The 108,866-nt window shown below is 35.0% G+C and overlaps 1 protein-coding gene across 1 annotated transcript; it reads right to left on the bottom strand.

Annotated features, from left to right (window-relative positions):
- Nucleotides 1-1,611: 1,611 nt before the first annotated feature.
- On the bottom strand, nt 1,612-66,649 carry LOC124542337 (cytotoxic granule associated RNA binding protein TIA1). Its single transcript, XM_047120308.1, has 9 exons — nt 66,281-66,649; nt 25,637-25,724; nt 21,359-21,434; nt 16,403-16,505; nt 11,893-12,073; nt 11,230-11,359; nt 7,116-7,288; nt 6,371-6,503; nt 1,612-4,123 (listed from the first exon to the last, which is right to left on the bottom strand). Exons 1-9 carry the CDS (start codon nt 66,480-66,482, stop codon nt 4,082-4,084), a joined length of 1,128 nt encoding a protein of 375 aa, XP_046976264.1. The 5' UTR covers nt 66,483-66,649; the 3' UTR covers nt 1,612-4,081.
- Between the last annotated feature and the right edge of the window lie 42,217 nt (nt 66,650-108,866).

Here is a 108,866-nt window from a genome sequence, read left to right as displayed (position 1 = left end):
TAGCGGTACACGAAATTAAAAAAAAAAGAACTACAACACCTATTGCGTATTATTGCTGTGAATTTTAACATACATAATAATAATCGACAGTCGTATTCGTCGTTCGTTTTCGGAATAAATGTAAAATGATTTTCATTTAAGCTGATTATTATTCATTTCATTTTGAAAACGAATTCATTTTATTGATTGATTTTATTACGAAATGTCAATTATTATTTTGTACACGTTTACAGTATATCATTAAAGATACTATTTAATAAATTACATCAATTCTTAATTGGCATAATATACAAATTGACACATTATCATTATGACGAAGTCTTAATATCTCACCATCATAGTCAATTAATTTTATACCTTTTTGCTATATTATATAAGGCCCAAAATTGCAATTTGCTATACGATAGACACTACGGAATATTTTTAATTAAAGTTTTTTTATTATTGACTTTGTTGGAACTCGCGACAAGATGTCGTTAGCACGTCAACTTTTATACCTTTCATGCAATAGAAAAAGCAGAATTTGTAAGGAAGTGACATCACATATCATAAATAAAACAATAAGAAACTTTACAAAATATGCCAAACATATTATACCATGTATAGTTAAAAAAGTCAAGCTTATGAACTTTCTAGAAATGTTTTCATTAATTCTAGTTATTGATTTTATTCAATAAAGGCAGGCAGCCTCTTTAATGACTGTATGGTACCAACCATTGATGCCACATTTTGCCATCTGACTTGAAGATATTAATAGTGAAAAATATATAAATCTATGATAAGTTGTATGCTATATGTCAAATTATATATTATGCCAAAAATCCATCACGAGAGAGCCCATCTTACTCCACTACAATCATTTGCCACAGATTCAAATAAAAAAACTACAAGACATCGAATGGACTAGCTACATCCATTATTATAAATATCAAAAAATATTTATTTTTTTGTGTTTTAAAACAATATTTCTTAAGCACGCGATCATTGGGAATTATTCTACAAAACATCAAAATTCTAGCATTTTCTAAAACAAAGGAATCTACTAGATTTTAAAACAAAATTAATAACATTGAATAAACATTACTCACGAACATTAAAGTCTACTTTACTTTACAGCCCCGAATAAATGTATCCACAAACACATACATATATCGATATCAAAAACAATAGAATAAATTTAAAAAATAAACAGCGTTGTATAAAGGACGTGACAATATAATTACAACCTGCAATGTTTAAAAATAGAATCATTTGAAACCCATTTGAAAATTATCGAATTAAATGAACTCGTTATTGTGATTCATATATTTTAAGAATATATGAATCGTTTCATTTATTAATATTCAAGGCTGTAAAATTTCAAATTTAGAATCGCTCTTAGAGGATTATATGCTTAAGTCTGATTGGTGTTATCATTTATATCGGAAAGACTGTATAAATAAATTAAATCTATAACAAAATATTTGGCACTTCGCGTGTTTCAAATGGTATATTCAATTTACAACAGTCTTTGTAACGTTCATTTAAATCGACAAATACTAAAATATTGCTTGGATTTCTTATACATTTATGTAAATAGCCTTTTTGTACAATGGAGCGTGTTATATCATGTTTTGTTTGAGTCAGATATATGTGATAAAAATTATAACAATCTGAAGATACCATTTCAAACACAATGCTACGTTTAATTTGAAAATGATAATAAATAAACGATAGAGAATACATTTAAATATATAAGGCATTTTTAAGTTTTCATTTAATATGAAAATGGTTTAATTGCCGTTACTAAGTTACATTTACTTCAATGTTTATATAATATTTGGTGTTATTTGGGACTTAAAATTATATATTATATCTTAATATAAATGGAATGGACGAAAATAAATGAAATGATAAATTAAATTAAAATTTTTAAATGAAATTATTTTATACCCTATCTAAGGAATTAATGCAATATTATTCGCATAGTAATTTTGTATATATAATATAATTCAATAAATCTTGCATTTTAACTAGCTAATTGTAATATTTATCCATTTTATAATGGTACAATTTCGTTTTTTTTTTTAATTTATATGTTAAATACCTAAGCATATACTTAACTAAAGAACCGTACCTATATATTAATGTAGCACGTATCATTAAACTTTAAAGGGAAGTGTATAGCAACGAGAAAAAGGCATAGACAGTTACTGGATGAAGGTTTAAACCTTTATCAATATAGTAACTGCCCTTGGTTAATATTACCTAAGACCTATTTGAATATATACGTATTTTAGCTATACGCTATTTTCGTCTACAGAAGCGATTATAGGCGTAAATTAATTCATTTTTATCGTCAGAACTAGCTTTAAGACTATAGCTAAATTTTTCTATCTATTTTTTTCGATTTCAGCTATCGTACACTTTTTTTTTATTGATATATTCTCGATTTAAATGTTTTTTTTTTGTATCATTCTCAACGCTTCGATTGACAGGATGAAAAAAATTGACACGCCAATTCGTTCATTAGCTGAAATAAATGTAAATTTAGATTATTCTTTAATATCTTATTTATAATTTTTTTTTTTTTCTAGCGATATGTCTCTCAGTTTCTCTACATGCAAAACAAATAAATACAAAATAGAAATGAACCTACGACAGATAAACAATAACTCATTTTAAATATAATATATAAAATATATTTTTTTTTACAAAATATTCATATGATAGATTGCGTTTATGTACGCCAAATTTTTTTTTTAAAAAGTTTTCAAAAAAGTCAGTAGTTTAGTATAGTGACTACCTTTGTCAATAATGTTGCCATTAAAAAATTCTAGTATTCCTCTATCGAGGTACGAACACGAGAAACGAAAAAAGAACAGCAAAATTTCTTTTTTTTTTAAAATAAACGTCATACTCAACGTCACAGTTCCACGCACACCATTACTGACTAACTACAGTAAACGATTAAATGCTTCTTACATTCTAGACAATAAATATTTTTTCTTTTCCCTTAAATTTAAATAAATCTAATATTTTGTCTAAGATTCGGTATGTATTTCCCCAAAGTCCTTTTTTTAAATGATCTCCAAGCCCATTGTTTACATATAGACACAACCTTTTTTATAACCATAGAGTTATATATTATATAAAAGTCGTGGTTTTTTTTTAATTAAACGGATCAGATTTGGCATAGTAATGACGTCCAGAAAAAAAAAAATACTAAAACCTCTTTGTATAGCTTCCGTCTATTCGTATAATTTTTTTTTTTTATGTTAACATCTATTTGTGTAACCACCCGGCTTTCACAGCGGATATAAAATTTCTTAAAAAACACTCACTCGCTTTCTGTACCCTTCCTACATTTTTCTAGGTTTCCTATTAAACATTTTTCCAAAAATCTACATTATTTTTTTTTTCACTAATCTTATCCTAGACTTGTGCTTACAGATGTTTGGTACCGTATCATTGCTTGATTCCACGAAAAAAAAAAAAATGTCACACATATTTTTCGCAAGCGATTGGCCCGCGTCCGTCTGATATAATCTTACATATATATCTTATCATAACTTACAATTAACTATATATTATCTAAATTTTACCGCGTATCTGACGCAGTTTTAAGCAGCGATAGAAAGAAATACTTCGTTAGATTGACTCACATTATTTTCCACATCCCGACAGACATATATCATTCCGAGTCATATATATATGTAAGGCTTTTAGCCACATACGCCCAAAACCTTCTCTGCGACTAGAATTCCCCTTGAAACAACGTAATCCAAATCCGACTGATCGCTCGCTATGAAAGAAATCACCAAATCAAACCAAATCAAGTAGTAGATTGCTCATAGAAGATAGATGTACATAGCAAGCGATCAATCGAATCGAAAAAATATATAATAACATATCATAAACTATAGCGAAATTAAAACAATTATATGACTAGAATAACAACAGAATTGTTGCAACAACATAATAGCAAAACAACATGATCGGAGTGTTGTCTGGGTATAGTTTAAGGGGGAAGGGGGGGTTAGTTTAGCATCCACTCCTTGTGTGCGCAGCAGCAAGGATCTTGGGAAGCGGCTCGCTGGCCTCACACGAGCAAACTCGGGGCCAACCATTCATCCTCTCCGATCTGGAATGGAACAGTTTCACCCTTAAACAGCTGTATCGATTTCGATGAAATTTAATTGATAGTTAAAGTCATGGAAAGGATATAGGTTAGTTTTTTATCTATATTAACTTTAGAAACGTTAAAGTAACTCTGTCTGTAGATCTTTCATGACCAAACCGCTGAAATATTTTTTTTGAAACATTTTTTTTTTATAGAATAGTTTGGCTGACGAGAATATGGGCCACCTGATAGTAAGCGGTTACCATTACCCATAGACAATGACACTGTAAGAAATATTAGGTTGGGGAAAAAGTCTTTTCGCATATAGTATGTATGAACTTGTAATAAAATCTCTTTGGCATTTTTGAAAAAGTGGAGCAAGATCGGTATATTAGTAGTTACGATGTAGCTGAAGAACTGGCAATTGACCACAAAACGGTTTTGACTCATTTGAATAAAGCTGGGTACACAAAAAAGCTCGATATATGGGTGCCTCATGAACTCACTGAAAGAAACCTAATGAACCGTGTACTCATTTGTGATTCTTTATTACGACGTAATGAAACCGAACCATTTTTGAAGAAGCTGATAACTGGTGATGAAAAGTGGATCACATACGACAAGAACGTGCGAAAAAGATCGTGGTCAAAGGCCGGTCAAGCTTCACAGACTGTGGCAAAACCCGGATTAACTCGCAACAAGGTAATGCTGTGTGTATGGTGGGATTGGAAGGGCATCATTCATTATGAGCTGTTACCGCCCGGCAGGACCATCGATTCAGAACTGTATTGCGAACAATTGATGAGATTGAAGCAAGAAATTGAGAGAAAGCGGCCAGAATTGATCAACAGAAGGGGTGTGGTTTTTCACCATGACAACGCTAGACCTCACACATCTTTAGCCACTCAACAAAAATTACGAGAGTTTGGCTGGGAGGTATTAATGCTACCGCCGTATAGTCCTGACCTTGCACCTTCAGATTTTCATCTGTTTCGGTCTCTGCAGAATTCCTTAGGCAGTGTCAGGTTAACATCACGAGAGGACTGCCAAAACCACTTGTCGCAGTTTTTCGATCAGAAGCCCCAAAATTTTTACAGCAATGGGATCATGTCACTACCAACAAGATGGCAAAAAGTTATGGAACAAAATGGCACCTACATACTTTAGTCAAATGTAAATAAACTATAAAAAAAACTTTTTGAATTTTCATATAAAATACGAAGAAACTTTTTCCCCAACCTATTATTAACTATTCCTTACATCGTCAATGCGCCACCAACTTTGGGAACTAAGATGCTATGTCCCTTGTGCCTGTAGTTACACTGGCTCACTCACCCTTCAAACCGGAACACAACAATACTGAGTACTTTTCTTTAGCGGTAGAATATCTGATGAGTATAAAGCATACTTGAACTCCAAGAAAGGACAGATAACAGGGCTACTTTTTTTGCCTGACACATGACAACTAACTCCCAAAACGCGAGCAAAACCGGGGGCGACTACTAGTATCCATATAGTTACTTTATTGAAATGACTTAATGTTTAAACTGTTACGATTTTGAATTAAAACCGGTATTTTTTTTATGTAATATCAATGTGTTAGGCCCTTCGTACACTAGGCCACGCAAATCTTATCTACATACAAATTCATTGAGGCTCGTACACTAGCTGCGTCGCCGACATTCGTCGCGCCAGTCGTACGCTACCTGCCTGCCGAGGTCGTCGTCACAAAAGTCGCAGCGATTTTCACGATGGCGGAGCATTTATTGAATATTATTACGTCAATAGTGGCATATTCAATGCCGTGAAATGATGTTCTAGTAAACAGATATGTCATTAACGCGCAAAAAGTTAAGACTAGAAAACGTCCTAATTGGGACGTTTGCCTTTTGTCGTCTTCATCATAATTATGCCAGTAATACGTTTTGCGTAATTAAAACATCTAGTTATTCTTTTTACTTATTGTTTTTATCAAGCTATCCTTTTTACTTGTAACAAAATTTAAAATAAACGGTCCCCGGCGCGGCACACTTTTTTTTGTTGTTTAGTATGGGTATAACATATCTGTTTATTAGAATATCATTGATGCCGTGTGTACGAACCGTGCGCTACTCGATACTCGCGACACGATACTAAACTAGTATACAACTATAGTATCCAAGATTTGCGTAACTTAGTGTACGAAGGGCCTGATTGTAATGTCACGGCACTTTCATATACCGTGACGTCTGCCATCAGCTCTCTGCTGTCAAACAAAACACAACTCACCGGCTGAACTTGAAAGTGCTGGACTGGGTAGTGCAATACTTGGGGGGGTTGAGACATTGCAGCGACACCCCCCACTCCCCCAACACCGCCCACACCTCCCCCCAGAGCCCAGGGCAGTTGAACTCCTCCCATTCTGTAACCAATATCAATATATAGTATAAAACAAAGTCACTTTCTCTGTCCCTATATCCCTATGTATGCTTAAATCTTAATAACTAATTATATTACATATATATATCTCGTGCTCGGCGGTGATGCAAAACATCGCGAGGAAACGTTCATGTGTCTAATTTCATCGAAATTCTGCCTCATGTGTAATACCAAGTCTGTATTGGAACAGCGTAGTGGAATATGTTCCAAACATTCTCCTCAAAGGGAGAGGAGGCCAGCAGTGGGAAATTTTAATGTTAATGGAATATATACTTACAAAAAAGGGTTTTCAATTCTTTTGTATATCATTTTATTTGCATGTGTTAAATAAACTTTTTTTTACAAAGTTGTTCAATCAGAAAGCACCATAACGTACAGCCAATACATCTATGGTGGCAAGAATTGGCTAACTTGTTTTAATTGGGTAACTCTATGTTAAATTCTTAATTGATTTTAATCTCTTGTAAACTGTTGGTTATATGTTTTGCTATCGAATATTAATCGTCTTTTATTTACAATAAATTCAAATAAACAATCCACCTCAGCTCAGCAGCTATAAATAATGATATTGTATTATTATAATGAAATGATTTACCCCATATACTGTTGCTGGTAGCCCGCAAACTGCCCCGCGTAAGAGTACCCCTGTACTCCCTGTACGCCTTGCAAAAACCCGCCGAGTTGTTGGGGGTACGTGTTGTACCAGTAGGACGCTGGGGGTACCCCGCCCGTGTACGCCCCGAATGGACTGTATGCCGTGCCACCAAGCTGGAAATATATTATAAATTAATTAATTTACATTAATTATTATTACATAGTATAAAACAAATTGTTTAGTCTGTCTATATGTATGCTTAGATCTTTAAAACTTTGCGTTTTTGATGCGTTTTTTGTATATAATGGACAATATAGTTAAGAAACACAGATAATTTTAGAAGTTCCAATTGTGATATCACAGTATTTCACCCGTGCGAAGCCGGGGAAGTCGCTAGTTTACTATGTATAAATCTTGACCGCGTGGAATGGTGGCAAGAATGCTAGCAGCATTTCCCCTTTGAATAGCAATTCCAGTACTCTGGGCAAACGAATCAGCTCTCCTGTCACCAGCGGAGGCAATAAGGCGAGGTGTTATACTTATTATGAAGCTATTTGCACTATTCCAAAGGCCAAGTGTTTTGACAGCAAATGAAACAAAAAAGTAATTTGATACGAGACATGAATATTTGGATTATGTTTTTGCTTGAGCCTTTTCCAAAGCGCCATCAGTTCTTAGCATTTCTCGGATATAAGGCAGAACCAGCGTGTCAACGCATACAGCGTCGCACACAAGGGCCCGTCCATAAACTTTACTGAAGCCAAAAAAGCTTGCACCATTAATTCAATAGCCAGTGTTTCGACAGCAAATAAGACAAAAAAGGAATTTATTTTCCATTCATATTTGTATATATAGTGGGCTGGTCATGTTTGTCGTAGAATCGACATCTGTTGGGGAAAACGTGTTCTAGAGTGGAGACCGCGTCTTGGCAAACGTGGTGTAGGACGTCCTCAGGCACGGTGGAGTGACGATATACGCAAGGCAGCTGGCAGGAGCTGGATGAGAGTAGCCGGAGAAAGAACACAGTGACTTGTACTTGGAGAGGCCCATGTCCAGCAGTGGACAAAACCGGGGTGATGATGATGATGATGATGATGATGATGATGATGATGATTTGTATATATTTAAGGATATCACGTTAATAATTCTTATGGAAATAAAGTTGCAATGTCATTTGATTTGGTAAAAATACACAATTAAAAAGCCAATTTATAATATTCTTGCGAATGATGGTTATGTAGTTCTGACCGATTTCGATCACGGCGGGTACGGAGATCAGCCCACTACGCAGGGTATATAATAGTGCATAGATGGGTATGGCATGGTAATACCAATACGACTGGAAACATTCCATGCGCTGAATCAACAACTTTACGTATTTTCTGAGCAGTGGCGGATTTACAAATCTGTAGTAGGCTATTCAATTTTGCCGCCCCTTACTTTTTTTACAACATTTATGATTTATGTTCTATCGACCTCATTACATCGCTTTTTTCCCGTTATTAGTATGATTATAAACTAGGTGATATTTCTGTCAGTTTGTCTAGATGATTTTTCCAACCCGCTATGTAGTGACGAGTATACGGATTACAAACGTAATGTGTAAAACTTTATTTATAATTTTAAGTTTTATTTTTTATTTATGTAAGATAATAACAAATTTGGACTAAATTTGCCGCCCCTCTAAATCTGTCGTCCTAGGCTCCAGCCTACTTAGCCTATTGGTAAATCCGCCACATTTTATGATACTGAGAATTTATCGTCAGAAAAACCTAGTAACTATTTATAGATATGGGTTTTAAATGTGCAATCGGCTCGAAATTGTTTGGAAAAATGGTTTGAAAACTCGGGGTCTGTGATATATAGATATCTAACTGAAGAGGCTGGCAATTTATTTATGTTACAGAAGAAGGTAAATTTGGATGGATGTTGGTTATTCCAATACGCCAGAATAGCTGAACGGATCTGAATAAAAATTAATTATGAATGTATGGATAAATTATAGTCTGGAATAGCACATAGGACATAGAACTTTCTAATGCTTAAAATAAAAGTTCATTAGTTTTCTATGCCGTCTTGGGTTTGGGTGTTTGTGGTTGTTACTTCTGATTTTCCACAACACAAGTGCTTTAGCAACTCACAGTGGGATCAGAGTAATGTATGTGATGTCCAATATTTAATTCTTCTAAATACAAATATAGATTTATATTAAAGTAAAGATATACAATTTATCAAAAAGAATTATTAATTATTTCATTCATTATTAATTATCAAAATATAAAAAGAGCAGAAGGCAAATTAATTATTAATAACTAATTAATTTAAATAATACTAATTTCTTAGTTAAATGTATCTTATATTTTTTAATTATTAATGAACCTTTGCATATATAATGAATTAACTGTTCAAACAGATTGCTCTTAACATTATAAGTAATTTATTTACGATTTAATCAAAGTCCAGAATCTTTACAAACAGACACTCCATTTTTAAATTTGGGCTGATAATGATTGTTTAAATATTTCCAAATATCCAATGTTTATTCGTTTTTATAAATCAGAAGATTAAAATAGGTTTTTATTGATATTTTTTTCTAAATAAAATTTGAAGTTGCATTTTTGATAAATTTTGAAAAAAGCTAAAACGTGATAACTAAAAAATATTCCACTTTTGGATTATGCATATGGGAGTTAAAATTATTGCAAATAGTCACCCCTATCACCTCCTAGCGGATGTACGTCGAATTACCAATGACCCTGTATATGCTCAGATCTTTAAAATTAAGCAACGGATTTGAATGCTGACTTTTTATATAGATAGAGTGATTCAAGAAGAAGGTTTTTGTGTATAACACATGAACAAAATAGTAAATATTCACTGATAATTTGGAAGTTTCTAATATGATGTCGAAAATAAACACATATTTGCGCTTAAATTGCATGGCTGGCATTGCATTGCATAATGGCTGAACCTGATCTATTACGCTTATAATGCACCCGTGCGAAGCCAGGGCGGGTCGCTAGTTACAAAGAAATCAATTAACAAAGGACGCAACATATGTATATTTTAAATTAATATGTTCCACGTAAAAAAACTTTCTTCCAAAAAAAACGCAAACCAAAAAAAACAAATTTCCATTACTGACATATGGTCCTAAATAAATATAATTTATTTATTATGTATTATCGTATGTTTTATAAAAAACAAATATGTATAACCTTTTTTAGAGGGCCTTTGTTTGAAAAGGGTAATGGGATCCTTCGCCAACAAACAAATTAATAATTTAATCGCTAATTTTTGTTATACAACGGTCAAAATTGAAATGTCAATAATAAATAATAATCAAAAATGAGACAACATCACATACATGAATCTGATCCCAATGTGAGTAGCTAAATCATTTGTGTTACGGAAAATGAAAAGTAATGACGGCACCACAAACACCTAGACCCAAGACAACGTAGAAAACTAATGGCAATCTACATCGACTCGGCCGGAAATCCTGTGTACACCACTTGACCACGGAGGTTGTCAATATTTGTCAATCACGAAAATCGTCACTGGTTTATATCGCTAGGCTAACTTATAACGGAAACCCAGAATTCAAAGTCAGACTGATTTAAAAAAAACACACACACACATATTTATAACTAGTTGCTGACCGCAGCTTCACTCGTGTTTTAGAGATTTTTTTGTCATGTGTTAGGCAAAAAATGATGCATGATATATGGGCCACCTGCCTACCTGTCACCAACTTTACATGAAATTCATAATACAGAAAGTGTCCATAGGATCATATACAGGTAGGTTATATTTTATGCTAGTGGTCTACCTTGGCCTTCAAATTTTACCCTACCCAATTTCATCAAATTCGGTTCAAGAGTTTGGTAGTGAAAGAGCTACAGACAGACAGAGCTGTTTTCGTATTTATAATATTATCATTGCTAGTATAGATGCCAAAATAGCAGGAGGCTGATTTGTTGTAAAGTCAGCTCGAGAGCTGCAACGATGGGGGCCTTGCAGGTGAGGTCTCTTTGTATACTAATCAACGTAACATTTCAAGTCACACGCAAGCAATATCATGGTTAATAACTAGTATGTATACTTTAAATACCTGTCCCTGAGATTGGGCGTTATTTGGATCACCGGATTCCTTTCCCCAGGAACATTTCACGGGCTGACCGTTGACATCGGTGTTGTGGACAGCGACTATGGCGTGGGTAGCGCTTTCCTTCGTTGAGAATCTGTGAAGAAAATCAAAATAGTTTAGGGACAATAATAATATCCATAGAGCCGAGATGTCCTAGTGGTCAGAACGCGTGCATCTTAACCGATGATTTCGTTCAAACTCAGGGAAGCACCTGAATATTCATGTTAATTTAAAATTAGCAAAACATCGTGAGAAAACCAGCATGTGTCTTATTTCATATGGATTCTACCACATGTGCATTCCACCAACCCGCATTGGAACAGCGAGATATTCTACCGCCAAACAACAGAACTCAGTATTGTTGTGTTCCGGTTTGAAGGGTGAGTGAGCCAGTGCAACTAAAGGCACAAGGGACATAATATCTTAGTTCTCAAGGCTGACATAAGGACGATGTAAGGAATGGTAAACATTTCTTACAGCGTCATTGTCCATGGGTGGTGGTGACCACTTAAAATCAGGTGGCCCGTTCGCCAACCTATACCATGATGATTTGATAATCATTCTTAGAGTGACTTTTAATCTTTACCACCAAGTTTAAGCTTCTAGTTGACAGTTGAAAAAACATACCTTATAAAAGCATATCCCTTATCCTTAAACACACGTATTTCCTGGATGGTTCCGAAGGGCTGGAAGGTCTTCTGCATCAGCTCCTCCGTCAGGCCCGTGGTCAGACCTCCGCAGTACACCGTACAGTTGGTCGGTGAACTTTGATTGTAAACTTCATCGAATGTCAACGGCTTGGAGTTTACTGGAAAATAACAAAAAAAATGAAATTCTATCAATCTACATTATTATCACCCTAAGGGCTCCAATTTTACAGTCCTCCGTCTGCCTGACACACTTTTTTAACTTTTTATACTCTAACGGTACGGGGCCTTTAAGACCTCGTATATAATATATACGAGGTCGATATACTACTAATAGTGCGGGCCTTATTACACCCAAAACACCACCATTAACACAGATAATCTAGAGCCTGAGAAAAGACCTAAGCTTTTTTATACTTATTTTAAAGGAATAGCCGTTGGTCGTCTGTCTCATCTGATGGAAAGTGTAGATAAAGACGAAGGTGGTACACACCCATTCAAAGGAAACCTGTTTATTCTACTCTTAAAGGCTCCGGAGTTCAACTCAGGAAAAATAGAAGCAGGCAGGTCGTTCCAAATCTAAGCGTCTCTCAAAAAACGAGCTGTCAAATCGTTTAGTCCTACTTTTGGGTATGTCAACAATGTATGGATGAAACTTTTGTCTGGACCTAGTAGTCGAAAGGACTACTAGCTGCAGAGGAAAATACTTTTTTTGGGCATATTATTGTGGTTGTTGGGTAGCCCAAAGTGCAGGTGATATGCGCTGGACCTTAAATACCCTTAGTGGCCTTTTACGGGTAGATTTAGGGAGGTCCTATTCTAATCCGTGACCATCACGGACATCTTCTATCAATTAAATGTTAGTAGCTGGCGACTCGCCCCGTCTTCGCACGGTTGTAATGTTTCTTCTAAATGTAGGAAGAAATATGCGGAAAAAGCTGAAAATAATGGCTTATTTCTGGAATTATTTTAAGCAATACAGTATGAATCCTTATCTAATTAAGTACCTTATCACTGTGGAGTTTATATAGATCAATAAGGCCGTTTACGGTATGTAATTTAAATGAACATTTTCGAAGATATTACAGTTTTAAACGCAGGGACGTAGCGGTTTGTATTGTCTAATGGCAAAAAGCTGTGAACGTTGTAAGACATTCTGTAGTATATTTAGTATCAACATTGCACTCGTGTAAAGACGGGGAGGGGCACTAGTCTTTTATAAAACAAAATGTTTTGTGAGGGTAAGCAGCCATTCTTAAGCAAATTTTCAAATTGTTAGAAATAAACATAATTGTCAATTATTCTCGTAATTGTTTTTTTAAACTTAATAATATCTTAAAGAGAAAATAATCGGGTTACATTTTAATTTGCTTTTGGATTAGTTGTCGCCCACGGCTTCTCTCGCGTTTTGGGGGAGTTGGTTGTGAATCGTTAAGCAAATAAATAAAAATTAAAAAAAAAAGAAAAACCGACTTCAAACAAAACAATATATTAAAACAAATAAATATGCATTATACAGTAATAAGAGCAGAGATGGCCCAGTGGTTAGAACGCGTGCATCTTAACCGATGATTGCGGGTTCAAACCCAGGCAAGAACCGCTGATTCATGTGCTTAATTTGTCTTTATAATTCATCTCGTGCTCAGCGGTGAAGGAAAACATCGTGAGGAAACCTGCATGTGACAAATTTAATACAAATTCTGCCACATGTGTATTCCACCAACCCGCATTGGAACAGCGTGGTGGAATATGTTCCAAACCTTCTCCTTAAAGGGAGAGGAGGCCATTAGCCCAGCAGTGGGAATTTACAGGCTGTTACTTTTATACAGTAATAAAAAGAATTGCGTATTCAACATATTTTTTAGAGTCCTCCTAAGTAAAATGAAATGAAAAATATTAGACTACTTAAAAGTCGATTTACGATTATATAACGTAGTTAAAGTTATTGTTATATTTGGAGCCGGTGTCAGCCAAGAAAACCCTACAGTAAATCTATCAAAAAACAATACGAGAATACTTTACGAAATATGTTTTTACAAATTACCTAATTTAGTAACAAACATAAAAAAAATACAGACGATTGATTGATAACCTCCTCCTTTTTGAAGTCGGTTGAAAAGTAGCCTATGTTCCTTGGAGTTAAATTTTGTTTCATACCGAATTTCTTCAAATTAGGTTGAGCGGTTTGGTTGTGCAAGGGCGACTGACAGACCGACAGATAGAGTTACTTTCACATATATAATGGTAGTATAGATTGTATAGATTAAGTTACGTTGGATGAAGATATACATAATTGGGGAACATCTGATCTTTGCCTATGGGGGGTATGGGCTAGTAATATATTGAAAAGGCCATTTCTGTTCGTAATTTTGAGGTAGCTGGATGGAAAACAGAACTATTATGGATTCATGTATGTCGGCCTATTCGTAAGTCACAGTCAATTTTCCAAAACTATAAGAAATATTCTAATCTAAACTAAATTGTAAACCGCAAATCATTTCATTCAAACAACTCAAATATATGCATAAATATATATAAGAAAAAAAAAAACATAAACCTTGTTACTTGACCCTCCATGGTCTGGTCTGACTCGCACTTTGCCACTTTTTTACTTTCACGCAAACACTACTAATCCGATTTGTCGTCGGAAGGCTTTATATCGACGCCTGGTTAATGGATGCTTCAGAGAAGTGTCCAGCGCTATCATCATGACATAGTATAAAATAAAGTCGCTTACCGCTGTCCCTATGAATGCTTATATCTTCAATACGCAACGGATTTTAATACGTTTTTTAATAGATAGAGTGATTTGAAAGGTTTTTTGTATAGAATACATAGACGATATAGTAAAGGAACACTGGTGTTTTAGAAGTTTCTTATGTGATGTCGTAAATAAACAAATTCTGTAGCATGTTAAGTACCAGTATTGCACCCGTGTGAAGCCGGGGCGAGTCACTAGATTCGTCTAAAAATAACGCTAGCGGTTTGTCCTGAATTTGATTGTTACTGTCAGTTTGCTGTTAATATTGTGACGGAATTCGGTTGACCAGGAAATAACAAATGAAAATCAGCGGTAATAAAGAAAAAGGGAACATTTACAAAAAATAATCTGAATTCAAAATTAGAAACATCTAGTGGACTTAAAATAAAAAAATAGACATAACGAGGAGTTAGGCACCAGCTCGTTATCAGACATAATGGTATTCGAAATATTAGTCTCGTTCACGTATCTTTCCTTCGATATTCTTTCCAATATCCCTTTCTTCGCTGTCATGTGTTCTACGTCTTACTGACGTCGCATGTATGTACGATACATTTTTATTTAATGATTTTTATGATATATTTTGGCGGACGAGCATATGGGCCACCTGATGGTAAGTGATCAACATCACCCATAGACAATGACGCTGTAAGAAATATTACAATTCCTTACATCGTCAATGTGCCACCAACCTTGGGAACTAAGATGTCATGTCCCTTGTGCCAGTAGTTACGCTGGCTCACTCACCCTTCAAACCGGAACACAACAATACTGAGTACTGTTATTTGGCGGTAGAATATCTGATGAGTGGTACCTACCCAGACGGGTTTGCACAAAGCCCTACCACCAAGTAAAGCCCTTACACCTTTACAACCTGTTACAACAGATGTTTCACATCAAATTTAAAGCATGATCTGTTAAATCAATCTGTCTCTTTCTCTCAAATATCAAATAAACTATAACAGAAAGAGAAAACTCAGTTTTGAACAAAATGAGAAATTAAAAATGTTGCCACTATAAAGTTCTGCGATATTAATTTAGTCCTGTCAGCTTCCAAGATGCGCAGACCGCTAGTTGAACTCACTTCAGAAACTTTAATAAATTTACTAAGATATATTTCGCTGGGAATTCGGAACTAAGATTAAAGGTTACTTGTTTTGGTAAATATTTAAATAGCGTTCGCTCAGTGGTTTAAATTCGAAAGTAACCCCTAAGAGGGTGAAAAGTTTTTGAGCCTCTTTGCCATACTGTATGTGTATATTATTTTGATATATCTCGTAGGGTTCAGTTTCTCTTGAAAAACTCTATCTATTAAAAAGTAATCATCAAAATCCGTTGTATAATTTTAAAGAAAAAATACATAGGGTGATACACAGCAGTCACAGACAGCGGTGAGCGACTTTGTCTTATATACTATGTAGTGATGATATAGATTTATAGAAAACATTATGGATATGGGCAATTTCTAACTTTTTTTCCAATTTTGTTGCAAAGTTGAGAAGCAGTACTTGAATTTACATTTTGTCCCCATGATAATACTTCAGTGTCAGCACTAGGCCTCGTTTATACCGGTCTAGTTATAAGTCCCCAGGACTATGAGCCGACTAGATGACCAGATGAACACGTAGAAGCCAAAGAAAGATCACAGTGGCGTGCAATTGAAGAGGCCTTTGTCCAGCTGTGGACAAATATGGGCTGCTGATGATGAAAGATTACGAAGAGGACTTACGTTCGTTTTTAGGAGCTGGAGGTTTTCTTGTCGCCCAGTTCGTTCGAATGGATCTGGAGCCCAGCCATTGGCCGTTCATGGCTGTGATAGCGGATTCTGCCTCCTGGAAAAAAAATATAAAATTGTATCAATATGACATTTTTATTCACAGAGCCGAGATCACCCAGTGGTTAGAACGTGTGCATCTTAACCAATTGTTGCGGATTCAAGCTCGGACTAGCACCACTATATTTTCCTAGAAGTTAACCTGCATGTTAATTTGCATGCTAATTTTAACGTAATTCTACGTTATATTAATTATCCACCCCACATTGGAGCAGAGTAGTGGAATATGCTCCAAACCTTCTCCTCGAAGGGAGAGGAGGCCTTAGCCTAGCAGTGGGAAATTTACAGGCTGTTAATGTAAAATGCAATCCACAGTGCCGACAACCTTAACTCCAAGTCCATTCCTAGAAACGAGCTGCCATGGGAAATTGCCCTCGAGCTCTCATTGGTTAATACGCGTGACCTTCATATGCGAAATTATTTGTCAAGATTGCTTTATACGTCGGAATCGCTTTCGCCTGTCTTTAGCGGCGTGCAATGACCAACGTTAGTCTCCAATTAAAAAACAAATGAGGAGCGAATATTATGTTCGACGGAATTCGACTCGTGGAATTGACTATTATGTATTATGTCTACCCGTAACCACGAACGCTGTAAAGTGCTCGAAACGTCGGGATGTCAAAAAATAATTAATATACGCGATTCAAATCCGTTATAACTAGTTTTATTTAAATGTGTAAAAATCGCGAAAATTTAAGACAACATTATTATGATTATTTTTTAAGCCCCGACGCAAAAACGACGGCGTGTTATAACTTTGACGTGTCTGTGTAAATATGTGTGTCTGTCTGTGGCATTGTAGCTCCCAAACGAATGATGCGATTTTAACGCGTTTTTTTTGTTTGAAAGGTATATTAGTCGATATAATTCTTAGCTATATTTGGTAGAAATCGGTTCATGTCTTCAGGGTCATCAGGTCGTTTGTAAGGGGTGATAGGAATGTTGCTTGCAAGCATATGTGGGATCTGGCATTTGAAACACTAATGTCTTCTGGAACCACTGAGCTGGTCTGCTGTTAGCCCCCGAAGATAGGAGACGTACCCCTGGACTGCCTTTTAGTAAACTCATCCAGTTTGGGCTCGTTGGATTTGTCTTAACTAGTTCTTCTTAGGTTTCTAATTGACGAGGACCTGATGCTGGAAATCTGGAACCTCTTATAATAGGGCTCGAAGGTAAGAGCCGTGACCCTGCTCTACCTTTTAGTAAAACCATTAAATTTGTCTTGTTTGGTCGGATTTTTTTTTATTTAATTTATCTCGCAATTTTAGATGTAAAGTGTAGTCAGCTAAGTCAGCAAATGTCTTAGAAATCACGCTAATTTTGTTACTCAATCACGCCAAAACAGCTGATTGTATCTGAATTAAATTTGACACAGTTTTTTTATCCCAGCTAAATGTTCATTGGCGCAACATGCTTCATATAAATTGGTTTAATGAAGTAACAAAACCCTTTAACAGACTGGAAAACCGTAAGACTACAAATAGTAGATGTTGCTTCAAATTGTTATGGAAAAGTTGAGGGGAAAAATCATACTGATCGTAAGCAAAGTAAGGTTAAGTAATAGTCTGGAATCATATAGACCAACTGTTTTGGACAATAGATATACTGACTTCCAATCCCTATAACCTTCTAGAGTAAAGAGGCTCAGAAGGTAAAAAAAGAAGAATCGAACTGCCATTAAATGTTAAATAATATTGATTATTTCTCAACAGGTGACTTTTCTCATAGTCACGATCCATAAATTACGACTTCCATCAGTCGAGTAGTGTGTACACCAGTTTTCATGGGTACGCCACACCAATGTCCCGGGTTCTTCCGGCCGAGTCGATGTAGAAAAGTTTATCAATGCTGTCTTGGGTCTGGGTGTTTGGGGTACTGTTACTTCTTATTTTCCACAACACATGCTTTAGCTACTTACATGTGGATCAGAGTAATGTATGTGATGTTGTCCAATATTTATTTATTTAATTAAATAGTTCGAAATGAGATTACCCCACTAAATTATTGTTTACACCGTATAGTCGGTTAATAGTAGGTTAATTAGTAATTGAAATATACATATTTGTTCATGATACTAAAAGTATGTATGTACGTTGCGATATTTAGAAACTTTTTAATAATATTATATATACAAAAGTTTGTGTGGTGATGTATGTATGTCTGTTACTCTTTCACGAAAAAACGAATGAACGGATTTGGATGAATTTTATAGTAATATAGGTCATACATCAGAATAACACATAGGATACAATTTATAATGATTTTTAGAATGATTTACACTTAAAGACAGACGGTTTCATTTGGAAGGTTTAAGTATGAAATTTTCTAAGGTTTAAGTCTAAATGTCAATCGTTAAACATTTTGGAAAAAGCAACTAAAAAATAAATATTGTTATATATAAATAAGGTAAATAATTTAAAAAAAATCTTATGTCCAGCTGTGCGAAGCCAGGATTGACCGATAGAATGTTAATAAATTGAAATCTTATGTTTCACCGACGTAAGCCCGACTATGGTTTATTTTAAAACTATTTGCGCGCCCTGGGGGTAAGATTGACTCTGCCATGATGGCATACGACGTGACGCTTACTTATGACCTCATTTTACCCCTCACCCCCACTTTCTACTCCCTAGTGTGTGCGAGGATTAAATTTGAGTATGATGATTTAGGCTTCCAAGCACGTGTGCTTCATTTTACAAGTGTATGTTTGTATGTATGTTTGTCCATTAGTATCTCGACAACTTAAAGTCGTATTGAGGTGATCATTTTTAATCCAAGGCACACTTCAACTCAGAAAGTAGGGTGAGTTTCATTAAAATAGTGTAGTAGTTTTATAGGTCTTTTTTATTTTTTTTAATTATACCCTTGTTATTAATTCTTGAATTCGGTTTAACTTTTTTTTTAAATTATTTATATTGTAATGATTTTTAAAAATTTTACATTTCTTTAACAGTTTTTTTTTCATATCCAGTAAATGCAGTTTCTTGATATTAATGTCAGTTTTACGTCAAACGAAAGCGATATCGATGAAAAAATACTTTCTTTGACCCAATTAACATTTGGAGGCAAAGTAGAAACTACTAACTACTCTATTTCGCGAGTTTTTAGATGACGTCAAAATTAACTTTACTTCAGTAGGCTTTTCATTCAAGAACGCTAGTAGAACTTTATATATATATATAGAACATAAACTAAATTTTAAGGTTTCGTGTGTCTGTTAATAATCACTGTACGTGCACAAGAAGTAAGGATATTATTAGGTTTATAACGCAAAATTTCCGACTTCGCAAAATCAATAAATCCTTTTTGGATACTAAAATTCCACAGACATTTTTAACTTTGCCGTTTCATAAATTCTAATCATTTGTAAAAAATACATTCGTAAAGAAGGCAAACTGTTTGATACATGGTTATACGAGTATAGACGATAAAAAAATGTGGAATTATTATTTGTGGCCCTCCAGTAAGGATTAATTGCATACAGACATAAGTGTATTTAACTAACATGACTGTATTTTTAATTCTTGAAAAAGAGTAACTACTGAGTTTTTGACAGTTCTTCTCGGTAGAATCGACTTTCCGAACCGGTGGTAGCTTTACATGAGTTAGTAGTGCAAAAGTGCTTGTATAAGTCTACTTGAATAAAGTATATTTTGATTTATGTTTTTTTTTCTGTGATGTGGAATGTAACGAGACTGACCAGAACTACAATTTATATACTAACTCTCTAAACAAAAACCGCACAGATTTTCTGCGAAGGTGACTTAATGGACAGCGCTATGATCCTAGTAAAGAAAATCTGTTCAACTATTTTATGCTTCATCAGATTTCTTGTTGCTAGTGGTCGTGAGCTGGTCTGATCTGATCGATACCAAATTAGTATCTGGAGATTTTGACGACGTTTATAAATAGATCAAGCTATTGATAACAGGTTCGAATTCAGACAAGCACCAGAGGATTTTCATGAATTGAATATGTGTTTGTAATTCATCTTGTATTCTTTGGTGATATATCTCAACCTGAGTGTTTCGAGAGCTACTGCTACATGTAATTAGACCTGCACGCAGTGGTGCGAAGCGGTTGGATGAGCTCGAAAACCTTCTCTCTTAAAGAAGTCTTTAGTCCAGTTGTGGGTTTATTTGATAATACATCATTTAGTATCACAAGGATACCCCACTAATCAGTTACAGAAGTATCATGTCTGAGCTCATTGATACAGTTTTTATGAATCATCAACGTCCTGCCCTTATCCCAATTTTATTTGGGGTCGGCGCAATTTATCTTCTCCTTCCATACTTCTCTGTCGGACGTAAAACAAGTAACATTATTTCTAAATATATCGTCTTTCACACAATCCATCCATCGTTTCTTTGGTCCCTACCTTTATACCCATCCACATGCTCAAGACCTTCCTTACAACATGGTCCTCATTCCTTCTTATCAGGTCCATACTATGACAGCCGGTTTCGGTGAATAGGTTTTAAAATTTCATTATTAATGTACTAGATCATAGAATATTATAGAGCAGAGATGGCCCAGTGGTTAGAACGCGTGCATCTTAACCGATGATTTCGGGTTGAAACCCAGGCAAGCAACACTATATATATGTGCTTAATTTGTGTTTATAATTCATCTCGTGCTCGTCGGCGAAGGAAAACATCGTGAGGAAACCTGCATGTGTCTAATTTCATCGAAATTCTGCCACATGTGCATTCCACTAACCCGCATTGGAACAGCGTGGTGGAATATGTTCCAAACCCATTCTTAATGAGAGAGGAGGTCTTAGCCCAGCAGTGGGAAATATACACATTTTTTAAGGTGATGATAAATACAAGAATGTATATTACTTACCGATTTCTTGAGGAAGGATACGAAGCCGTATCCTTTAGACTTTAATGTCTGCGGATCCCTCACTACTCGGCAGTCCCTGCAACAATACGTTAATAATTAAAAACAATTCATACATATCACTATATGCCTTTTTTTGCAACGCCTAACTGAATATTAATAAACCGTGTAACAAATATGACGACCTCCGTGGACGAGGACTGTGTACACCGGTTTTTATGAGTCGATGAAAAAAAAAAACAATAGTTTTCTATGCCATCTCGGATCTGGGTGTTTGTAGGTTTTTTTATGGTATAGGGTGGTGGACGAGCATATGGGATACCTGATGGTAAGTGGTCACCATCGCCCATAGACAATGACGCTGTAAGAAATATTAACTATTCTTTACATCGTCAATGTGCCACCAACCTTGGGAACTAAGATGTTATGTCCCTTGTGCCTGTGGTTACACTGGCTCACTCACCCTTCAGACCGGAACACAACAATACTAAGTACTGTTATTTGGCGGTAGAATAACTGATGAGTGGGTGGTACCTACCCAGACGGGCTTGCACAATGCCCTGCCACCAAGTAAAGTGGGGCTGTCGTTACTTCTTATTTTCCATAACACAAGTGCTTTAGCTACTTACATTGGGTTCAGTAATGTATGTAATGTTGTCTCATATTTATTTATTTATTATTTATATACCAATTGTGCGTAACAATTGTAGTAATTAATAATATTTTATAATTAATTAGAAGCGATAAATATCAATCAGATTCCATTTTGTTTTTGTCGTATGATTTATTTAATTTATTGTTAGGGAACAGCAATTTTTGGGTGAAATATTATGGTATTTGTAAACAATTTATATACAGGCGATTTGAAATGATGGGACTAATGTGGGGGCTTAGGATAGCGGTTTGATTAAAAATCGATATTCAAATTGGGAGAAAGTTTGAACGACCAATTGGAAGCCAGTAAATGTGCCGTTCAAAATCCTCCATTTTGAGGAAATTTACTCAATAACTTCTCTGGGATAAAACAGAGTCGATTCTTATCTGTACTCTTGGATCTTTTAAACTACGCAACGGATTTTAATGCGGTTTTCATCAATAAAGATTCAAGATATATACACGTATTACACATGCATATTATTCCAGAAGAAGAGAATAGAAGTTAATAATATCAACATAACTAACCAAAAAAATATATTTTGATTTTATGTTTGTATTTCAACCTAAAAGTTGAAGAGACTACCCGTGTGAAGCCAGGACGGGTAGTTATATAATAAATTCTAAGGTAGTTGATTATATCTTTTATATGTTAATTGCTCAATCTATCATTATGAAATGATGCATACACGTTTTAGAAGGAACACAACAATAGATTCAGGCTTGCTCCTATCCTCTTTAACATACAGAGGATAAGTGGGCGAACTAGTATTGCACGGCTGCAATTCTGATACTAAATATACAAAAGAATTTGTTTATTTACGATAACACATTACAAACTTCTAAATTTATCAGTGTTTCTTTACAGTTAGGTCCATGTAAAAAAAACCGCATGAAGTCCGTTGCGTAATTTTAAAGATGTAAGCATACATAGGAACAGACAGCGGTAAGCGACTTTGTTTTATACTGTGTAATGAAGATTTTGTAGCTCAGATTGATAATACAAACCTTTTCTCATTGTGACGGCCGAAATACTTTCTCATTATATGTGTGACACGTCAAATATTTTAAGCGCAATGGATTTGTCATTCGTTTTTATGATACAACTCTTTGGAGACGTGAGAACGGCAGGCTGATAGAGATGAACGCGTTTTGTTATGGAGTCGTATTGATCTTCTGGGATTTGGTATGCTGAGGTTATTGATCTTTGAAAATACGATGGAATTTTTTCACAGAACGAAACAGACAACTAATCACATGCTACTCTTCCAACACTGGGAAAGAAAGTGAGTGAGCCAACTACAGGCACAAGGGACATGACATCTTAGTCCCCAAGGTTGGTGGCACATTGACGATGTAAGGAATTGTAATATTTCTTACAGCGTCATTGTCTATGGGTGATGGTGACCACTTACCATTAGGTGGCCCATATGCTCGTCTGCCAAAACTATATCATAAAAAAAAGCTTAGCCGATATTACATTTATTTGTATCATAAAGTAATACCTTTTCAACTATAATAGTGTATACTTAAAATACCCCAAAAAAAGCATTCAATCGAAGCAAAATATCATCAGTTTCGTAATAAAGTGTATAATTTTTTGGCAAGATAAACTTGTAACGCATAAATCTCGTCGTTACGTGAAAACGCGTTGTCTCGCCAAGATTCCTTCTTTATGATACGAGCAACGCTTGGCGACTTACAATATGCCATTGTTAAGTTTCAAAAGTACATAATGGTCGAGTTTTTATGTTGGCGCCCGAACAGGGACTTCTTTCCATCAAAGTAATCGGATATGTAATGATGAACGAGACAATAGAACGTATTCTGTGTTTCCAATTTTGAATTTTAAATTTAAAAACGATTCGATTTTTTCTATATTACACAATAATCAAAATATATGAACAATCACGTGTTAAACCTATGTTTATTGTAATACATGTATAATGCATTCCCGATACGTCACAACCTATTTTATCTTTACACAGTATAAAACAAAGTCGCACACCGTTGTCTATCTCTATGTATGCTTATCTTATAATGCTGTTTGTATCGTCTAATAACAAAAAGCTGTGAACGTTTTAAGTCTTTCTGTAGTATATTTGGTACCAGCATTGCAACTGTGTGAAGCCGGAGCGCATCTTTCTTTACTCGTACTAGTAGGATTATATTCATATACTACTACTAGTATATTAATATTTAAGTTACTACTACTACTACACTACTAGTAGTATATTCATATTTAAGTTTATCCCACATTCAATTTGATTCCTTTGTATTCACATTCAGGGGTGAAATAATAACAATCCCGCTTTGGAGAATTTTGTTAATGACGGTGTAATAGGGGGCTTATATTCTTAAAATGCCAGCGTGATTGGTAACGGATTTACCCTGACATGTTCATCTGCCTTTATCAAATAAAGACGTCTTAATGTGTTGATAGCTATCCAGACGAGCTTTTATCTAAGCATAAATATATTTTATCGACGTTATAGTTTATTCGATATTCAAAGAAGAAGATTTTAAAAGAAAATGTCAAGACTTTGTCGCTTACACCCGCGCCATATCTCGTTGGCATATATCTGGCATCGGTCCAGCTGTCGAACGATGCGCTTTTGTTTATCGTTTGGCATCCCTTTTTCAGTACAAACCCTTGTATCGGATTACGGAATTACATTTATTACTGAAAGTGTGTTTTCTTTAGCGAGTTGAATATATATAATAGAATTATATCTGGTATAATAAATTGGGGTACTTTTTTGTATTATCTAACTGAAAAAATGACTGCCAGTATACATAAAACTTTTATCGAAAAATGCAATGTGTTTCAAAGGAGGTTTTAGTGTAAAATGTGATTATATAAGAAGTTTCTGACGCAATAAATTTGGACTATTGACAAACGTAAAGTTTTAGTTTTGTATATGTTTAAAAAAAGCAAGAACTGTATGATATAATATTCAGAATGTGCTTGTTAAACATCGTGAGGAGACCTGCATGATTTGAAGGAAATTTAGCCAAGTGAAAATACGAATATAACTGTATATGAATAAGATATATTTATAACTCCTTATCTATAACTCCTTATGAAAAAGATTTTGAACTACGTAGTCGTAATCGGCTTTTCGTGCCTTCCAAACGAGTGAAGATGCAGTCTTCGAGATTATGAGAATTTTGCATCCTAGTTTGAAATTAGAGCCTAAGAATTTGCTGATTTATATGCCAATGGGCAACGGTTTTGATAACTACTACGTGGAGGCCTTAAATTATTTCTTGATGACACCATCATATATTCTGGCATCAAATAGGAATATTTAGTATTAGTTTGAAAGGTGAATGAGTCAGTATAACTACAGACACAAGGGACATTACATCTCAGTGAAGACCGTTTGATTCAACCATCATATATACCACCAAATAGGAATATTTATCATCGGTTTGAACGGTGAATGAGTCAGTATAACCACAGGCACAAGAGACATTACATCTTGGTTTCCAAGGTTGGTGTGACATTGGTGATGTAAGAAATGATGAGTAATCCTTATATCACCAATATCTATATACACTGGTCCCAATATACCATTAGGGACATATGTCCGTATGCTAATTAAAAAGTATGTATGTACTTACGATATTTCTCCAAAAGGTGCAAATGCATCTCGAAGGTTTTGAGTCTCGATCTCAGGACTCAAATCTCCAACGAAGATGTGATAGTGTTCTGAGGAAAGAAATATTACTGATTAGAATACGTATCAAACATTTATGACAGTTTTACACATATAACATATACATTTGAATGCTTGATTTCATCTTGAAACGTTATGTGAAAAAAGTTGAACGTTGAATAGGACAAGGTCCTATGACCCTTACTAGGTATAAACAAGAGATTTTTAAGTCAGAATCTTGTTGTTAATGTTACCTGTCAATTTTATCTAATGAATTTGACAAATAATTCTTTTATATCAGACGTGTGATCGTCTTTACCATGAGGGAAAATGGGGCGGGAATCCAGGGCCCCTGAGAAAGCCCCTCAAGAACCAACAATATCTGTCACACCATGACTGTAATATATATATATATATCTCTTAAAATCATTTGTATAGAATAACTATTATAAGTACCAAAAGTGTAATGACGATAGTCGATCAAAATCAAAAATCAAAATATACTTTATTTAAGTAGGCTTTTATTGGTTTTGTAATTAATGTAATTTTTCTTTTATGGATTGAATATCTGTTGACATCCGATTTCAGATATTGCCCTGTCCTTGTTTAACTTAACATTGTACGATATGTGAGAAAGAGATGGAACTGACGTGATATCGAAATCGGTTTACATTCTCTTCATTTCTTTTTCACAGACCGGTTACTGTAAAGTTAAAGAGAGAAGACAAATATTATAGTTATTTTACTTTGGATACTTTGACGTACCAGAACGATTCATAGTTTTTAACTAACATGACTTTGTATTTTTACATGTTGAAAAAGAGTAACTACTGAGTTTCTTGCCGGTTCTTCTAGGTAGAATCTTCTTTCCGAACCGGTGGTAGCTTCAATTAATTGTAAAAAATACGATTCAAAACTCTTTGTAAAAGCCTAAAGTTTATTTTGATTTTGGTTTTAGATGCGGTGAAAAAGGTTACTCGTCATCATCAAACCGATAACATCTGAGGTTCCGACGACTTCCGATCTTAGGTTAGTTTCGATATATCGGACCCATGCCGTACAGTAACGGCGCCATGTCGCTTTAGACTGAATTTTGCTAAAATATCGACGCAGTTCCGTTACTTGTTATCGTGTTACATCGGGTTTTTTGTGTTATTTTAGCGCGATTGTTAAGTAAACTAACCTTGTAGGAATAAAATAGTTTAATTGTGTCATCTTATGTCTATTGTTATTTACGATGTCATATATTAATTAAACATTATTAATTTTCATTATTTTGATAATAGATGGCGTTAGTAGTACATTACATCGCGCTATCGTTTGTACGTTTTTATATCATTTAGTATTTATAAGTCTAAATACAGAAACTAGGTGTATACGTACTGAACCTTGTGCGATCTTACAGAAGATTCCCTCAGAATAAGAAGATAGCCTTGAGGACGAAGGAGTATTGTGCGTTTTAGAAAAGGAGTAACTTTAAACGGTAATGATTATGTAGCAATCCAGTTGCGATCAACTGTTACCAGTAAGACACCTAAGATTCATAGAACAGACTCTATGTTCCTTAGTACTCCCATGCATTGATTCTTGGAGAGGGTATCTAATTCGAAAAATCCAATAAATAGTGATAATCTCCTCTTTTTTTTGTGTGTACTGTGTAGTCGTGCTGCTGGTCTCACTGACTTTTATAGCGTTACCGGGCGTTGGAGGAAACTAGACTATATTTTTAAAATTTGAGCCCTGTTTGGGCTCAAGAGTCGAGAGTAACATTCGTCCTGAGGACGAGACAGCACCTCGCCTCAGAGCGTAGTCCGTAGGAGCTGTCTTTTTTTTTTTTTCGAAATGTGTATTGCTGTTGGCCCTATTGGCCTCTACAGCGTCACCGGGTGGGGTAGGCGAGCTAAATGCTCAGGCCTAATGATGGGAGTCCACTGAAGGGCTCAGAATACATATTATTCCACTAGCAGACCCGGCCACGCGTTGCTGTGGCTGAGTGATTAAGGAAGGATTTAAAAGACAAAATTTAACACAAATTAACATAGCATTTTTAATTTCATTTTATTTATAAATACTCTGATAACCTTTAATTAAAACAAATCACAGTTTATCACATTAAAGTTTACTGAAGCGCCAGTCGATGTACAATATTTTTGGTCAACCTGTCTTTTGTTAGCACAAATAAACTTGATGGTCTTCCTACACGTGAACAGGCCACGTATAATTTGCCCATGGGAGAAACATGGATTCTCTAAATCTAAGCCGCAAATAGACATTGTTTGGCCTTGTGACATATTTATAGTCATCGCGAAAGCTAAACGAATAGGACATTGCAGTCTTTTAAATGGTCTTGGAGAATCTGACGGTATCATTGGAATGCGTGGTAACAGAACGATTTCTCCTTTAAACTTTCCTGTCAAAATAGTTGCTTCGAGAACATTTCCGGTAATTTTTTTTATTACCAAACGTGTACCATTGCATAGTTTAGGGGGGTTCAAATTACGCAGAAGAATAATCGGTGATCCAATTTTGATTCGAAGATTGTGTGGAGGCATTCCTGTTGTGTCTAAAGAATTTAAAAATTCAATTGGAAAATTCACTGCTTCATTTTCATCAACAGTAGTGTCGATTGACTTGAACGACATCAAATCACCTGGTAATAGTTGTTGTATCTGGTAGTCAATTAGATCTACATCAACATTTTTCGCTGCCATAATAGCACGATTACTAAGCCAATTATGATTTAGATAATTATTTATTATATCTGGGAATACACTTTCGATCAGTTCATTTTTAGTTTGAACAACAGTACAGAAATGTTCTGGTAATTTTATGCATTGGGTATCTTGATAAAATTGTACTTCACCGTTTCCAATATCTAATAATTGCTGAGAAAATACTCGTGCTGCCGGATCATTTTGGAGTTGTACTCGCATGTTTTTTGTCAATCTTAGAGTTTTGATTGGATCACCGACTTTAAACTTTCGTGTCTTACGCAAAAATAATTTTGAATCATTTGAAATGCTAGAAAGAAGAGATTTCAAAGGTTCAGGCGGAGTAGGGAGTGGTAATAATACAACTTTCCCTGAGGCACAACACATGCCAGGTGATTCATTTCGAAATTTTAACTTAATTCTATCATTATATCAATAATTATTCGCTCCTGAAGCTGGGGCAAATTACTAGTGAAATATATTCCCGTATTACATAACTAACGGATTTATGAAATTTTATTCCATTTTATTTAACCACATCATCTAAAAATCTAGTCAGCGCGATTCAAATTTAGATATAAAATGATAAGCGCCATCTATCGGTGGAGTGACGTGAACGTGAGTACGCTGACGCCATCGTAATTTCTAGAAGCTCAGCGATGGAGTTATATTCAGATAATATTAGTAGACGGAATTCAATTTAATTCACGAGCAACAGCGTTTGGGTATAGGGCTGAGTGTTTGAATTAATTTATATATGAAAATAATGTTTGATTCGCGAACAATGTAGGTAACACGGCAGAATTGGAACTAAGTTACATTAAAAACTTTTCATGTATAAAAGTTGCAGGCAAAACTATTACATTTTATACTAAAACAAAGTTGCTTACAGCTCTCTCCCTATGTATCCTTCGATCTTTAAAATAACGCAACGGATTTTGATGCGGTTTTTTTAATACTGGGCTAAAGGCCTCCTCTCCCTTTGAGGAGAAGGTTTGGAACATATTCCACCACGCTGTTCCAATGCGGGTTGGTGGAATACACATGTGGCAGAATTTTTATGAAATTTGTCACATGCAGGTTTCCTCACGATGTTTTCCTTCACCGCTGAGCACGAGATAAATTATAAAGACAAGTTAAGCACATGAATCAGCGGTGCTTGCCTGGGTTTGAACCCGTAATCATCGGTTAGGATGCACGCGTTCTAACCACTGGGCCATCTACTCTTGTGTATAATATATGGACAATATGGTAAAGAAACAAGAAAAACTGTGTAGTAGACTTAGTAGCAGTATTGCACCCGTGCGAAATCGAGCTGGTCGCAAGTATATCAATAATTATTCGCTCCTGAAGCTGGGGCAAATTACTAGTGAAATATATTCCCGTATTACATAATATATTCGACGCGAGTGCCATCCTTGGTTTTCGTAAACCGCTCAGAAAACAGATCAAGCAAAGAGCCTAGAAATTGATCTAAGAATCATGCGTTACTAGCTCAACCAAGTTCTCAGACAGTTACAGGAAGTTATGTAATGTTATTGTAAGGTTACAAATTAAAAAGAATCATCAAAATTAGTTGGCACAATGTGGAGTTATTCACCTATTTATCGCACACATACATAATGCAAATTTAAGACTTATATCTATAGGGATACCATCATCAGAACAGGATAAAATATCAAAATCGGTCCACCCAGTAAAAAGTTATGAGGTAACAAGCATAAAAAAAATACAGACGAATTGATAACCTCCTCCTTTTTGAAGTCGGTTGAAAAGAGGTTTTAATACCGCTGTTCGTCTCCGTGTAGCATATACAGATAGACAGATTTTCGGAATTAGACAACTGATTTTGATGCGGTTTTTTTTAATAGATAGATCGATTCACGAGTAAGGTTTCTGTGTATAATACATACACAATATAGTAAACGCCGGGGCGTGTCGCTAGTTTATTTGTAAATTATAATCTGTGTTGTTGTGATGTATAAGTAAATTAACTTTCATTAAAAACTACTTAAAAGTTTGTGTGTGAAATTGTAAACAATATACATACGTACAAACGTTCGCCTTTTCTAATATTAATTAAAGATTAACCAGCTACCATATCCCGAGCACTAAAGAAACCACCACATACCACCACCAGAGCAAAAAGTACCATTTCAATTGAAAGAAAACAATCAACACAAGCGCCCCAACATAACTAACGGATTTATGAAATTGAATTATTCGTGAAAGTCGCCCGTTTATGGGATGGAACTGAATATATTATATGTCCCAAATATATGTCTGAGGGTTTAGTTAAAGCCATGGATTTGGCTTTATAGTCACAAATATACAACTATTTTCAATGATAACTTACTACTTATCATGCGTCAGGTTTTAGGTATAAAAGTAGCCTGTATTTGACCTCCGTGGTCGAGTTGGTTACGCCACACCGAGGTCCCGGGTTCGATCCCCAGCCGAGTCAATGTAGATTATCATTAGTTTTCTATGTTGTCTTGAGTCTGGGTGTTTGTGGTACCGTCATTACTTCTGATTTTCCACAACACAAGTGCTTTAGCTACTTACATTGGGATCAGAGTAATGCATGTGATGATGTCTCATATTTATTTATTTATTATTTATTATTCTTCTTTGAGACTCAAGCTTGTTTCATAAAATTTGGTTCAGAGGTTTGGATATACAAAAGCAACGGACAAACATAGTAACTGTCACATTTATAATATTACTATAGGCTAGCTCTGCCCACGACTTCGTTCACTTTTAAATTTAATGAAAAGCTAATTGGTATAGTCTAAGTTACTCCTTATTACACAAGGTATTTGACACTAAAAGTTTCGTCAAAATCGGACCAGCCGTTCTTGAGATTAAAATATATAAATTAAGATAAAAATATATATTGGTTTGGTATATGTATACACATACATATGCATTTAGTAAACGGTGGTTATTTTAATATTACAAACAGACACTCCAATTTTATTATATGTAGAGATTTTATTTAAGGGTGAGGGTCAAAATGCAGAGTACATTTACAGGCCCTTTGCCTTTTAGATTTATTATATAAAAACATTTTGGGATACCGAATGTACCCCATGGTAGCTAAGGGTTAATTACAGTATTGCGCGGACGATTTTAGATCTTATACCAAAAGCATAAGAGTCATAATCGAATGAAAATTTCTCGGTAAACTTTCAGCCGTCGTTTGTTGTAATGACTTCGAATTAACGACGAGGCTTGATGGGATTCTCAACCGACTGTTGCATGAAGTTGTATTGTGTTATTGACTTGAAACAGTGTATTTATATGTTGTGTTTGGAGTAAACTGCTAGTTTAGTGAGGAATACACGTTATACAATATTGTGACGTAATCTGCTTGGACCAGTGACTTTTTTTTATTTAATTTACTACATCCACAGGCTCGCAGATGCCCGTGCCTTTTTTACATTTTATTTTAAACATTTTGGCGTTTTATATTTTATAGTAAACATCAGCAGATCTTCGTTGGATTTCATTCTTGTCGTCTTCTTACAAGACGTGGCCCACACTGACATTTTTTTTATGATCTGAATGATCTGAATCTTGATACAATCAACAAAATATCTTCCAAATCGGTTCATTAGTTAAATTTTAAAAAGTAAAAAACAGACATACATTGCTTCTGTGTATTTAATATCAGCAAAGATTGCTTGTGTGTGAATGTGGAATTATTTCTTGATAAAAGTTAGAACTAGGTTTGAATGTCGGACGTAGCGTTGGAAAAACATTTCATCGAGGTTTTTTTATGAATGCTGCGCAAAACTTACGGATTATTCTCGTTTATTAAAAATGGAATGTGTGCCAAAGGCCAATACATAGAAAATAAAATCAATAGAGTTGTATGTATAACCGTGTAGCTTCATTTTCAATGGACGTATACGATACGATCGTATACGTGGGAGATTTTTATGTACCGTTAGAAAAACAAGTTTTTATTCATGATCAAAATTAAATAAATATTTACTTTTCGGTGGCAAATGAGCTGGAAGCTCACCTGATGGAATGTGACTACCACCACCCATGGACATCTGCAGCACCAGGGGGCTAGCAGTTACTGGCCTTTAAAAAAGGAATACGCTCTTTTCTTGAAGGTTCCCATGTCGTATCGGTTCGGAAAAACCGCCGGTGACAGCTGGTTTCACAAAGTGGTTGTGCGAGGCAGAAAATGTTAATTATAGAGCAGTTATAGCGCCCGTCTAGTCATGTAAAAATTTATATTCAATATGCTTTATATCAATTAATCAATCAATCAATCAGCCCATTTCCGTCCACTGCTGGACATAGGCCTCTCCAAATTCACGCCACTAAAATCGTTCTTGGGCTACTCGCATCCAGCTCCTGCCTGCGTATATCGTCACTCCACCGTGCCTGAGGACGTCCTACACTACGTTTCTCGAGGACGTTGCTCAATATAATAGACCAAAGAACAAAATTATGTACCTTAAAGGGGTCAACAAAAAGCCCACGATGGTTTATGTCTATCTCATAAGGATAACCCACGATCATCATTATTTATCCTTTAACTTTAACGAGAAATAATGGCTTACATAACAAAAGCATACATTTAATTGTGCATTTAATGTAGATAGATATCGATCTCATTTTGCAGATACTAAAATGCAAGGACAGAACGGTTTGTATTGTCTAATGACAAAAAGCTGTGAACGTTGTAAGACATTCTGTAGTACTAAATATACTACAGAAATTGTTTATTTACGACATCACATTAGAAACTTCTAAAATAATCAGTGTTTCTTTACTATATTCACCATGTATCATACACAAAAACTCTACTCTCGAATCACTCTATCTATTAAAAAAAACCTAATATGTACGCTAAGTTATTGTAAAGATCTAAGCATACTTAGGGACAGACAGCGATTAGTGACTTTGTTTTATACTATGTAATGATCATAAAATAAAGTATGTAAACGAGCTGAGATGGCCCAGTGGTTAGAACGCGTGCATCATAACCGATGATTGCGGGTTCAAACCCAGGCAAGCACCACTATATATAGTTATATAAATTTTGTAGTTTTTGTTACCTATATATTGCTACCAAGAGAGGTAAGTGAGGTAAAGGTAAGTCAATACAAGCTACATCATTTTGGTTGCCTCGTGGATTAATTATTGTCCGCAAATTCAGCGCTAACGTCGCACAGACAAAGCGTGTTTTTGGGTCAAATCTTGAAGAGGCCGTCGCGAGAATAAATTATGAATACAAATTTACATAGGCTTGACGAGGCACTAACGAGACGTAAATATACAAGTGTATCTTTTAACCCTTAATATATCTATCTTTGTCTAAAACTTGTAGTCATTGCGGCTTCGCCTATGTCCTTTCTTGGGGTATTTTATATATTTTGGGGGATATCAATCAATCTTTAATTTCAGATCAATCAGCCGAAAATCTAAGAAGATTTAAACAAACTTTCATCCCCTATTTTATCCGTTTAGGGGTGGAATTTATCGTAATCCTTTCTTAGCGGATGCCTTCGTCATAATTTCTAACTGTATGCCAAGTTTCATCCCGATCCGTCCAGTGGTTTGGGTTGTGCGTTCATAGATCACTATGTCAGTCAGTCAGCTTTGATTTATAAATACATATATAGATATATCTATATATTTATAGTATACTAATATTAATATAGCCGCTTTTTACTAAATGCATATGTACACGGTACATACATATACCAAAATATTTTGACGTGACAACGTCTTATAAATTGGTTTGCCGGGTGACACTTCAAGAAACTGCGTTACGCTCCGCTCACGTTATGCGCTCACAATGAGAGCGAGTGTGAGGCACGCGTGCCTTCCACTCGGGCGGTTAGCCCACCTAAGAGCGAGAGAGACAGACAAAATTCAGTGCGAGATTCTTTGTATAAATTGATGTTTTAAATATAATTCTTTGTATAAATAAATGTTTTAAATTGCTACTATTATTTCATCCTTCTTCCTACTATACGAATGAATATTCTCACTCTACACTCAAAGTCGTTGTCACGAAAAACTTTCGCCCGTATACAGACTTTACAGGCAACCAATTTTTTTATTTACAACTAGCTGTGCCCGCGACACTGCGTGAATAACTCCCTATTATATCACTTATCTAGTTATATGTCAGTGAAAGCTGCGTCAAAATGTGTCCAGCCGTTCCAGAGATTCGTCGGAACAAACAGACAGACAGACAAAAATTGTAAAAAAAATGTTATTTTGGTATACGTTCCGTGTATACATACATGAGTCAGAAAGGGCTATTTTAATATTACAAACAGACACTCCAATTTTGTTATATGTATAGATATTTGTCTCTATGTTGGTTTTTTATTTTAAAATAATACATAAAATAAAGTTACTCAGCAATATAAAATTACAGACAATACCGCGCCAAATACTGTCGACCAATGACCTAATATCCATGTTTACTAAAGTTCAAAGGACACATTAATTTAAAACGAGTTCATACAGAATTGGGACGTGTCTGAAACCGCATAAGAGAGGCCTTGCTTCAAGGAACAACACAGGATTATTAACCGGAATTCTGAATGTATAATTGTGTTTTGAGGTCAGGATTTTCAAGCAAAATCTCATAAGACGTTTGAGTAGAGCCTTTGATATATGGTATTCTTTTCTGGAATGTTGTGGGTATTTTTAGGGGAAAATTTAATCAAGTTAGTTATTAAGTTTGAACACTCATGTGTCAGGAATTCGACACAAGTAGGTCTCCTCACGATGTTTATTGAGCACGAGATGAATTATATGCACAAATTAAGCCATTGAATATATAGTGACGATTGGGTTTGAATCCACAATCAACCATTAAGGTCGTGTACACCTTGTATTTTTTATGGTATAGGTTGACGGACGAACATATGGGCCACCTCATGGTAAGTGGTCACCATCACCCATTGACAATGGCGCTGTAAGAAATATTAACTATTCCTTACATCGCATTGTGCCACCAACCTTGGGAATTAAGATGTTATGTCCCTTGTGCCTGTAGTTACACTGGCTCACTCACCCTTTAAACCGGAACACAACAATACTGAGTACTGTTATTTGGGAGTAGAATAATTTAATTTCATCTTTTAACATATATTTAATAGACAGTAGTTCGGCTATATAGGCTTCTAAAACGTTACCGAAATTTTAATGCTATTCCACTCTGCCTATACACAGTAGCGAACAGCTGGACAGCGCGATTCAAAATTGTCATTTTTTGGGACACATATCCGAATAAAGAGCCTCAAAAAAAAAAATACAGACGAATTGATAACCTCCTCCTTTTGGAAGTCGGTTGAAGAGAGCAGGCTTTTTATATTTATAGGTAGGACGTGCTATATTCTGATGGTATTTTTTCACAATTTCCCATAGAAGTCACTAACCATTCAAACTTGAAGCCAAAAGTACTAAATATTGCCGTTTGGCGTTACAATATCTGATGAGTTCTGGTATCTACCTAGATGGGCACAAAGGTCTACCAAGTATAAAGGCAAGAGTCTATCCCTTCTTTTATGTGTATCAATGTAGGCTATGTAACATCAGGTGGAGTATCTTTCACGCATTAAATATTCTACCCCAAAACAGCTATTTGTAGTTTTATTGTCCGCGCTTTGTAAGGTAAACTCTTAGTTTTCAAGTTTAGAGCATTAGAGTCCAAAGAGCCAGTCTACTTTTTGCCAGGCTGCCTGCCTATTTGAGATGAAAAAGCCCATACAAATCGCTGTAAAATTGGGATCATCAGTGTAAAATACGCGTCGATTTGATTCAATAAAATGTTTAAATTACGATACAGTTCCCAATGGGCAGATAGCTTGATTCTTCCCGACAAAATTGACAATTGTAGCTTAAAATTTCCCTCGCGATTTATATGTATATGTTTCACACGTTCCGATTTCGTCCGGCGGAAAAAAAAAAGATTTCATCTCGTCGATTTACTGAATAATAAAATCATTCGACGGTAATGAATAATTCCGAAAATCGTGTCGAAATTTGATGCGTGAAAAATTGGTCGAGCTTTGTACAAGTATCGCGTTTCCACTTATAATAAACAACAAGCAACAACAACAGCCTGAAAATTTCCCACTGTTGGGCCTGTTGTGTTCGGGCCTTATCTTTATCCTGGAGGAGGCCTTATCCTCTCCCTTTGAGAAGAACGCGTGCATCTTAACCGATGATTGCAGGTTCGAAGCCAGGTAAGCACCACTGAATATTAATGTATGTATCATGTAAATATAATGTATCTAATTTAATAGAAATTCTGCTACTAAAATATGGAATATGTTTCAATTTTTTTCCTCAAAGGAAGAGGCGGTCTTAGCCCAGCAGTGGGAAATTTACAGGCTGTTGTTGTTGTTGTATGATTATGCAAATTCTTTCAACGTAAAGATAAAGACGCAAGACGATAGCACAATTTAAAGGACCCTAACGCCATCTATCGACAGAAAAATTAAACATTGAAAATAAGGCAGTCACAGAAACCATTCTCGAGGTCCGGTGCGTTAGAATATTAATAAGGGCGGGATTAGGGTCGAGCTTTTAAATTAGAAGTTGTTCAAATAACTCGTATTGTTTTATTTACTTTGTTGTGAATTTTGTAAGCTTGGACGAAAGAATTGAAGTTTACGGTGTTTTGGCTTCGCGTGGAGATTTTGATTCACTCTGGATCTTCTAGGGTATTTATGAGGAATGTTCAGAGTAAAAGTAAAGTAAAGTAACAGCCTGTAAATTTCCCACTGCTGGGATAAGGCCTCCTCTTCCATTAAAGAGAGGGTTTGGAACATATTCCACCACACTCCACCTCATCTGTGTTTATAATTCATCTCGTGCTCGGCAGTGAAGGAAAACATCGTGAGAAAACCTGCATGTGTTTAATTTCATCGAAATTCTACCACATGTGCATTTCACCAACCCGCATTGGAACAGCGTGGTGAAGCATGTTCTAAAACCTCCTCTTAATGGAAGAGGAGGCCTTATCCCAGCAGTGGGAAATGTACAGGATGTTACTTTACTTTACTTTAGTTTTCCTCAGCGGGAGAGGAGGCCTGAGCCCAGCTGTGGGAAATTTACAGGCTGTTGTTGTAATCGTTGTTTAAGCTCTTCCAGTGACCTATTTGACAGTTAAACTGGAGTATCTTTCAAAAAGGGTCTGACCGACTGTTTTTAATTCTAGCGTTTAAAAACAGCCTTTGATAAGCGTGGTTTTGTTATTCGGAAAGTGTATTCAAATAAAAACATTACCCTCATTTTATCTGTAATTCAGTAAAAGATTGCAAGCGTTTTGAGGATTTAAAAAAGGGAAAATGGAGATTGAATTCGATGTGAAAAGAGGAAACGTATAAACGAGCTAGTAAATTCAGACTTAAAGGCTTTTTATGAATTTCGAGTGAAAATTTTTCTTTGAGAATGCATTTTTTTTTATCGTTTCAATTTCAGACGAAAATTCAATTCGAGTGAGTCGTCTTCGGCGACTTCTTTGCATAGTGTTCTCGTGTGTATGTACACGGTCTTGGCTTTTGTTTGTGTGTAGACAAATTGTCAAATTAGACAATATACTTTAGCTTGTAAATCAATTGATCCTGTCATTTATTTACTTTAAACATTTATTATATTTACTTTATACACAGCATCGGCAAAATTCGTAAAACCGATCATATCCGAATTAAGTACGCTATCCCAAATTATCAATTATTTTGTATGTGAATATAATCTTTGCACAAACATAATAACTTGTATTATCATATGACCTAATATTCGTCAATTTGAAGCGTCGATTTACACGTACTCGCTGTCTCGGGTTGAACTGACGTGATCTGGGGGCACGGCAGTGCCCCCACCAAGTCGAGCAAAAAAGCAGCACGGCCGTACCATCCTTTTCTCGAAGCAATTCAGGCCATTTTCGAGCCCTGTAACTTCGTTGTGGATAAAACTAGAAGACTGAATTTTCAGTAACCATGCAAGCATTGTAAAGACACGGTATATTTCAAATTTCATTCAAATTGAACCAGTAGTTTAAGAATTATAACGGGTCAAAGTTTCTTAATTTTGTCACTCACTCACTGACTGACTCACCGACAAGCGACAAGCGACTTCCTGTCTTAATACGTCCACTCCCTAAGACCACGATCGTGGTCCATATATTGACTTGGTCATCGCACTAAATAATTTAATTAACACGGGTTTTCATGCGATGGCAGGAAGTCGCTTAGGTATTACATGGATAAGACTTGGTATTACATGGATCTCACAACTTTTTAAGTAGAACAACTGAGTTGCGAGACTTGGTTTTTTTGACAAGTATTGTTTTTGATGGGATAATCTATAGCGACGAATAGCGTCGAATGGCGCGATAGGAAGCTGTTTCTATTGGTTGTGTAAAGTAATCGGTTTTACGAATTTTGTCGGTGCTACATCTAAGTTGTGTCGTACTATGACTATTTGTTAAAACAAATTAAGCATTAAAAATGATTTGGCAGTATTTGTCACCGAGTCTGTCTGCATTTTGAGACGCGGTTTTCTCAATACTTGTTTATTTTCGAAGAGATTTTAAACTACAATACAGCATTAATCCTTATCCAGTTAAGTACCTTAAATACATTGTGTATTTAATAGAGAATAATATGTCCCTTTACAGCAAGTAAATTAAATGAATATTTTCGATATTGCAGATTTTTTTTTATTGTAAAGATTGGCGGACGAGCATATGGGCCAACTGATGGTAAGTGGTCGCCATCACCCATAGACAATGACGCTGTAAGAAATATTAACTATTCCTTACATCGTCAATGTGCCACCAACAAACAAGGTCGCTTACTGCTGTCTGTTCCTATGTATGCTTGGATCTTTTAAATTATTCGGTATGTTATGCGCAGATTTCGATGCGGTTTTTTATAATAGATAGAGTGATTCGAGAGGAAGGTAATTGTATATGGACAATATAGTAGAGAAAGACTGAAAAACTGTATATATTTATTTATGACACTTTTTTATATTATAAAGGATAGAGAAACCATAAAAAATGTAGTATATTTAGTATCAAGATCGTCCCAGCGCGAGGGTCGCTAATTTGAACTAAAATCAAGTCTAATGGGATTCTCAACACATTCGTTCAGAATCAAATCAATACTTTATCAATTTGTATCACTATAGAACGAAAACACTTAGGCCTTGAAACCAATTCGAGCATTACAGAAGAGCTTAGTGCCGCACAGTTGAATATTTCAATTACTTATAACGCTAGGCCCCCAAGAATTCCAAGTTTCCTTATTAAGTTTCGGCCTATTTCATGGACTTGTAGCGAGCTTGGAGTGTACTTTGATCACGTTTTATAAGACGGCTGCGTTTCTTTGGGATTCATATTCAATAAAGTTTGTATACCATTTTGAAGATTATTTTATAGATATCATTTATGTACTTTTCTATAATTTATTTATTGTGTTAAAACTTGAAATAACACAGAAATAATTCAGAGAAACATGAATCAATAGTTTAGTCTTTTTACTTTCAATTATTGTAAATTCATTGCGTATAATAATCTGTATCTATATATAAAATAAAAATAAAGTGTCTGTTTAGTAATATTAAAATAGCCTTTTTACTCAATCCAAATTACATAGCAGTTTTTACAATTTTATTTATTTGTTTGTTCTGGCTAATCTCTGAAACGGCTGACGGATTTTGGACGGGACTGACACTGGCAGAAAGCTGATGCAATATGGAGTAACTTAGGCTAATTTTATTTTGGAATTACATAAAAAAAATAGCAAAATCACGCTGCGATGTCCAAATACTGTTCATCAGCGAATTAATATAACAAGAGCTGTCTACTACAGAATTAATAAGTTATAGTGAAATCTTCGAACTGAACAATAATACAGATAGTTAACAATATATGTTAATTGAAACCGCAAAGAGTAGTTATCGTAATCAGAGAAAACGCTAACGCTGATAACTTAACGGCTCGTCATAACAAGGAATGCCGCTCGCGATGTCTCTGTTTTTTTATTAACCGCCATCCGTTTATTTTCATTGTGTCTTTCCGAATCTTCCCCACCCTAAGGGCTCGTGTTTGCCCCCGATTGTATTTGCTTAGCCTTTTTAAGCAATACAATTGTTTATTTATTTTGCCTTTTAATGTTTTTTTTGACAATAGAAAATGATTTTTTTTAACGTTATTACGTTTGACAAATTATATTAATATTAATTTGGTTTCTATGTGTATTGTAGTCTCGGGGTGAACGAAAGGAAATTATTTTTAATTATTTAATATTAACAGCCTGTAAATTTTGCTGCTATGCTAAGCTCTTCCTTTGAGGAGAAGGTTTGACACATATTCCACCTCGTTGCTCCAATGTGGTTGGTGGTATTACATGTGACAGAGTTCGTTGATATTGGTCACATACTGGTTTCCTTACGATGTTTTCACATAATTAATAAAAAAATAAGCAAAAAGAAAAACCGACTTCAAACAAAACACAAATTTAAAACAAATAAATATACACTAAAAAGTAATAAAAATAATTGCGCATTTAACATATTTTTGAGTCCTCCTAAGTAAGATGAAATGAAAAATGTTAGACTATTTAAAAGTCGATTTACGATTATATAAAGTAGTTATAATTATTGTATATAACAATAATTGTGAGCCGGTGTCAGCCACGGGCACGCGCCTCAACAATCAAAAGAAAGAAGCGATACGAGCCCCTTGATTGACCCAGTATATTATCGTATAAAAGGTAATTTGTAACAAACATATTTCTTAAAGTATTCTCGTAGATCCCTTGATAGATATGCTGTAGGGTTTTCTTGGCTGACACCGATTCAAATGGGACCACACGGGAAGCACTAGCTTTCAAACAAAAAAAAATATCAAAATCACCCAGTGAAAAGTTATGAGGTACAAACATAAAAAAAATACAGACGAATTGGATAACCTCCTTCTTTTTGAAGTCGGTTGAAAACTGGCCTTGTTTGTTTTAAGATAAAAACTCGATGCACACTTAACCTATTTTCATGAACCCTTATCCGTCCCTCTCTTTAACTTCAGCCATAAAATTGCATTAAATAATATTAATACATTTGTAAAAAATAAATCATTCGGCAATCAATCGCGGCTTTGCTCATTAAGAATTTTGTTTAATGTTGTCTTAGATTTCCGCGATTATTACACATTGAAATAAAGATCTAAAGACACAGTTAGTGCCTCCTGCGTGCAACCGGAACGTTAATCAAGATACCAATTAAGAAATCTTTGACGGTAGTTGTAAATAATATTTCTTTTGTACTTCAAATAGACAAATGTCACCTCAGTCTACCCGTGACCACGAACGCTGTAAAGTGCTCGAAACGTCGGGATGATAAAAATAATTAATCTACGCGATTAAAATACGTTAAAACTAGTTTTATTTCAAGAATTTTGTTGTCATGTGTCAAGCAAAAAACATACCACAGGCCAGATGCGTAAAGATCTTCCTTGGATTTTATAATATTAGTATAGACTGTAGAAAAGGTAATTTAAAATTTCTTAGCCTTATGAACACAGTTGTCAAGTCCCTTGTTCCCTATTTCCACTGGCTCACTCCGGAACACAACAACACCGGTCCTTTTTGGCACAAATAAAAGCCACAAAAAAAAAACAACACCAGTGTACACACTAATGACCTCCATGGTCGGTTAGTGTGTACACCGGTTTTCATGGGCACGCCACTCCGAGCTCCCGGCTTCGATTCCCGGCCGAGTCGATGTAGAAAAAGTTCATTAGCTTTCAATGTTGTATTGGGTTTTAGTGTTTGTGGTACCGTCGTTACTTCTGATTTTCCATGACACAAGTGCTTTAGCTACTTACATTGGGATCAGAGTAATGTATGTTTTTAACTTTGCCGTTTCATAAATTAAAATCATTTGTTAAAACTACATTCTTAAAAAGGCATATTACAGACGATAAAATGCGTGAAATTAATAGTTATTGACTTCCAGGCGGAATATATTACTGACATATATAATTGTATTTATCTAACATGACATTTAAAATGTTGAAAAAGAGTAAGTAACTAATAAATTTCTTGCCGGTTCTTTTCGGTAGAATCTACTTTCCGAACCGGTGGTAGCTTCACTTATTTGTTAAATGACGATTCAAAAGTGCTTGTAAGGGCCTACTTAAATAATCGATTTTGATTTTTAATTTTGGCGGTAGATTATCTAACCAACTAGAAGGGTTTGGATGAAGCTACTGCTGAAGATGAGCTGTTCCTATGGGTTGTGTGAATCGGCAGTGATCGGTTTTGTTGAATTTGCCGATGCTACATCTGAGTTGTGTCGTACTATAAGTAAGCCTTGAACTCCCGAGGTGTGCTTTTAAATATCTAATTGCATAACTTTATTCATTTGTAGGCAGATTTGCCGATATCCGATGTGGTGACCAACATTTACAAACATTGGTAGTTAACCACTCCTTCTATCACCAATACACCAACCTTGATCAACTATTCCTTACATCGCCAATACACCAACCTTGGGAACTATGTTATGTCCCTTGTGCCTGTAGTTACACTGGCTCACTCATTCAAACCGGAACACAACAGTATTGCTTGACGGTTTGTTAGTTTGGTTAGTATCCCTTACATTCAGAGACACATGTTACATATTTATTAATTCTTGACAGTCGTGTTTAATTACTTTTTAAGCTATTTAATAAGATTATTTTTACTGACTTCAAAAAAGGAGGTTATCATTTCGTTTGTTATTTTTTGTTTTTTACTTCATAAATTTCGACTGGGTGAACCGATTTTGATAATTTTTACACATTCCAAATATAACAATAACTATAACTACGTTATATAATCGTAAATCGACTTTTGAGTAGTCTAATATTTTTCATTTCATTTTACTTAGGAGGACTCTAAAAAACGCAATTATTTTTATTACTTTTTAGTGTATCTGCTTTGAAAGTTAATTATTTAAAGTCTGTTTTTTTATTGTTAAAATTTTGTCGCCTTCTACCTGCCACTCTACCTGATGGTAACTGGAAGTGAAGTCCAAACGCGAAGACGCGTACAGTCAGTACGAATGAGCTGCACTAGTCGCTTTCGCCATGCTGGTCTACAAGATGCCTCTTCAAGTTCTTTTTTCTTTTTCTTAACCGATTTTTTGTTTTTTTATTTGACGACTATTAGCTTTGTTAATATTAAAAAATCAACACCATCTGATACTTTATCTATACATATAATTAAATTGGACTGTCTGTTTGTTTGTGTGAATTTTTCACAGCTGGGCTAAAGGCTACTCTCTCTTTGAGGAGAAGGTTAGGAGCATTTTCAACCACAATATGGAGTTAATACCTGTTGACTTCCAAGCAGGATGTATTAAATTAAATAATTGTATTTAACTAACACAACTTTGTATTTTTTAAATGTTAAAAAAGAGTAACTACTGATTTTCTTGCCGGTTCTTCTCGGTTGAGTGGAGATGGCCCAGTGGTTAGAACGCGTGCATTTTAACCGATGATTGCGGGTTCAAATCCAGGCAAGCACCGCTGTTCATGTGCTTTATTTGTCTTTATAATTCATCACGTGCTCAGCGGTGAAGGAAAACATCGTGAGGAAACCTACATGTAACAAATTTCGTAGAAATTCTGCCACATGTGTATTCCACCAACCCGCATTGGAACAGCGTGGTGGAATATGTTCCAAACCTTATCCTCAAAGTGAGAGGAGGCCTTTAGCCCAGCAGTGGGAATTTACAGGCTGCTGTTGTTGTTGTTGTTGTCTTCTCGGGAGAATCTACTTTCCGAACCGGTGGTAGCTTCCCTTAATTGTAAAATGACGATTCAAAAGTGCTTGTAAAAGCCTATTCGAATAAAGTTTATTTTGATTTGCTTTGATTTGAATACTCAAATACGGATTGGTCGTTACACATGTGACAGATCATTGAAATAAGACACATGCAGGTTTCCTCACGATGTTTTCGTGAGCCGAACACGAGATGATTTTTAAAAACAAATTAAGCACATGAAAATTCAGTAGTACTTGCCTGAGTTTGAACCCGCATTTATCGGTTGAGAGTCGCTTAAACCACTGGGCCATCTCGGCTCTTTAGAAGTATATTTTTCATAGATTCTATGCGACAATAAAAAATGTAATTAATATTAAATAACACAACCCTCTTTCTCAAATGTTTGGTTAAGTTCGTTGTCCTAATACGATTGATCCTATGTATCCATTTACTCACGAATAGAGTACGACGGAATGGACATTAAAATACAAAGCAAAATGTACCTTATTACAATGTACATACGGTTCAAATTTCATCGCTCTCATCTCGTTGTATGCTCTAAAGGAAAATCGACTTTATTTTTCAAGTGGAAGAGCTCAATGTACAAAGTACGAATGTCTTTTATCGCGTCAAAGGAAATTGGACTCTGTAATTAGACGGGATACGGTCGCTATTCGTGTATCGTGTTTAAAATTTTTCACCCCAGCTATTTCGTCTAAGCCCGAATACAGGGTGTTTTGAATTTTTCATTTTATTGTTTAAGTTTTTTTTTTGGGTAACATTTATTTTTGCTACGTTTTTTGATGGTTCTGAAATTTTTTTTTAAAAATTTGTTATTGCTTAAGTTGTATTATATTTTTTTTATGTTGTAAGTTAGCGGAGGAGCATATGGGCCACCTGATGGTATGTGGTGACCATAACCCATAGACAATGACGCTGTAAGAAATATTAACTATGCTTTACATCGTCAATGCGCCACTAACCTTGGGAACTAAGATGCTATGTCCCTTGTGCCTGTAGTTACACTGGTTCACTCACCCTTCAAACCGGAACACAACAATACTGTGTGCTGTTTTTTGGCGGTAGAATATCTTATGAGTGGGTGGTACCTACCCAGACGGACTTGCACAAAGCCCTACCACCAAGTAAATATACTAGCTGACAGAGGTAATACAAAAAACCGATTTACAAGAGGTCTCAGTTTTTCTTTCCCTATAGCCTAATTCGAATCATTACGAACCTTTTAAAAACAAAAAAATAGCTAGATTACTCTAATTATTATAAATTGATGCGCTTACCGTGAAACAGCATTAAAATTTTATTAGGATTCCATACAAAAAGGGTAAAAACGACCCCTTGTTTCTAAGACTTCACTGTTTTTCTGTCTGTCTGTCTGTATGTCACAGGCTGTATCTCAAGAACCGCGGGAGCTACTTATTGATGAAATATTCACAAATGATGTATTTCAGATGCTACTATAACAACAAATACTAAAAACAAAATACAATAAATATTTAAGGGGGTTCCAATGTAATAAACGTCGGGCAACATTATTTGCCTTTTCTTTTCTCTATATGAATTATCGCAACTGGTAGGCATTTGAAATATCCACAAAATACTCAATTACTTTAATAATAAATAATTAAATTAATATAAAATAAATATGTAAGGGGCTCGTTTATAAAATGTTTACTAAGTCAATGGTACGGAACCCTTCGTGCGCAAGTGTGACTCTCACTCGGCCGGTTTATTTATATAGATTTGCAATTTGCTCCACGGTCGTACGTTTTTTCATTCGATTGGATTTCCTTGCTTTTCATCACTTTCCGATATATTTATATCGTGAGATATGCTTACTAATACTTATAAATAAATAGGAAAAAAAGGTTTTCCTTACATATTAATTCATATATTTTGCAAGTAGCATCACAGTCCTCATTTTAGTACACAGTAAAAGCCTGTAAATATCCCGCTGCTAAGGGCTAAGGCTCCTTTTGAGGAGACAGTTTGGAGTATATTCCATACGACGTTTTACCGTCGGTGCTTGCCTTGGTTTGAACTCATAATCATTAGATAAGTTGCGTGTTCTAACCACTAGGGTATTTCGGGTCACAAGCCATATGAGGATACAAATGGCGTCTTGTGTAAATTAGCTGAAATATGATGGTGTTTGTTCCACATGTCGGAAAAAAGCATATTATGTAAGTAGCCACAGTCAATATTATACATATATTACATAGTATAAAACAAAGCCTAGAAGTTTCTAATTTGATGTCGTAAATAAACAAATTCTGTTGTATCAAAAATCAAAATCAAAATAAACTTTATTCACGTAAGCTTTAACAAGCATTTTTGAATCGTCATTTAACAATTAAGTGAAGCTACCACCGGTTCGGAAAGTAGATTCTACCGAGAAGAACCGGCAAGAAACTCAGTAGTTACTCTTTTATTAACATTAAAAAAATCCAGTCATGTTAGTTAATACAATTATTTAAATTAATATATCCTATCTGGAAGTCAAAAGGTACCAGCATTCCATCTGTGGGAAGCTCGGGTCGCTAGTATATCTTTAATCTATACATTCACTACGATATATTTAAAAAATAAATGTATCAAAATAATTTTACTAAATTCAAAAAATATATATTTATTGGAACACGCTGTATATATGTAAATTATAGATTAAAGTATCAGTATCTCTGCGTTCGTTAACTGGTGGTTTAAAACGAGAACGGGACGAAACGAGAGCGAGCAGTGCGTAGAAATTACGAGATCCTTCTAGAAATTTCGAAAAGTTTGAGAAAGCCCTGTGTAACATCAAAAGGGCGTAAGACAAAGTACGTTGGTCAATTTATATGGAAACTCGATATTGTGATATATTTCACGATGAACTTACGCCGTTTATTACATTTGTGTGTGTCATCTTATATATTAACTATAATAACATATGTGTATACCCGGTACATATTAATACAAAAAAAATTACAAGTTTTGCTAATGGAAAAGCTGGACCGATTTTGACGGGACTAATAGTGGCAGAGCTGAGATGGCCCAGTGGTTAGAACGCGTGCATCTTAACCGATGATTGCGGGTTCATATCCAGGCATGCACTATATATACGTGCTTATTTGTGTTTATTATTCATGTCGTGCTCGGCGGTGAAGGAAAACATCGTGAGGATCTCTTGCGCGTGTGTTATTTAATTGAAATTCTGCCACTTGTGCATTCCACCAACCCGCGTTGGAACAGCGTGGTGGAATATGTTCCAAGCCCTCTCCTTAATGAGAGAGAAATTGACAGGCTGTTACTTTATAAATAAAAATTTAAACAAAAAGAAAAACCGACTTCAAACAAAACACTATTTTAAAACAAATTAATACGCACTAAAACGCGTAAATTGTTATGAAGCAAATTTGAACTCCATGAAAGGTTATAGGCCACGTTGTTTCCCTAACACATGAAAACAACGCCCTAAAACGAGCGAAGCCGCAGGCGACTACAAGTACTTAATGAACAACAACAAAAGCCTTTAAATTCCCACTGCTGGGCTAAGGGCCTCATCTCCCTTTCAGGAGAAGGTTTGTAAAATATTCTACCACGCTGTTCCAATGCGGTTGTTAGAATACACATGTGGCAGAATTTCTATGAAATTTGTCACATGCAGGTTTCCTCACGATGTTTCCCTTCACCGCTGAGCACGAGATGAATTGTAAAGACAAATTAAGCACATGAATCAGTGGTGCTTGTCTGCGTTTGAACCCGCAATCATCGGTTAAGATGCACGCGTTCTAACCACTGGGCCATCTTAATGAACAATTGATTCTTAAAAATTAATAAATAAAGGTACAGACTTGATAAGAAAATCAATGCTTTTAATCGTTAATAAAAAATCTTAGCGTTTCACACGCAACAGTTTGTCTCAGGCTTTAGAACGAACTTGAAATTTGACCTTGAAATCGATCGTCAAATATTCAATAGCCATGCAAGTCACCTAACTTAATTTTTCCAATAAGGTTTTATGATATAGTTCGCAAAGGCCCATCTGATGGAAACGCACTACCACTACCCAATACCCATGTACATCTATAATACCGTGTTTGAAAGTCCTTTAAGGTATGTAAAGGCTCTTGAAGGTTTCGAAGTCATGTCGAAAAAACAGCTAGGGAAACAGCTGGGAGGCAGAACATGCCTCAAAAGTCGCGCTGTTGTTGATATTATGTAGCAGTATGTGTAGTTTGAAGTCTGGACTCCAAGATGATGATGCGTGGTGATTGCTGAGATGTTATGTTGCAGCTATGTTTTCGAACAAACAACAGCCCATGTTTGTCCACCGCTGGACAAAAAAGTAAAGTAAAGTAAACAGCCTGTAAATTTCCCACAGCTGGGATAAGGCCTCCTCTTCCATTAAGAAGAGGGATTGTAACATATTTCACCACGCTGTTCCAATGCGGGTTTTTCGATGAAATTAGATACATGCAGGTTTCATCAGGTTCCTTCACCGCCGAGCACGAGATGAATTAGAAACACAAATTAAGTACATATGTATAGTAGTGCTTGCCTGGGTTTGAACTCGCATTCATCGGTTAAGATGCAAGCGTTCTAAGCATAGAGCCATCTCAGGTGGACATAGGCCTCTCCAATTGCACGCCACTGTTATTGTTCTTGGGCTACTTGTATCCAGCTCCTGCCAACCGTCTTGCGTAAATCGTCACTCCACCGTGCCCGACGACACCCTACACTACATTTGCAGAGACGCGGTCTCCACTCTAGAACACGTTGCAGCAATGTTAGTCATCTCTTAAACGGCTTGTGCGCCACAAATTTAGGAGAATAAGATGCTAAACTCATTTTGCTTTACATTGATTCTCTCACCCTTCCAACTGGAACACCACTATACCAAGTATGGCTGTTTGGTAGAATAGTGAACGGTACCAACTACCACCTTGATGTCCAAAAATCCACAACAGCGCGATTTCTTAGACATTTTCTGTTTCGCACAACGACTTTGTGCAACCAGCTTTCGCCGGCGGTTTTTCGAACCGATACGACATGGGAACCTCCAAAAAAAGAGCGTACTCCTTTCTTAAAGGCCGGCAACGCACCTGCAAGCCCTGATCAGTATATTAATATGTGTAATGTGTTTGTATGATGTCTTACGATCTCGTAGGGTTCATCTGGTGTTTGTGATGAAAGTTCAAAAGTGTGTTGATTTATGGCATCACATGACACACGACTTAGATGTAGCATCAGCAAATTCAATAATAAACCGATTACTGCCGAGTCAAACAACCAATAGAAACAGCTCTCTATCGCGCCATTCGACGCTATTTTTCGCTATAGATTCTCGCGTCAGTTCAAATTCAAACCGAGACAGCGAGTGCATGTAAATCGACGTGTCAAATTGACGTATATTAGGTCACATGATATTACGAGTTATTACGTTTGTGAATGAATATTGATAATTTGGGACAGCGTACTTAGTTCGGATGTGATCGGTTTTACGAATTTTGCCGATGCTACATCTAAGTCGTGTAGTAATGAAACCACTGCGTCACAGGGAAAACCTTCGAGATCTTGTCGATACAACACATCCGAAATATTTCGCCCAGTGTTTCACTCGTGGCTCAGTGCATTTCATCTCAAGGATGTAAGTGATTTCACCCCCGTACTTATCGGTAGTACGTACAGCAGCACGAGGCCAACCCACCTGCCCATTGTATGAAATGGAATACGTGAGGCAGCCTCCCTTACACCCTGGATTAAGTCGCCTTAAATAATAAATAAAATGTTACGCCTGAAAAAATCGCTGTCCGCTTATAATTTGTAATATTATGTTGGTGTGAGCGTATCGTTACATTTGTGCACACAACTGTAGATATCTGCATTATTACTGCATTTTGTTTTAAGGACGATTTTAGTATGTAGGAAGGCTTGCCTGTCTACGGTAAATGAATCGATGAGTGTGTTGTAATAAATTTTTACCTCGTGATATGTTACCCCGGGTTTATTGATAGGCATTATGCAGGTGGAAAATCGGATACTGATTTTGGAAAAAAAGTACGGTCAGCATATATCGTTCATTTTCATATGAATTGATATATGAGTATGTAGTTATTTTCTGCTATTTGATTGTCTTTCTCATAAGTGTTAATAATGTAATAAAAAAAAAAAAAATTAAAATATCCTTTTTTAGAAATTCTCAAATTTTGAAAAAAAGTACCGTCAGCAAAAGAAAAACATTTTACATGAAAGCTTTATTTTTCATCGTCCCCTTTTACTTTTAAGCATCAAACAATTGGACTAATATTAGTACTGTTAAAATATCAACTATTGCACCCGTGCGAAGTCGGGGCGTATCGCTCGTATATAATACAGAGCTATTAAGGTTTTATTAAAGTCTGTCTGGGTGATACCACAAAACTATAACTAACTAACCAAAATAAAGGCGATATTGTTGTGTTCCGTTTGAAAAAGTGAGTGAGTCAGTGTAACTACAGGCACAAGGGACATGGCATTTTAGTTCCCAAGGCTGGCGCATTGGCGATGCAAAGATTGGTTATTATTTGTTACAGCGCCAATGTCTTTAGTGATTTATCAACAGGTTGCCCATTTATTTACACGTCTACCTAAAAAAAGAGCATAGATTGCTCAGTGGTTATCCAGCCCATCTTAACCGATGATTTCGGGTGCAAAACCAGGCAAGCATCATTATCTATATGTGCTTAATTTGTCTTTATAATTCATCTCGTGCTCGGCGGTGAAGGAAAACATCATGCGGAAACCTGCATGTGTCTAAATTCATCGAACAGCGTGGTGGAATATGTTTCAAACTCTTTCCTTATTCCTTAGCCCAGCAGTGGGAAATTTACGGGCTGTTACTTTTACTTTACTACCTAAAAAGAGGAATACATATTTTGAGATGTGAAACTTAATAAACAAACTTCTTTTCAAATTTAGAATAGTAGTGAGAAAAAATAAATAAAAAAAGAACACAAATAAAATATGATCTCAAATAGATTCAACAAATAAGTTTATATAACACAACATGTATAATATTTCATCGTGTAAGCACGAAGCCGCGCCCAATCGCCATTTTTAATTCCAAGCCAAAGGAAAATTTAATTACGTTTGAACACACGAACACATAAAAGCATTTCAATTTATGGATTTAAACGCTTTTATTAAAACAACAAGCGTGTCGCCTGCGTGCGTTACTATCTATGTGTGTGAAAAATTAAGTTTCATCTTTCGATCGCTAGATGGCGCTACGTGTACTTTAAATCGCACTATCGTTTATTAATTTTGAATATTTAAGTCAAATAACATACATTTAGGCTAATGTTCGTATATAAAACTTGTATGGAAAAAATAATGTTGTCTTAAATTTTCGCCATTACACATTGAAATAAAACTAGCTATAACGGATTTGAATCGCGTATATTAATTATTTTTAACATCCCGACGTTTTGAGCACTTTACAGCGTTTGTGGTCACGGGTAGACTAAGGTGACATTTGTCTATTTGAAGAACAAAGGAAATATTATTAACAACTACCGCCAACGATTTCTCAATTGGTATCTTGAGTAACGTTCCGTTAACGTTTTATTTATACGTGTTGTTTTCCGGCTTATAAAAAAAATTCGAATCGTTATGATACAGTTTCAAATTAAATAGGTAAGTTTACCAGTTCGGAAAGTAGATTTTATTGAGAAGAGTCGGCGTGCAACTCGGTTACTCTCTTCCACCTTCATTATAAAAGACTAGTAAGCCGTCCCGGCGTCGCTCGCGTGGATATAAGCTTTTTTTATAAATATTTTTGTTGCTTTTTCCGATATGTTTAACATATGTCTTTCTATTTTAGCTTATTTACACAAAAATATATATTAAAAATAAACCTTCTTTATGAATCCCTGTGTCTATTAATGAAAACCGTATGAAAATCCGTTCAGCACATTTTGGAGTTTATTACGAACATACACACGGACAGTCGCGGCCAGGAGCCTTTTATCATAATATGTGATTATTATGTATACCTGTGTACCTCTGCGTTACGACATAACGATCTTTCCCAGTTTATTACTGTAGGGTAGGTATAAAGCATTAATCCTTAATCAATTAAGTATCTTAAATAAATTGTGCATTTAACATAGATCAATAGGACTTTTTACAGCATGTAAATTAAATGAATATTTTCGAAGATATTACTGCTGCTGAGATAAAGCCTACTCTTCCTTTTAGGAGAGAGTTTGGAACATATTCCACCACTCTGTTCCAATGCGGGTTGGTGGAATGCACATGTGGCAGAATTTCGATGAAATTAGACACATTCAGGTTTCCTCACGATGTTTTCCTTCACCGCCGAGCATGATGAATTATAAACACAAATTAAGCACATGTATATAGCGGTGCTTGCCTGGGTTTGAATCCGCAGTCATAGGTTAAGATGCTCGTGTTTTGACCATTGTTATCAATAATCGTGAATTAAAAAAATAAAATAAAATTTGTTATAATGTTTTTGCTATATAAATATTATAAATGTGCAAGTTACTATGTCTGTCTGTCGCCCTTTTACGTCCAAACAGCTGAAACGTATTTGATGAAATTTGGTATGAAGCAAACTTGACCTCCAAGAAAGGATATAGGGTATTCTTTTGTCTGACACATGACAACCAACACACTAAAACGAGCGAAGCCGCTGGCGGCTACTAGTGTTTCATAGTCGTATACAATAGGAACATACATACATGAAAATGCGTTATACCCCCTCCACAGAACTTTCCCTAAGTTCTGTCGAGGGGGTATAATTTTTTTTTATGGTATAAGTTGGTGGACGAGCAGATGGGCCACCTGATGGTAAGTGGTCACCATCACCCATAGACAATGACGCTGTAAGAAATATTAACTATTCCTTACATCGTCAATGTGCCACCAACCTTGGGAACTAAGTTGTTATGTCCCTTGTGTCTGTAGTTACACTGGCTCACTCACCCTTCAAACCGGAACACAACAATACTGAGTACTGTTATTTGGCGGTAGAATAACTGATGAGTGGGTGGTACCTACCCAGACAGGCTTGCACAAAGCCCTACCACCAAGTATAAAGCATTTTCCTTCAAATTAACCCCCCCTCCCAAACGTACCATCTCTCTCAGTTCACTCTAAGCCGCGTTAAAAAAACCTCCATCTAAAAATCCATTAATATATTGATAGCTTCATTCTTTTATGACTAGCATATTTGAAATAAATCGTCGGAGTATAAAAAAAATGGCATACAAAATATTTTCATCGACCAATAAACAAGCAATTAAAAAAAAACAACGTCACATAGTTTTTTTACAGTCAAAACTTCGTCCAAAGTCCCCGCAGACCGGTATTTGGGTCACCGTTTTAATTAGGTGGATTTATGAGTGACCCCTTCCCAGGGGTGGTGGGAGCTTGTGTTGTTTAAGAGGCAATTTATTACCTGTTATACTGTTAAAACTTTGAGTAAGAATTACACCGAAATTGTTATAGCAAAACTTAAGAATGTAATAATATTATTAGTGTGTACTATTACAAATCGTAATTAAATTATTACATAATATAAAACAGAGTCGCTTACCGCTGTCTGTCTCTATGTGTGCTAAGATTTTAAAAATTACGCAATGGATTTTGATGTAGATTTTTTTAATAAAGTAACAGTCTGTAAATATCCCACTGCTGGGATAAGGCCTCCTTTTTTCATTAAGGAGAGGGTTTGGAATCGGTTAAGATACACGCGTTCTAACCATTGGGCCATCTCAGCTCATTTTTTTAATATTAGGTTGGGGAAAAAGTCTTTTCGCATATAGTATGTATGAACTTGTAATAATAACAAATTCAAATTAGGAATTTGTGTGATTTTCATTTGTTTTTGTTGTTGTTAAAATGAGTGAATCTAAAGAAGAATATCAATACATTTTAAAATTTTACTATAAAAAAGGTAAAAATGCAACTCAAGCCGCGAAAAAAATTGTGATGTTTATGGACCTAATGCAGTATCTGTGAGAGTAGCGCAAGTTTGGTTTAAGCGTTTTCAAGCCGGAAATTTTGATATCAAAGATGCATCTCGCTCTGGTCGCCCTGTTACGGACAAAATTGATGCCATTTTTGAAAAAGTGGAGCAAGATCGGCATATTAGTAGTTACGATGTAGCTGAAGAACTGGCAATTGACCACAAAACGGTTTTGAATCATTTGAATAAAGCTGGGTACACAAAAAGCTCGATATATGGGTGCCTCATAAACTCACTGAAAGAAACCTAATGAACCGTGTACTCATTTGTGATTCTTTATTACGACGTAATGAAACCGAACCATTTTTGAAGAAGCTGATAACTGGTGATAAAAAGTGGATCACATACGACAAGAACGTGCGAAAAAGATCGTGGTCAAAGGCCGGTCAAGCTTCACAGACTGTGGCAAAACCCGGATTAACTCGCAACAAGGTAATACTGTGTGTATGGTGGGATTGGAAGGGCATCATTCATTATGAGCTGTTACCGCCCGGCAAGACCATCGATTCAGAACTGTATTGCGAACAATTGATGAGATTGAAGCAAGAAATTGAGAGAAAGCGGCCAGAATTGATCAACAGAAGGGGTGTGATTTTTCACCATGACAACGCTAGACCTCACACATCTTTAGCCACTCAACAAAAATTACGAGAGTTTGGCTGGGAGGTATTAATGCATCCGCCGTATAGTCCTGACCTTGCACCTTCAGATTTTCATCTGTTTCGGTCTCTGCAGAATTCCTTAGGCAGTGTCAGGTTAACATCACGAGAGGACTGCCAAAACCACTTGTCGCAGTTTTTCGATCAGAAGCCCCAAATTTTTTACAGCAATGGGATCATGTCACTACCACCAAGATGGCAAAAAGTTATGGAATAAAATGGCACCTACATACTTTAGTCAAATGTAAATAAACTATAAAAAAAACTTTTTGAATTTTCATATAAAATACGAAGAAACTTTTTCCCCAACCTATTAGTACGAAGTTTCTAATGTGATGTCGAAAATAAACAAATTATTTGCGCTTACATTGCAAACGCTGGCTAAACCTGATCTATTACTATTATAATGCACCCGTGCGAAGCCGGGCCGGGTCGCTAGTTACACTTAAATGTTTTCTTGGGTATGAAACTACGAAGTTTATTTCGACCAACCTTACCAAACTTTTGGCTTAGTTTTGAAGAGTAAATTTTGAAATATTTTGTAAATTATTTGGGGACTTAATACCTAAAGGCATAATTTCCTCCATTTGTCCCATTTACTATATGATGGTCAAAGTCCTATTTAAAACATACAACAATGAATTCTGTCAAACAAATCACGGAACGAGAAATTATGCTGAAGGGGCCTGTGATACTGAGCAAAAATTACAGGGCATAGGGCAAAATTTCTACGCGGTATATAACGGTAACGCCCTATGGGATAAGGTCAACATTTTATATCGACAAGAATGCTAAGGACTTGTGAAAAGGGTACAAATGGAATCAATGTTTAAATTTGCTCGACTTTTCTGTCGTTGTTAAAAGTCACATTAGCTGACTTCGATCTGAATTTTCATTGGTCGTTCATCGCGTCATCAGCTGTCACGGACCAATCAGCGTTCAGAAGAACGCGAATTAATTAGTCGAGCTACTTCAATTACCCAGATATTTAACTTCTAAAATTATCAGTGTTTCTTCACTAAAAAGTAAAAAAAAATGACCATGTATTATAAATAAAACCTTTTTTCTTCTTCTTTCTTCTCTAATCACTCTATCTATTAAAAAAAACCGCATCAAAATCCGTTGCGTAGTTGATTGTTCCTAGTATTAACAGTGCAAATGTTACAATTTTAGTATCCGCTACGTTTTTTCGTATACCGTAGCAGTTCGTAGACCCGGACTACACAGGTCTAGACACTACTACGCCATATTACCTCAGGTTAAATCTCAGCATGTAAACTGGAAGGGTATCTCATAATGCTGTTTGTTTAACATAATATGGGGCATCCCTACCATGACCCTTAAAGGGTGCTCATTATTTCACGGGATTTATTAATATTAATAACACATTTATACGTTCAGTGGTTTAATTAGCATATTAATGTTTAAAATTGTAAGTCATGGCTACATAATTTATGACCGAATTAAAAAAATAAAACTCAAAATGTAGTGTTAAGACTAATAATAAAAATACCGCTAGTACTTGTGGTTAGAAAAAGAGAAAAAGGATCCTATTTTTATGCTATTGGTTGGCGGACGAGTATATGGATCCCCCTGATGGTAAGTGATCAACGCAACCCATATACAATGGCACTGTAAGAAACATTCCTTTCATCGCCAATGCGCCACCAACCTTGGGAAATAAGATGTATGTCCCTTGTGCCTGTAGTTACACAGGTTAACTCACACTTCAAACCGGAACACAACAATACCAAGTACTTTTGTTTAACAGTAAAATATTTAATGAGTTGGTGGCCCTACCAAGCTTGCCTAGCAATCTCGTAAGCGTAAGAGAAAAGGGTGGCGCTGTAACGCGTTACGTAACGAACCTTCACATAAGAAGTAATCACTTCAATAGTCCGCCTCTTTTAGAATTATAGCCGACTTCTAAACTACTATAATGTTTATTGGTAGACTAGTGAGTGAGACGACATGGCCTAGTGGTTAGAACGTGTGCATCTTAACCGATGATTACGGGTTCAAACCCAGGCTAGCACCACTGAATATTCATGTGCTTAATTTATAATTCATCTCGTGCTCGGCGGGGAAAAAAACCTTGCGAGGAAACCTTCATGTGAATAATTTCAAACAAATTCTGCCACAAGTGCATCGGAACAGCTTGGTAGAATACGTTCCAAGCCTTCCCATCAAAGGGAGAGGAGGCCTTAAATCAGCAGTGAGAAATTTACTGGCTGTTGATGATAATGATGTCTATTTGTAAATTCGGCTCATTTTTTTATGATGCGTGTGTGGCTTTATAACAATACGATGAAGCTCGCTCATCCGACAATTAATTGTCAAGTTTCTTGAAATAAACAACTTCGGACTTTCAACTAAAAAATGTTTATTTTATTTTTAAATTAAATTGTGAATTTTGTGGGTGAGTGTCATTTTTTGTTAACTAGCAACCCTGGCTTCAATAGAATCCGTATAGGCCTTTTTAAAGTGTACTGTACTAGCATTTTGATGTACGTTAGGGTTCAGCCAGAGTAGAGCCAATGAAAGCGGGAAAAATGAGTTTATTTACGACCTTTTTCGCCCGTGGCTTCACCTGCATTTTCGGGGGTTCGTTGTCATATGTTAGCGACAAAACACAGCCTATGTCCATACTTGAAGTTCAAGTTTGCTTCACACAAAGTTTTATGAAATTCGGTTCATTTGTTTTTTTTTTTTAATGGAATAGCTTGGCGGAGGTGCATATCGGCCACCTGATGGTAAGTGGTCACCATCACCCATAGACAATGACGCTGTAAGAAATATTAACTATTCCTTACATCGTCAATGTGCCACCAACCTTGAAAACTAAGATGTTATGTCCCTTGTATAGACAGAGTTACTTTCGCATTTATAATATTAATATACATAGATATTATGCACGTATTAAACATATAAATCTCCCTCTTAAATCATTCAATATATTAAAAAAACCGCATCAAAATTCGATTCGAAGTTTTAAAGATTTTAGCATAAATATGGCATAAAAATATAGTTATTCATTATTTAAGAGTCGATATAGCCCAGTGGTTGAACGCGAGCATCTTAACCGATGATTGCGGGTTCAAACGCAGGCAAGCAACGCTGATTTATGTGCTTAATTTGTCTTTATAATTCATCTCGTGATCAGCGGTGAAGGAAAAAACCATGAGGAAACCTGTGGAATGTGACAAATTTCTTAGAAATTCTGCCACACGTGTATCCCACCAACCCGCATTGGAACAGCGTGGTGGAATATGTACCAAACCTTCTCCTCAAAGGGAGAGGAGGCCTTTAGCCCAGTATTGGGAATTTACAGGCTGTTGTTTGGTGTTGTTGTAATATAGTTATTACTATATACTGTACATTGTAAATTCACATTATAAAAAAAAACACACACACACCACAAACACCAAGACCCAAGACAACATAGAAAAGTAATGGTAATCTGCATCGACTCGGCCGGAAATCGAACCCGGGACCTCAGAGTGGCGTACCCATGAAAAGCGGTGTACTCACTACTCGACCATGGAGGTCGTCGTTCTACAGTTATGTTTAATTATGAATTTTAATTTTGTTTAATTATTTAAGGGATGTTTTCCTTCACCATCGAGCACGAGATGAATTATTAACACAAATATTACTGTTGGTGCAAGGGCGTTATAGATAACACTCATTACGTATTCTAAGGCCAAATCAAAATGTACTCTATTCTAGTAGGATTTAAGGAGCAAATTTGAATAGACATTTTACACAACTATACTAAAGGTAGAGCTGTGTTGGGTGCGTAGCGCTACGAAGCTTTATTTACACTGATGATGTAACACAATTTTTTAAAACTGTTCGCAACGAATAACCCTGATAAAATAATAATACAATTTATAATTATTTTATCCACGAACTCAATAATTATATATTATTTTGACGACTATTACATGTACAGTCAGAGTAAGAAAAAACTTCGTCAGTTTTCAAATTCATTCATTTATCGAGTTTTAAGCTCTTAGTACCTTTTGTAACTAAACATTAAATAATTGCAATGTAATATGTCATTCTCAATCGGTAAAGATTATTGCTCATACTGAGCACACGAAAATAGATCTTAAGGTGACGAACCTTTTCTTACCCCGACTGTACCACCGGGAAGTACCACCTTTCAAACAAAAAAAAAATTATCAAAATTGATCTACCCAGTGAAAAGTTATGAGGTAACAAACATAAAAAAAAATAAAAAATAAAAAAAAATACTGACGAATTGATAACCTCCTCCTTTTTGAAGTCGGTTGAAAAGAGTCAGTTTTGACGCGTTCAAGAATCCTGTATAAAACACAGTGTGCCACAAAAGAGTTACTGATTATGTAATTGGAAAATTTTCGTCTTCAAACATTAGATCTTATAGGTATACATATGTTAAAATTCTATCTTTGGACTATACTTAGATACGCATTTAAGCGTTTCTGAAAATTCTAACCTAAGGAGTGAAATACAGACCAATATGGTATACAAAGAAGTCTCAACCTGTAAATATATTTAACGCGAGTAACGCCACGGGCAAGTACTAGTCAATTCAAACTTTAATCTACATAATCTTGGCTCGAATAAAGTAAAGTAACAGTCTGTAAATTTCCCACTGTTAGGCTAAGCCCTCCTCTCCCATTAAGGAGAGGGTTTGGAACATATTCCACCACGCTGTTCCAATGCTGGTTGGTGGAATAAACATGTGGCAGAATTTCGATGTAATTAGACACATGCAGGTTTCCTCACGATGTTTAACTTCACCGCCGAGCACGAGATGAATTATAAACACAAATTAAGCATATACATATATATATATATATAATGGAGCTTGCCTAGGTTTGAACCCGAAATCATCGTTTAAGATGCCCGCGTTCTAACCACTGGCCGAATAATTTGCCTTATTAATGTTTATCAAACAAAAGATTTGAATTTATAACGGCAAAATTAAGACTATCCGTGCAGTTTTATTATAGAAACGTGTAACTTGTCCCAGGAAGGATTTATCGACTTTGCGGAGTCGGAAGCTTGGCGTTATAAGCTTATCCTTGCTTCTCGTGCACATACAAGGACATCGTCGTAAGGTTGCCTGTCTGTCGGTATTCTACAAGATATATTTCGGCGAGTGTGCTCAGGAACTATTTGATTTGGTTCCCCCGTCACCTTTTTACAAAAGAACTGCGAGGCATCGAAAGGATCTTCACCCGTACGTGGTTGACGTTGACGTATTTAAGACTCGTACGAAACGTTTTGCTTCCTCGTTTCTGATACGCACCGCCAAGGTCTGGAATACCCTCCCGACCTCCGTTTTCCCCACCACCTACAATATGGGTACCTTCAAGTCCCGAGTGAATAGGCACCTTCAAGGCAAGCGCGCTCCATCTTAGACTGTATCCCACTTTCCATCAGGTGTGATACAGTCAAGCGCTAGCCTATACATTTAAAAAAAAAATACAATGATTATCACTGATTCTATCAAAGTGATCAATGTTACTGTGAATAAATATAATATTTTTGTAAATATGGTGTGACACAATCGTAAATATTCCTAGTTTGTTAAATGGTTATGTTTGGTAGAATCTACATTCTGTACCGGTGGTAGCCTTACTTAATATAGTTTGTTAAATGATTCAAAAGTTCTTATAAAAGCCTACTCGAATAATGTATATTTTAAATAAATAAATATGAGACAACATCACATACATTACTATGATCCCAACGTAAGTAGCAAAATCACTTGTGTTGTGGAAAATCAGAAGTAACGACGGTACCACAAACATCCAGACCCAAGACAACATAGAAAACTAATGACAATCTATATCTACTCGGCCGGGAATCGAACCCGAGACCTCGGAGTGGCGTACCCATGAAAACCGGTGTATACACCACTCGACCACGGAGGTCATCAGACTCAAACAAAATTTGAATTTGAAAAGTGAGCCAGTGTACACTATACTAGCGTTACTAAAATGTAACCCCATTATTAATAAACAATCAAATGTAGGTAGTAGGTTTTCTGCAACTTTGTATGGGTATCAGGTATTATATTCTACCGTGAAGCAGCAATAATTAATATTGTTATGTTGTGATTTAAATACTGAGTACAGTACCCAGTGTTAGTGGTAAATTAGTAGAAATGAAAGGCAATAGGAATGCTGTCTATGGATGGTGGTGACCATCAGTTCCATTTACCAGTCAGCCTACCTATTTCATAACGAAACTACAACAAATAACTTATAATTTTCATTTTAATATACAATTTCCTCTGATACAAGTTTATAAATCTGACATTTTTTTATAATTTCAACTCTATTCCAATACACATAGAGTCTATAATTATTCCATATAACTCACAGTTGTTAGCGCAATGAACAGGATGCTTAAGCTCTATTTGCTCCGACGACACAGCCTATTTATAACTTATACACGTCTGAAGTTACCCTAATGATTTATTTAATGACAAAGTCATTATACAGGGGAGATTAGATAGAGTTATAATCTTTACACAGTGTAGTTTTCTATGTGAAGACTTAGATCTGTTTAATTACGCAAAGGATTTTAATGCGGTTTTATTATTAAATAGAGGTTTATATGTAAAACTATCTGTGCCTAATTGGCTTCTTTGTGTGCGTTTGAATTTGACAAGAAAAGGAATTTTTGTAGTCTAAGTTACTCCTTATTATATCAGCTATCATCAGTGAAGTCCCGTCAAAATCGACTCAGTCGTTTCAAAGATGGAATGGAACAAACAGACAGTCAGAAAAAAATAGTAAAACATTTTATTTTGTTATATGTACCGTATATACATATATATGCATTGAGTAAAAAGCAATTCTTTTAATGTTACAAATAGACAATCCAAGTTTATTCTATATATAAATACATATTGCTGTCGAGAAAATTTCCTAGACAAAAAAAAACACCAATAAAAATAACCAAAAGTTGTATATAGGCCCCCGTTGTACCAACAATATCACATACGTACGTAACTATGATCCCAAAGTAAGTAGCTAAAGCACTTGTGTTATTGAAAATCAGAAATAACAAAGTCAATGCTGGTTGGTGGAATTCACATGTTGCAGAATTTTTATGAAATTAGACACATGCAGGCTTCCTTACGATGTTTTTATTCAACACGGATAACAAGATGTATTACAAACAAATTAAGCACATGAATATTTAGCGGGTTTGAAGCCGCAATCATAGATTAAGATGCACGTGTTCTAATCAACAGGCCACCTCCTTTTACAGGGTTTTGCTATATTATGTATAGCGTGTCTCTACACTATAAGCTTTTTGAATCACAAGCAGAGGCAAATAAACTGTGTTTAAATTGGGGCGATATAACTAGTTGATATCTCGAATAATCTATGATATTAATAATGGATTCAAGAAAAGATGGCGTTTTGTACGTTTACGAACTTGGAAGTAAAATTAAAGTGCATGTAAGTAGCTAACATAAATAGTGTTTCAATGTAAATAAGGAAAACATCGTGAGAAAACCTGCATGTGACTAATTTAATTGGAATTCTGCCACATGTGCATTATACCAACCCGCATTGGAACATGTTCCAAAACCTTAATGGAAAGAAGAGGCCTTATTCCAGCAGTGGGAAATTTACAGGCTGTTACTTTACTGTAAATTTCCCACTGCTGGGCTATAGTCTCCACTCCCTTTGAGGATAAGTTTAGGAGCATATTCCACACACACATGGGTTGTGTAATTCATATTCGGTATATTGTTGAAATTAGACACATACAGGTTTCTTTCACTTTTGAGCACGAGATGAATTATAAGCACACATTAAGCAAATGTTAATTCAGTGATGCTTGATTGGGTTTGAACCCGCAATCATTAGTTAAGGATGTAATGTGTTCTAACCATTTGGCCATCTCGGCTTTCATAATTTGCTATAAAATAATTACCGGTAAATAAACTAATTCCTTAATTTTTATAACAGTACATTTACCGCTGGAAACTACCCCATACTGACAGAACTAGACCACCCTAAATCAACGTGTCACAAGGGCGTGTCACATAAAAGTATTTAATTTCATTTTTATAACCTTATTTAACGTGTGCTACGCGTGTGTAAGAGGCATTATGATTATGACTCGAAGAGTATGTTTGTATTCTAGTTATATATTTTGTTTTATCATTATGTAATATAAAACAAAGTCGCTTACTGTCTGTTCCTGTATGCTTAGATCTTTAATACGCAACGGATTTTGATCTGGTTTTTTTTTAATAGATAGAGTGATTCGAGAGGAAGGTTTGGACAATACAGTAAAGAAACATTGATCATTTTAGAAATCTCTAATGTGATGTCGTAAATAAACATATTATGTAGTTAGTATATGTGTTGCACTCGTGCGAAGCGGGGTGGGGGCGGGGGTCGCTAGTATGTATTTATACCTATTAGAAATGTCAAATGTATGTTTCGATGGAGCAGTTAGAAACATTGCGTAAAAATGTTTTGTTGTTATATAATATTCATTGTAGTTTTTTAGAAGTTATTCTTCTTTCGAAGTGTTTTTTTTAAGAAGAGTGAATTGTTATGATGGTTTCGCCGGCGATATAAAAACTAGACTCTGATGTAGCTTACTAAATAACAACGATAGACAACAAATTATAATTTGATTTTATGAACATATAAGAACTAGCCAAGTCGGATCTTAAGCTATAATTTCCTACGTTTTAAGATAGGCCTATATCATAATATTGAACTTGGCTCATTTATTTATTTATTTATTTATTTAAGATCCACCAGTGATAATTACATTAATACAATATTGGGTAAAAAGAAATACAGTGTAGCCTAATTCTAAATGCATTATCTTTTAAGGCAGATACCGCATGCAAATATTAGGAAGTTTATAAATCAGCTCTTTTTACATTCATATTTTTGATAAGATCATTATAATTCTTCCATATTTAATTATTCAAATCGAATTATAAAAACGTTGACGTAGAATTTATCACGAGCATATAAGCTTTTCCTTTTTCAAATATGCCGTGTGGTCATCGTAAGGCTTCCTCTATAGTTTACCACCGGAAGTGAAACCAATTCCTTAGTGAACGACACAACCTGCTTATTACCTCCTTAGTGTTTGAATGCTCACAGTTTTGTGAATCAATGGTAATTGTATCATTACATAGTATAAAACAAAGTCGCTTACCGCTGTCTGTCCCTATGTATGCTCAGATCTTTGAATTACGCAACGGATTTTGATGCGGTTTCTTTTAATAGATGGACAATATAATAAAGAAACACTAATAATATTAGATGTTTTTATCGTAAATAAACAAATTCTGTGGTATATTTTGTATCGGCATCATCTCTAGTTAGTGTTTGTTGTTGATATAGTTTTATTAATTGGCAGAGTGGTTAGAACCCTTTCTTCTTAACCGATGAGTGCGGGTTCAAATCCTGGCAAGTACCACTGAATTTCCATATGCTTAATATGTGCTTATAATTAATCGACGTCTAATTTAAACGAAATAAATCTACATTGGAACAGCGTGGTGGAAGATAATCCTAACACTCTCCTCAAAGGGAGCAATCAACTAGTATATGTAATTGACCATACGGCTAGTCTACCTATCTATTTCAAAGCATACCGGAAGTGACGGCGAAACTGCATTCCCGCCAAATACCATCAATAAATATCAATACACTTTAAAAATATTGTTAATCAATTTAACCATGTATGAAATCGCCATCCAGATATCAAGTATGCTTTCAAATATTAATCACATTAAAAATTTATACAATTTATATAAAAAACTTAGTGGTAAGGCTTTGTAGGAGCGTATCTGTGTTATCGTCAAGCAGCATCAGTATTGTTGTGCTCCGGTTTTAAGGGTGAGGTAGTGTATTGAGAGTGAGTAAGTAAGCCAGTGTAAGTACAGGCACAAGAGACATAACATCTTAGTTTTCAAGGTTGAACAAACAAAACATCTCTATGGGTGGTGTAAAATTCCTACTGCTATTGATACGATAATTAGGACAAATTACACTATAATGAGAGCTGAGATAGCCCAGTGGTTAGAACGCGTGCATCTTAACTGACGATCGCGTGTTCAAACCCACGCAAGCACCACTATATATACATATGAGCTTAATTTGTGTTTATAATTCATCTCGTTCTCGGCGGTGAAGGAAAACATCCTGAGGAAACCTGCATGTGTCTAATTTCATCGAAATTCTGTCACATGTGCATTCCACCAACCCACGTTGGAACAGCGTGGTGGAATATGTTCCAAACCCTCTCCTTAATGGAAGAGGAGGCATTAGCCTAGCAGTAGGAAATTTACAAGCTGTTCCCGTTGATTTACTTATTAACACTCAATGCGTAGCGTTTTAAAGAGAGTTATTCTAACTTATTAATTCTTTATTAGGTAGATTTTGTGATATTAAGTTGTTGGTGGACGAAATCCCTTCGTGTAACCGGTGCGAGGGTTGCGCGCGGTACTGGACAGTATTATTATTTAATGCATAATTTCAAACGAAAAGCAGCCTATATTACTCTTTATTATATCAGCTATCAGCCATTTTACCTATGTGCTAATCCCATCAAAATCGGACCAGCCGTTATAGAGATTAGCCCGAAAACAATCTTATAATATAATGTAATGACTTTCTTATTTATTTATTTATTCTTTATTGCACCCATTCTTAAAAATAAAATAAAAAATAACATTTTCTTTACATATAAGTTGCATGAGGTCCAACAGGCGGCCTTATCGCTAAGCAGCGATCTCTTCCAGGCAACCTTTGGGTATATATATAAATGGGAAGGGTACAGTAACTTTTTACTTTATATGTGGTATAAATACATAATAAAATAGTAAACAATATACAAATAACAATAAATATGTATAATATAAATATACATATATACTATATTAAATACATGCATACATAAATAAAGACATATAATATATATAATAAAATAGGAGATATTAACTAAACAAGAATTAACAACAACGACTGCTTAGAACTAATGAGATAAGTAAAAGTCCTTAACCATACTTTTAAACCACATATACTGCTATATATTTTTATTTATATATTATTTATTATAGTTTATATATTATTTTTATTATATATTATTTATAATAGATTACGTATATATTATTTATAAAAAAAAAAATCAGTGTGGGCCACGTCTCCCAAGAAGACGACAATAATGATTTCCAGCGAAGATCAGCTGATGTTTAGTATAAAATATAAAACGCCAAAATGTAATTGAATATAAAAGGTAAAAAAAGGCACGGGCATCTGCGAGCCTGTGGATGTTGTATTTTAAATAAAAAAAAAAAGACCATACTTTTAAAACTCTTTACACATATATAAAAAATCACTTACCTAGTTTATTATTGTTGCCATGAGAATGCTGGTGGTGATGTTGCTGTGGTTGCTGTTGCTGTATTTGGGGCATCAGCGCTGGGTGGGGCAGTTGCAGCAACTTTGGTTCCAACTTGGTCGCCGCTGCTACCGGTATCGGACCAGCGTTGGTCATAGTGGTCATTGTCGCGGCGGGCATCATTAAAGTGGACATTGCAAGCATCGTGGCAATAGTATGTCCCGATTCTTATACCGGCATTATAAAGGGTCGTTCTGTATAGATTGTGTTCGTTCAAAAGAACGGGTCGTTAGGTTTCTTCGCGTTTTGTTTGTAAATAAATTTTATATCATAATATTTTTTGTGTTTTTTTTTTTTACATAATATTTCTTTTATTATACACTAAATCACTTTTCGTTTTTTTTATTTAAAATAGTATAATTTTAATATATAATTATTATGAATCTATTTGAAATTTCTATTCTAGGGCCTACGAAAAAAACTTTGTTATTATTTTTTTATTTTTTTTTAACATGGTTTTATCTGTGGCCTTTATAACTGGTATGCTAAGTTCGTGTTTTAATATATCTTTGAAAATATATAACATATTTTTATCTACATATGGAGCAGATAATCGCTTAGATAGACAAAGTTTGTACATGAATAACTTTCGTTAGTGACCAACGGTTTAATTAAATTTAAATATTAATCTTGAATTTGTCTTTAAAACAAATACAAACGAATTTGGCGACAAGATTTTCTATACATACAATAAAATTGGAGTGTCTGTTTGTAATATTAAAATAACCGCTTTTTACTAAATGCATATGTATTTATACAAGGTATGTATAAGCAAACCAGATATTTGCAAATTTTATCGCCTTTCTATTTGTTGAATTAGTAATTTTCATATCAATCATTAAAAAATCAAGCATTTTATTATACACAGAGAAGGCCCTTTACAAAATGTAATTTATACGCACATTTTAGGATATACTATCGATTAAAACGCAGGGATGCAGGGGTTTGTATTGTAAGACATTCTGTAGTATATACTATAAAATAAAAACAGGCTCTTGTATGACATTGTTTAAATATGTTAGGAAACGAACTAGAAAATCTTAAACCAACCCCTGTATCACCTTGGGGTTTAAAAATATTGTGTTAACTAGATCGGACGGGCCTTTTTCACAGTACATTAGGCTTTTAAACTTTTCCTGATTAGCGACTAAACCGCGCCAGTTAAAGCGACTTGTCAAAAGTTTTAAATAACATTATAGCTCAGTAGCTAGAAGGGATCAGTTGAAATGGGTTCAAGCTAAGTGACACTAGTAAAGCTGGGATATTTCAGATGGCCTTGAGGACTGTAGATTCCCATCTCCTTTCCTCTTGATTCCTACCACGTATAGTACGACACAATTGAGATGTCACATCTGCAATATTCGTAAAACCGATCACATCCAAATTAAGTACGCTCTTCCAAATTATCAATATCTATTTCTTATGTGAATATGATCTTTACACAAATGTAATAACTTATTATGTCGTATTACCTAATATATTCGTCAATCTGACACGTCGATTTACACGCACTCGCTGTCTCGCCTTGAACTGAAGCGAGAATCTATAGCGACGAATAGCGTCGAATGGCGCGATATCGCTATTTCTATTGGTTGTATTAATCAGCAGTGATCGGGTTTATTGAATTAGCCGATGATACGTCTAAGTTGTGCCGCACTGTACTCGCGAGGAGTATACGTGTATTATGAGATAATATTAAGCAACATTGACTACAACCATAAAGTATTCTACAATGTTTAAAAAGGTACTTCAATATGTTGATTTTCCTAATAAAAAAATACATATATTTCGAAAAAAATAATCACTTTTATTGCCTGAAATTATATAACACTAGTTGTCTTCCATAGCTTCGTTCGCGCTTTAGGATTTCGTTTGTCTCGTGTAAGGCATAAAGTAAATATTTTATTAACATAAGAACTAACAACATTAATCGAATCCGGGACTTCGGAGTAGCGTATCTATGACAGCGGACCAGGGACGTTGTCTGTCAGTAAAATGTCTTAATACAAAACAACTTTTCCTGCTTCAATTCGATTCGAACCCAGGACCCTAATCTTTCCGTACATGCTAAACAGTATCTATTAATTAATCGTTAAGTAAATAATTTACATAATATCAAAACAATACGAGTTAATATATTTACGCATGTTAATTTATATGTATTCTCTAATTATATATTAATTGTTTGTTTAACATTATAATATTTATTTAAACATACATATGTCGCCGCGCCCTTCGCGTGAGGGTGCTGTTAGGAATCTCTTAGATGGGGGCGAACGCACATAGAAATACAAGGTCGAGTTATCAAGTTAAGCTTTCTAACCCCCTTTTACACATCCAAAAACCAGCCTTATTAATTACATTTCTCAACCTGTGTTTTGGACTGGAATTTTAAGTCAAATGGATCGTTGATTGTTTGTGTGTGAGTGGATATTACAACACTAATGACTTTTAGTTGATTGCACGCCTTGGGAATGAGATGATCGCCTCCAGGCTTTTTCAAATAACAGAAATCTGTATCACGATAACACACAACAGCAGCCTGTAAATTTTCCACTGCTGGGCTCAGGCCTCCTCTCCTTTTTAGGAGGTTTCGAACATATTACAACCACTCTGTTCCAATGCGGGTTGGTGGTAGAATTTCTATGAAATTAGACACATGCAGGTTCCCTCACGATTTTTTCCTTCACCGCCGAGAAAATTAAGCAAATGAATATTTAGTGGTGCTTTCCTGGGTTTCAACCCGCAATCATCGGTTAAGATGCACGCGTTCTAACCACGCTTTCATTTCGGTTCGCAAAATCAAAATGATTATTACTATTGTATATGAACATGAAATTAAAAAAATTTTAACAAAAAGAAAAACCGACTTCAAACAAAACACTATATTAAAACAAATGAATATGCACGAAAAAGTAATAAAAATAATTGCGTATTCAACATATTTTTTAGAGTCTTCCTAAGTTAAATGAAATGAAAAATATTAGACTACTTAAAAGTCGATTAACGATTATATCATGTAGTTATAGTTATTGGTATATTTGGAGCCGGTGTCAGCCACGATGTCCTTGCCCCAACAATCAAAAGAAAGAAGCGATACGAGCCCCTTGATTGATCCAGTATATTATTGTGTAAAAGGTAATTTGTAAAAAACATATTTGTTAAAGTATTCTCGTATTGTTTTTTGATAGATATACTGTAGGGTTTTATTGGCTGACACCGACTCCAAATATAACAATAATTATAACTACATGATATAATCGTTAATCGACTTTTAAGTAGTCTAATATTTTTCATTTCATTTAACTTAGGAAGACTCTAAAAAATATGTTGAATACGCAATTATTTTTATTACTTTTTCGTGCATATTCATTTGTTTTAATATAGTGTTTTGTTTGAAGTCGGTTTTTCTTTTTGTTAAAATTTTATTTATTTTTTGATTTTAAGTGAAGCTGATGTTGACTAACTAATTTTTTTTAATATGGATAGATTAAGCGTTCCGTTTATATGAGTCAGAAACTACTTCGAGGACAATTTCAAAGGAAACTTGCGAATAAAGAAAAAATAGACTTTCGAAAATGCGGATTTAATACGTCACGCGGCGTAAACTACAAGGATCCCTCGAAAGAGCTGTAATCGAACTCAGCAAAAAAACTTTGAATAAGACCAACTATATTTCGTATATCATATGACATCACATCACATACACAAAATTTGATTAAAGATAGTAAGAAATTCTGCCCCATATCGCACCCTAACTGCGAGCCGTATAGGAGTTCCATCACTACATAGTATAAAACAAAGTCGCTTTCTCTGTCCCTATATCTTTAAATCTACGAAACGGATTTTGATGCGTTTTTTTTTAAAAGATAGTGTGATTCAAGGGGAAGGTTTGTGTATATAATACATGAACAATATAGTAAAGAAACACTGATAATTTTAGAAGTTTGCGATGTGATTTCGTAAATAAACAAATTCTGTAGTATATTTAGTATCAGTATTGCACCCGTGCGAAGCCGGGGTGGGTAGCTAGTTGATTATAATATTCGACTATGATAATTACATAAACATAACCACATTACGGAAGGTGACTCAAATATCCAAATAACCTATAATTAAAAGATTCGACAGAGTATCGCTAACGTGCTCCTCAGAATTGTTCCGTTCCCTTCCGTTCTGTTACTTTGTCATGGATCCTGTGCTCAGAACCTTACCAAACTTTCACCAAATTACCCTTGAAGTATATATTTTATAATAAAAAAAGAATTATCAAAATTGGTTAACGTGATTTTCAGTTATTCACCTATTTGTCGCGCATATACATAATGCAAATTTAAGACTTATGTCGTTTTCATATGGATACCATCATCGGAAAAAAATAAAAAAAAATAGGACCCCACGGGAAGCACTACCTTTCAAACAAAAAAAAATTATCAAAATCGGTCCACCCAGTGAAAAGTTATGAGGTAACAAACATAAAAAAAAAAAAAAAAATACAGACGAATTGATAACCTCCTCCGTTTGGTAAAGTATTCTCGTATTGTTTTTTGATAGATATACTGTAGGGTTTTATTGGCTGACACCGGCTCCAAATATACCAATAACTATAACTACATGATATAATCGTTAATCGACTTTTAAGTAGTCTAATATTTTTCATTTCATTTAACTTAGGAAGACTCTAAAAAATATGTTGAATACGCAATTATTTTTATAACTTTTTCGTGCATATTCATTTGTTTTAATATAGTGTTTTGTTTGAAGTCGGTTTTTCTTTTTGTTAAAATTTTATTTATAATAATAATAATAATAAATCTTTATTCATTAAAAATAGATGGAACAGAGGGGTTTAGTTTTATAATTGATTTGTACAATTGTATCTTATTTTGAATAAAGATTTTTGACTTTGACTGAGCAACCAACTCAATTAACAAAGATGTTACGTCCCTTGAGCCTGTTACACTGGCTCACCCTTCACTGCAATACACCATTACTAAGTACGGTACATTTGATACCGTGGTTCTACCCGGATGAGTTGAAATGTCAAAACTTAACAAACTTTATTATATTGGTCAGTTACACAGTATAAAACAAAGTCGTTTACCGCTGTCTGTCCCTATGTACGCTTAGATCTTTGATACGCAACGGATTTTGATGCTTTTTTTTTAATAGATAGATTTGAGAGCAAGGTTTTTGTATATAATATATATAGTGAGACAACATCACATATATTAATCTAATCCCATCGTAAGTAGCTAAAGCACTTGTGTTATGGAAAATCAGAAGTAACGACAGTACCACAAACACCCAGACCCAAGACAACATAGAATACTAATGATAATCTACATTGACTCGACCGGGAATCAAACCAGGGACCTCGAAGTGGGGTACCTATGAAAACCGGTGTACACACCACTCGACCACGGGGGTCGTCTTATTATATACAACATAGTAAAGAAACAAGAAAACATAGTATATTTAGTATCAGCATTGCACCCGTGCGACGTCTGGGCGGATCGCTAGTATGTCTATAAAACTAATTTTAATCTATTTAACTAACTGCTCTGTGTAACCCGCCTTTATGTTTGCCAGGCCTCTCCCCTAGGTAACGTTATATGAAGCCCGTCAGTCAGATTGCTACCACCAACTAATCTTAAGGAAAGGTAACTCAGGACTAATTATAGGACCAAAATGTGTACGTATACGAATGATCTACAGAGTTTCTTGCCGGTTCTTCTCGGTTGAATCTACTTTCCGAAGGTGTAGCTTTACATAATATAGTTTTTAAATGACGATTCAAAAGTGCTTGTGAAAGCCTACTTGAATAAAGTATATTTTGATTTTGATTTTGCACTCAATTCCAACCGGTTACTTCCCACACAGAATAAATTCCTTTATGAGTTTTCTCAAGTGTTGTAGACTTCAGGTTGCTTGTAAAAATATTATAATATTAATAACATAGCATATTTAACACAAGATTTAGAATATGACTAGCTGTATCCGCGACCTTGCACGAGTTTAAATTTTACAAAAAAATTAAATTATTCCTTATTATATAAGTTATCTGCCATTGCAAGTTCCATCAAAATCGATCCAGCCGTTCCAGAGTTTAGCCAGAACGAACAGACAGACAGACTGACAAAAATTGTAAAAATTGTTATTTTGGTATATTTATCTACCGTCTATACATACACATGCATTGAGTAAAAAAGGGCTATTTTAATATTACAAACAAACACTCCAATTTTATTATTTGTAATATACATATCAAAGTATATTCAACATAAGATTATATATATGATAAAAAAGCGTTAAACTTGTTGACTTCTAAACAGGCTATGTTATCATAACATAGTAAAAAACAAAGTCGCATACCGCTGTCTGTCCCTATGTTTGCTTAGATCTTTAGAAAAACACAACGGATTTTGATGCGGTTATTTTCAATAGATACATTGATTCAAGGGGAAAGTTTGTATGTATAATACACGCACAATATAGTAGAGAAACTCTGATAATTTTAGAGGTTTCTAAAGTGATGTAAATAAACACATTTTTTACGCTTACATTGCAAACGCTGGGTGAACCCTACGAGATAGATCAAAATAATGTATTACAGTATTGTGCACCTTAAAAGGGTCTTCAAAAAAGTCCGCGATGGTATACATATATCTGTTAGGAGTAATCCACAATAAACATTTTTTATCTCTTACTTTTTACGAGAAATTATTACTTATTTTCGAAGCGATTTTAAGCAATTTAACGTTAATAATTATCATATTAAGTATCTTATTACATTATGCATTGAATATAGGTTAGTATGGCCTTTTACAGCGTGTAATTTAAATAAATATTTTCGAAGATATTACGGATTTAAAACGCTTGGACGTAGCGGTTTGTATTGTCTAATGACAAAAAGCTGTGAACGTTGTAAGACATTCTGTAGTATATTCAGTATCAGCATAGTTCAGGAGCGAAGCCGGGGCGGGTCGCTATACGAAATTATTATATCTCATCTCTTATAAATGTTTCGAGCTAAGGGTTGAACGCCCCCATTTGCTAAATTTCGTGCAAGGGTCGGGTCGATAAGTTTACGCACGTTTGTGTATCTTGTCCTAGCGTTGATAATAAAATAAAATACACTGTTGGACCACTCACCACTTTTTTACATATTTTAGAATGTTAAGTATTGTTTTTAATTTAAAATAGTATATTCGTATTGGAAAAAAAATTGTTATAATTTATATAAAGCTACCCTCGTCTATTAACGCTTTTGATTTCAACCGACTTCAAAAAGGAGGAGGTTATAAATTCGCCACCGACAAATCCGACACCTTCTCCAAATATAACAATAACTATAACTACATTATATAATCGTAAGTACTTTTAAGTAGTTTAATATTTTTCATTTTATTTTACTTAAGAGGACTCTATAAATATATTGAATATGCAATTATTTTTATAACTTTTTAGTGCATATTCATTTGTTTTAAAATAGTGTTTTGTTTGAAGTCGGTTTTTCTTTTTGTTCAAATTTTTATTTATAACGAATGGGTTACCCGATAGTGAGTGGTCATCACCGCACATAGACAATGGCTTTAAGATATATTAATCATTCCTCACAACTCTAATGCGCCGCCAACCTTGGCAAATAATATGTTACACTGAATCTCTCACCCTTTAGTAGTATTGCAGTTAGTGGGTAGAATATATGATGATGAGCGGATGGTGCCTAAAAGTAAGTAGCAATCAAGAATCCTCTTTAATGAATGCATGAATGAAACCGAATATAACGGCGTGGCTTAAAAGCTCGAATTATGATGATAATAATAATAATATATTCTTTATTGTTCACTAAGACAAGTATAACCCACAGGAAATAAATATAAGAAAATAAAGCATGGCACAAAAGGCGGCCTTATCGCTGAAGAGCTATCTCTTCCAGGCAACCTTGGGGCAGAGGAAATAGTCTATTAAAGGCATAGGTGTACAATGTTTTTAAATGGAATATTCAATATATATACATAAGAGTATATTGCATACAAAAATAAATAGATACATATACACAGGCAAACATACATATATAATCAATAAATATATAAATAATATATAAACTAATCGATAAATACATATAAAGATGATACTGAATTATTACTTCATCATGTTTTGTAGATTGTATTGGATATCTATACAGTTAGCCCTTTACACATGAAAATTTCACCCGTAATTTACATGCGTACTCCCGTACATACACACGCACGCACACACACACACACAGACACAGAGACACACAGACACACACGCGTGCATTCTGCCATTAACTATTAGGTATATATTGTTAGCATATTTATTTTAATATGATCATATTTTATTGTTTTAATGTATTAAAGTATTATCAGCATAAATAATTCGATTTAAATAATTGTTACAATTTGCGTTGATTGTTAACATCCGGTTTTGACTAAACTAAATTGTTTTTTAAATGGATCGAAACCGGATGTTGCTACAGTCGGAGGAGGGGCGTGTAAACATTAAATACTAGGAGCAAGCCTAAAAATGGTCATTCTTACTTCAATCGTCGAATTGGAAGGATCGAGCAAAATAATCAATCTTGTATCAGTTTTGATTGTGAATCACTTCAGGAGAGATAAAGTATTGATTGTGAGGAGAATTTTTGTATTATACCAACAATATATATATTTTTTTATTAGCTTGTTTCATCTTTTAACTTTGAATTAAAGTATGAGTGTGTTAAAGAAGAGCGACTTCTTCTGGCACGGGAGCTCATGGCACTCAAAAGAAGAAGTCAACTTTTGAGATGTTATTGTACTCTCTTGGTTATTGATGAAATAAACATTTAATTTTATTATTTGACACTTCAACGGCTGGAGATTTTTAAATGAGTCCACATCCGATTTTATATGTGCAACTATCGTCTAATAATTGGGACAACTTACTTTATTAATATGTAAAGATTTATCAATCACAGTTTCTATAATTTTGACTTATGATCCGAGGTATCTATAATAGGCTATTTGACAATGCGAAAAATAAATTGTGAATTATTGTACTCAGTGTATATTATGAGTTTAAAAATGGTTATTTACTAACATACACGTTGTATACAAAGTTGAAAATAATACTTAATTTATTCAAAAATCAATAAATAAAAAGGCATTTTTCAAACGTTTGTCACGTGACACAAAAGTCTCCTGATTGGCCGGGCTTATGATGAAGTCACTTTCTTATAAACCTTGCTTTTCTACTATATGTACCACAGATTAAAATACAGCAAAGTGACGTCACCGACCCCATTGCAGCGCCATATTGTCCATGTGGCGTTTTCTCACGTTATTTAAATATGGAATTTTTAATATGATATTTTTCGGCAAATATGGACTAGAAATAAAAAAACAACTTTTACTGGGTTCCTTAACCTCTACATAATAATATAAAATGGATTTTAAAAACCAGTCAAATAGCTTATTATCTCGACCGGAAACAACCTAGACAGGACTGGCTTTACGCGGAAAAAATGTAATGACTTTTAATTGGATAGAAAAGCGACATAGTTAACATAGCTACAAATAATGACGCTATAAGTAATAGTAATATCTACCATTTCGACCATCATACCAATGTACCACCTCGGGGTACTGTTAACACGTTGGCTGTAACATCACTTTTTTATTTTTCCATTACGGGGCGTTTAAGACCTCGTATGAAAACTACCATAGAATTGAATAGAATAGAATAATTTATTTATTTTTAGAAATTACCTTTATAATTATCATTCAAATTATTTTTATAATTATCAACTCTTACCATTCAAACCCAAAAGTAAGAATACTAAGTATGCATTCAGTGGTACCATCTCAGGGTTTATAAAAAGGCCTACCACTAATAAAATGGTAGTAATCTTGTCGATGTCGATAGAAAATTCAAAAGTATAAGTAATTTAATTTGTAACACTTGTACACAAATGTTAATATACACAGAAACGTGTTTGGTCTGTCCCTTCGGGTATTTGAATTTGAGAATTTCATTAGCAAAGCGGTGAGCGAGTTACTAATTCGAATTAAAATAGTGATGTGACGTTTATCGATATATTTTACGTATCGATGTTATATTACGTTTTACGATGGTTTTTATGGCGCCCTTGTGTTTTACCTCTCTACGTTTACAGATTTAATGCACACACAGCATAAATATATTAAACTTGTCACACTCGTAAAAAGTAGCCTATATCCTGTATCGGGGTTCCAACGTGCCTCATACCACATTCCATAAATTTCGGTTTCAGTAGTTTGGCCTAGAGAGCTGAGATGGCCCAGTGGTTACAACGCTGTACGCGTTGTAGCCACTGGGTCTTAACCGATGATTTCGGCTTAATTTGTGTTTACAATTCACCTCGTGCTCGGCGATGAAGGAAAACATGCTGAGGAAATCTGCATGTGTCTAATTTCATAAAATTCTGGAATTCGCATTGGAACAGCGTGGTGGAATATGTTCCAAACCCTCTCCTTAATGAAAGAGGAGGCCTTAACCCAGTAGTGGGAAATTTACAGGCTGTTACTTTAGTTTTACTTCGGCCTTGAAAAATCTGCTTTGAGACAGACAGAGGTTCTTTCACATTCAAAACATAAATAAGTACATAGTTATGTCTATTGTACAAAACAGATGTTTTCATATAAGGAGGGAGGGGGATAGTCATTAAGACTTAATTAACCACATTAAAATGGTAAAATTTTGGTTTCCTATCATACCATTAATAACTGAAACTATGGTTAAATTAAGCCTATATGTTATTATATTATATACTAGCTGAACCTGCGGCCTTAACGACGCGATATTATAAAACACAATCCACCAATCCGCTTTCGTAAAATTCTAAGCGGTTTTTTTCATTTTAAAGAAACCTAGGTGCCAGATTTCATGTTGTGTTAGTGTTTTGAGATTTTGTGATTAATCAATGAGTGCTTTTTAGCTTTTATATATATAGAAAATTTGGATATAATTACAAATAACTTAAATATTACTTTGATGTAAGACCTCTTTGTTTACAAAACTTTCTTCCAATTAAAAAGTAGCCTATGTCTTTTGTCAGACTTTTTTGTAACAAATTTCCTTTAAATCGGTCAAAGTTTGGCGTGAAAGCGAGACAAACAGGCAGATATACTTTTGCATTTATAATATAAGTATGGATTACAGGTATTTTTTAAATTAAAAGTCCTGAAGGGTCAAGTTAAATTGGACGTCTCGTGTAGGTTACAAACAATTACCAACATTGTGTACATTGTGATAAGATCTAAAATAAATAAACGGTGAAACAGTTCAAGTGGAAACAGGACTTAGCTCAAACGGTACGGTTCAAGAACGCACGTCAAGAGTGCGCTCAATCGAATAATCAGGAAAAGAGTGCCTTTGTGAATCGTAAGACCTTATGTCAAGTTTCATTATGGAACGTTTCATATGTAAACGTTGCATTTACGTTCTAACTTTGATTTTTCGTCACAAATTTCATCATACGTAGCATAAAAACAAAAATAACATTAATAAATAATTAACAAAAAAGCGACTTAACAAAACAAATGAATATGCACTAAAAAGTAATAAAAATAATGGCGTATTCAACATATTTTTAGAGTCCTCCTAAGTAAAATGAAATGAAAAATATTAGACTACTTAAAAGTCGATTTAAGATTATATAACGTATAGTTATTGTTATATTTGGAGCCGGTGTCATCCACGGGCACACGCCTCAACAATCCAAAGAAAGAAGCGATACGAGTCCCTTGATTGACACGTTTTCTCGTATTTTTGTTATATTATAGGTCTTGTTGGCAAACAAATTCTCTAGTATATTCAGTATCAGTATTGCACCCGTGCGAAGCCAGGTGGTTCGCTAGTAATTTATAAATATCGATGAAACAGACATCACTAGCCGTAATATATAAATAAAATTTTAACAAAAAGAAAAACCGACTTCAAACAAAACACTATTTTAAAACAAATGAATATGCACGAAAAAGTAAAAAAAATAATTGCGTATTCAACATATTTTTTAGAGTCTTCCTAAGTTAAATGAAATGAAAAATATTAGACTACTTAAAAGTCGATTAACGATTATGTCATGTAGTTAAAGTTATTGGTATATTTGGAGCCGGTGTCAGCCACGGTGCCCTTGCCCCAACAATCAAAAGAAAGAAGCGATACGAGCCCCTTGATTGATCCAGTATATTATTGTGTAAAAGGTAATTTGTAAAAAACATACTTGTTAAAGTATTCTCGTATTGTTTTTTGATAGATATACTGTAGGGTTTTATTGGCTGACACCGACTCCAAATATAACAATAATTATATCTACATGATATAATCGTTAATCGACTTTTAAGTAGTCTAATATTTTTCATTTCATTTAACTTAGGAAGACTCTAAAAAATATGTTGAATACGCAATTATTTTTTTTACTTTTTCGTGCATATTCATTTGTTTTAAAATAGTGTTTTGTTTGAAGTCGGTTTTTCTTTTTGTTAAAATTTTATTTATTTTTTGATTTTAAGTGAAGCTGATGTTGACTAACTAATTTTTTTTAATATGGATAGATTAAGCGTTCCGTTTATATGAGTCAGAAACTACTTCGAGGACAATTTCAAAGGAAACTTGCGAATAAAGCAAAAATAGACTTTCGAAAATGCGGATTTAATACGTCACGCGGCGTAAACTACAAGGATCCCTCGAAAGAGCTGTAATCGAACTCAGCAAAAAAACTTTGAAAAAGACAAACTATATTTCGTCATCATATGACATCACATCACATGCACAAAATTTGATTAAAGATAGTAAGAAATTCTGCCCCATATCGCACCCTAACTGCGAGCCGTATAGGAGTTCCATCACTACATAGTATAAAACAAAGTCGCTTTCTCTGTCCCTATATCTTTAAATCTACGCAACGGATTTTGATGCGGTTTTTTTTAAAAGATAGTGTGATTCAAGGGAAAGGTTTGTGTATATAATACATGAACAATATAGTAAAGAAACACTGATAATTTTAGAAGTTTGCGATGTGATGTCGTATATAAACAAATTCTGTAGTATATTTAGTATCAGTATTGCACCCGTGCGAAGCCGGGGTGGGTAGCTAGTTGATTATAATATTCGACTATGATAATTACATAAACATAACCACATTACGGAAGGTGACTCAAATATCCAAATAACCTATAAATAAAAGATTCGACCGAGTATCGCTAACGTGCTCCTCAGAATTGTTCCGTTCCGTTCCGTTCCGTTACTTTGTCATGGATCCTGTGCTCAGAATCTTACCAAACTTTCACCAAATTACCCTTGAAGTATATATTTCTATTTGTCGCGCATATACATAATGCAAATTTAAGACTTATGTCGTTTTCACATGGATACCATCATCGAAAAAAAAAATAAAAAAAATGGGACCCCACGGGAAGCACTACCTTTCAAACAAAAAAAAAATTATCAAAATCGGTCCACCCAGTAAAAAGTTATGAGGTAACAAATATAAAAAAAAAAAAAAAAAAAAAAAAAAAAAAAAAATACAGACGAATTGATAACCTCCTCCTTTTGGAAGTCGGTTGACAAACGAAAATTTGTTAGCACAGAAGAAGGGATGAACTATTTAATTATATAAACCTGAAAACATCTCTACAACAGTACGGGAAATATCTACAGTGTTAATCTCTGATACTACTAATTCAATTCTTAATAACATATTTATTGAGAGAAAACTAGATTATTTCTGAGAGGTATAGGGTAAAAATTATATGTTGATATTGTATCAATTAATATTATAAAACTGCCATTTGGTCTAGTGATTAACGAGGTCAATGACTCCGAAGGCCTTCAAACTCCTGCCAAATAAAAGGCGATTGAGGTTTCAGTCCAAATTTCTCAGAATATAGAAGTGTTTACTAAACGAACGCTGGGTCGCATGAATATAAATTCTTAGAGGATTTATTTGTCAAATTGTAGGAGATAAATCTCAGATGGTGGATGTATGCAACAGTGGAACACTTAGAAAATCGTTATCTGCCTTTATTCAATATTTATTAAAACCTATTTTGTTGTGATTATTATTTAATCATAAAATTCATTAGTGATTACAGCTTAACGGGAAGTATATAGGTTTTAAGACGGCTAGTTTTATCGTAGAATCATTAATACTTTTTTAATAGACTTGTACGTGGGAAAACAGGAATTAAAGGTTATATATAGGGTTATATTTTACTAGTTCTTTTGAGGAGCCTTCTTGAACAAAGTATATTTTTAATTTCGATTTTGAGTATACTTATCAAAGCTAGCTTATATACTTAATGTGATAGTAACTCTGTTTGTCTCCGTTTGTCATTCTTTCACAACAACAACAGCCTATAAATTCCAACTGCTGGGCCAAAGGCCTCCTATCCCTTTGAGGAGAAGGTTTGGAACATATTCCACCACGCTGTTCCAATGCGGGTTGGTGGAATACACATGTGGCAGAATTTCTATGAAATTTGTCACATGCAGCATCCTCACGATGATTTCCTTCACCGCTGAGCACTAGATGAATTTTAAAGACAAATTAAGCACATGAATCAGCGGTGCTTGCCTGGGTTTGAACCCGCAATCATCGGTTAAGATGCACGCGTTCTAACCACTGGGCCATCTCGTTTCGTTCTTTCATGACCAAACCAAAACTGAAACGAACTTGATGAGATTTGGTATGAAGCAAACTTGAACTCCATGAAAGGACATAGGTTACTCCTTTTCCTAAGACATGACAACTGATATCCTAAAAAGCGAACGAAGCCACTGGCGACTACTAGTACAACATAACTCGACTATTTTTAACAATCTAGAGGCAGATTTATCTATACATATAATAAAATTGGAGTGTCTGTTTGTAATATTAAAATAGGCCCTTTTCAATCAATGCATATGTATGTATACACAGTACATATACCAAATTATTTTTTTTAACAATGTTTGTCTGTCTGTCCTTTTGTTCCGGCTAATAACTGGAACGGTTGGACCGATTTTGATGGGGCTTTCTCTGGCTGATAACTGATATAATAAGGAGTAACTTAGGCAACAATAATTTTTTTTTTGTTAAATTCAAACGCGTACAAGGTCGCAGGCACAGCTAGTGTTGTATATCATATATCATTCAAACGAAAGCTCTTCGTATATGATACATCGGTACGAAAAAAGCTTCGTTTTATAAAGAGAATATATAATATGCTACGTGTGGGAAATGAAGGCTTTATATAGAGCTTTTTATGAACGAGATTGCATTCGTTGCTTATTTATATTATATCACGAGCTTCCTCGAAATTCTTGCTATTTGGCACTCCTGAGGTCCTGAGTTCGAATCTCCCGTACCTTCGTAAGTTAGTAACGACTTTGATTTTTTTAAGTTTTTAAGACAGATAAGTACATGAGTACTTTTTCTGGTCTTATTGATAGCTCCCCTGGGTAGTTACCACCAATATATACCGTTACGCAGCAATACTTCGTATTTATATGTACCTGTTTGATGGGTGAGTGAGTCAGTGTAGCTACAGGCACAAGGGACACAATATATTATGTCAAATGTCGGTGGAGCGTTTCTTATAGCGCCAATCAAAATCAAAATTAACTTTATTCAAGTAGGCTTTTACAAGCACTTTTGAATTGTCATTTTACAATTAAGTGAAGCTACCACCGATTCGGAAAGTAGATTATACCGAGAAGAACCGGCAAGATACTCAGTAGTTACTCTATTTTAGCATTTAAAAAATTTTAGTTAAATACAATTATTTAAATTAATATATCCTGCTTGGAAGTCAACGGGTTAACTCCACGCTTTTTTATCATCTACAAAATCTTGTATCGAATAATATGCTTTTTCTACCAATGTATTTTTTACAAATGATTTGAATTTACGAAACGGCAAAGTTAAAAATGTCTGCGGAATTTTTATTACAAGTGTATAAGCATATTATACAGACGATAAAAAAACGTGGAGTTAATACTTGTCGACTTCCAGGCAGGATAAATTACATACATTTATAATTGTATTTAACGAACATGACTGTATTTTTAAATGTCGAAGAATAGTATCAACTGAGTTTCTTGTCGTTTCTTGTCGTTTCTCCTCGGTAGAATCTACTTTCCGAACTGGTCGCTTCACTGAATTGTAAAATAACGATCAAAAAGCTTGTAAAAGCCTACTTAAATAAAGTTTATTTCAATTTATTGATTGAATGGTGAGCATATAACATCAGGTGGTCCGTGTGACATTATATGTGTCGAAACGAAGCTATATGTTATGTAACGACATTTGAGAATAAATGACAAGAAATTAAACTGTTATTAATAATTTTGTTTACGTTTTATATTACTTCTTATACAGCTGTAGTAACGCTCTTTAAAAATAATTCTCTGTTAAATTGATACAATTTAGAAAACGGCATTCGATAATCGTGTTGTATTTTACACATAACCATTATTTTATGTACAGCTGTCGTCTCATAATCACTGGGACAAAATCGCTTGAAATATATAAGATGTGTGGCAGGTTCAAAGGGAAAATTTGTATACAAATCAAATTTTCACCGTTTTCCGCAACGGAAACGAGTAACACCGCTAGTGACGTCAACCGGAAATGACGACAAACCTGTGTGTTAAATAGAAGCGGTTGTTACACGGACATAACCAGGGGCGATGATTCGATAGACACCTTTAGGATGGACGGCTGTTCGAGCTAATTTCAAAGCTATGTTAAGTATAGGAAGGTCATATCGTGACTGCTGGTAGAAGTTAAAATGTACCTTTTTAATTTCGACGCAAAAAGAGAGAGGTTATATGTGTAACTGTATATGTCTGTGGTAGCACAGCTCCTAAATATATGAACCGATTTTCGTTTAGTTTTTTTTGTATCATAGATAGTTTTATGCCGAGTATTCTTGGCTATGTTTCATGAAAATCTTTTCAACGGTTTCAATACATCAGCTCTTTTCTAGTCTAGTTGTTGAGGGGATCTAACTAACTACCATATGTCCCATCGATTTGAAATTTTCTACCGTGTTACTTCAAAACTACTATAAAAAAAGACAAAAAAAGGACGATTTAAATTAAAAAAAAACCCTGACACAAAACTCTAAAAACTAAGAAATAATAATTTTAAAACTATTATAAATTTTTTTTCCAAGTGGCGACACTGTTATAAAACAAAATCCTTCAGCCGCGTCTGTCTGTCTGATTCGCGTTAAATCCCTCAACGGATTTTCATGTTCATGAATGTATAAATGTTTCATGAATGGATAGAGAGATTCATAAGAAAGATTTAGGTATATAATTTATTAAGATTTTTGTGTAAATGTTGAATCTTTCTATCGGTATGCAAACTATCTTATTCGTGAAGTAACAAGAAATAGTTAGATAAATAGTTGACTTGCTTAATATTTTTCAGTCGTAACTCTCTGACGGTTTACACCAGCCGTTCAACAAACTGAGTTATTATATATTGTACTCTATATTTATTATTAATTATACCGTCCCGGTTTCACACTGGTGGACATAAGTTGTTTTTTATATTTTACCTTTAATTTATATATATTTGCTTTTTTTTATTTACACAATAACCTAAATAAATTGCGTACTTAAACCTTCCTTATGAATTCCTCTGTCTATTGATGAAAACCGCATGAAAATCCGCTCAGCGGTTTTGGAGTTTATCGCAAACATACAGACGCTTTGTTTTATAATATGTAGTGATAAGCTTAATATAAAAACATTCGCAAATATTTCAACGTTAAGACTTGACGTTATTATTTAATAGTGTATTAATATTGTTTACGGAAAAGGCTTTATTATTAATATTAAGTATCAATTTCCACACCTGACTCTTTGTTCACTTTAGCACCGGTCGCACAATCTGTAACAATTAAAAAATCAATTAGTAAATAACAAAACAACAACAACAACAGGCTGTAAATTTCCCGGTACTGGGCTAAGGCCTCCTGTCCCTTTGATAAGTTTTAGAACATATTCCACCACGCTGTTCTTATGCGGGTTGGTGGAATGCACATGTGGCTGAATTTCGACGAAATTAGACACATGCAGGTTTCCTCACTATATTTTCCTTCACTACCAAGTACGAGATGAATTATAAACACAAATGAAGCACACGCATATATATATACAGTGGTGTAGCGGTGCTTGCCTGGTTTTGAAACCGCATCATCGGTTAAGATGCACGCGTTCTAACCACTGGGCCATCTTAGCTCTATATGTCAATGTTCTGACTGCCCTGAAGAGAACAGCCACACACAGAGTGGTATGGAGGAAGCTAGTCGACACATCAGTAAAAGCATTTCTGTACGACCTTCAGTAATGAAGCATACGAAAAAGAAGATCTAGTATGTGAATATATAGATTCAATTGGCTTGAAATTTAATATATCTTTATCTTTCGTGACATATATGCTCAATAAGAAAGGAGTTATGGAACTTTTCAACTCAATTTCAACTCTAAGACACGTTGATAAAGTTGAAATTTGAAAATTATGAAATTGGTGTTTATGAGCATAATCGTTGTATGATATTTACCCATACGAAGTCAGGGAGTTAACTTGTAGAATGTATATGCTTATCAATGAGATAGTGCATCTTTTTGTTTGTTTGTCACGGTGTAATTTAATTCATCATCATGAAATTTTGCATAGATTATTATACAGAAAGGACTAGGGTATCCAACACCTCCATCCCTCAAGGGACAGCAACTAGTATTTTAAAAAAAAAAAAAGTTTAAAGAACGCTTGTGTGTGAAAGGTTACTATACAATAAGTGAGTTTATGATTGATAACACACCTTAGGAGTGAAACAATCGCCTCCTGGCTATTTCTATTCACATTCAAAATGTGTATTTAATTAATTTCACAAAAAATCTTGCTGGGTTATTTTACGGTTCTTCTCAGGTTATTGTATTTCCTTTTCCGAACCGGTGCTAACGTATAATTTGATTATCAAAAAGTAAGTGTAATCCTACTACTATTATAAAGGCGAAAGTTTGTATGTATGGATGTTTGTTACTCTTTCACGTAAAAACTACTGAATGGATTTGAATGAAACTTTACCACAATATAGCTTATACATCAGAATAACACATAGGCTACAATTTTTGAGGTTTCTAATGTGAGGTCGTAAATAAACACATTTTTTGCGCTTACATTGCAAACGCTGACTGAATCCTACAAGATAGATCAAAATAATGTACTACAGTATTGTACAACTTAAAAAGGTCTACAAAAAAGTCCGTCATGGTATATGTTTATCTCTTAGGAATAACCAACAATAACCATTTTTTATCCTTTACTTTGTACGAGAAATAATGGCTTATTAACGAAGCGATTTTAAGCGATTACTAGACTTGACGGGACGAACAAAAGTCCACGCGAACGAAGTCGCGGGCAAAAGCTAGTGCTTTCATATTTTACTTCTTCAACATTATATGTTTAAAATCTATTTTAAAATAAAGAAAAGAGTAATTATAACTTTAGTTAAAACCATTGGGTCATATAATTATATAAATATTGGACATTATCACATACATAACTCTGATCCCAATGTAACTAGCTAAAGCACTTGTGTACCACAAAAAACCAGACCAAGACAGAATAGAAAACTAATGAAATTTATCTACTTCGACTCGGCCGGAAATCGAACCTGGGACTCGCAGTGGAGTACATTACATACACATTACTCGACTACGGAGGCCGTCATAACTATATTTTAATAGACAAAGACAAAAGTATATGTTTCTTCTCTGTCTGTCGAGCGATTATTTTTTTATTGCTACTGACGAGTTTAGTGTTATAAATAAAGAAGGGGGTTGTCAGGACACCCGCGTAGAACGTTGCTTTCGCTATATATTATGTATTAAACTAGCGAACCGCCCCGGTTTCGCACGGGTGCATTAATGATACTAAATATACTACAGAACTTGTTTATTTACGACATAACATTAGAAACTTCTAAAATTATCAGCGTTTCTTTACTATATTGTCCATATATTATATACAAAAACCTTCCACTCGAGTCACTCTGTCTATTAAAAAAACCGCATCAAAATCCGTTGCGTATTATAGATCTAAGCATACATAGAGACAGATAGCGGTAAGCTGCTTTTTTATACTATGTAATGATCATAGATAATAAAAAAATCAACAACATTTCAGAATAAGGACAAGAAATAGAATCTCATATGAAATAAAACAATAAGAAAGTACTTTTGCTTACAATCGTATCGAATAGAAAGAGATAGAATGAACGAGCAACAGAGAGAGATGATCTGGTCGCATAAAGTATTTTTCCGTACGCAACGATGTCAGCAATTCGCTTTACTGTAGGCCACGCTACAGAACTACGTTCTAAATCCGTAAATCTATATTAATATTATACACATAAAAGTAACTCTGTATGTCTGTCGTTCTTTCACACTAATTACTGTAAATTGAACATTTACAACAGCATTGTAAATCTGTTTATTTAAAAAGAGCAACTATGTGAGTTTCTTGCCGTTTCTTCTCGCTAGAAGCTGCTTTCCGAAACGGTGGTAGTATTTAATTGTTGACGATTCAAAAACGCTTCATTTTGAAGTTTACTTGAATAAAATTGATTTGATTTGATTTCACGACCAAACCACCGAATCAAATTTCATAAAATTTATTTTGAAACTTGAACTCCAAAGAAGGACACTTTTTTTTCTTAGCACATGACAACCAATACCCTAAAACGCGAACAATGCCGCGGGTAACGACTAGTTTAATCATATGATTTTACGAAATTTTCAATCATCCTCCTGCCCTTACCCCAATATTATTTAGGGTCGGCGCAGCATATCTCCTTCCATACTTCTCTGTCAGACGTCTTCTCACAAGTAACATTCTTACTAACCATATCATCTTTCACACAATCCATCCATCGTTTCCTTGGTCACCTACCTCTATATCCGTCCACATCCATGCTCAAGGCTTTTCTCACAATATGTTATTCATTCCTCCGCATTACATACCAATAACATGATAGCCGCCTTTCACATAACTTCTCGGCTATCGGTGTCAATTTTCAATATTGTTACGAATTTGAACATACATAGTTAACACTAGTTGTCTAGTTGTATTACCTCTAACTATATGCATATAAGAGCAGAGATGGCCCAGTGGTTAGAACGCGTGCATCTTAACCGATGATAGCGGGTTCAAACCCAGGCAAGCACCGCTGACTCATGTGCTTAATTTGTCTTTATAATTCATCTCGTGCTCAGCTGTGAAGGAAAACATCGTGAGGAAACCTGCATGTGACAAATTTCATAGAAATTCTGCCACATGTGTATTCCACCAACCCGCATTGGAACAACGTGGTGGAATATGTTCCGAACCTTCTCCTTAAAGGGAGAGGAGGCCTTAAGCCCAGCAGTGAGAATTTACAGGCTGTTGTTGTTTCGTTGTAACAGTAGTTGTATTACTTTAAACTATATGCAGACAAAGTATTATACAACACATATAATTCAATACAAGAATATACAGACGATAAAAAGCGTGGAATTAATACTTGTTGACTTTCAGCATATATTACATAGATATATAATTGTATTTAACTAACACGATTAAATGTTGAAAAAGAATAATTGAGTTACTTTTCGGTTTCGGTAGAATTTACTTTCCGAACCGGCGATAGCTTCGCTTAATATAGTTGTTAAATGACGATTCAAAAGTGCTTGTAAAAGCCTTATTGAATAAAGTATATTTTGATATAGATATTACGACATAGTATGTCGGGTGAATGAGCCACTTGATGGTAAAAAGAAAAACTATTTCTTTAATCACCAATCCACTGGCTCACTAACCCTTCAAACCTGAACACAACAAAACTAGCTCTTCCTACTAACACTGTGATATGACTACAGAATTCTTGTATTTATAAAATACACGGAAATTAAACTAGTGATCTCGTTAGGCCCTATAAAATATATATATGAATCAACACAAAGAGCGCTTTACTAGGCATGCGTAGACCTGAAAGGGACGAACGATCGGTCGAAGTCATTCCAAATCACAAGAGCGAAAGAGACGGCAATAGTCATAAATTTCACGTTTAATTAGGTGAATATGGTATTTTTTTTAGCCGTAGCGGAAAGCTGGGTCATATTTTGAATAATTTTTGTTAATATATTTAAAACGAACTACGATGTCTACGTTATATTAGCTACGATGCTACGGTTTTATGCGTAGCAACTAGCTACGAACAGTGTATTGAATTGAGTTCCATTATGTAGTTCTACAGTTGTATTTGCTACGGAATGTAGATTATTTTCCGACGCTTACCTAGATTATTATATACAGCTGTATTGTTTCTCATCCTGAGTTTAAAGCAGCGAATGCTACCTCTATCCTTTTTATCAACTATACGACTTTTTATTCAAGTTTTATTAATTTGTGATTTAAATTTATTCATTGGCAAGTTCAAGTTAGGTATTGAAATCAATTATAGAAAAGAACTTTGATGAACGAAGAATTGTTTCTGGGCAAACGGTAACAAGAAATGATAGGATGATGGTAAGTGGTCACCACCAACTTCGATAGCTGAACAATACTAAGCTGTGTTGCTGATTGGTGCTTTTAATAAATATATAAATCAATCGGACAACATCACATACATTACTCTGATCCCAATGTAAATAGCTAAAGCACTTGTGTTATGGAAAATCAGAAGTAACGACAGTACCATAAACACCCAGACTCACGACAACATAGACTTACACAAAACTAAACCAAGAATTAAAATAATTTCTCCCGTTTATACATATAAGATTGTAATATGCAGGTATCCTGACTATGTTTTACTTTACTGAACACGAGATGAGATCTAAACAGAAGTAAGGAATGTTAAGGCTCAGTGATCCGTGTCAGTATTTCAAGCAATTTAGTTTATATAACACTAGCGACCTGACCGGGCTTCACACGGCTGCACTGCTAATACTAAATATACTACAGAATGTCTTTCGACGTTTACAGCTTTTTTGTCATTAGACATTTTTAATTATTTTTAATCTGTAGCATCTTTATTACTTAAATATTTATTTAAATTACATACTATAGAGCTGAGATTGCCCAGTGGTTAGAACGCGTGCATCTTAATCGATCGATTTCGGGTTTACACCCAGGCAAGCACCACTATATATGTATATGTGCTTAATTTGCGTTTATAATTAATCTCGTGCTCGGCGGTGAAGAAAAAATTGTGGGGAAACCTGCATGTGTCTAATTTCATCGGAATTCTGCCACATATGCATTCCACCTTAATCTAGGATAATTACACGAAATCGCTTCGTAAATAAGTCATTATTTCTCATAAAAGTAAAGGATAAAGAAATGGTTATTGTGGATTATTCCTAAGAGATAAACATATTCACGCGGTGTCTTTTGAAGATGTAGTTAATTTCAAATCACCAAAATCACCTTAAAGATCTAAGCTTAGACAAGGCCAGACAGCAGTGAGTGACTTTGTTTATACTATGTAATGATGTCCATAATATCCAAATATCCATCCTAGAACGTAACAAAAGCTTTTTTTCTTGTTTTTTGAAAAACACTAGATATATTCACACAATATTACAATTTAGAAATAATTACAGAAATCAAAATAAAAGTTATATTAATAGTTATATAAAAGTAAAGTATAGTAACAACCTGTAAACTTCCCACTGCTGGGCTAAGGCCTCCTCTTCCATTAAGGAGAGGGTTTGGAACATAATCCACCACGCTATTGCAATGAGGGTTGGTGGAATGCATATGTGGCAGAATTTCGATGAAATTAGACACATAAAGATTTCCTCTTAAAATTAAGCACACATATATAGCGGTGCTCGCCTGGGTTTGAACTCGCAATCATTGGTTAAGATGCACGCGTTCTAACCACTGGACCATCTCAGCTCATTTATCCTATATAACAAACGTAGAGTCCGGTTCAACAACTATTTACATCATAAACATATTATGTATCCTAATTATACCTAGGTAGGTAGGTAGTTTGAAATAAGCCGGTAAATAAATACCTACCTTTACGTAATATTTCTCACAAATTTATTTAATTTAAGCAAAACCATTCGACGGTAACAGTCAATATGTTTTCACAAAGGGCCATATTAAAACCCTTATAGGCAATAACCTCTGGAAGGGTCTTTTAAGGGATGCTATTGAACGCCATTTTTAAATATGGAAAAGATTCACGTGGAAAAAATATCCAGATATTCTATTTCATAAATGTGGATTACATTTTATGAAATAGATAGATAGAGCGGTTCAGATTGGTTTAATATATCTATATGCATATAATAAAATTGGAGAGTATGTTTGTAATATTAAAATAACCCTATTTTACTTAATGCATATGTATGTATACACGGTACATATACCAAAATAACATATTTTACCATTTTTATCTGTCTGTCTGTTTGTTCAGGCTAATTTCTGGAACGGGTGGATCGATTTTGACGGGACTTTCACTGGCAGGCAACTGATATAATAGGGAGTAACTAAGGCTACAATATTTTTTTTATATAAGATTTTAAATGAACATGGTCATTTTTATTATTAAATTTATTAACTTCGCTAACGGTCTACGAATGTAAAGTCTCGTGAACAAGACATTCGTAGATAATGTTGAAATATCGAGCTCCACCGACCAAAAACAAAAAACATGTGAAATATACCGATATTAATAACTTTAATAATATATTTTTTTTTCTTAAATTCAAACGCGTACCAGGTCACGGGCACAGCTAGTATATATACATTAATTTAATAGCTAGCCCTGACATGACTGTGGTATTTTAATATTAATAATAGTAATTATTAATATAACACCTCGCCTGATTGCCTACGCTATTATATTATCCGATAGGACGGCAAATCTGAAACGATCAAAAACAGATCAGGCGAGCCAATAGTTTTACGTGCTTTTCGAGGCAATATACTTCCAATTTTAAGATTTAAGACCGCTACTGTTTTTTTTATCAATATGGCTTTTACTGCATATTATTTAAATGAGTATTTTCGAAGATATACATACATCTTGGTGGTAGGGCATTGTGCAAGCCCGCCTGCCAACCACTCATGAGATATTCTACCGCAACAATACTGCATACGTACGCAGTATTGTTGTGTTCCGGTTTGAAGGGTGAGTAAGCCAGTGTAATTACAGGCACAAGGGACATAGCATCTTAGTTCCCAAGGTTGGTGGCACATTGACGATGTAAGGAATAGTTAATATTTCTTACAGCGTCATTGTCTATGGGTGATGGTGACCACTTTCCATCAGGTGGCCCATATGCTCGTCCGCCAACCTATACCATAAAAAAATACCGGTTATAGCGAACATAGCTGTTTGTATGGTCTAATTAGCTCTGTCCGCGAACGCGTTTTAATTTAACATAAAAATAATAATATTGCAGATTAAGTTACTCCCCATGATATCAGTTATCTGCCAGTGTAAGTCCCGTCAAAATCGGTCGAGTCGTTCCAGAGATCAGTCGGAACAAACAGACAGACACAAATTGTAAAAAAGTTGTTTTTGTATGTGTACCGTGTATATACATATGGATTGAATAAAAATGGATTATTTTAATACTGACTAAAAGACTGTAAACGTTGTAAGACATTCTGTAGTATATTTAGGATCAGAATTGCACTCGTGCAAAGCAGGGGTTAAAAAAGTCGATTTTATTTTCTTCCATATTCCTTTATTGATTAACTTTTGTGTTTTGATTCCACGAACCCGCCAAACAACCCAGACCGCATTTTTTTTAAACTCGGTCTACAACTGAGACATATCCGACTATAAATGGTCAGGTAATTTTCATATTTCCCGAGAGTTAGGGTTGACAAGTTGGCACGCAATCATTACTACCTTAGGTTAACTCACTAACTCACACGATTTTATAGCTGGTTATAGCCTACTAATATTATAAATGCGAAAAATGTAAGGTTGTATGTGCTGAGGACGGATGTGTGTTTGTTACTCTTTCTCAAAAATACTACTAATGTTTATAATTCATATCATGCTCGACGGTGAAGGAAAACGTCGTGAGGAAACCAGCGTTTGTTTAATTTCATCGAAATTGTATCACATGTTCATTTCACCAACCCGCATTGGAACAGCGTGGTGGAATATGTTCCAAGCCCTCTCCTTAATGGAAGAGGCCTTATCTCAGCAGTGGGAAATTTACAGGCTGTTACTTTACTTTACTTTACTATAACGTATATTATGACCCAATTACTTATCGTCATAATATAATATACATATAAATTACCCGTGCGAAGCCGGGCGGGTTGATATTATAATATATATTTGAAAGCTATATTATTTTAAATGAACGTTTCATTTGCTTTAATTTATACCAAATATATAACTTCATGGTAGGGCTTTGTGCAAGCCTATATTACAACCTACTCATCAGATATTTTACGCCCTACATAAATATACAGTATTGTTATGTACAAGTTTGAAAGGGAAATGAACCTATATAATTACAACAAGGGACACCGTACCGGTATTGTGATAGTTTTCATACGAGGTCTTAAACGCCCCGTATTGCAGGAATGGAAGTAATAAGAAAATGGTACAACAGCTATTTCTTAATGTTTGTTTTACTTAAATCATGAAACAAATATAATTAAATATATGGTTGACTAATAGATCGTTGGTATAAAGTAACTCTACCTAGTTGTCGCTCTTTTACGACCAAACCGCTGAACCGATTTTGATGATATTTTTCTATGAAACAAACTTTAACTCTAAGAAAGGAAAGAAACTCTAAAGGCTACTTTTTTGACAACACCCTAATACCGGTCACCTTGATCCTTAGCAAAGTTAATATTTTCGCGACGCAAACGCTCAGTAAAAAATCTTTTCCAATTCATATGTTAGGGGAGGTGGCATGACTTTGTATGAATTACGAGTATACCTGTACATAGTTGCCTTAAAGGAAGAATTCCATAGTGTCGTTTTGGAACTTTTTTTTTTAATTTTACATATACAGGCTGATTTTTTTGGTTAATACGAAGCTGAAGTCTGTGAAGAGTGTGAGTGTAGTGTTAAATAAAATAGTGAGTTCATAAAGAACAATACGGTGATTGTCTGAATTATATATGACTATATTTCACCTGCCCTTTGCTCATGGATGCATCGTCCTATCTTGGAGTTCAAGCTATCAAATTTCATCAAATTTTGTTCAGCTGTTTGGCTGCGACAGACCAACAGATAGAGTTACTCTCATGTTTATATTATTAACAGATGTTGAGTCGCTTACCGCTGTATATCCCTATGTATGCTTACATCTTTAAAATTAAGCAACGGATTTTGATGCGGTTTTTTTAATAGATAGAGTGATTCGAGAGGATGATTTTTGTATGTAATACAAAATGGACAAAATAGTAAAGAAACACTGATAATTTTAGAAGTTTCTAATGTGATGTCGTAAATAAATAAATTCTGTAGTATATTTTTTAGTAGCTAGTATATAATTACCAACATATAATATAGTAGGATTTTACCTTCTTCCACTTAGATGCTGCCTATCGAACGTTGATATAATTTTTTTCTCAATTCAATAACGAAAGCGCGCTCCTTCAGAGTAAATTATTATAGCGCTTCCAAAATGTCGTATTGTACGTGATACAATTAAGAGTAGCGTCAGCAAAAAAATACAAAGTAGATATTATTTTAGTTTAATTTCTTTTTTTATAACGACATTCCTATATAGTATTATTGATTATGGGTTCAAATTTCACTGAATTTTCACGTGCTTTATATATGTTTATAATTCATCACGCCCTCAGCGGTGAAGGAAAACATCGCGAGGAAACCTACATATGTATTAAATAACGAAATTCTGTCATATGTGATACCAACGACCCGCATTGGAGCAGCGTGGTAGAATATGTTCCCAACCGTATCAAAGAGAGGAGGTCTTAGCCCAGTAGTGGGACAAAAACAGGCTGTCACTATTATTATTGTTAATTGTTGTGGTGTGTGTGTCGGTTATTGGAGGGTCATTGACCTCGGGAAACATGTACAAGGGATATCATATCTTAGTTCCCAAGGTTAGTAGCGTATTTTCAATGTAAGGAATCACTATACAGAACAAAACAAAGTCGCTTACTGACATCTATCCTATGTATGTTTCGATCTTTAACAACGGATTTTGATGCGGTTTGCTTTTAAACATAGAACGATTCGAGAGGAAGGTTTTTGTATAATATAATACATTTAATTGGTGGTAGGGTTTTGTGCAAGCCCGTCTGGGTAGGTACCACCCACTCATCAGTTATTATACCGCCAAACAACAGTCCTCAGTATTGTTGTGTTCCTTATAGGAAACCTTTGATATATGTGATAAAACCTGTGATAAATACACATGTGAACACCAACCCGCATTGGAACAGCGTGGTGGAATATGTTCCAAACCTTCTCCTCAAAGGGAGAGGAGACCTTTAGCCCAGCACTGGGAATTTACAGGCTGTTGTTGTAATATTTCTTACAGCGGCATTGTCAACTATACCATAAAAAAATGTACAATATAGTAAAGATATAAGAAAAATTCTCTAGTATATTTAGTATCGGTATTGCACCCGTGCCGAGGCAGGATAGTTTTTGATATTATAGCGTACAATACGAAGCCACCCTTAATGTTCCAATGTTCGTTTGCGTGAGAATTGTCACGAAATGTGATATACATATTTTTTTTTTCTTATTATTCGTGAGTTAGTTAGTTAATGGGGTTAACCATTTAATAAATATTATATGGTGTGTTAAGTAGGGACAGTTTGGGGGAATTGAAATTATAATATACTGTTAAATTAAATAGGCTATATCATAAACAGCCTGTATGTAGCTCGTAGCTGTATAAGTTTGTTAACTGACAAAGGTGTTCGATTGGTTTGATTTTTTTTTAATATTGATAGATTTAGAAATTTAGTTTTCATTGGGAGGTGTTATATCATTTCATAGTATATAATTAGGGGTGAAACTAAGAACTTCCTTTTTTTCGAGTCAGTTAAAGCACTGAAACCTTCTCCTGAATGTATCAAATACCTTCTGAAAACCGCATCCAAGTAGCTTTAGGAAAATGCGTGACAATCGCGGACAAATATACCTACATACATACATACAAACAATCGAACTGAGAACCTCCTGTTTTTGAAGTCAGTTAAAAACAAAGTTACATACAGATATTTATATTGTATTTTCACAGACATTTTATGTGTATTGGATTAGAATGTTATTTACAGTGACGCGTAACAATGAAGTCTTCACATTTATTGTATGTTATATTTTAATTAGTACAAGTTCTTACTAATTAATATTTGCAGACATGCTTAAATTAATTAATAGGCGTAATTACTGTACCGCATAATACCGATTAGCGGTTTCTAAAATTCATAATCAAGACAGTTCCGCATATAAAGTTGAATATCAATCCAATGTCAGAGAAACTTTGATCAAACATTTGCAATTTGCGACAAATTTGGTAACGTTGGACGCCAATGTTGGATCCAATAGCTCGTTACGCAATACCAACATTAGCTTAAAGTTATCCTACCGAGTAATTGCATGCCTATTAGTAATTAATTGTATATTGTATAGAACCGAGTAACAAATTGTGTTATATGTAAATCGTATCGAATGTTTTGAAATGTAACAATATATTATGACCTTGAAAACGATTAGGGTTTCGTGACGTCACAGAATTTTCAAAATGGCGGTTATAAGATTTTACTTACTTTACTTTATTTACTTTATATATCTGTTTAAAGTGAAAAAGTAAAGTTAAGGTTCGATCGATACTTCACGATTATTTAACAAATTGTTAGGAATTCCGAAACCTATGTCAGATTTCGTAAAAAACCCAGTGGTTAGAACGCGTGCATCTTAACCGATGATTGCGGGTTCAAACCCAGGCAAGCACCACTATACATATATAATTATGTGCTTAATTTGTGTTTATAATTCATCTCGTGTTCAGCGGGGAAGGAAAACATCCTGAGGAAACCTGCATGTGTCTAATTTCATAGAAATTCTGCCACATGTGCATTCCACCAACCCGCATTGGAACAGCGTGGTGGAATATGTTCCAAACCCTCTCCATAAAGGAAGAGGAGGCCTTATCCCAGCAGTGGGAAATGTAGACTGTTACTTTTTTACTTTAGATATTAAGTAGCACTACCACTTTTTGAAATGTAGATTCTACTGTGGAGAACCGGTTAGAAACCCGTTCAATGCCGTACCAGCAAGTAGAATCGCTTCTAAAATAAAGAGTATAAAAAAAAACTCAAAACACATTCAAAATTCTATGTTATGTTGACACATTTATACAGTACTCAACCATCCTCTCTTATATTCGTATGCCGTGTCAATTAGTGCGAAAGAGAGGCGAATAGCAAGCTCAATGGAACAATTTACCCTTTGAAAGAGACAAAACATTTGGGACTCTTTTTAAATGTTCTTTAATCGTCTCGGTTTTGCGGATTACAAAATTCGTTTGACTAGAAGCGTTTGTTTCTATGTATTTGATTATAATTTATGACGTTTTTTTTATTTTAGTGCGTGTGTTACAGCTTGATAAAGATAGATGGCGCTGCTTAAAAATAAAAAGATCCTGAATCGCGCTGGCTAGATTTTTGTTACAAATGTATATATACACTTTACTGTATATTGTACTTAATGTGGATCCAGTCTCATATAGAGACGCATTCAAATTAGTCGACCTTATCGCTACGTAGCGATCTCTTCCAGGCAACCATCGACTTCGGTTAGTATAGTTAATCATTATTATTATTTAATTATAATTATGTAGATATAGTATAAAACAAAGTCGCTCAATACTGTCTGTCCTATGTATGCTTAGATTTTAAACGCAAACGCAACAACAGATTTAGATGCGTTTCATTTTAATACATAGTGTGATTCCAGAGAAAAGTTTTGTATATAATACATGGAAAATGTAACAAAGAAACACTGATTTTAAAAGTGTCTAAAGTTTAACAAACAATTCTGTAGTATATTTAGTATCGGCATTGCAACAGTGCGACCGGTCGCTAGTAGAATGTATACGTTCTTTTGAAAGAGAGTTAGCTGCATCGCACTGAAGACACTATAATCTATTAAGAGGGATACGCAAAATATCACGTACAAAAGACGAGTCAGTTCTCGAGTCTACTTACTAAGCCGAGGTCCAATCTCAAAGAAACATCATAAGGTTGAATTCATTCTGATACCTTAAGCTCCTAACATCTGGCTTAAGTATTTTAATTCAGTCTTGTCAGGTTAAGTTAGGCTGTGGTAGTGTTAAAGAGCCGAGATGGCCCAGTGGTTAGAACGCGTGCATGTTTATCGATGATTGCGGGTTCAAACCTCTGAATAAAAGTGTTTAATTTGTGGAACCTGCATGTCTAATTTCATAGGAATTCTGCTACATGTGTATTCCACCACGTATTGAAACAGCGTGGTGGAATATGTTCCGAGCCTTCTCCTCAAAGGGAGAGGAGGCTTTAGCTAAGCAGTAGGAAATTTACAGGCTGTTGTTATTGTTATTGGTTTTAAAAAGCAATCAGTCCGCAAAAAAGTAGTAAGTTCCGTCAATTCTGATTGTACTCTCTAGGCAGCCTTTGGCAATTCATCTCACTGTGAATTGGCAATGTCGCCTCTATTTTATAGTCCCCTCTTCAATGTACCCGGCTCCCGACCGAGGACACACGAGGCCGGCAGCGTTAACAGCAAAACACAATTAAGAAAACAAACATGCACAGTGGAGCTGCTTTGTTTCATTTACCCCCAACTCCCTCCTTAATAAGACTTCTTGCGAAATATCTACTATGTTAAACAACAGGATAATTTGATTTCATTACTACATAGTATAAAACAAAGTCGCTTACTGCTGTCTGTTTGCCCCAAAGTGCTTAGATCTTTAAAATTACGCAACGGATTTTGATGTGCTTTATTTTAATAGATAGAGTGTTTCAAGATGAAAACGATTTTAAGGAATAAAATATAATTCTTTATCCAATTAAGTACCTTAAATACATTGTACCTTAACACAGCATATAATGTAGATGATTGTTTACGTAGATATTACATATTTAAATGGCTTTATAATTTTTATATAATGATACTCTATAGTATATTTAGTGTCAGTATTGTAACTGTGCAAAGTTATATAAACTATTGTATCATTAGGAATATACTTTCATATAATATAATACGTCAGGCGACTGGTTTCGCTCGTGTGCAATTAATAAAGAAAGTTATATGCTATAAAAGTAATTTATACCGTACTACTCTAGAATAACGTAGATCATTATCATTATTATTATCACTAAATAGTATAAAACAAAGTCGCTTACCGCTGTCTGTCCCTATGTATGCCTAGATCTTTAATACGCAACGGATTTTGATGCGGTTTCTTTTTATAGATAGACTGATGCAAGAGGAAGGTTTATATGTATAATACATGCAAAATATAGTAGAGAAACACAGATTATTTTGGTTCCTAAAATAATGTTCTAAGACGTAGCGGTTTGTATTGTCTAATGACAGAAAATATGTTGTAAGACATTCTGACTTCTGTTGAATATTTAGTATCATCATTGAAGCCATGCAAAGCCGGGGCGGCTCGATGGTATGTTAAAAATATAATTCATACCGTATCATCGGCAAAATTCGTAAAACCGATCACATTGACGACCTCCATGGTCGAGTGGTGTGTACACCGGTTTTCATGGGTACGCCACTCTGAGGTCCCGGGTTCGATTCCCGGCCGAATCAATGTAGATTACCATTAGTTTTCTATGTTGTCTTGGGTCTGGGTGTATGTGGTACCGTCGTTACTTCTGATTTCCATAACACAAGTGCTTCAGCTACTTACATTGGGATCAGAGTAATGTATGTGATGTTGTCTCATATTTATTCATATTTATTTATTTATTTATTTATTATTTATTTATTTATTTATTTATTTATCCGAATTAAGTACGCTATCCCAAATAATCAATATTTATTATTTATGTGAATACGATCTTTACATAAACGTAATAACTTGTAATATCATATGACCTAATATATTCGTCAATTTAACTCGACGATTTACATGCACTTGCTTTCTCGGGTTGAACGGACTCGGAGTCTATAGCGACGAATAGCGTCGAATGGCGCGATAGGGAGCTGTTTCTATTGGTTTTGTAAATCGGCAGTAATCGGTTTTATTGAATTTGCCGATGCTACGTCTAAGTTGTGTCTTACTATAGCTTATATTATTTGCATGACATTAATTTCGCGTCAAGAGATGGCGTTAGTAGTATATTAAATCGCGCTATAATATCCTTTCGCCGCTGATGTTAAGTCCAATTATGTTAATGTGAGGCACATTACTTCACATGGAAAAATATTATACAAATCGCATTTTCAGCATTTCCGGCTCCGGAAACGAGTACCCCGGCCAGTTACGTCACGCAAACGGATGTGATAAAACTGGGGCTTAAACAAGTCACTCTTCACCCCACCGAACACATCCTGAGCGGATGATGTCATACGCCCTCAGGATGGACGGCATCAAGCCTGGATGGCATGTTGGCTCAGATATAGGGCTGCATTTAGCCTATTGGAGGCTCAGGGCATATTAGGATAGAGGCCCCCATGACTTTGTCAGAACACTATTTTGTTATCATAGTGTCTATTCCAAACTATTCAATAGACAAAGAATCTTTCATTATTCAATAAATAATGCTTTGAAATATCTAGTAACTGTTTTATTACCATCTTTATAGATTCTGGATTTATCGGAAAAATCAGAAGTTTTATTCTTAAAACATGCAGATCTTTTTATTTGATCTGCGGGGGTCTCTATTGATCATGGGGCCCTGGGCACGTACCCAAACTGCCCACTGGCAAAGAGGGGTCTGGTCAGATAGGTATAGTTCTATAATTATTCAGAATTATTTAGCTTTGTTTCACCAAAGAATCCTGTCAGTTTTGATCTTAGCTCAAACGCAAATAATATTTGTTATCTGTCAGTCAAATGTCAAATCAACTGACAGATATGAATGTTTATTGTAGTACTTTTTCATGTGAAGGTCTCATTGGCGAAACAATCTTTTTTTAAATTTTTGGCAATCTATGCACACAAACTGCCGGCATAATATAATAAGCCCAAAATAAAAAAAAATGGAAAACTTGTTGTATATTTATTCTATATTATTATTTGTGAATGTCTTACTACTGAAAAAAAGTAACAGCCTGTAAATTTCCCACTGCAGGAGATTTAAGAAGAGGGTTTGGAACATATTCCACCACGCTGTTCCAATGCGGGTGGGTGGAATGCACATGTGGCAGAATTTTGATGAAATTAGACACATGCAGGTTTTCTCACGGTGTTTTCCTTCACCGCCGAGCACGAGATGAATTATAAACATAAATTAAGCACATAAGTATCGTGGTGCTTGCCTGGGTTTGAACCCGCAATCATCGGTTAAGATGCACGCGTTCTAACCACTGGGCCATCTCAGCTCAAGTTTATTAGACCACTCTCTATCACTTAATTATTTATGATATTAAGGTGCTATTATTTATGTCTGTAAGAGAAACACATACTTATTTATGCTCTGTGTCTTTTAAGTAGTCGTCGTACGTGTAGTCGACAACTTTTTGCTCGTCTGGGTACATACTACCTGCTCATCATTACACAGTATAAAACAAAGTCGCTTACTGCTGTCTGTTCCTATGTATGCTTAGATTTTTAAAATTACCTAATGGATTTTTATGCGGTTTTGAGTGTTTCGAGAGGAAGGTTTTTGTATTTATTACATGGGCAGAATAGTAAACAAACACTGATAATTTGGAAGTTTCTAATGTGCTTTCTAATAAACAAATTCTATAGTATAATTAGTGTCAGTAAAGAACCCGTGCGAAGCCGGGGCGGCTCGTTAGTGTATTAAAGGCCATAGCAGCATTTAGTCATATTGTGTTATGGTTTGAAAGGTGTGTAAGGCTATGTTGGTTCCCAAGGTTGGCGCATTAGTCTGATGATGAAATTTCTCACGGGGCTAAGGCCTCTTCTCCCTTTTGAGGAGAAGGTTTGGAGCATATTCTGCCACGTTGACGTGTGGCCGTATTGAGTTGAATTAAGTCACATTCAGCTTTCATGTTCACATGAATTAATCATATAAATTAAACACACGAATATTCAGAGCTTGCTTGAGTTTGAACCCTCAATCATTGATTGAGATGAACGCGTCCTAACCACTGGGCAATCTCGGCTCTTCTTATCAGATAGTCTAGCAAAAATTCCTTACCACAATCCTTATTGCATCTTAAACGAAACTAACGAATAAATAAAGATATCCACGTCAAAAAATACAAAGCACTATCTCATTTCGTGTTTTATACAAAATGGCGTGCTGTCAGTTTGACAAACGTTTCAAAATGGCCGCTGAAGGCGGTCTTTTGTAGCGAATAAATTTATCCCTTTAGAATTTACATTAAAGTAATTGTCTCAAGTTGTTAAGTTGTGTAAATAGTTTTGTTTGAATCTTTGACGCTATCCCTTTGTCTAGGATTACATTTAAGGAGTATATTTCATTTAATTTTGTATCTTCTTTATCTTTTCTATATGATTACTAACACGAAAGTTACTCTGTTGTTCTTTTCAGCTAATTCGCTGAACGGAATTTAATGCATGAGACAGATTAAGTAAAACATTATTAATTAGATAGGATTTTCATGGATACGCCGCTCTGAGGTCCCGGGTTCCATTATCGGTCGAGTCGATGTAGAAAAAGTTCAGTTAGTTTTCTAAATTGTCTTGAGTCTGGGTGTTTGTGGTACTGTTACCTCTGATTTTCCACAACAAAAGTGCTTTAGCTACTTACATTGGAATCCAAGTAATGTATGTGATGTTGTCTAATATTTATTTATTATTTATTTTAATGCTTACAAAAACGCCTACATTATTTATTGCATGTTTTAATCGTTTCTTTTTTGCAAGTCTAAACAAAAAATAAGCAAATGAAAGCTTTAGTGGTACTTGCTGCTTGAATCCGCAATCGTCGGTTAAGATACACGTAATCTAATCGCTGAATCTTTGCAACGAATACTATAACTTATTCTCCCTTCAGAAAACCACTCTACTCCATTACCTATGACTGACTACATATTATAAGACAAAGTAGAATTCACAAGGAAGGTTTGGGTAAATAATTTAATAATATTTTGTATGAATTGCCTGAAATATGGCCACAATTGTTGAAGAAGAAGGGTTTACTGGTGATTGCTGGAATTGCTGGTAGCGGTGTGTGCAAATAATCAGCATCCTCCTGCCCTTATCCCAATTTTATTTGGGGTCAGCGTAGCATGTCTGTTCCATACTTCTCTGACGGACGTCATCTCACACAATCTTTCTACCTCTATATCCATCCACGTTCAAGACCTTCCTTACAACATGGTCCTTATTCACGGACGACCTCCGTCGTCGAGTGGTGTGTACACCGGTTTTCATGGGTACGCTACTCCGAGGTCCTGGATTCGATTCCCGGCTGAGTCGATGTAGGTTATCATTAGTTTTCTATATCGTCTTGGGTCTGGGTGTTTGTAGTACCGTCGTTACTTCTGATTTTCCACAACATAAGTTCTTCAGCTACTTACATTGGTATCAGAGTAATGTATGTGATGTTATCTCATTCTTCATGATATGTCTATATCAAATTAATTGGTGAAAATTGAACTATATTGATCAAAGTATAAACTGCCCTTGTCACTATACCGCCAAAAGTATCTATTAACGATCGTTTTACCCGCACTTAAAGAGTTACATGAAAATTTAACAAAAATAATCAAATTCCCTTGAACGTGAACTATTACAAGAATTTCGTTCCGCCTGACCCTCGAGAATGGAGTTTAAAATTTCAAAACGCAACGTGAACTATTTCAGTGGACCTCAAAGAAGATATTACAAAGGGAAGGCCGGGTACGATACACAGAGCCGTCACAAGTGTCTCTTGTTAAGCTGCAAATATCCAAATATCAGATATCAATTTTAATCTTTTTTTGACGTTAAATTTGTCAAACACTATTGTACGTTTAAATTGAAGACTAGCTGTTATCCGCGGCTTTGCTCGCGTCAATCAACAGCCCATGTTCGTTCGCTTTTGGACATAGGCCTTTCCAATTGCACGCCACTGTGATCGTTCTTCGAGTCGAGATGGCCCAGTGGTTAGAACGCGTGCATCTTAACCGATGATTGCGGTTTCAAAACCAGGCAAGTTATTGTGATCGTTCTTGGGCTACTCGCATCCAGTTCCTGTCAGCCGTCTTACGTAAGTCGTCACTCCACCGTGCCCGGTGACAAGCGTAGTGTAGGACGCCCTTGGTCACGGTGCTTTCGAAGAATTAAATATATTGACAAATTAACTTAAAATATTACGTTGATGATTGGTATACGAAGAGGTCTTACCTCTTTGTTTCCAAAAAAGTAGCATATATCCTTTCTCAGGCTCTAGACTGTTTGTGTACCAAATTTCATTGAAATCGGTACAATTGGCATGAAAGCGAGGCAGGCAGACAGTGTTACTTTAGCATTTATAATATTAGTATGGATTAAACATAAAATTAAATATCTTTTATTAATGCTTTTCTAGTGAATTAAAGCTACCACCATTTTGAAAGTAGATTTTATCCGAAGAACTGATAAGAAACTCAGTAGTTACTCTTTTTTCCATTTTAATTACAGAGTAAAAAGTACAATCAAGTTTTATTTTGTTGGTTGGCGGACGAGCATATGGGCCACCTGATGGTAAGTGGTCACCATCACCCATAGACAATAACGCTGTAAGAAATATTAACTATTCCTTACATCGTCAATGTGCCACCAACCTTGGGAACTAAGATGTTATGTCCCTTGTGCCTGTAGTTACACTGGCTCACTCACCCTTCAGACCGGAACACAACAATACTGACTACTGTTATTTGGCGGTAGAATAACTGGTGAGTGGATGGTACCTACCTAGACGGGCTTACACAAAGCCCTACCACCAAGTAAGTGATTGTCATTTTGGTAGAAGATACAATCCTGTAACATGACAAAAGAAAATAGCTCTAAAGGTTAATTGGAATAGAGATTATTTTGGCTTAATCGCTTTGCGAAGGCTTTCACTGCAATGCATCAAACATATTCGTGGAAGAGTAACTTTCTTTGGAACAGTTACGTTTGCAGTTGGCAAAGATTACGGAATTTCGCTAACCTCACTCTTAAACCTATTGTTAATCACTACTTATTATAAAACAAAGCCCGGCTTTGTATATCTGTCTGTATGTTCGCGATTAACTCAAAAACTACTGAACGGATCTTCATGCGGTTTTCACTAATGGACAGATGGATTCATAAGGAAGTTTTAAGTATATAATTTATTAAAAATCTTGATGGCCCAGTGGTTAGAACGCGTGCATCTTAACCGATGATTGCGGGTTCAAAGCCAGGTAAGCACCGCTGTTTCATGTGCTTAATTTGTCTTTATAATTCATCTCGTGCTCAGCGGTGAAAGAAAACATCGTGAGGAAACCTGCATGTGACAAATTTCATAGAAATTCTGCCACATGTGTATTGCACCAACCCGCATTGGAACAGCGTGGTGAAATATGTTCCAAACCTTCTCCTCAAAGGGAGATGGGGCCTTTAGCGCAGCAGTGGGAATTTACAGGCTGTTGTTGTTGTTGTTATTAAGGTTTATGAGTAAATGAGTTGATATAGAACGACAATCGTTAAACATGTCAATATTTGTTTTTAACGACCGGCGAAACAGGCGGAAAGAGCTAGTATATAATAAAACGCTATCACAACCGCTCACGCCCAAGCTACCTCCTATGACTTGTGTCAAACGTGACGAAGGTTTAAACGTGCATCTGTCCCGTCATGGTTCCTTTGTTGTTAACATTATGTTAATTGCAAAACGTTTTAGGGATATTGAAAATATTACTAACAAACTGACAATTTGACACGAATATTTTGTACCTACTAGCGTTCCGCCCAGGCTTCGCACGGGTGCAATGCTGGTACTGAATATATTATAGAATGTCTAGCAACGTTCATAGCTTTTTTTGTCATTAGAAAACACAAACTGAATTACAAACTCATCACATTAGAAACCCCTAAAATAATGAGTGTTTCTTTACGATATTGTCCATGTATTATATACAAAAACCTTCCTCTCGAATCACTCTATATATTAAAAAAAAACCACGTCAAAATCCGTTGCGTATCAAAGATCTAAGCGTACATAGGGACAGACAGCGGAAAGCGACTTTGTTTTATACTGCGTAAAGATATAAAACCAAGTGACGCTTTAAATGGTGAGTGATCAGTGAAGCGCTGTTTTTAAAGTTAGAAGAAACATAACATATTGGTTCCAACGTTGGTGACGAATTGGTGATATGAGAAATGATTAATCATGCCAATATGAATAGCAGTTTTGACATACTGACCCAATCTAGTTAAAAATAACTAGAACTAATAAAGAAAATAGTCTTGCTTATTAATAATAACGCTTTGTGTGTTTATTGTCAATGCTTCTAAACAATTCGTCCAATCATAATGAAACATTGTTATGTTCCTGTCAAAAATATAAAAGAATTTATTCCGATATTTTTGGAACTATATTCCTTAACCCTGCTTAGTGTACTAAACGAAGAAAGAACTGACAGAAATCGTTATATCTCTCTTACTCTTTATTTGTGTCTCTTTCTAATAGATACGGCTTTACTTTAAATTATTGAAACCTTTTTTGTTACTGATTTAATTCATACGAGACTATTCATTAGTTTTTATATTTTTAACAATTTAATTTTCATTGAATATCGCTCAAACGCTGTTAATTTATTTCTTTATGTCTGTTATGTAATAAAATACCCTACATTTTTCATTAGGAGCCGAGATGGCCGAGTTGTTAGAACGCGTGCATCTTAACCGATGATTTCGGGTTCAAACCCAGGCAAACACCACTATATATATATGTGCTTAATTTGTGTTTATAATTCACCTCGTTTTCGACGGTGAAGGAACACATCGTGAGGAAACCTGCACGTGTCTAATTTCATTGAAATTCTACCACATGTGCATTCCACCAACCCGCATTGGAACAGAGTGGTGGAATATGTTTCAAACCCTCTCGTTAATGGAAGAGGAGGATTTAGCCGAGAAGTTTGAAATTTACAGGCTGTTACTTTACTTTTTTATATTTTTCATTTATTATACAGATAAATAAACCTTGCTATCATCATATCATATTACCACTCTATCTATTGAAAAGCACATCAAAATCTGTTACGTAGTTTTATAGATCTAAGTATACTTAGAGACAGACAGCGATGAGCGACTTTGTAACTATACTATGTAATGAAAATATTTTAGATATTATTGTAAATTGCTACAATAATACTTAAATATAATCATTACATTCCACATATAAATGTATAATGTTATACCATCCAATCTCTCATACATTTGTTAAAATAAATAAACTTTACCTCAATATAATGTATTTTTGCTTTTAAAACGAAAATTAAAAATACAACCGGCTAGATCAAAGTACAAAGGCGGCTACTTAAAAGAAAATTATTGTTTATTCAACGTTTAAAATTCTGAACTGTGGTTTTGTGGGAATCGTAAAAGAATCGTTCATTTATTGATATTATTTTATGTAGATATAATTATGTGATATTATTGTAAGGAATATATGTTTAACTTTAACTTTTTCTATGGTATAGGACACCTGATGATAAGCGGTCACCATCATCCATAGACAATGACGCTGTAAGAAATATTAAGTATTCCTTACATCGTTAATGTGCCACCAATCTTGGGAACTAAGATGTTATGTCCCTTGTGCAGTTACACTGGCTCACCCTTCAAACCGGAACACAACAATGAGTACTGTTATTTGCCGGTAGAATATCTGATGAGTGGGTGGTACCTACTCTACCACTAAGTAGAAAAAAATACTTTAACTTATAACTTAGCTAACTGTCTGGATCATTCATGCGAGTATTTATACGAAACTTTTAGCCAATGAGAGCTGAATACGTCATGAATAATTTTAGGTTTTTCTTCTAGATAACTTATTGGATTAATCTGGGTTTTGAGTCCAAGGGTAAGAATTGAAAATTAATTGCGCCAGACTCGACCGTGGTCGAGTAGTGTGTACGCCGGTTTTCATGGGTAAGAAATGTACGAAAATCAACGATGGATATCTCAATGGCTTATGAGATTTAGAGAGGACATGTAACATTTATTTGTTAACATTATAAAGGACAAAATGTAAATTAATAATCATTCACGGAAGCAACGACGCATTTTCCAAAGTGTCACATTAAAGGTTTCGCAAATCGCCCGCGGGCTGGCGGTTAATTTTTTTTTGCACAAAGGCAAATTGTAACTTTTCTTTGCGTTTGCTTTCAAACAAAGCCTACAGGATTTATTTTCAGCGTTTAAAATTGACTCTCAGTAGCCTTATTCTTTTGAACTCCCGTTTTATAATAAGTGTTTAAATAAAAAATTTAGTTCTTAATTCAAATGTTGGACAATTGATAAAGTAAAGTAACAGCCTGTAAATATCCCACTGCTGGGATAAGGCCTCCTCTTACATTGAGGAGAGGGTTTGCAACATATTCCACCACGCTGTTCCAATGCGGGTTGATGGAATGCACATGTGGCAGAATTTCGATGAAATTAGACACATGCAGGTTTCCTCACGATGGTTTCCTTCACCGCCGAGCACGAAATGAATTATAAACACAAATTAAGCACATATATATAGTGTTGCTTGCCTGGGTTTGAACCCGCAATCATCGGTTTAGATGCATGCGTTCTAACCATCTCAGCTCATATTATTAACATTTATTTATATGAGCAGAGATGACCCAGCGGTTAGAAGGTGTACATGTTTACCGATGTTTCGGATTCAAGCCCAGGGAAACGCTACTAAATTTTCATGTGCATAATTGTGTTTATAATTCCGTTGAATACGAACATATCGTGAAGACTTCATGTGTCTAATTACAACAAAATTCTGCCACATGTGTATTCATGAATATGTTCCAAACGATCTTATAGGTATATCTTAGCCCAGCTGTGGGATATTTGCAGTCTGTTCCTCACTACAAGTACACTGACAATCCAGCGTGTTACTCACTCAAGTTCACTTTTAAAAATTTAAACGTTAAACCACAATTTAAGTTTCGAATTTACATAAAGAGTATTGAACTTTATCTTGGTAGATCTTCAAAGAACTTTAATTAAAAATATTCATAAAATAACTTAACGTAACTTGCTTTTTAAACTTGAGGGAGATGAATTTTTTCAGTGTTCGTTCTACGAGACACTTAAAAATATAATAATCCGCTGTGGTCATATCTTTTCACTGGCAAACTCATC

This window comes from Vanessa cardui, chromosome 30 (assembly GCF_905220365.1).
Source record: "Vanessa cardui chromosome 30, ilVanCard2.1, whole genome shotgun sequence".
Taxonomy (NCBI): domain Eukaryota; kingdom Metazoa; phylum Arthropoda; class Insecta; order Lepidoptera; family Nymphalidae; genus Vanessa; species Vanessa cardui.
The sequence above is the reverse complement of the archived record's forward strand: the minus strand, read 5'-3'. Positions and strand labels throughout refer to the sequence as shown.

What these genes read in the sequence shown, in the direction of transcription:
- LOC124542337 (XM_047120308.1), bottom strand. Translation starts at nt 66,482, where the DNA reads ATGCTTGCAATGTCCACTTTAATGATGCCCGCCGCGACAATGACCACT. An exon ending in GCACCTTTTGGAGAAATATC is followed by an intron (nt 21,435 to 25,636) that starts GTAAGTACATAC and finishes GTATTGTTGCAG; the next exon opens with GGACTGCCGAGTAGTGAGGG. An exon ending in ACGCCCAATCTCAGGGACAG is followed by an intron (nt 7,289 to 11,229) that starts GTATTTAAAGTA and finishes ATATATTTCCAG; the next exon opens with CTTGGTGGCACGGCATACAG.